General features: G+C 37.5%; 1 protein-coding gene across 1 annotated transcript; it reads left to right on the top strand.

The window, feature by feature from the left end:
* The first annotated feature begins 26231 nt into the window (after window positions 1-26231).
* KCTD8 (potassium channel tetramerization domain containing 8) lies at window positions 26232-125484 on the top strand. Its single transcript, XM_027717731.2, has 2 exons — window positions 26232-27102; window positions 124172-125484. Exons 1-2 carry the CDS (start codon window positions 26259-26261, stop codon window positions 124630-124632), a joined length of 1305 nt encoding a protein of 434 aa, XP_027573532.1. The 5' UTR covers window positions 26232-26258; the 3' UTR covers window positions 124633-125484.
* Window positions 125485-144179: the final 18695 nt, after the last annotated feature.

Below are 144179 nucleotides of genomic sequence, written 5' to 3'. Positions count from 1 at the left end.
GATTTACATTTATTCCTCAGGACCTGCATCATCTTGAGAAACTGGGTGACTGAAACCAGCCAACTTGCCTGAAACCTGCTGACCTATAAAAAAAAATTAATTAAAAAAATACATTATCTTTTAATCTCAGACTTTCAAACTCTGTATTCAGTATTTATTAGAGAAAATGTTAGTTAAAAATTTTATAATTAAAATAGTTATTTAAACCAGCAATTGTTGCTATTATCTATATGACTATAGACCTTAGCTAGACCAGTCTGGACATTAGTTTAGTTGCTGAACAGTGATGTTTAATAGGAAAGGGAAGGGATTCCGCTGAGTGTAGAGGGAGAATGGATGTAACATATGTTATTCAAAGTATCTGAAATTGTTATGCAGTGTATTTAAACATTAATTAACTGTATAAATACAGTTCAGTAAATAATGTATGCATAGAAGTAGAGTTTTACTGATTATTAGTTATGAATGGAAGTATCTGCATTTATGATAGTTTCAATATTATATATTGTATCACATACTAAACCCAGAAAGGAACCGCCTAACCCTGCAACATCAAATTACTTTAATTACAGTAAATAGAACCACAGTTATATATTATGTAATTCTTTCAGGCACTCAAAAGCTCTATCCATCTGTACCTCTACACCATCACTAAAACAGGATATTGAGGTGTATAAGTCATGATGCACTCCTCTGCAATGACCTCTTTTCCATGCTAGTTCTTCCTGCAATGGGAGGGCATGGGATAATGAACTTGATCCTTCTCACTGGGATCCTCTAAATATCACATTAATTTCCATGGGAATGATTTTACTTCTCATAGCTTTCTATCATGGGATATATACTTCTATAGTATAATAAAATCTAGCCCTTGGTTAGAAAGAGAAGTAAGTTCAGAAGAAGGAAGATTCAAGTAGGTATCTCAGGTTATAGCTGCATCATGGACTATGGGAACCTTGCCCAGCCTTTCTGCTGTGAGAGATTACCTCCAGGATTTCTGTCTCTATGCCAGGAGGAGACCTGAGCACATATTCCCTGTCTTTGCACACCTTGATTTCTGCAGGGGCTGGCCAGGAGAGAGTAGTCAAGTTCTATGGGTGGAGGGGATTGTGACAGATTGCTCACGGGTCAATATGGTCGGCAAAATGTCCGTTTATTACAAGGATACTCTTTATATACTGCTTCTACACCGCAACGCGAGACTTCTTCTTGTACAGCATTGGGTACATAAGAGAAACATATTTTGTTGTCCAGTGCTAATTGGATTAAAACAGGTGTCTGTATGAGATGAGGGCACACATTTACCCTCTTGAAGCTCCACCTGAACCTTGGCACTGATCCTCCTTTGTTCTAGTTTCAGAGGCTGAAGCCATGTTAGCTACGCAGTTCTTTCTACTGTCTATACCCAGCTATGCCAAGGCAAGGCCTACAGAAATGCAGGAGAAATTGTTCACACACAATCTTCGTTCTCCCAACAAAGTTCCCTACTTTGTATGCAACCTGAACCATCAGGGATCTCAATGGCACATCAGGATTATCTGACCTGAAGGCTTAATAAACATTTCTCTTCCAGCAAGGAATTTAGGTACATGAATGCCTTCTCTCTATTCTGGAAAGCCTATAGGCATCAAATAGCTGAACTGGTTTTCTGTATAAACATCCCCCAACCCTTTGTCAGCTGGCACAGTGAAAGGGACAGACAGGAGTTAAAGGCAAGGAAGGTATTGCGCCATGCAGGGGGGAGGAACTAAGGAGTGTTATCTGGTTCATAATAGAAAATTTATAAAATGATTTTGATTGGTTTGATTATAAATTGTAAAAAGATGTGATTAAATGCTTGGGTCTCTGTTTTCTTGACTTAAACAATTTGTTTGCTTGTTTTTAGTAGAAAATATGTGTTAAATAACCACCTGTTTCTTTAGACAAAAAATCCACTTGTCAATACTTCATTATTTTAGGGAAAAGTTGAGAAAAAAATCAAGCATGGTATTTAATAAAAATACAATATTTAATAATATCTTTTACAGAAAAACAAACCCAAACAACGCTGATCACCTCTGCTAATACGTGATTCTTGGTGAGAAGATTAAGTTGAGGGTGTTTTTTTTTAAATACACATACTGATAATATTTGAGCACAGCTCATTTCATAAAAGCAAACATAGAGATCAGTCATTACAATTCAGTCTCTCTCACCAAAACCTATGTTTGGAAAATTATAATCCACTGTAGGATAATTTTACAGACAGTATATAATGTAAGGAATGTCATTATTGTTACAATAACTCTTTATAGAAAAAATGTAAAGACAAGTAATTCTGTCAGTGCTTACTATATACCTGCCAGATAAAAAAGTCGGATTCAGAATTATAAAAAAATGGCATATATACATAATTATTCATCTTGAAGTTGCAACAGAAATGGTGCAGAGCAACTAGCTTATACTCTTTTGTAGTAGAAATTGATGAAAAGTATATTTAATGTGTCTAGTTAGATTGATTTGCCATTTTAAATGTCTTGACAGATTTTTTTAATTTTTGCAGTAAGTATATGAACTAAATGACAAGCTGATATAAAAAATAATGCTTAAGGCAGGACCAAATAAACAATTAAAAGCTAGTTCATAGAGAAAATTTGTTTACAAAACATAACTGTTTTTTAATTCAGAATTATTTTGCTGTCTGCTCTTTCCTCCAGCAAAGAGGTATTGGGTATTGAATCTCAGTGTTGAATTCTGCTCTGTTTCGCTACTTTCACAATTATTTCTTAATGCAAAACCTATGAAAGTACACACTTATCTTACAGGGGATTAACAAAAGCATAACAAAAGGGAAAAAGCAGCAATCTGTGTAGCCATTTCATTTTGCTGAGCAGAGCAGAATGGAGTTACTCCAAAATCCTATATAATTTTTGATGTGTATCACAAGAGTAGTATTAGTCACCATAACTAAAAAGAGGTAATGCTTTGGTATTGTGATGTTGTAACTGTCAACTTTTACATAACACCCAGTCTGTTGAGCATGCTGCTCCAAGTCATGGATTACTGGTGCTAAAAAATTAACAAATTAATTTTGGACATTAGCAGAGCAGAACACATAGCAAAATGCTTTTTCCCTTCTCTATTTTCTTTTTTTTTTTTTTTCCCTACTGTGGGAATGCTTGTACAGAACAGCATCTATTTTTAGTAAAGTAGTTTTCACTAGATATAATTTGGGCATTCAGAATAGGTGATTTTCTAACTTTAGGGTATGATCTTGATTTTGGTTGGGTTTTAGAAAGTCACAAACTCTAAGTGACTCCTGTATAAGTAAACAAACAGGATATTCATTTATGTGTCTTATACAACAAGAACATACATAGATAAACCAAGTGACCTGAATGAATACAGAGTCACATAACTTGTTTCATTAGGATAGACTGGCTCTAAATATCTATGCATGGAGGAGGCGTCCCAGCAAAGCATAGATATTTTCATTTGGCATTGTGTTAGCGTTCTATGTATTCCACATTTGTTTCTCCCATCCCCAAATATAGTACAAAAGATAGTACAAAAGAAGTGATTTATGTTTGTCCATTGTTGGTTTAGCCTATTAACTTATCTGTTTATTTGCCTGTATACGTAGATTTTTCATATGAAGCCAGTGAAAGTAGTATCTAAGCAACAGAGTGAACATTTCAGCTTTGTCCTGAGGACTCTATTCAGCATTTAGAATGGAGCATAAATGTAGGCAAGTTGTAATGGCTATGAGGAGTTTAACCACTATGTTATCTTACCTGTGTTTGTGCTAAGGAGCTGTAAGCAGTGTGTTATTTAACTGGTTGCTATATCCTGCTTAAGGCAGCACCCTCACTGTTGTTACCACTAAAGAAATTACCCCAGAGATGCTAACCTAAAGAAATGTTAGAAGAAAGATAATACTAGAAGCAAAAAACACAGGGAAAAAAAATCGAAAAATCAATGCTATACTTTGTTATAGTCTCCACATCTGGTTGCAGGCATATGTGGGATTTAGCAGGATTTACTTTTCACATATTCAAAGCAGGCTAATAAGTTTTGAGAGCTTAGGACGTTATTTGAATTTTTTTATATATTTCAAAGACTGCTGTATTTTTTCACCTGTAGGTCAGTGTGTTTCTTGGAAGGCTTCTCAGAATTTCTGTTCACTCATGCCAATTCCCCACCAAAACCCAAGGCAGTGTTGTCTGCAGTACCATGGCAGATTTGGTTCTCTCACCTAGAAGGTTATGTATGAAAAATAACCACTTCTAGTAAGACATCTATTGTGAGAAAGTTGTTTGGAAGACCAAATTCGAATTTTTACCAATTGTGATAAAAAATACAGGGAAAACTTTTTGTATGATGTCTTGAAAAGAACTACCAGCACTGATGTGTGAGATTGAGTTTTCTCTTGTTGAATTAAGTTGCCACTGTTTGAAGAGAAGAAAAAAACTGCAGCAATCAAGCAAGCAGCAATAAAAATTCCCCATTTGTAGATCTCATCTGTTAGAAAAGTCATGCTGATTGTATTGCAATTCTGATCGTGCTTCCACAATTTTTGCTACAAAATGTGGGGACATCAGATGTGAAATGTTTTCAGTTTAGAGAAGGATTGGAATATCATATTCAAAACCTGTCCTTAGGCTAAAGCAAAACTGAAATTTTACAATATTAAAGGTGAGGGCATGAACTCGGGGGCTTAAAGCAAGAATTTCTTCTGCGAATAGTGGACTCTTCTGTTGGAAATGAAAGAGTAGTAGTAATACTTGCTTTTCCACTAAATAACTCATTGCATGCCACCAGATAAGATGCCAACATATTATTGCTATGAAAACAAAATGGAAGATTTATGTATGAGAGGACTCTGAAAGACTTAATGTGATGTGTCTGTCTGTATTAGCAAGTAACTATAATTGATGTCCCGGGAATTTTCATCTGATAAATCCCAAGTCACTATATGGCTCTGGGTGGTTCTTTGGACTCTGTTTTAGCTTTTAAGAAAAAAATTTTTAATTTCTACATATACTGTGAAGTATTTTGTAGTTGTGTGATCACAAAGTAATACAGATTTACATATAAACTTTACAACATAGTTTTTTCAAAGTTTCCTGAGAGAAAAAGAATTACCAAAATTTTCATGGTCACAATGTCACCCTTGTGCATAGGATTACAAAAAATATATTTCTACAAAGCAGAGAGCTCTTAAGGATAGTTAAGAGAAATAAGACCTGGAAATTTAATCTTGAATATCTTGGCAAAGGTCCATATTTTTGCTGTTCCTAATAATGTCTTTGTATATATTGACAAAGTTGGATTGTAGCTATACTTTCCTGTAATAACTGATACTTTTACAGAAAAGGTTTTATTCAGAACTATTGCCCATCTTTGGCTGTTTTTACATTCCCAGATTAAAAATGAAAACTCTGCTTTGGTTTCAGATATCCAAAAGTAAGCAAGCTACTAGTAATTCTCATTTCGTTTGAAATACAGATTGCTATTGTTTTTGTCCTGTGCACCCTCTGAGTCCCTGTTATTATTTTCCATCTATTTGAACAGGGAAAAAAAAAATCACCTAAAAGAGATGTATTGTAACTGATGATCATAGCAGATAGCCAGAGACTGTGGCCATTATTTTATGAATAAATCACTGCACTGATGCATAATGAAGGTTGATGCACCACAGCAAGAAAGTAGTAGTGAGGGGATGCCCCAATAATCTAGAAAAATACTGTTTAAGATACCTGTCTAAAAACTGAACAATAAGGTATTCATGAGGGAAAAAAAAAAGAAAAGAAAAAATATGACAAAGAATTTAATTGGTACCAGGCAAGAAAAGAGCAAGGAATGGAAAAAAAAAAGGAAAAAAAAAGGATGACTAAATTTTCTTATCTTTTTGTCTTTCTTTCAGGCAATTATGTGTTAACATAACATTATTTTAGGATTTAAAAAGAATTATTTTCCTTTTTTTTCTCCAATAACTTCCAGTTAAAATTATTTTCTTTTTGAATGTTTGCTGTTTTCTCTGCTAATTTTCTACTTGCTTCCTAATGTCTTATTTATTCTCCTGTGCTGTTGACATATTTCTTTCCTTTTATTCTATTTCAATATTTTCTCCATTGTGTCTCTTCTCCATTTCTTTCCCGTATTCCAATCTTTTATTTTTTTTTTTTGGCTGTCCTCCATTGAAACTACTGCAGTATTTTTTTTTATACTATTATTGCCAGAAAAATACTATCCTTGACAAAGAGAAAAAATAGGCTGCTACTCTGGAAGTAGCTAGAAAACTGGCATAATACCAGTGAAAATAATCTTGGCATGGGACAGACTAGACAACCTAGAAACTTTTCCATACATTGAACTTCAAGGTTTTTCTGGAAGTAGTATTGGGAGAGATTCCAAAATACTAAAATCTGTCATGATGTTTTAATTGTGAAGGGCTTAAGGGACTATGGAGATAGTCTATTCTAAACCACGCAGTTCACACTCAGTGTTCATTTTGCCTTTCATCTTGTTTTAAATTGAATAACAATCAGATGCTTACTTTAACTATTTCAACTCAACCCTTCACTTTTTCTAACCAGATGAGAAGAGTTTCTGTGCCAGGGGCAGAGGCAGATACTCTTAAGTAGGTTTTCCTCTGGAAAAGAGCAGTGTGAGTCCTGGATCAGCACTATAGCGCAGTGCACAGGGGTGAGCCTTCTGGCAGTACATGTAAGGTGGAGGAAAGGCAGAGCTGAAGATTAAGGCAGAGCCTAGAGAATTTAATACCTTGAGAACTGTAGTATGTCCATACATTGTCTTTTCTTTCTTGCTTTCCTGTCAAGTTTAGCTGCATTTTCAAAACATTGACTTTGAGACTGTAGACCTGTGTAGAGGGATCTGAGGCTTTTCTTCTTGCCTTTTTTATGGAACCATGATATGTTTAGTCTTCAAGAAAAAGTACTTATGTATGTTTGGGCGCAAACATTTACTTATTTCATTTATTGTTTCCAATATTTTGATATACACACTTCTGAAAGACTGCAGAGATATGCCATATTTAATAGAAAACAAAACATCCTCTCTTATCCAAGGTCATAATGTGTCAATCCCTCAGAAGACATCATTTATTAGTACAGGAGCCAGAAGAATACATGGTAGAAGCCAGCGCTGACACTGGCACATTAAACAGTCTTATAGAAGTTCAACAAACCTTCAGAAACAATAATTTGACATCTTAGGTTTTTTTTTCTCCTTGGTCAGTTATCCATTCGTTATGTAACTGAAATATAAGACAGCCATTTGATTAAGAACTTTTATTAATAAGTATTCAAGACTAGAAACTGTGGAAAACAACACCACAACCAACGAACAAACTAACAGCACTCGAAAAAGTGAAAGATTCATTCCAGATTTGGAGCTAGTTTGCATTGTCATTTCTAACACACAGGACTGAGCCTTTTATTTTCATATCTTGGTGTAAGTCTTTGCCAGCCTGCTTCTATTTCCCAAATAGCTTCTGCTTCACTACATTTCCATCTGTACAGAAAGGGCATGGACATAAACACTGATAAAGAGTGAATGAAATCTTCCCCACCTCCCAGCTAAGGCAGGATACTGGCAGGCTGTATTTTTCTTTTCAGAAAGTATTATGCTAGGGATTTAGTCTTTTATTATGATTTAAGAGGGATTTTCACCAGGAAGCTGGCAGCATCAAGCTTTTTTTGCTAGATGTGGTGGTGCTCTATGATATATAGGTGTGCATGTCTTTTGGCTGCTGTAACAACCCTCCTCAAAGCAAAGTACCATTAACTATAACTTCACCTTTTAATCACTGCAGTAGATTAACATAGATTTCAGTCCTGCTTTTTTTTTTGCCTGAATTTTCCTCTGATTAAAATCAAGACGGAAGATTGTCATACATGTGCCTGCATAAGGAGGGGAATGTAAGAGCTATACTTTCCTCCATGGACCAGGGAGATATCATCCGGCTGCAAATACAAAACAGATTTCATGAGGATGTTATTTCCCACGTTAAATAAGCAAGAAACACTTGTATGGTTAGGTTTTGGTGCAATCCTGACTTCTTCTTCCCTATACCTATATTACCTATTACTGGTAATACCTGGTAAAAATTTATCTGAGCCTGTTGAACAATTAACACAGTTATCCCGCCATCCATCCACAGCAGAAATCAAGATTCCAAATTAGTACAACTTTAGAACAACAGAGGTATAAGGTGTGGTTAGGGATTTACTCTAGGTAATAACAATTTGTTTTAGAAATCAGTAGAAATAGATGTGTCACTGAAAAAAAAACACTTTGCGTCTGTAGTTCCATTTTCTACACAAGAAAATTTTCATATGAGAACCTTTCAATGAGGTAGAAGTGTATCACATAATCAGAATTAAGCTGTTCCAAGTGGTGAAAATACTAAGGAAAAAAAGGATTGGCCATTTTGTATGTTGAAATAACTACCATATTGTATTTAGCAAGCGTTCCTGCAAACCAGATACATCTGTTGTTGAAAAAAGGGCAAATGCATGTTCTAGAAAACTACAGTTCAATTACTTAGAACAGATAAATGTTTTTCTATAACTAAATTAATGTCATCATAACTAAGCTCAAATAATTCTCATTAATACCAATAGGAAGCTGATTCCTAGAAAGCAGATAATAGAACCCTTACACAATTACAAGAAGCAGATTTGCAGTTGATTAATTAATAAAAAAGATTAAATTTGCTTTTATCCTCTGATCCTCTGCAACACACTTGCAAACGCATATACAGTCTGTGCCTTGTGTTCTCATAGGTCGACATTTATTCCTGAGTCCTGAATCCTCTTCTAATGTAATATAGTGGTAGAAACTAGGAAGAAGGGTAAATAATGTTTTCTTCCATTTAATTGTTTCCCTTTCACTTCCAGGCAGTTTATCAGAGCTGCTTGAGTCTGCAGGTGCTTTCCTGCATGTTCTTTGGAGTTATGTTCAGCCTCAAGGAGTCCCATGACAAGCAGTGGAGGCAGCTGTGTGAACACATGTCAGGATGCACTGGGGGTGTCTGAAAGAATAGGAGGCAAAACTGAAGTTAGTACAATGTTTGAGAAAATTATTTTCTTTGTAACTGTAATAAAGGAAAAACATACTGGGGAGCAGACTGCAATGAAGAATTGTATCCTCTAATGCTAGCTGCACAAATTAAAAAAAACAAACAACTGGCCTTCGACTCTGATTTGCAATGGAAATGAAACTGTGATTGGAAAGTGACAGTTATAGTGAAGGTTTTAAATTGTCTGAAAGACAGATGCCTGAACTTCTGCTGTTGTCTGCCATGACCTTATGATATAACATGAAGGAAAAGAATGTAAGCTCTTTAGACATACTATTTTAGTGCTGTCCATTTTTCAAAACATAGTGACTATAAATCCCTATACCAAAAATCAGTGTGGATCAAGCTATGCTTTGGATGTGATTTTAGTTATTAAGGGTATATGAATCTCATTTAAACAGAGCTCTGGCATGCAAACATTACCTTAGTTTGTCTGAACATGATGTTCTTCTGCAGATGCTCAAAAGCAGAGTGCACAAAAAGCACATTACAGCATGTCATGTGAAAGTTTGACAGTGATGAATTCCTACAAGACTTCTGTCTCATACTGGTGAACTGTCTGACCGTTCAAGTCAAAGAACTCAGAACTGATCAAAATGCTTCAGGGGATAAAGAAAGGAGAAAACTCCCCACTCCTTCCAGGAAATTTTGCACGCCTCACTGTTTGGTGAAATCATGGCTAGGCTTTGCGAACAAAGATTTGAGAAGGGCTCTACCCACCTTTGTTGCAAGCGCGTTGGTGGCTAAAAAGGCCAATACGAGACAGGCACGTCCAGTTGCAAAAGGCACAGCAGAAAGACTCCTTAGGTGGTATATTCTGCAAGACACGATTCTTTCTGCATTGTCTTTTCTCCTCAAGGGTGATCCTGCGTGCTTTCTCAAAAGCATCAGCAGCGTTATAGATGGTGTGTCTCCAGACCTCCTGATTGGAGGCCAGAGTAGACCAGTTATGGTGGTCAATGTGGCCAAGGCTGAGATGTTGTTTCAGGGAGTCCTTGTATCTTTTCTTCGGGGCTCCTCTCTTGTGGCAGCTGGTGGCAAGTTCACCATAAAGCAGGAAGCAGTATCTTAGGGAGGTTTGGTGAAATGCTAGGCAAAGAAATCCCCAAGAAAGACTATTAAAAAAGTATCTGTGAAGGTTTTTGGCTTCTCAGACTTCTTGCGCATATGTCATGAAACATCAGTTTGTGCTAGGAAAAGAGAAACTTATTATTTTCTTCTGGGACAACTGTCCTTTCTTGGTTCCTCCTGCTAATGCAGGTGCAAAAGGAGGTGGGGAGACAGAGGAAGGATTTGCCCCTCTTACACTAATTTATCCAATTTTTTAAGCAAGAAAAACAGCATTTTCACCTGTTGCTTCTAAAGACCATCTCCTGACACTTCCATAGAAAAGTGTGAGGTCCCTGAAACTTAAAAGAAGCAGAGAAGATAGTCGGGGGGACAGGGGAGTGAAAGCAAACAAAGGTGCAGAATGAGAGAACAGGTAAGGCAGGAACCAGAGAAAATGCAGAAAGGATCTTGTGCATTATTTCATACATCCTCCTGTTGCTTACCATCTTATACCATTCAGTCATCATTTGATTGATGAACTTGATATTTGAACTTGATTGAAAAATTGAAATTTACTTTACCTGTATGCTGGGAATGCATGCAGGATCTACTTTTTGGGCAAAATATATTCAGTTCATATTATTATCTTTGAGTGCCATGTTTGGATTTTAATCGGTTTGCCCACTCTCTTTTGTGCAGTACAACAATAATCAAACTTTTCATTGTTAAGTATTTATGGAAAACAGTATCCTAAACTGGAAAAAATTGGAAAAAAAAGATAGGAAGAAATGGACAGAAAAATGAAAGATAAAAAGAAGGGATTTAATCAGCAAACTTGGAAGACAAATTTAATCTAAAATAAAAATTTAATTGCCAGATATTAAGCCCCATGGCAAAATCTTATGATGCACACAAAGCAAAAGAAACCTTTTGCAGACTTCTGGAGTAGGGACCCTCCTATTGGAACAACTGGGTCATGAATGTTGGCAACTCACTAGACACTAATTAAATTCAGATTTTACTTTTTTAAAATCTTTTTCCTGTATTGTCTTAAAATATTTCAAATGCAAGAAATTGTGGTGCAATATCAATATCTAAATACAGTGAAGACAGTTTTGCTTCCTACTTCATCATAACATTATTTTTTATAACAAGGAAGATGGACCCATATATAGTATTTTTCTATCTGTTTTCCTAGATCTTCATTTAATGAGATCTGCTAAATAAGTTGGACTTAAAAGGGAAATTTTTCTGTTTATGTGTTAAATTTCCACTTTTTAGAAGAGCCTGGGATTGGCTTGGTATGCTTTTCCTCCTGTTGTGGTTTTGTGTGGTTTTTTTTGGTTTGGTTTGGTTTTGTTGTTGTTGTTGTTTGTTTTGTTTTGTTTTGTTTGGGGTGGTTTTGGGGTTTTTTTGTTTGTTTGTTTTTTCCCAAATGGTATTGTAAAAAGAGATCAGCTAAATGGGGTCAGTTAGGATTTTGAAGGTAAATACCCCTGGAAGCACAGTACTTTATTTTCATTTAATAGCCCTTTGGATCTGTATATAATATCTCCACTGCTTAGTGACACGATGTTCTTCTAAACTGAGAGTATTCCGGACTGTGCCTAAATTAATCCTGACCCTATATTTGTAGTTTTGAAAGCCAGTCTAGTTTGGTTTTGTAGTTAGACTCTCCCAGGTAACAGGAAGCTAGAGCTTCGGCTCCTTAGTTAGCAGCTCTGCACCCAGCTGAGTGTGTTTATTATAAACGAGGACAACTCCTCAAATTTCCATTCTTGGCGGGACTATGCTTGGCTTCAGTCTCTTTTCTGGACATCACTGAAGATAAACATTAAAGGCAGTTTCAATGTTGCCTCATAAAGATTTGGTTGACATAATGTACCATACTGATATATGTTTAATCAGGCTATTTAGTTTTATCAAAGGATCTTTTAAAAAATGAATCATAGTGTGTCATTTGAATAGAAATGTAACCTAACTCAGACAGCTCTCTGTATTATGAACCAATGCAGTATAGCAACTGAATATGAAATGAAATATTTGCCTAAAGCATGCAGGTGATAACAAAATTATAGGATATTTTTGACCCATGGAGAAAGCATTTCTCTGCTCATTTGAAGAAAAAAATTACTTCTATTTTGATCTCATTAAAAAAACTGGAAAATGTATTCTATGGCATTATTCACAAAAATGCACAGCATTTTATTGTCTCACACCTAATTTGGAATTTTTAAGTGAGATTTAAGGAGTACAAAGGTCCAGTACAGCTTCTTAACATGAGAGGATTTCATTATTAATAGGTATAGATCAAACATAAACCTCTATTAAAAATGTCATGAAAAAAGCAGCATTTAAAATTAGTTTAGGTCTCTAGTGTATATTTTTGTAGAGCTGGAGGTTTTTGTTTCAGGTGATATGTTTACGTGTTCAAAAAATGATTCCTTTCCACTCTCCCTTCTATTTAATTCTCTAACAGGCAATCTTTCCCTCTGCACCTCTGAGCACTTTCACTGCTTTTTTGCATGATTCATTGAGCTTTTTGTCTCACATATTTCATCCAAGTGTAACAAATTCCCTCAAGCCAGCATTGGTCTAGAAAAGGCTGAGGATGGGAAAACAAGCTGATATTTCATATCAGGGTTAAAGACTTTAGATTATTGTTCTGCATTATAATAACAATGAATTTGTCTACTTAGATTTTTTTTTTTAAATCAGAGTTCTAGTTGAGATAAACTCTGATTTGTCAGGCAAAATTGTATCAGGGTAAATGAGAGTTCTGTGGTTGATTTCAGGGAAGCTAGGTTTTCACTCAATTTCTTTGCTTTTTAAGTTTCTAAGATACAAATCTCTGTTCTGTTGACCTAATTTGCTGCATTCTCCTTTTCTGTTTCTACATGGTTATTCTTACAGATCAGTGGAACACAAAGGTGCCTTCTACCAAGATTTCCATTATATTGAAAGCAATCACTTTCTTCCCTAGAAATATGCCTCCCAATGATCAGATAGTCTCAATCAGCTCTTTAGGGAGTATTATTACCCATTAATATGAAAATGTATTTGGGGCACTGCTGTATTAGGAATACATTTGGTCTAACACATAATTTATTACCTCTCCTCACCATTAAGCTCCTCTGACCAGTGTCTGTTCTGATGTATGTCCTGAGCCCATTATCATCACTGAACTAATAGAGATAACACTAAAAATAACCATAAGAAAACTAAACTGGGAAGCTTTCAAGAAGACAAAAGGTATTTTTTTTCTACCTCTTTTCAAACAGAAATGTTTAAAGGTGTTGACCCTTTGGACATGATTGTTAAAACGTAGTGATATGATCTCCTAGGTAAAACACTCTCAACCACAGATATTATGAATATAAATTTAACACTATCAACACATTTACTTTTAATGAAGTAAAAATGCTTGGATGGCAGCCAGCCTCTCTACCTCATATAAAACCAGCCTCTATGATTAGCTATGTAGTAGAAATCTAATTATATGTTACAACAGAATGCCTAAAAGATGAATAAACTGGCTGAGAACATACTCCTTCCACACATGCAAAATTTGGCCCCACTCATTGCTTGTTTAACATTACTGATGAAGGTGTGTGTTTTCTTCCAGAGATAAGCATGGTCCCATGGGCCAAATTCTCCTCTGTTTTACATGCAGTGCAGACTCTCTGGGTTAAATAGTTACAATACGCTCCATTGTCATATTGTGCCTTCGCAAAAAATTCTCTTTTTGTATCATACATCTTAAAAACATCACTTTGGAAAGGTGACAGTGCTCTTGTATGTGCCAGCAAAACCTGTCATCAGCTTGGCAGATGGAAATTAAACCAAGAAAAGCATGTAAGTATTCATGTAGGTCACAATCTGAAAAAATAATCCATAAAATTGTACTGAAGCTTTATTCTGCTTCCTTCACCAATTCAGCTACTGCAAACAGCAGTAATTTGTTGCACAACACTAAAACACATGAAAACTAAAGTTAGTTTTAGGTTCATGTAGGCAACTGTACATTTTAAACAGCCTTTGAACTACTCTAAATTATGCTACCCTTGAAGAACTGCGTACCACATTCTTGCAAGTACAGATGGGAGCAGTGAAGAATTGTACAATAGATTCTCCCTCATAGAGTTGCCACAGCTGATGCTACAGTAACTTGAGTTACCCAAATGGTGCAAACCTCCCACAGCAAAACTGGAGGCCTTACTCGATAATTTTTCATTATAAAAATCTCTCATATAAAATTAGGCAACTGTAGTGAGGAAGATAGATGTTATATTCAGCTAAGGTGGTGGTTTCAACATTTTTTGATTAGCATCACCTGTAAGGGGTTATGTCCTACTATGTAATAAACTTCAACCTCATAGAAGTAATTTTGCTTACCTTAGTCACAGAATCACAGAAAACAGAATGGTTGGGGTTGGAAAGGGCTTCTGGAGATCATCTAGTCCAAGCCCCGCACTATAACAGGTTCACTCACAGCAGGTTACACAGGCTCACGTCCAGGTGGGTTTTGAATATCTCCAGAGAAGGAGATTCCACAACCTCTCTTATGCAACCTTTTTCAGTGTTCTGTCAAAACAAAGTTTTTCCTCATATTTAGATGGAACTCACCCTTTTGGTGACCCCAGGAGCTGACAGAACATAGGCTGTCAATGACAGTTTTAAGATGCATTTGCAACATACACAGAGAATAAATAAATAAAATATTTTTTAAAAAGTAATTTGAAGATTTTAATACTTTATGGGTTTCGGAAATATGATCCCTCAATTTCCAATTCCCAGCAGACGGAAGAATGAGCAACACCCGTAATGTTTCATGATTTATAATATAAAGTGCACTTCATAAAACTGGAAGCAATGTTAAAACAACATTTATTAGTCAAAGCCAAAATTAGTTGGCCATATTCTTAATTCTGTGTTAATGCTTTATTAGTGCTGGTATTTATATTACCTTTATTACCTGCTTGAAGCACTTTAGTGTGTTTGGTAATTGAAATCTCTGTATTCCCTTGTACCTCAACACATTGGATTTTAATCATTATTTCCTGAAACATGTTGGTTTGATGTTTAATAGGACACATCTCTGTTTCACTTCAATTTTTTCTTTTAATCTTACCTTTATGCTTGACATCCTCCATGCTTCCTTCTCCATATTTGTGGGATTTGTCATTCTCAGCAGTTTTTGTGCTAAAAGTATTTTGAAACTTATGATGTAGAAAATAGAGGTTATGTTTTATCTCCATATGTATACTACCAGCTTCATTTCTTCCACTTGAGTCTCTCAAATCCATCACTAGGTTAAGAAAAATCTCCCATTACTCCAACAGCTCTCTTGACCTTTCCATATGCCTTTTCATTTACTCAGTCATTTCACACTCGAGCTGTTGTTTCGGGAGAAGGCGAAATACAGTATATTTTTGTAACTAGTTTATTCTCTCAAACCAATTCAAATTCAACCCTGAATGACACTGTAGACTTAGGAATGATCAGGTCACCACTGTTCTTCACTCAAGTAACAAGTAAATCAATGCCTATATGAACACCTGCATGGGAAAACAAGAAGAATGTTCCTCTCTGCATTTTCTCATAGCATGGAGTGGACCAGTTGGAAGGAAAACCCAAACATCTCCTCACAACAGTGAATTCGCTGTCTCATTTATGCTGGTATTACAACACTTTTTATCCTTCTCCAAGTTCTCCAAAGTAAAAACGGATGAAGTAGTCTCATTCTTAGGACTGCTGCTCATAAGGAAAGATTCTTATTTCACATTTCTGCTGGCTTCATCTAACCTATATTTGTTATTTTTAATAGCCCACCTAATGTAATCTTCAAACCAGATTTAAGTTATGTCCATAATACTCTACTTTTCTTCATAAGACTATCTACTTTGTTAGAATTCTTTCCATTTTTATATAGGCATTTTAACAGCCTTTTGTTATTGAGCTTATGTTATGGTATATTAATGTCTACAAATTCCCCATTAATCTGTCATATAGCACATTTCCAGCACAAAAAACCCCAAACCATTGTTAACATATACTCTACCTTTTTGTTTTCATCCTCTCTATATATGTATTAGAGAGGCCACGTTCAGGTAAGACTTCAGTTTGCTTGAATAGGTTCAGCTGACTATAAGATGTTCTTTTAACATTAGAATATCCAAAAAACTGAGTTACTGATGCACTCAGATAATTTCTAGAAGCCTTTCCTTCCCATTCAATATATTAAGGGTCAGCAGGAATTCAAAGTCTCACAGGAGACAGGGCAGTTGAATCATATAGAATCGTTTAGGTTGGAAGAGATCTTAAAGATCGTCTAGTTCCAATCCCCCTTCTGTGGGCAAGGATACCTTCCACTAGACCAGGTTGCTCAAAGCCCCATCCAGTCTGCCCTTGAAAACTTCCAAGGATGGGGCATCCACAACTTCCCTGGGCAACCTGTTCCAGCGCCTCACCATCCTCAGAGAGAAGAATTTCAGTGATAAAAGAAACACTACAGGAAATGTGGCCACCCTCCAGAAAAAAATAAGAGACCTGATTACACAGGATATGGAGAAGGCTGACAGTACGCAACCACTTTTTCCCCCTCAGTCTTTACCAGCAAGTACTCCAGCCACACTGCCTGAGTCACATAAGGCAAGGGCATGGTCTGGGAGAATGATGAATCACCCACTGCAGAACATAAGGTTTGAAAGCATCTAAGGAACCTGAAGGTACACAAATCCATGGGATTAAGGGAACTAGCAGAAGAAGTGGCTAAGTCACTAGCTGTCATATTTGAGAACTGATGGCAGTCTGGTGATGTCCCCAGTGAGTGGAAAAGGGGAAACATAACCCCATTTTTAAAAAAGGAAGACTCAAGTAACTACAGTACAGTCATGCTCACTTCTCATGTGGCCAGAAATGGCTACCAAGAGTACTTAGATCATGCTTTCCCTAGGGGCAGAAGCAAGGAAAACTGCCCTGGAGTTCCGCAGATCATTGTCTTGCCTTTTGAAAGATGTGGTGCAGCACTTGGTGCTCTATAGTCTTTTGTGCCTCCCCCAAGCTCCACAACCTTTCAAAGCTGTCAGAGAGCAGCCTGACATCAGCTCACTCAACACCCTCAGAGAAATCCCCTCAGGTTCAGTGGACTTCTACGACATAAGATTTCTCAGGAGACCCCTGAGCTGAATGTCCTACAATACTGGAATTTCTCTGCTCCTTGATCCCTGCTTCTGGACTAAAATGCCTGGGAACAGTGTCAGTGAAGACCAAGATGAAAGAGGCACCAAGTACCTCTGCTTTGCCTGCATTTGCAGTTACTGCATCACTCAATGTGTTTGGCAAGCAGGTATATACTTTCCTTGCCTGATTTACTACTTATGTAGCAGAAGAAGCCCTTTTTGCTTTTGATATCCCTTGCAATCCCTGATTTAGCTTTGTTTTTTCAATCACATCACTGCACACTTCAGCAATGTTTCTATATCCTCTTTCATAATCTGTCCTAACTCCCACTACCTGTGTACACCAATTTTGTATTGTTCCACCCTATTTAGCCATGCCTGCCTCCTTGGTAGATCTGTTTTTTTTTGTTTGTTTGTTTGTTTGTTTGTTTTTTTTCTTGAGCATCAACATGGATTTTTCTTGTGTTTTAGGAAAATTATCTTTAAAGGCCTGCTAGACCTTTTGAGCTTCTTTTTCCTGTGGGCGTGGCTCCCACAAGAACTGCCTCCCACTTCTCTGAGCAAGTCACAGCCTTCTGTTGTGAGGTCCAGGGCTACTCACCTTCTTAATCCCCTACAGGATCTTGCACTCCTCTGTATCAGGGTCATTACAGTCATGGCTCCCATTCACTGTCCCAGCCCTGACAGTTCTTAGCCCTGACACCCCCTAGAAACCTCCCCGTTTGCCCAGGGAGGTGGAAGTCCCGCAGGAGAACCAGTGCCAGTAACCAGAAATTCGGCCATGACAGTTCTGTGCCCACACATGGTGCTCTAGTTCAAATGTAGACACAAGGAATGTGAGAAAAGGCTAGCAGATAAAATATATTATTTCATTACTTCCTAGAAACATCTTAAAACAAACTAAGGTTGCTTTTTTTGAGGCTGTTTGGTTCAGGTTTTATTTTATTTTTTGTCCTTTTGACTTTAGCAATAAAATATGATGGGTAATAAACCCTTCTTCTGAAACTGACCATCTTCCTGTCTACAGCATAAATGTATTTGTGATCAGTTTAAACCTATTTGACTTTGGGCCAGCATGGCCATTCAGGATTTCATACTGTAGTCATGTATAGTAATTGTACTCCTCTCAGCTTTCATTTTGTGAGATTAAATATGCCAAGCTTCTGTAGTTTTGCCTTCTTTCCTTTTAAGATAGAGATATATCTTATATCTTAAATATATATAATAAGACTGTCTATTTTGATAAAAAACCTTGTAACAGTGAAGAAGTTATGTACAGGTCATTAACAGCATTTTGTGTCCCATACTTAGTCAAAAAGAAAATATATATATTTAAATATATGCCTGTAAATAAGTTTGTTCCTTAGCAAAAAAAAATAAAATAAATCTGTCATTTGCAACATAGAACAGTTACAAACTACCAACATGGCATTAAGAAAAAATAATATGGTACAGCATTTCAACTAAAATACATTTTTAACTGTGTTGTGTTCATGTGTCTGTTTTTTGTCTATTTTCATGGCTTTTTTTATTGTCTTCTAAAGTGTGGGAGGCAGACATCTCTAAATCCTTTTGGGCGGCCACCACTATGAATTTTACTTCATTATTTTTCCTTTATGGTTTTTATTAATATTATTTTGATAGTGATAATAATTTGTTTGGCTGCAAAATCAAATGCACATTGTTATTAGTACTACTGAATTTCTCATTCTCATGTGTTAATTTACTGTGTTATTCTTTGGAGCCTTGCCACTTTCATACCTTTTCTTTTAGCTATCATTAATTTATCATTATAACAGCCTCTGCAACTTTCTTTTGTGAATGCAGCCCCTTGCATGACAAAGAAATTATATCTTTGTATTCTGATTTGGTTCTACAATGGAACATCAGGAAGAAAATAAGAAGTACACAAAAAAAGAAGAAAAAAATATATGGAAATTACAAACATATTCATATTTCACTATGATATTTTGTCTCATGCAGAATGACGTGAGTAGAGAGTAAGCTCTAAGGCGTTATGAATTATTATTTTATACTTTATATGAATGTTGTTTTATAGTAAAGAAACAGCAGTATAACTGACACAGAAGCAAAGACATAGTATAATTTTTGATCCTGCATTGCATGTGAACCCCTTCATATTAATCAGTACTCTCATCATAAGCAATGGGGCTCTTCAAAGATTGCAAAAATATTTTTTCTCCAGTGCCAAAATGGCACCTCCTGTTTAGGCACTTCACTCATACTAACTTTTGTGAATGAGGATAGGTTCTTGAATATTCTATTATAGATCTGATCCTAAGTGTTTTGCAGAATCAGAGCCATGCCTGACATTTCTTCCTTTTTCACTTCGTCAACAGAAACTCTGACATATAATATGGCAAGTTAGAATATTACTAGAATAATGACATTTCTTGGTTTTGTGCATTTAAAAACTTAAGCATAATCTTAAGCTGGAAAAGCATTGTTTATTATATTTTCCTTGAAATTTTCCCCTATAATGAAGAAGGAAAAGATCGTTGTGATCATCTATTCCAATATTAGATAACCTAGAGCAAACAGGGAAAATCTATACTGGTTTTAGAGGAGTCCTAATTTGCACTACTGTAGGGAGCTCCCAAAATAAACACTGCTGCATTAATTTCTGTGTGCTAGCCTGTGCATATCCATGCAGACACTAAGTGCCTACTTATCAGAACTCCTGAACACCACAAACACAAGCTGAAGCCAAAGGGAGCTGACTGTGTAGACTCTATCAAAAATACATGAAAATCAAAATCTTTATTGACAAAACAGTTACAGTCAGACTGTAGCTGCTCCAGCACAAGTGTGTACCGCTACACCTGTGTCCTATCAGTACCTGAGGTTTCTGTAGTTCATTCAACTTAGGTTCATAAAGAAGTGCTAGCAAGAGAATATGAGATTCAGTGTTCTGATGATAGAAAAAGGTGCGTAATTGCATAAAAAGTGTTGCTGTAGCAAATGAACATATTATATGCTTCAATATTCAGGAACCTGGTATTAATGAAATATAGCCTAGCTTTACTATAAGGAAATCACATGATAGCAGATATATATGTTTGTTCCATCAAGCTGTTCGTTTTAGCAGACTCTGCGAAATTGTTGCTTGAGAGTGAGAAAGAAAGGAGCAGCTGAGCAGAACATCAATAAGCAGTACTTCTATGGAAATGACTTCACATTGATCAACATTTAAAAGATGTTTTTTAGAAAAGATAAATGAATGAAGAAGGAAAAAATAGTACATTCAAATGCTAACTACAGCCTACACTGAGAAAAGTGAGAAAAATGTCATTGTCATACTTGGGATACACTTGCATAACTGTTCAGGCTATTAGGCCTAATTAACAGCAAGCTAACAGACTCTTGCTATGGGGGTGTTTATAGGCAGAATATGTTAAATGTAGAGTTTGATACATCAGAGTTAGAATTTAAATTTAGGTTAGTGAAAATTTACATAGAAGACACATTTCTGCCCTGAAAAGGAACTATGAACTAAGTACTTTCAGAATGCTAATTCTGAGTGCTAAACTTAATGATGAAAAAGAAATTGTGCATTCTTCAAGGAACAAATTCAGTGACATAAAAAATCGAATTACTCTTATGTTTGTTTGGATAAAATAATACAATTGAAATATTGTAATGAAGCAACACTGGCTTATAATTCCTGTGGTTGTTCTTTCTTTTGTTTTTGCTTTGGTACTGTAGCATAGCCTAGGGAATACTCCAAACTGCTACAGTATGAAAACACAGGCTTTATTTTAACTTTCATAAGTGACTGACTCTGGACCCAAAGAACTTGTCAGGTAAAGCTAAAGCAGCTGTTGTCATGAATAATTCAAACAAATCATTTAAGCCACAGTATGATGGAGCTGACTTCACAGTGGTAACCTCAGTAAATACTGTCAGAAAAGGGATAAATTAACTATTAGTGACTAAAACTTCCAGTCTTTGGGAAGTAAGAGTTGCTAAATTCTTTCTTGATTAACCTGACTGACAAAACTTCTCACCAAACCCTTTTTTCCTGAAAACACATAATTTTTGAGACCTTAATAACTACTTGCTATGTTTCAAATGCAACTTAAATGAATTACAATGGACTTTACAGAGCTATGAATTACAATGGACTTTAAAGAAGAAAGTTTCTACATTCCCAGAATCAAGTATGCAGTCCAATTTCTTCTGATTTCAGTCCCAGTAGTGCAACTAAATAATCTATAATACTGATGTAAATGTATACAATGCTGTTTAGGTCCTGAACATACAAATTCCCGCAGCATTAACTTTACATGTATGAGTGCTTCTGTTTAACTCTGAGAATTAATTACATAAATACAAATCCTTGTAAGACAGAATTCCAATAATTTTGGAATAATAAAAGGTTACATATAAATACCTCTAAGGTTTAAAATGGATGAATTTTTGGGCCAGAAGGAAAATGTGAGGAATGAGCCAATAAGGAACAAACATAAAATTTATATTGAAGTGTTGACTGTTAGAAAATTGACAAGCTCAGAGTCTTTAGAAAAGACATTTCTTTAGAATGATACTTTCTTGCCAACAAAGAATAAGATATAAAGGAACAAGTAAGATGTAAGAATTTTTAACAGGAAAATATTAATAACTGTGAAAATGACAGAAATGACAACCAAATAGAGAGAAGGAATTGTGAAAGCAGCCAAGACTTCTAGGCTTACTGAGTCAGAGTACAGCAGCCTTAGAAATATGATTCTCCTGGCAGTTTCTCACACTCTCATCGACAGTTTTAATGTCAGTTTTTGGGCTGATGACTTTTTGAAAGACAACATAATCATCTTAAATTCTTACTAGGTGATTTGTGTAATTATTGTAGACCTGCTTATAGTAATCATCTGGAACTTTTTCTGCATGATGAGCTACTCTTCCTCCCTGATCCTGCAACTTCGGACAAAGGACCAAGTTCCCTTGGCTTCACTGGGAGCCTACCAGAATAATTTACTCCTTATTAAAAAAGTTAACTTAATTTATTCACTTGCTGGGATTACAGAATTTTTTATAATTCTCTCTCTAAGAACCTCCAATTAAGTGCCTAATAGCAGTATTTGTTCTTCTCCTACACATTATCCTCCACTTGGTTGTTCATTTTCATAGAGAAATAAGGTTTTTTTACAATTATAATTTGAAAAGTCGTTATGTATCCTTCATTTCATGTTATCCAATTACCTTGGATTGTATTACTGAATGATTTTTTTTTAATGATGCTGAACTGTGTCTTTAAAACAAGTCTCTTGTGAAGAAAACTCTCGCTTCCACCTCTCTTCTTCTCAGAAACGTTAAATGTTCTATTTGCCAGATTTTACCAAATACGGTTTCACAAGAGAATACTGAAACATTTTTTTAAATGTAAAAAAGTTACCTTTAGCTAGGTAAATCAGTTCAAAATCTGACTGAGCAATAAGTCAAGTAAATGTATTAATTCCTGATATCCTAATTTCCATTTCAGAACTGGACAGTCTGAGCAGCAGTAAATGTGTACTTTTACCTACATGAATTTTTTATAAGAATGACCTGGGTGATGTACATGATGTAGTCTGGATGATCTTCTTGACTTTCTGTCATTTCCCCCTCTCTCAGCATGATCCTCTCATTTAAGCCTAGATTTATCACGTAGCCTGGTCAAACCAGCACACTGACTGACTCCAGGGCAGGAAAGACTACAGTGAAAAGAAGTTTTTTATCTGAGGAACTTGTCCTGCCTGTGTCCCTCCAGGCTGCTTCCAAAAGGGGTGTTGCTGTTGTCACCTGCTGCTTGCACTGTGTGCCTGCCTAAGGGAACCTCCAAAAGACATTCTTACTAACATGAATTTGTCAGCCCTATCTCAAAACACTCCTACAGATAAGGAAACAGATCAAGACAGATTTTGACCTGTGGATGTTTTTTTCCCTCCGCTTTAAGCATGAGAAACCCCGACATATCTGAAGCTTAAGGATATTTAGTTATGTACCTAAAGATTTACTTGTTTTCATTGTACTAGCCTTAGACTTCACTCAAATAGCGCTCCAGGATGCTGCTGCACCACACATAATGTAAGCCTGTAAGTAGATGCTTCTTACTACACAGAACACAAAAATGTTCTCTGTGCCCATTCTCAAGAAAAAATACCTTTAGAATTTTTATGGGCTATTTTCATCAACTCAAAGACAGACATTACTGGGCCTAGTATATACTTATTCACAGAGGAAACCATGAGTTGACCAAATAATAGGCAACATAAAGGAGCTTAATACAGAAGGGTCTGCAAGCATTTGGCAAAAGGATTTCTCAAGTGCCTCAGGCAATTGCTGTTGACACTAGGAAGAATGTAGCACTGATTCTCCCTTCTTTACCTGATAATCCTCAGAAAAAACTTCTTTTCCTGAGTAATACATTAATATTTATTTTATGCATGACTTCTATGCAACCTGTCAAACTCTAGCAATTCTATGTGATTAATGATCTCATTCTGTTTTGCCAAACTATGTATCCTTAGATTACATATCCTTACAAACACAAGTCACCAAAGAGAAGGTTTAAGAGACAGTTCTTCCAAGGCCATGGGCTTCTGAAGGGGAGAAAAAAATGCAATTGTGCCCTTGTTAATGGCACCACACAGGGCATGGGAGCAGCTCAGTGCTGCTCATCAGTGTGATGCTGCAGCGTCACAGCCATGCAACACTCTGGCATGAGTTGTCTTACACATGGGAAAACTATTACCCCATATTACACAGAAGAGGGTGGGTATGAAATCTGCTCTCTTAGAAATCAGCAGAAACCTTTCAACTGCGTCCTCAGGAGAAATAATATCTCCTACAGAGATGAACAATATTTCCTACAGAAATGAACAAGACAATGAAAACCGTCTCCTCTTGTGTCTTAAGGATTTGAAGTTAAAGAAAGAAACACATGACAAAATGGTCAATAAACAATGATGCCCAGATTTCTTGTTGCTTAGCAGTTCCAATGGTTTTTCTGACCTTTGAATGTTTTTTCCGACTTTTCTGACCTTTGAGTTTTCTGCATTTCACACAAAATAAAAAAGGAAAGAGAGAATTTTACTTAGTTTCTTACAGTTATTTCCGTTTTCAAAACTATTAATTGGTTTCAGTAAGTGGTCAAGGAAGTGCACTGCAGAAATCCTTCCTGCACATTTGTTCTTTGTGACCAGCCCTTTTACTCCCACATAATTCTTATGTTTGAAGCACATCTAGTTGTCCAGGAGTCTTTTCTCAGTCTGGCCACATTCCTGATCCAATGGGTGGTGGATGTGCCTCCCTTAACACTAACCACGTAAAAACTAGAGGAGTTCTCTCTCAACGCAGATTTAGCGTTAGTGTACAGCAAATGGAGGGAGGAAAGTAGCACCATGGACAGATTTGTCCCACCTTGAAAGACAGGTTGGATGAAGTGCTGTGGAGTGTATGTTACTGCTTTAAAGCAGAGAAGTCTACACTAGTGGTTTAAAAGGCCTGACCAAGCTTTGGATGACCATTTGTCTTGATCACAGCACAATAGCGAGGAAGTGACAGACTGCAGCTGTATCTGCCTGCAAAATGACAATTTTTACCCCCAGGCCTGAAGTGACTCTTGTTTAAATGAAGAACAAGTTGGGCTCCTGCCTCTATGTGGCACAATTAACAGTTGAACCCTTAACATTTAGAGGGTTATAAAAAAAACAAAGCTGAAGTGTTCTCATGCATGAACCACCCAGCATAACTGGGTGCAGCACTGATAGTCAGAGAAGTACAGTCAGATTTAGGCCTCAGATTTTACTGGCAAGAGCAATTGTACATCTCCTACCTAACACATAGGCACAAGTCTGGGCTCCAATATATTCCAGCAGTACAGCCTGAAAGTACATGCATCAGAAATCTGGATGCAGGTGAGCTGTGGCTCTGGGTAGAAACAAATAAGATTAAAAAACTCTACTACTACAAATTTAGTTGCTTCACAGCCAAGAATCCAGACACTAACGTGTTCAAAATCAGTGTCTGTTATCTGGATCCTAATGGCAGCTGACTTTTTTTCTGCTCTGAATCACCCCAATTCCATCGTCAAGCTAGCGAGCACGTCAAGCTTCTCTGAAAATGAAGATCCCAGTGTGCCGTGCTACAGCAAAGCTTCAAGACATCAAATACAGCATTTGTGTCCCACCAGGGCCCATTAGATTTGTGCCACCAGCACAGCTTAACACTGGTTTCTTTTGTGCCCTCAATTAAATGCTTCCTTCGCTCACAATAAAGGCATGCTGACAGACGCAAGATGGGGAAAAATGCTGTCATGTGCATCCTGTTGGATGCTACTTTTGGAAGGACGACCATCATTCTAGCACTCTGCAAGTGTTGACTGGCGCAACAGTGTAGGAGAGGCATAGGCATTTGGGAGAGGCTGGGAGATTTTTAAAGGAGAGGGGGGGTGTTAAATAATTTCAAAGCGAAGCCAGGCAGCCGAGGCGAGGGGAGGAGCTGGGGTAGGGGCTTCGCTCTTCCCTGGGCCGAGCCTGGCAGCGCGGGAGCGCTTTGCGAAGTGGCAGCCGGCTCTGGCGGCCGCTCGGGCCCGAGCCCAGCGCGGCTGCGGCCCCGCGCCCCCGCCGGGCGGAGCGGGCAGGGGCAGGGGGGCGCTCGGGGCGGGTCAGGTCGGGCCAGCCCAGCCCAGCCCGTCCCAGGGGTCGTGCCGCCCGCCCGCCGTGCCGGAGGGCGCCAGAGCAGCGGCTCCGTCCAGGCGCTTCCGGGCGCGCCGGGCGGCGGGGGAAGGAGGAGAAAGAGGAGAAAGACGAGAAGGAGGAGGAGGAGGAGGAGGAGGAAGGGAGGTGTGGGTGGAGGGGAGGAGAGGGGAGGGGAAGGAGGGGTGGAGGGAGGCCGGCTTTTTTAGGAGGGAGACCCTCCTTCGCGGCCGCCCGCTCGCAGCCATGGCTTTGAAGGAGGCGGGCGGCAGCATCCTGCCCATCAGCGACATGGTATCGGGGCCGTCGGGCTCGCCGTTCCCCGAGGTGGTGGAGCTGAACGTGGGAGGCCAGGTGTACGTGACGAGGCACTCCACGCTGCTCAGCGTCCCGGACAGCACGCTGGCCACCATGTTCTCCCCGTGCCGGGGCGGCCCGGCGGCGGCCCGCCAGCTGCCCAGGGACAGCCGGGCACGCTTCTTCATCGACCGCGACGGCTTCCTCTTCAGGTACGTGCTGGATTACCTGCGGGACAAGCAGCTGGCGCTGCCCGAGCACTTCCCCGAGAAGGAGCGGCTCCTGCGGGAGGCCGAATACTTCCAGCTGGGCGATCTGGTGAAGCTGCTGTCGCCCAAGGTCACCAAGCAGAGCTCGCTCAACGACGAGGGCTGCCAGAGCGACCTGGAGGATAGCAATTCGCAGGGCAGCAGCGACCGGCTTCAGCGGGCGGCGCTGGACAAGCGCTCGGGCTTCCTCACCGTGGGCTACCGCGGCTCCTATACCACGGTGCGGGACAACCAGGCGGACGCCAAGTTCCGCCGCGTCGCCCGCATCATGGTGTGCGGTAGGATCGCCCTAGCCAAGGAGGTCTTCGGAGAGACCCTCAATGAGAGCCGCGATCCCGACCGCCCCCCCGAGAAGTACACCTCCCGCTTCTACCTCAAATTCACCTACCTGGAGCAAGCTTTCGACCGGCTCTCCGAGGCGGGCTTCCACATGGTGGCTTGCAACTCCACCGGCACCGCCGCCTTCATCAACCAGTACAGGGACGACAAGATCTGGAGCAGCTACACCGAGTACATCTTCTTCAGTAAGTGCTGCCCGCGCTCCCGTGCCGTCCTGCTCGTCCCCATCCCCGGGGGATGCATGACGGTGTCAAGTTAAAAGTACAGGTGCACCCCCATACTCTAGCCCCTGCTGTCCCAAAGCAACATGAAGCTGGAGAGAAACGTGGGCTGCCCCCTTTCCCCTCTCACTCGTTTCTGTCACCGCCACAGTTCAAGTTCCATTTTGTGCGTTGTGGGGGCGGGACAGGGCTGCCTGATGCCCCGTCCGGAGCGCGGCGTGGAAGCAGCTCCCCCCACTCCGTGAAGCAGCCGGGGCTGCTGCTACCTTTTGGTGCCGAGGGGAGAGCTGACCCCTACGTGTCGGGGTCTCCCGGGGGAAGTCGCGGAGGGTCGGGATCGGGGAGCTGCGGCGCCCGGAGGGTCCCTGCCCCGCTGGTCGGGCGCGGGTGCGCTGCGGGCACGGCTCCGGCTCTGCTCCGGCGCGGAGAGTTGCGGTGCTCCCTGCCAGCCAGGCGGCGCAGAGATCTCAGCGGCGGAGCCCCGAGCAGGGAAGGGTTTTAATATTTTATTGCTGCGTTTTCTTCGAGTGAGCGCACTGCGCCTGGGCACGGTACCCGGGAGGGAAGGAGCAGCGAGGGCGCAGCCAACTTCCCGAGGAGCAAGAAAGAGTCAGGCTCTAAGGTGGTAGAAAAATGGAAAAGAGAAAATAAACCACTGCGTAGCCAGTACACAGCTCCTGAGCAACTTCGCTAGTTGTTTGCGGGTAGCCTTGAAGGTTTCGGGTCACTCGCAAATCGGAAAACTGAGCGATGACGAATGAGTTTCAATCTGTCAAAGTACCTAGTGCTATGTAGGGCACTGGCTGAGCAGCGGGTTCGGGTAATGAAACCGCAGCTGGATGGAGAACACAAACCCCTGGCAGAGATTTGTCTTTGAAAGAGAGAGGCAGCCTTAAACATTACAGATGTGTTTGATAATCGAGTGAGCCGGAGGAAGAGAGAGATGTGCATTCACTTCTTTCTTCTGCCTCTGTGTGGTCTCATGCTCCCTAAGCATAGGAGGGACGAATTGGCAGAGCATCTGCCTGCCTTTGTGGTGAGGTGGGAGATGCAACCTCCAACTAACTTCAGTAATAGGGCAGCTGAACATAAGCAACTTGTTTTGTGTGCAAAACTGGACTTAGGCACAGTACTTAAAAAAGGAGGGAACTGTGAATGGCTTTCTGCTGGGAGGAGAAACTAATTACATTGTTTGGATTGCTATATATTATAGAGGTGGTTACCACCCTTTGCTGAGCAGACTGAACTACTCAGACCAATCTTGAAAATGGTATTAAAACAGTTTTTGAAGAGTCATTGCATAACTTATATCTGGTCATATTTCAATAAGATATGTAAAAACTGAGCTGTAGAGGAGCTTCACATTCTCCTGGGTGGACTTCTATTAAGTATTTTACTATCAAGTATTTTATATTGTTAAATCATTTTTCTGGGAAAAATGGACATAATTATTTTCTAAATAGTAGAAATTCCTTATTGTTATTATCAGGACTATGAAATAGTCTGTTCCATTTGCTTAGAAATAGATTTGTAGGTGCATAATTATTTGTGTGCATTTGTGATGCTCATAACGTTTTAGTTATTTTTGTGTGTGTGTCTGTGTTATGATGAGGTTGCTGTATACAGTCCTCTAATTCACATCACTGTTCCAAATTAATCCCTGGTGTAATACCACTGATTTGTGTGGAATAATGCCAGGGATGAATCGGATGTTGTACATCATGATTTTTGTTTTGGTTTTTAGTACTCCGGCTTCTGATGTTATGAAAAGTAAAACAGTTATTTAATTACTTAAATTGATACAGTTAACTGAAAAATTGTCTTTGCTTAATGTTTTGGGTGGGTTGGCGGTTGGTTGGTTTTTTTTTACTTCTGAGTGCAAAAAATGGCTGAGATAAAAGTAGGCTGAAAAGATGTCGATCGTATTTTAATTTTTGTTGTTTGTTACACATTTAGAAACCTTTTTGTATAACAACTTTGTACATTGTTGTGTGATCAGATAGATTTTTCTGAGATACAGCAAGATGGAAACAACACTTAAGGAAAATCACCAAAGTGGGAAGAGAAATATGGAAAACACAGTCCCTGAAGTAAATGCTTTAGGAATTTTTGTTTCCTTTTTTTTTTTAAATCTGACTAGATGCCCATTTGATGGAGGCTTGATTAAAAAAATACTTTATTATAATAATAATTATAAAATGCCCTGGATGGATTGGGTGCTTGCTTTTGCCTTGCCCGACTGATGCACAAGAGTCCAGCAAAGGGAGAGCAAACCTTGGAAGCCTTGGTGCTCTGCAACAGGGGTGGGAAGATGGGTCGGGATTACTGGCTGTAGGGTCTCCAACAACACTAGCCAGGATCGTGTTCCTTCCTAGCTCACAAACAAGGCTTACTAGACAAGGAGAAGAGCAGCTGCTTTTCAGTTTTTTTATTTGCCAAATGTCCCCATGAACCCCAGAAAGGAGGCAGTTTTGGTTGGGAAGTTGCTGATTTTAAGAACTCTCAGGGAGAATGTACAACCCTGGACTGTGTCTTACAGACAAAAAAATATCAAGACAAAATACTTTAGGGAGCCTATTCCAGTTTTGGCCAGTGCATGAGGCTTAATTCGGTGCTAGTGGAGAAGAAACCTTGTTTTATGTCCCGCTGGAAAAAGCTGTACCTGCATTTGCATTTGTTATTCACAGCATGAGCTTCTGCAACCAGCAGCAACTGTATTAGTTGTTGATTGGTAAGTCTATAGCAGTCATATAAACTTTTCTTTCACCGTTTCTCGTGAGGGCTGTGGACAGTTCTGCTTCCTAGTTATGGTAGACAGCAAAGTGGAAACATACATCAAGATGTATACATTCTGCCTGTTTCCTCAGGTCAAAAGTAGGTGAATAAGTTTCTCACCAAGAGCTACTAAGGAATATTTGAAGGCCAGAGGTTTAATCTGTGGTTTGTGAAACAGTTTTCAGGTCTGTTCCTGTTATCTCTCAAACTTCGGTAGGTTTTTTGAGTTGAAATACCATCTATCACTTTTCCAATAAAATGGAAATTATTTTATATTCTTAAACATTCCAGCAGATCAAATTCACCTGGGATACTGCATATATATTTAACTAATTTATGAAATGCTTAATATCTAGGGATGGATTAGTCAGACTAATTCTGATTGAAAAACTAGAGGTTGTTTGAAATTGCTTACCAGGAAATAATGCTTCAGCCTTTGGCAACATGTCCTGACAAATACAAAAACAGACTTTCCTTCTTAGTATGTATAAATCCTATAAAAAATGTTACATTCTTTGCCTCCAGTGGTGTTCAAGCTGTCATGCCTGCAATGACATCTTCATTTGTCTACACAGTTAAGCACATGGCCAGAATTTACCCTGCATCTTGTATTGGTGGCTTAGTTCTGAAAAGTGCTCACATATCTGTTCCGTGTCCATTACAATTCCCATCTCCTAATGGTCAATAAAAGGAATAAACTTTTACGTGGTAGTGAAAAGGCTCTATCAGAGCGTACCACGAACTTTTTCCTTTTTTTGTTTGTTTGTTTGTTTTTACTCCCCAGTAGCCTGCTTCCATGTTATTAATGCTCTCACCTCATCACACATGGGGATGACTTGGGTCAGGTTAATGTAACATGAAATTCATGTGCAGTTTGGGAAAGAGGCTGAAACTCTTTTGCTGCTTAGTTTCAAACTGCCATGGAGGACAATGGATTAATTATCTGTTGGTGTGCAATAGGTGATGGCCTTCACAGAAGTTGCTTCTAACTGGGTGCAGGAGACCTTGCTTCTTCATGTGACTGCAGGCACTGTAACATACCTTCTGTTAGCTGGCCTCTTTGTGAGAAAAGGGTGCAATGTACATTGTTTGGTTGGGGTTTTTTTGATTTTTTGGGGGTTTTTTGTTTGTTTTTCTGTGGTTCACTACATGTCTTGGTACTGTTGTGTAGTGCAAGATTGCCTGTGCGTGCTATTACTATTTTTTTCTTCTGTGGAATCTAATTGGTCTTAATGGATTTTACATTTAGCATCTGCTATGCAATCTGACTTATGGGTGTTGAGAGCACTGTGCTCAGCTGGAAGCTTTCTGTGCTGAACTGACATCTTTATTGTAGGAAGAATGCAATACTATATCCTGAAAACTTTGATATGCTTTCTATGTTGACACTCCTGTTTCACATGTGAGTTTCTGTTTCCTTGTCTCTTGTTTTTGCTTGTAACAGGTGACATTTGCATGAATTTATGGTGCTTATTTTCCACTTGAAGTCACAGCACTCTGAGATTATATTGGTTGCTGTGGAAATTGTCATAAACAAGTGATAATAACTTTAATCAGTGGGGAATAAGCAGTTGGAAGCAATGAAGTTTTAGGAGACAGTGTGGTATTTTGAAAAAAGCAAAACCCAAAACTCAAACAAAATTATGCTACCAACCCCCCAAAAAACCCACCAAACAACAACAACAAAACCCAACCAAAATTGTTTGTGTCATTGCAATAAAAAGGAGAAGAAAACAGAAGGTGACACTTGAAACACAGGGAACAAATGTATGTAAAATACTTTGAGGACTTTGCTCTGTAAATGCCAAATCCAATTCAAGGTCACACTGGGATAGCAAGGCGATAGTGAGTCAGCAGATAACCCTAAACTGCTCTTTTGAGGGCAGAGTGGTGTGAGAGCCATCCTGTGGGTGATTTCTGTGACCATGCCAAGCTGCTCTCCAGCCATTACTGCTTATTTGATGGAGTTTTTTTTTTTTTTTTTTTTTTTTTTTTTAATATGGAACAAATATATGTAAGATGTGCCAGGCTGGGGAGAAAAGAGACCAAGACAAAGGTAAAAAAAGGGTATTGCTTCTCCATGGTACATTGAGATAAAGTTGAACAATTTACTTTGAGCCTGAACCAGAGCCTCAAAGATTAGAGTACAAATTTGTGGTGGTACAGGATGACAGAAAGGATTAAATCAGTATCACAAGCACAGTGTAGAAAAGCTTCAGTTTTCTAACAGTGTCAGGATCTAGGAATGTTGTTTCTGATAAGACTACTGAGCAAAGCCCTTAAAAAAGAAGTTTTGTAGGCAGCCCTGTGACTTTGGAAAACTGACATAAAACTTCAGGATATTCTGCCTTATGATTCCAGCTCAACTCTAATACATCTTAAAAATAAATAAATTACTATCTTGTCATTCTTCCAAAATATATGTCCTTGAATCGCAAGGGATGAATCAAAGTGTACAGTCATAAATTACTAATATAAGAATATCTTATGCTACCAATTGACATAATGTGATAATCTAGACTACTGGTAAGTGGTATTCTGATTTTAGTCATCATTTCAACCATGAGACACTATTTCAGAATTATTTTAAAAGGTGAGATTAGGAACTCTGAACAAATATGGCTTTTTAGTAAAAAATGAAATCAACCTGCATTCAACAGCTGGTATAAAGACACTGCTGCAGTGAAAAGCTATGCCAGGAACCTCTTGATTTTTCTTACACTTCAGTCAAAATATGCAAAACTGGACACAATGATTTGCGATCACATTTTATTCAGTATGTTCAGTTTGTGGTCCTACTACAATAAAATCATATTTTTAAGTACTGTGGAGCCTTTTTAGTATTTAGAGCTGAATACTGGAACTATTGTGTGGTATTTTAAAAGTAAAATTAGAAATTAACTAAGAAAATCAACTATCCTGGGTAGTATATGCAAGGATCAATGCTAGATAAGAAGTAACCAAGAATTGATGCTTGCAGCTGTTGTTTCTGATGTTGGGAAATGGAAACACACTGGTTTTGATATTATCCCAGACTGGTACTTCTTGTGGATTACTTGAGAAAAAGAGTGACAGTGTTGGAGAAGCTGACTTTGCTGGATCTGTACTATTTTGCAGGAAAAGCACTTCTTGGTGTCAGATCACTTCATAGATTTTCAAGGATTTATGACAGTAGTTGCAGGGAAATGTTTACTTTTCCACAGTAGGATGAGCAAATCATATTTTATTTTTTCTTTAGTGTCAACATGACATTCTAGTTATCTGCTGTTCAAGCACAGAATTTATTCATACAAAAACTTTCCTTTTAATATTGTTCCAGGCAGATGATTTAAAATTAAAACATTTCTGCTAATAAAATACATTTTACAATATGTTTGCTTTCTCAGTATGATATGGCTGGTATTTCACTGCTGGTTTTCTCCTTTGTGGCAAATACCACATTTATTATACCGTGGTGAGAATTTGTGTGGCAAACTAAAATTCTCCAGGCTTTGCACCAAGAGGGATTTCATTGATTGTCACATTATCCCCTTTCCGCCACAGTTCCACATTTAAACACAGGTCTCCAGAAATGAAAAACTGCTCAGGCAGCTCTATCAGAGGTCAAAAGTAATATTCTGTGGGTATGAGGAGAGAAGTGGCCCAAAGACCCTCTTCTTGGTCCAGCTGAATATCAGCATGGCCCGAACAAAGTGACCAGAAGTAACCGCTTGTGTTCCGTTGTGTTACCAGTTTAAGGGTGAGATCTTTGGTGAGCCAGGTGGGCATAGAAGGAATGTGTGTAAGGTGGTTGCATCCGTCTCACCTCTGGGCTGCTCGAGACTGGTGGGTTTGGTGTAGCTTGCAGCCAGCTTAGCATTGCTCTACATTGTCTCAGCAGCCAGGCAGGTCCTGGGCGTCACGCGCTGCAGGAGAGGTGAATAGCACAACCATGCTCTGGATTCTCTCTCAGATTTTTTCCTCTGAGTTTCTGTCTCCAGTTTTGGAGTACTTTACTGCTAGAGTCATGTAAGAAGTCTGTTACAGAGTTAAGCTGACCAAGGTCATGTCTCCAGGGCTTTTTCACACTACAGATTGGTTATTTGGCTTGTGGTTATTTGACTTGGTATAATTGTTGAAAAAAGCTAGAGATGCTATACCAGCTAAAATCCTAACCTAACAAACAGATGTTATTTTTATATCCAAGAACAATTTTATTTCATTTCCATTTACAAGACCTTTGTTTCTTAAAGCATGTGGAGTACTAATGCCACTCAAATCATAGCTCTTTTATAAACAGAGCCACAGGAAGTCCAGTGGAAAATGCTTAAAAAAAATTACTAGCAAATTTCATTTTGGCTTTAGCAAATCAAATGCTTCATGATGGATTTCCTGGGGATGTTGTTTGCTCCAGCTTGATAAAACTGCATGTTCTTTTTGAGAAGAGGTCATTTATACTCTACTTAAAATTCATATATTGACTAAGCATTAAAGGAAAAAAGCACTATGTCTAAAATGAAATTGTCATTCTCAGCAGTGTTTATGTACTTTTATTTAAATGTTTTATTATTTTTTGATTTTTTAAGCCAGTAACAGCCATTGCACATTTAGCTTTTGCCTCATATAAATTCAGGAATATTCAGTGAATTAATTCCTTTTCTTTTTTTTTCTTTGACCTAAATGGGATTAATCATATATGTAAGGACCAGCAGTGTGTGAAACTCAGAATCAAGTTCCATTCAAAACTGCATCTTCACTGGGTCTGAAGCAGCAAATAGTCTTGTGCTAGTCTTTCACACAGAAGTGAAATGCAAACTACGGGAGTGGTTATTTGGTTTCATAACTGTTTCTAGAAGACATAATCCTGGCAGGAGTTAAGCAGTGATGATTTGTATTTTTTTATGGCAACTTTAGAAACTAGTGCCATTCCACTTTGGTTGCATTTTATCAGATTGTGGTAGCTAAACTTGTCATGTTTGTTACATATTGACAGTTTAGCTTCAGAAGGCGTATTTAAACTAAAGACTGCATCTTGCTGCAAGGTGCAACTTCATTTATATCATCACAGCTCTAAATATTTTGGGGACTTCACCAGACATTGGTAAAAATCACAACGGTGTTAATGAGAGTCTCAAGTTTCTAGCGACAAGATAAATACAATGCTTTAAAAACTTTTCTGCAAATATTATTTCTTCTTGAAACTTGATACTGTCATTCTCAAAGTTGCTCAAAAGAGGATTCAAAGGAATGGAACGTTGTGTTTACCTGTTCTTTGCACTATGTGGTCTGCCTGGCCATAAGCAGTGTCAGGACTGCTCTCAATTACAGCTGCTGCAATGGTTCCTTCATCAGTATCTTGCAGTTGAGAGTAGTTGGGTCAAAATTTAGTTGTTTCCTTTCTCTTTTCTCCTAGTATGCCTGAACCCTATGGCAGGGGCTCTGAGCAAAAGGGGTGCAGAGACAGGGGCCACTGCCTCTGTGGACTGTCACTGCCTCCAGGTGGCTGCCACCTCCTCGGGGCTCTGTGCGTATCGGGTTGGCTTTGTACTGCTCACCCTGTACCTGACCTGTTTTCTGTTCCAATGACATGCACTTAGGAAATAAGGAAAACTAGTGTGGCTTATAGAATAAAAAATAATAGTACATCCTTTAGAAGGGATTTTACAACACTTGTTTAAAAAATACTGTGAATAACTCAATCCAGAGACAAAATTCAACCGCAAGTGCAACTGTACATGGCAACTGGTGCACTGAAGTAGGTATGCTGCACATCTCTTCAGGGTGAGAAGGTGTGGGCTGAGAAACTGGGGGGAGAAGTCAACATCATCATTAACTTTTATTAATGAAATTAAATATTCCAAGTCTTCACTTAGCATATGTTCAGTTGTATTATATTTAATATGTACAGAGATGTTCTCTTTGCGTTGGAAGAAGGATATGATTCAGAAACAAAATCAGTCAGTATATTTTATTTTCTATATAAGCAAACAACAATAAACTTCAGATGCATTTTTATCTTTTCTCTTTAATCCTTGCTGGGTTTCACCCTTTAGCAGTATTAATAAATATTCCTGAAGGGAGAAGAGTTGGTGCTTGGGGACTCTTGTCACATTTTGTTGTAAACAATCTTCTGCAACTTAATAGAGATTCTTGTAAGGATTGCAACTAGGTCAGTGTATTCCATGAAAGTTATTACAAGTGTACTATCATTCCAAAGACTTTGTATTGGTGAACATTTTATATATGTCACAGGGATCTGTGAAGCTTTTTATTCAATAATAGGAGGAAAAATGGCCCAGAAATGCATAATTTCATGATTTACTTTCATAATGTCTTACTTTCATAGTGTCTTACTAACAGTTTAATTAAACAAGGTTCCTCCACACCCCCATCTGTTACCATTAAAACCACCATACCTGCAAAACTATGACAGTAATGACAAATGTCCATTTTGTGTATACAGAGGTATTCTCTAACACTCTGGTTCTTAATCTAAGCTTTTTCTTTCTCATTGAAACTCATGAATACAAAATAATATGAAAATCAACTACAGAAGGGCTGGAAGACAGATAAAATAAATCAGTAAAATTGAGTACCAACAATTTAATCAGTGTAATGTGTAGATAATGCAGTGGAGAAAGATTAAAACTAAACACCACTTTTTGCTAGTTTTTCTTAGTAAACACATTTTCTTTCCCTTTCTTCTCACAGTACCCTTTTATAGGCAGTCACTTCTCAGTATTATTCTCTTCAGACAGCTGTTACTACTTCTGTTGTTAATGCCTGTTAATGTTCTGTGGCTTTTGAGCAGATCAGAAACAAAGCGGAGGCATGGCTGTTCTTGCCTTTCCACCTATTTTTGTCTCTTTTCAGTGTTTGGTAATATAAATATCACTCATTCTGTCCTTCTAAAAATACCAGTATACAGCTTTATAAAAGTGTGATCAATATTGCTGAAGTTACATTGGCTTAAGGGGGGGGAGAAAGAACAAAATAACTAAGCTTTTTATGATGCAAGATGGAATGGGACTAGTTCAAGTAAGGTTGTGTGTGTCCTCCTTAAATTTCAAAATTTTGGCATCAAATCCCACACTTGCCTTTCCATGTTTTCCTTTCTGCTTTTTTACCCATTTGAAGAACCCCCTCTTTGCAGCAGGAACTGTCAGCATCTGTATGTGTAGTTAAGTTAAAGCGTAAACCGAAACTCCATAAGGAATATAGCTAAGACCAATGTAATTAGTAATCCTGCTTGGAATTTTTACTTTCCCAGGACTCAGAGATTTTCATTTTCTCTGTCAACAATCCCTCAGAAAGCTGTATTTACCTGTTTTAGTGTTATCATAGCTTGAAAATATAGATTTCTCATCTTCATGCTGTCAGTTTTTTTCTGGGGATGCAATAAATGCATATAAGGTTTCTAAATATTGTAGACAGACAGTGTGTTTTTGCTCCCCCCAAACATATGGAGTAGCAGATAGTGATATCCTTAGACTTCAAAATAATCCTGTAATTTAGGATAGAAGGGACAAACTTTTCAGAAATGTTTCAGTTATTTAGATATATTGAATTTTTTCAAGTTGTACCCCATAACTTGCTAAGTTTATATCTTCATATGACTTTTAGCTGTGCAGTAATCCAACCTCCCATCATAATAACACTCACATTTTTATTCTTCTCCTTTCAGTATTTACTTTTTCCACCTGTAGCTGAAGTAGTTTGGTATCTAAATTGGTGGAATTATGCCTCTAAATTATTGCATCTGTGATCACATTTAATTACAGGAAGCAGAATGGGCTTGTGGCAGAGGAGATTAGGTTAAATGCTGTCTGTCTAATCAGATCCCTGGTGACTGTCTCCTGGCAGTGCTTCCTTCCTAAATCCCGCTGCTGAGGATGCCATGAATAAAAGCTGCATGGCCTGTGTCCATGTCTGCAGAAAACAGTTTTGCTTTTCTGAGTTGAGGGGTCTGATATGGATTTAGGAGCAAGGCTGAACATTGCTCACCCCTGCCAAAAACACATATGGAGCTCTTGGTGCTTTTGGGTGGGCTTGGCTTTGTGGGGCCTGTGGCTGGTCAGAGCAGGGCTGTGGGGAGCTGGAGAGGGTCCCTGCTGCCGTCTTGGGGTCTGCTGGCCCAAGAGAGCACAGCTGAAATGGGTCCTGGGCTGGACCGGGGAAACCCAGTGGGTCTGTCAGGGCCAGAACAGCTTGCTGGTGTCCCCTGGGGGCCTGGCGCTGTGGGGGCCATGTCTGCATTCTGTGAACACCAGCAAATCAGCCAAGAGCTGCATCCTCCAAGGAGCTCTGGCCAGGCACCATAGTCACAGGGCCTCAGAATACCAGAGCAATGAGTCGGGGTGGGGTATTCCACAATTTGAAAAACTTTTAATAAACAACATAAGAAATACCTTCTTAAGTTATTTTTCTGCAGGAAAAGTGAAGAGTTCTTGGTCAAAGGCACTAGTAAGGCAAGAGTTGCATCTGACTAATATTTATGCAGTCATATGAGACACTGTGTTTCTGCGACCATGCTGCTGAAGCAGGCTAAATTCAATAGTAATTACCTTAAATTTAATGTAATTAATATAAATATTCTTTACGTTTGGCTGCAAAGTATGAAGAGAAAAAAAACACCTGTTATAAGCAGTTTGTAACTTGGAAAAAAAAAATTGGAAAAAAAGATTACTTTTTAGTCTATGTAATAATGTTTTATTTATAATTAATATTAATGATGTGATGGTATGAAGCCTTTCTATGTTGTCAGACTTATGATGCATATAAAGTATGAAGGAACCTTGGGGGTTGCTTAGCTGCATTTTCTGAACATACTAGAAATATTTGGAACTTTGAGAAGATGCACTTGGTTTTTGTAAAACATTTTAATATATGATTTTGGAGTCGGGGTTAGCCTCTGTCATCAATAGTGAGGCTACTAGCAAAAACAGTTATCCTTTTTAATGACCCAAGTAATGAATCACATTTGCGAATAATACAGCTCTGATCTCCAAATCAGTGCTTGCAATCTTGAGTGTATTTTTGGAAAATCTGGTCAAGTTCAGTGAAAATTTCTGTCTGCACTTTGAGTACTGGGTAAGCAGCAGGGATAGACAAATTTGAATTCAGACTACTGGTTTGGAAAATTTATTTTTTTGTATCACCTCTGTGACTTGCAATAAACTGCACTTATTTCTTTTCTTTCTTATCATGTGGTTATATTAGTGGTTTAGCAATCCAGAAATTGACTTTTTACCGTCACCTTGATTTCTAGCATTGGTTAGCTCTCAGTCACTAATTTGCTCAATTAAATCAGTGTATAACAGTGAAAGCAATAGTGGTAAAAGCTCTTCATTATCAAGCAGTCATATTACAAGAGTGTTGCAAGGCACTAGATAATTACTGCTGGTTCTGAGCGTGTTGCCATAATTTCTGTTCAAAAAGGTGTATGGTATTAGACTGTGGATCAGGAAATTAAGACTATTAAATGTTACATGTGGTAGCCATATAACACTCAGCGTTCAGGCTTCTTAATAGACTTATAAGTTCCTTGATAAAAGGCAAAACATTTCCTCCATTAGGGCAGTCACGTGTTGGACCAGGCTGTGCAGTGATGCTATGCATGTTGTGCTTATAGGAGGCTTTCAGGACTTGACCTGATGAAGCCCTGATAACCTCATCTGACCTCATAATTGACCATGCTTTTGACCAACAGGTTGGACTATTCCTAAATTATTACATGATTCTCTTTTCTGATGTGATTGCATTGGCATTGGCTATTTGAAAACACTTCTCAGAAGAGTAAAATGCTGCAGGTAAATTAAGTAGATGCTACAAAACTATAAATTCTGATTATTCTGAGAATCAAAAACTTCAAAGCCTTAACTTTATGTTGTCTTTTTACTTACATTTGTGTGTCCTACTTGTAGTCAGAATTGGAACAATTACTTCAGGAGAAAGTTTCTTATAGGACTTTCTGGCCCAAATTCAAAACAATAAAATGTTAAATAGGCCACAGTTGAGAAAGTATCTGAAAAAATTATCAAAATAGATGTTGGATAGCACTGCGGTTGTTGGTCACATATTACTTGAAGAAAGAACTCTCACAAATTTGGCATATCACCACTGTTTAAACTCTAACCATTTTTTTGTCATTTCTTAGAGAGATTCTGTTGCTGTCTGTCACGAAGGTGACAGACAACCTTGGATTTCTTCCGGTTACTCTCCATTTCAATGTTTTTAATCAGTGTTGAGTTCCTTTAATATGACATATTTTTTTCTGGAATTTGTCAGCTTCTGTACTTTTCCTTTAGCATAGCTTGAATCAATTTATGTAGCAACTGCAAAAATGCTGAGAAGGATTATTTTGGTAGCCTGAAAAACTTAAAAAAAAAATAAATCATACAGCAAATATGAGCAATGCAGAAGTATTTTTTATTAGTACATTGCCGAATGGATGCATAGCATAAATACAAGATAGTTAATTATTAGGATATTGAAAAAACTTTAATTTTTTCCTTCTTGAAATATTAATGTAAGAATAGAACGAGGCACTAGTAACAAGGATTATACAAAAAATTGTTGGCTGTTCCTCTTGCTTTTCCCACACTACTGAAAAGATTGCTGAAGTGATGTGTCTGGAGGCTCTTCGAGCTGTTAAAACTTTTCTTAGGACAATAAACTAAAACAGAAGCATTGCTTGCATTGATTGACACCTAATGGATAAATATACATATGTAAAAATAGAGAAGCAGCTTAATAAAAAGATCTTAAGAAAGTTCTTATGTCAGCTGTAGGTTGTCAAAACACTTTCAATGTCAATGGAATTGTGTCAGTTATACCTAGTAATATATTTCCTTCTCTAAAGCTATTCTCTTGGGTGGGGAATGTATTGTTACGGTACAGTACATTTCCACCAACATTTATGGTGATGGAGGGATTGGGAAAATTGGTACTGATATCCTTGTTACGAGCTCACCTACATCTTCTTAGAGAAGGTTTGGGTGTCTTGATGGCGTGAGCTAGTCTGTCCCTCTGTGTCCACATTAAATATGATGCAAAATACCTATGCTTACGGTATTAAAACCCTGTAGCTTGGCTGTATTTTGCTTCTGGGAGAGTGGCAGAGATGGCTTCCCTAGAGAGGGGAAGAAGGGATCCTGAGGAGCAGCAGCTACAGGGTTTCAGCGCATCCCTTCTTCCTCCTCCTAGGTTGGTGCAGTGACCTATAAGCAGTGGATTGCGGAGCTTGGCTGCTCAGTGATTTGCATAAGTGACCTCATTATTTCAAAACTTCTTTCAGGTTCTTCTCCAGACTTCATTTGGTCTCTTAGCTTTACTTCTGTCTGTGTCATGAGCTACGAGATTTTCTTCACAACCTTGAGGGCCAGATAATTGCTTTATATTTTCAAAGTCTGAAATTCATATATGATTATTTGAATCAGGATCCTATTGTCTGCTGTGCTACATTTCACTATCTTTTCAGTGCCCTCTTTCCACCCGTATTTGTAGACTAACATTGGAACTACATTAGTAATGTAGCAACACAGTATTGTTAAATATTTCTTAAATCTAATATATCATGAATTTAAATCTATGCATCATATATAATTGTATTTATCTATCTGCGTTTAACAATCTAAATATTTAAAGGAAAGACATTAGCTAGATTGTGACATCCTGGCTCAATATTATAATTGCGTCATATGGTGGCTTGGGAGGCACATAACCAAATTCTTTATGAAAAGTATTTTGCCTTGTAATGTTATTGACAGACTTTGAATACTTGGCAAAATACTTTATTTCTTTTTCATAGCCTGCATGAAATTGAAGGTTGTACCAATATAGTTCAGAATCACAGTGGCATATCATATATAATTGTGAGTTTGTACATTTTACAAAAGTTAAATGAATACCTCGTTGATCCATGGTGATTATTAGAATGTTTATAATGTTGCATTGGTTTGTTTTGCACTGTGGCATGCAATACAAAAGAATTCCTACATTATTTTATACAAGCTCATGTTATGTGAACTTTGTCATTGATAGCACTTGTAGTCGAAACAGGGTTTTGTTGTGATAAGGATGATACAGAATATCTGCATCAGCCAAGCAGTATGTAACACTGTCTTGCTATAGTTCTAGAAAGAAGATTACAGTGTTACTTGAGTACTTAAAATTCTTGATCATCTCTGGTAATATGAAGATTACAACCAGTTGTAGAAATAATGAATAATATAAAGGTGTTTATAATCAATGATCTTTATGAAAGCCCTGCAAGTTTTGTAAAAATGTCCTGTCTATGCTCCATTGGCTCATTTCATATGCACTTAACTTCATCTGTACAAAGCTGGTCCAGGCGAAACAGGTCAAATCCTTTGCATGTTCATAGAACAACTGTAGGTAATTTCATAGGACACAAAACAATGGAAACTGGGGCTGCATGGACAGGAATGTTCTTGGAAGACAAGAGAAAATCTTCAGCTAGTACAGATGAAGAGGCAAAACTCAAAATTTTCTGATTTTCTGGTCCTACAGGTTGTTACGTTGCAAACTTTCCATATAACATGATGATACGGTTTGAAGCTGGCTCCCTACCAAGTCCCCAGACCTCACCACAGGACTCCCCCCCCCCCACAAACCAAGGGAGAGAGGGGAAAAAAAACCCAAGAGAACTGAAATGACAGAGAGACAGCTAAAGGAATATATATAAATATATTTACACATATTACAGTTATATACAGTTGAAATATATATACAATTTCAAAAGGAAAAGGGAAAAGGGAAGGGAGAAGGGAAAAAGGAACACAAACAAAATAAAATATGCACGATCAATAGCCCAAGATCTAGCAACTAAAAGAATTAGCAAAAGAATATCTTACTGCTCTCCTTGGGACAACGGAAAGTCATGCTGGAACAACTGCCAACAACCTCCGTCTCCCAAGGTCGGCAAGGCCTTACCAGGGCTCACTGCCCAACCCGACAGACTCAACAGCAGGGAACCTGCACCTCCAAAGCCGCCGGAAGGAAAGAGGGGGCAAAGGCCTCTCCTCCTTTCTTCTTATACCCCTGGCTTACGTAAAAATCGTAGGGAATACTGGGTAAATCTGGGCACTTCCTTGGTTACAAACTGGTCTCCAAGGAAGGCCTAGACTAAACTACCACACATGATTTAGACAATCAAGTCTTGAAAATGTAAATTTGCAATAAGATATGTGGTAATTAAGAAAAAGCTCTTTTTTTCCAAAAGATTCCTGATATTAAATACTTTAGAATTTTATTTTTAGTTTTACAGAGTTACACCAAATGAGGATACTGGGACTAAGGGCTCTGCTGAGCCTGTCTGACATGACACAGTACAATCTAATGGAATCCGTTGCAGCCTATCAAGTCAGGGATTTTCCCTAAAAGGAAGGGCTTATGTGCATTTTCATAAAGTAGAATGACAAATGTTATGAATATCATGTGTAGGTGTTCAAAGTTGGTGGAAGCCAATAGAATTTTGTCTATCTTTTAGTGAATAGTCTGTATCTTTTTTATTATTATTATTATTTTTCCTCTTTCTTTGTTATATTGATTTTCCACACTAGATGGCACTGCCTTAGCACTAGTGCATGATAGGGGAATTGATTAAATTTGTCCGGGGGGGTGTGAAATCCTTCTGTTTCATGATTCCTTCTATATACATAGCTCAAAGAATTGCAGATAGGAGACTGGTTTTTGACGAGCCACATATGGATGGGAAGAGGAAGATGCAAATTGTTTCCCCTCTTCCTTTGTACAAATGAAAGTCTATTCAAGCTGATTGAACCAGACTTGCCTTGGCTGTATGTAGGATGAACTGGGACTGTCTCTCAGTCCTGTCCTTAAGGAATTGGGTTCATGCAAACTTCAAGTGAATGCTGTATTGCATTAGAGCTGCGATAGCATCCAGATTCTGAGCAGATTGCCTCACAGTTTTGAGCCATATGTTGTCTATACTGAGAAGTCAGTGAGAGAAAACACAGCTTCCTTCTCTTTCCAAGAAAACCAAGTGCCGGAGATGTGGAGATGGAGAGCTGAGAGATGCTGGGGTGCACCAAGATATTGCAGTTTTAGTGCTGTAATACAGCCAGGGCACATCCACCTATGAGCTGGGATGCAGTCCTATATTGCATGTTAGACAAAAGACTGGAAGTTTGCTAACTTGAAGTATTTTAACTAACTGAAAGGTCTGTGGAACTGATGGTGAGGACTGAGGGGAGACCATGATTAGAAACAAATGGGCTCAGAAAATGTAAATGTAGCAGTAACAGGTGAAGCTAAAAGCTGGAAACTTGAAGTTCAACTTGAAATTAGGATACAATGTTCAATGAGGTCCTTGAAAACACAAGGTTATTACAGAAAGAAAGTGTCTCTAGTGTTCATATTTTCAACCTTCTTTAAAGAAAACCTTCCCCTAATCCTGTGAAAGGAGGAGACAGAGTTTGAAAAACAGCAAATACCAACTCTAGATTCTACTGTTAAGACAGAGGAAATAGACACATATCGTTATCCGGAGAAAATAAATACCTTAAAAGACAAGTAATTGTAGGAAAAAGAAAAAAAGAGACCTGATATAAGAATGATTGACTGTATGAGAAACAGCTGAAAGAAAGAAGGTATGAAAGTGCCTGAGAAAAAAATAGTCAGGAAGTCAAGAATTGTCAAAGACATATTTTCTCCTTGTGAAATTCCTGAACAGTCTTTTCATTGTAGGGTTTGCTCAAAAATAAGATCATTGTTTCAAGTTTCAGTCCAATTTATGCTTCACAAAGGTAAGTTTGACATAATACTTTCATCTTTTTCACTAGAGTTAAACATTGAAAAATCAGGAAAGCTCTTGCCTGCGGCTGGGAAGAATACTGCCATGAATACATTTTCTTAAAGAAAATTTAACTAAACTTTGTGTCTCCTGGGGCCTCACTGCATGCAGCTTCTGCCTTATTTATTCAGTTTTATTTTTTGCTACATCCCTACTGAATGAGCTGGATAAAACCAAATTGAAATACAGGAATACAAATTTTTCTCACACTTTTTTTACTGAATCTGCCATAGTAGCTGAAATTTCATTAATACTGCTGGAAGGAAGGCAGGGCAAATAAATGTTTACCTATCTTCTACTGCAGCATTCACAGAAACTGAATATTTTTGCAAAATATGCTGCTGTTATTTGCTACCATTTTTTGCATGTCACAGAAAGTGATAGTCCTGCCTATAATTTATTACATATCTCTGCCAGAGCGGAAGATGCAGATGGCTTGCTATAAAAATGCAATGCAAATTATGTTTGATAGTACCTCTTAGATGATTCCTTATTAGTTAGGGCAGGCAACAAATGGTGCTAAATTGGAATTTGTCAGGAATTTGATGCTGGAGAGTGAGCCTCATGCTTGGGGCAGTTATGTGGGAGGTGGAAGTTGCCAATTCTTTAAATCATAGAGAACAAATGACTGAATGTAGATTTCCCACCTCCCTGATGAGTTTTCTGATCGCCACGTTAGCTTTTCAGGGGATGTACCTCTTCAGTTTGCAACAAGGATTTTTTTCTTTCTGAATTTGAGTATAAATATCTTGTCTTGGAGGTTTTCATAAAACAGAAACTTGCTTTCCAATTTGGCTTCTTCACATCAGAAGGAAGGATGACACAGAGTTGTTTGAGGAAAAAGGTATGACATGTCTTGAGAAAAAAAAGACTATATGGACAATATTATGCCAAAATTTGAACTTGAGGAGGTTTCTTGTTCAGAGGGGTTGTTTTTATGTTCTGTTGTGGTTTGGTTCTCTTTCATCTTGTGGTAAGATGATAAAACTGAGATTTTCCCTTTGTACAAGGAGTTTGTCATCAGTGTTCCAGAGCACACAGTTTCACAGACTGGATGATAGAGACTATTCAGAGATATAGGGGCCCACTGGATACCTGTAGCCATTCTGTAGCTGTTTTCCTTTTTTTTTTTTTTTTTTTAACAGCTGTGCCCAACACTTTGCAAAACAGCAGGAACTCTCGTGCAAGCCAAGAGCAATTCACTCTAATGGAAATTTTTATCTTGTTCTCATGGCAGTTCTGATTAAATCTGAAGAACAAATGAATGACAGGATGCTTCAAACCACCCAAATGACTTGTCTTTACTCATATCCATTATTTAATTGAGAGTAGGAGGTTTACCTTTAAGAAACAGGCTTTGTAAGCATAAGCATTATCCTTGTTTGTTAACACAATCCTAATTCAAACTTTATTTCCTCAAAAAGGCAGTGTGATCTTCCAGATTGTTTTCTTGGGTTTACTCTGGCTATGCTTTTGAAAATCAAACCCAAAAAAAGTGCCAAGTCTGTGCAATTTTGATAATCTGGCATTCATGAAGAAAACATTCAAGTTTCTCTCTTTAACCAGTGTTACTTATGGATTTATACTGCTGCTTCCCATCCCCAGTGTTTTGTTTGCCCCCTTCTGATTCTAAAATGTCATCTCCACAACAGGAACAACAGAGTTGCCACTTTTGCCAAATTAATGTTAGCACTTCTCTTTGCAGCTTTTATGCCATCCACTTGGTCAAATTTTGTGGATTGCACTTGAATTACTCCAGTCATCACCTGGGAGATATCCTTCTGATTCACTGGACTTGGGAAAAGCATCTTAATCATAAATTCAATTTTGAATGGCTTTTCTTGTCATAAATACTCTTGCAAAATATTCATTAAGCACTCCTGCTGTCTTCCTGATTTTTGCCTTTTCTTTCTTACTTGGATATATACAGCTTTTTTTTCTTCTCCTGCCATCATGGAGTGATTTGGGTTGGAGGGGACCTTAAAGATCATCTAGTTCCAAACCCTCTGCCATGGACAGGGACACCTTTCACTAGACCAGTTTGCCCAAAGCTCCATTCAACCTGGCCTTGAACGATTCCAGGGATGGGGCATCCACAATGTTTCCAGGCAACCTGTTCCAGTGCCTCACCACCCTCTCAATAAAGAATTTCTTCCCAATACCTAGCTTAAACATACCCCTCCTTCAGTTTAAAGCCAGTGCCCCTTGTCCTATCACTGCCCCTTGTCAAAAGTTCCTCTCTGGCTTTCTTGTAGGCCCCCTTTAGGTTCTGAAAGGCAGCTCAGAGGTATCCCTGGAGCCTTCTGTTTTCCTGGCTGAACAGCCCCAACTCTCTCAGCTGGTCCTTGTAGGAGAGGTGATCAAGCCCTTTGATCATCTTGGTGGCCTTCTCTGGACTGGCTCCAAGAGGTCGATTTCCCTCCTGTGCTGGGGACCCCAGAGCTGGATGTAGCACTCCAGGTCTCAGAAGGGCAGAGCAGAGGGGCAGGATCACTTTACTTAACCTGCTGGCCACTCTGCTTTGGATGCAGCCCAGGATGCAGTTGGCTTTCTGGCCTGTGAATGCACATTACGAGGTTGAGTTGGTCATATTCCTCTTCAGAGGCTTATAAATTAATTCATTATCCTTTCCACTGGGATATGATTTTCCTTTTACTTTTCTGTTTTGGGTGGTTTTTTGTTTGTTTGCTTGGGGTTTTTGGTTTCTTTTTTGTGTGTGTGCATTTTGATTATTTTTGTTGGTGTTACTATTACTGTCCACCAGTGGTTTGTCCTTGCTCTTTTTTTTTCCTGTTTATTTAATTACCTTGAAGGGTTTGTTTGTTTGTTTTTAATTTAAAAATCTCTTTCTCTTTATACTTTTTTTCTGACTGGAACACATTGTTCTACCACCAATTGCAGATGTACCCATGTGTTTTTTTTTTTTTTAACATGTAGTCCACTCTATCACATTTCATTTCACTTATAGCGAAGACATCAGCTTTGATTGTTTCTTAATTGTCTTTGTTTTCTCTATCATGCAGGCATATGGAAAACAGCTGGCTCTGTTGTTTGCATTCCTTAACTGTTACTTCCTATGGTCACATGCTGTTCCAAATCAATGCAAGTTCTTTGGGTAGCATAATAGAGATAAGAGATTGGTATTTTCTTTATAAAATGCCATACTTCCTTCTTTTTCTTTCAATTCCTGTTTTTTAAAAGAGGGACTGAATTACATAATTTCACTGTTTATGCATTCTTAATTTACTGCATTCATGAGTAAAATTCTGCAACATACTCAAAATCATTTACTACTTTTGGTTACTGCTGTAGATTCAAATCCTCAGTCCAGCTGAAAAAAACAGTTTTTCACTAGAAAGAAGGTTCAGATGCAAGTGGAGAAGTGAGAAACTTCTGCTATAGTCTTCAGAGCTCTGTGAATATGTTCTGCTGGGGGATCTACAACAACAGGCAGATTAGCATTTTTCACACTATCATTTTAACTGCCCTGGGTTATTCACAGAGTCAGAATGCTTAGTCAGAGGCTCGTGCAGGTCCCTCGCTGTGTGTATGAGGACAGTTTCTCATCGGATGCAGCCTCTTTTATAAAAAAAATGTGCAAAGGAGTGGATGGGCAGCAAGACCTTTTGGGATGTCCAAGCTCCCTCCAATCCAGGTCTTTAGTGAATGTTTTCCTACTGTACAGGCAGATGCCTGCACCAGATCCATCAAGGCAAGTGTTTGGCCCTCTGATTTCTATACTTGCTGTGGCTACTACCGAAATCCACATTTAGGGGTCGGTTTTTTTTATTTAGCAAATGCCTGTTTCTTTCAGATGTAGAGCAGTTATGTCACTTTCTTTATGTGAGAACCTGAGCACTGGCAGGACATACTGCTCAAAAGCTAGAGCATATGGTAAAGTGTGGCTGCCCTTGCTGTGCACAAGTAGTAAAGATTTATGCATTTTTATTTCTTAAGACAGGCACACATACAAAAAGTAGGCATAGAGATTAAATAACAACTAATAAGATGTTGGACTCTACATTTTTGTCCTTTTTTTTGTTTGTGATTTTTAAACTTCCTACCTTGTTTCAGGTAGTAGGGTAGATTTATGTCCTTCTGCTGTTAGAGGCAATAATTTATAAAACTGACATGTAATAATATCTGTGCTAGTATTACTACATCATTACGTAATGAATTTTCGTATCTTTAAGAAAGTTTCTGAGAAATGAAAGGGAAAATGGCCAATTTCACCCAAATTGAAAATTATTTTATTAAAACAAAATTAAAAGGCATCCTCAAAGTTAAATACCCATCAGCCATTTTTATTACCCACACTGTATTCTGTAGACTTGATTTTCCAGTTTTAGGTGTGTAATTTTAGCATTGCCTCACTGTCATTTTAACTTCATAAAATTTAATATTGAAACAAGTGTTTATGGAAAATACTGTTCTATACAAAGATGACAAGAGAATCATGAAACATTAAAATTAAAGATGAATTGTTTGAGGGGGAAGGGAACATCATATTCAATCGTGCTATTTCTTAAGAAGTCAACAACAAAAAACACAGGATATTTGTCCGGAATGATCACAGCACTGTATATAGGCAGAAGGCAAAAACAGAACTGGCATTTTAATTTAAATACCCAAAATTGCTGGTCCTGAGCAACTTGGTTACTTCTATTAAAATTATTTTTTTTCTTAGTTTGGAAGCTCATCACAGTTTGGGAAACTGTGTGTTGTCATCGGCTGTGCAGCTCACCACTCCTCCATTTCTGACATTTGAATACAGTGGGTGGCTTGTGGCAGTGCTGTTTCTCCCATGGCTGCTATGAGCAAAGCAAGCTGGTGTCCAAGGCAGGGATCTGAGGTACTTCATAGAGACAAAAAGTCAGGGCAAACATAGGAGTTTGAAAACAAGGGCAGGGCAAGGTGAGAGAAAGCATTTTCATTTTCTAAGTGGCTAAGGATGATTTAATTGATCAAGTGCTCGTACAAAACCCAGAACACAATGGATTCACAAGTACATCCCTGTTGGACTTAGATGGACATGCCTAGTGTTTTATCATTTTGGATCATAGTGCACTCAGTTTCCTATTTGATAATTAAAGTATCAGTGGCATTAAGAACATCCACCCTAAAACGTTCTCTTCCGTTAGCTTTAGTCCATAAGTTTTTTAGTACTAATTGCTGTTTATTTACTGTATTGGAGAGACCAATTGAAAATCCTTTGAAACTGGTACAGAATTCTTGTGGGCACAATGAAGAGACAAAATCTCAATTTATTCATGTTTTTCCCAAATCACATTACAGTTTTCCCTCCGTTCTTAAACCACATATCATGTATTTTTCCTCCTTTTTGTTTACATTTTTTAAATAATTTCATTTGAGGGTGATGTTAATTTTCATTTGAAGTATTTGCCAAAAATCCCTAGGCAAAGGTTGCTGAATTTATAGTCTGAGTATGTAATTCTCTTTTCCCTGGCTGGAGGGTGGAACTTGTTTCTGAGTATGATGCTTTTGGGGAAAATAAGTAATGAATGTTATCTTACTCCTCCTTCCAGCTTACAAAAGAGTTTGAATCTTCCTGAAGGACTTGGTTTAGTGGTGGACTTGGCAGTATCAGGTTAGCATGATCGTCTTAAAGGTCTTTTCCAACCTCAGTGATTCCGTGATTTTATGACATTAAATTTGATTTTCTAGCAAATGAAGATGTGTGAAAAAAAGAAAAGGACAAAAAACAACCTGCTTATTAAGTTTCCATAGTAACATGTATAGAATACCTTCAAAACTTTGATTTTTATTACAAGCTTCTGTTGTCTGGTATGAATAGATCAGTCTGGCATACTGAATTTTTGCTTCATGTGTTACTAGTTTTGACTTGTCACGGCAATATAGGCAGCAATCAGTGTGATGCCCAGATGAAGACACTGCTGTCTGGTGTCCATATAGACAATTTAACTTCTCATTGTGACAGAATTTGTATTCATCTACTGTATTTATTTAATGGAAGAGCCTTGTGAAGAAAGCTTCATTTGGCTTCATTTTGTTACAGACTTCTTATGAAAAACGTAGCATAATATGTAAGGTTCGAAATCCTGTTTCTTCTCCTTAACTATTGGTGGTTTATATCTTTGTGTTTCAAAATTGCCAATATATGTTGCCCATTTGGTGACATAAAGATGCTCTTTATTGATGTTCTGTTCTCTGGAAGTGAAATCTCTGAAAAGTAGTACCTGTAGGGCTGTTATAATTCCTGGAAGTACAGCAGTGGGCCCCAAACCTGCACATTCATGATTGCTTAAGTAGTTCTGCTGAGGAGCGAGTATGAAGGACTGAATTCAGCAAAGGTCTGACGGGGAATCAGTCACAGTCAGATGCATTTTTACTTTAAAGCTTATGTAAATGAATGGGATACAGTAATAATTTTATTTCTGTGAGCTAAAATACAATTGATCATACTCATTATGATGTGGTCTGGAAAGATCAGAGATTCTCAGTTCTTCTAGTGTGGCTGTGTGGGAGTAGTGTGACAGTACTTTTATTGCTCTTATCACAGGATAGGTCTTCCTTCCTGCAGGTTACTAGCGAACCTTAATGTCGTGTATAATCGTGCATCTCCTTTTGTAGGAAGGAAAGGTAAGGTAACCTAAATATTATTCACACATTTAATTAAAGAACAAAATATAATTAACAAACAAACAAACAAAGAATTGGATGAGGTGGATTATTTCCTCTCTCAATCTTCATTTAGAAATACATTTTGTATCTTAAGACCAAGGGTAAAAATAAAATAACAGATTTCCTCTAGTAACCCATTGAGACATCTTTAGCTTTCTGTTTAATTTTTTTCTTTGTGCAACTTCCAGCTGTACTGCTTGACTTGTAGGAAAGTAGGATGCAAGCATGGGAGTGACGTTCCGCATGCTAATGAGCTAGTCTTTTGCATTAAAAAGTAAATGTAAAGCATTCTGTATCAATTTAAATGTACATCTGCATCAATTTAAAAACTATCAGTTTCTTCACTATTGCTACTTTTGTTGATTAGAAAACACTTTACAGTGTCCAGCCTTAGCTTTAGTGACAGTCAGTTTATTCTTTTTATGTGCTGATACTGCTTCAGTTTAAATAGGTCTTCTTCCATTATAAAGAAAAATCAGATCTTTTGTGTGTTTTGGTTTGGTAGGATGCACAATATATGATTTCATCATGTGCGACTAAATGATAGTGTTGCCATTCCTCTGATCTCTAGTAGCTTTATTTTCTGCATCCAATTCTGTGTAACTGTATATTTTCTGAAGAAAGAGAGAATTGTATAGATTACATTCAATGACATTTTATCATTGTGGTGGCTTTTACACATTTTAGGATAATATTAATTATTTTCAAAAAGCCAAATCATGCAGACATTAGTTTACCTGATTAAGGTAGATATATCTTTCCTTTCCTTTGTTTTCTCCATCTGAGAAATTTCTTGTTAGCAGCTTAGCAATCAGTTCACTTGGTAGTAGTATTACATTTCAGCCCATTACTTTTCACACTACTTTGATTCTTCTTTCATGATATTCTGATCTTATTGACTTATCTGTCTTATTTTTGAGAAGGTTTTCCTTTATCTCTTCTGTTTCTGAGTGTTTTTCCTTTTTTCTCTATAAGCCGTTGTGTCTTTTTACCACCATGTTGCAACCGTGCTGCAGAGCTCACAACCTAGAGATGGAGGATAGTATGACCACAGTGAATGCAAAGCTGCTCTTTTTTTTTTTTCTAATATAAATTTCACAGAATCACTGAATCATTTAAGTTGGAAAAGACCTCCAAGATCATCGAATCCAACCTTTGACTGATGACCACTTTGTCAACTAAACCATAGCACTAAGTGCCACATCCAGTCATTTCTTGAATACCTCCAGGGATGCTGACTCCACCACCACCCTGGGCAGCCCATTCCAATGCCTAACCTTTTCAGTGAAGAAATTCCTCCTGAACTTCCCCTGGTGCAGCTTGAGGCTATGTCCTTTCATCCTGTGTCTAGTTGCCTGCGAGAAGAGACCGACTTCCACATTGCTACAACCTTCTTTCAGGTAATTACAGAGAGCGATAAAAAAAGCCTCTTTTTCTCCAGACTAAACAACTCCAGCTCCCTCAGCTGCTCCTTGCAGACCGTTCACCAGCTTTGTTGCCCTTCTCTGGACACACTCCAGCACCTCAGTGTCTTTCTTACAGTGAGAGGCCCAGAACTGGATGCAGTGCTTGAGGCGTGACCTCACCAGTGCTGAGTACAGGGAGATGATCACTTCCCTGGTCCTCCTGGCCGCACTATTGCTGATGCAGTCCGGGATGGCATTGCCCTTCTTGGCCACCTGGGCACACTGCTGGCTCGTGTTCAGCCTGCTGTTGACCATCACCCCCAGGTCCTTTTCTACTGGGCAGCTTTCCAGCCACTCTTCCCCAAGCCTGTAGTTGCATGGGATTTTTGTGACCCAAGTGCAGGACCCAGCACTTCCCTTTTTATAAACTGTTTCTTTGATATGTAGCTATAGTGGCTACTTGAGTGGAGTAGTCCAGATACTTCTTCATAATGCTTTAGATCCAGTGTTGTTTGTCATACTGTGCAGATGCTTTGACAGACAGTCTTCATTGGTTTTTTTTGCATTATTTTTTATAAGAATATAAACCTATATTTGTTAAAAAATACAGGGAATGTATTGGGGAATAGAGGCTTTAACAATAACTTTTGGTCATCATATACTTATATATATATGCCTGTATATATATATGCATATATATATGATCTCAGCATCTGCTAAAATTAGAAAACAAAATTTTGAGAGGAAGGATTCTGTGAAAGGCAACACATAATCTCTGACTGGGGATTTTTGGTTGTGCAGCAAAACATCAATATGTTATTACACTTCTCTGTGTTTTGTTTATTCCATCACAAGATAACACTGACAGGTGGGACAGCTGACATTCTCATTAATCTCACTTTATTTTATGTAGAATTAAAAGCAAATGTAGATAAGAGCTGCTGACTGTGGGATTTCAGAAGTTTCTTTTTGACTGTTCTGGTGCATAAACTGCTGAGCACTCTGTAGCTATAAAATCTCCTTGCTCTTTGAAATTGCCAAAGTTAATGTAGAAGCAATTTAAAAGACACTTTTTTAAAAAAAACCCCAAAACTAAATACTGTAAAAGAAAATTCCTTGCAATGTGGTCATTGTAAACATCAGACACAAAATCAGCATTTTTCAAATTTTGAGTGCAGTTTTGTTTTTCCTTGGGAAACACAGTTTTCTATTTTTGATTTTTTTTTCCATTAGGCTAAACCCCCAATCTTGTATCTCAAGTGTTAACAGAAGGGAAGAGGAGCCATGATAAGTGCCAAAATGAGCTGTGGGTAAATTTAGGCTGAGAATAAAGAACTGCAGAGCACTTACTGTCATTTATCACAACTTACTATTTGACAGTTGTGTTAGGCATGGACTTAGGATAGGTACAGTCTATTAGTTTTTTTCAAGAGAATTCCTTAGTTATAGAATTTGGAATAATCTCATAATTGAGCAGATGGCCTGCTATGCATCTGTATTACATTTCAATTTTAGTCAGTTACCAAATAATGTGCTTTTTGTCCAAAAGAAAGCCTCTCATCTTGATGCATACTAAAAGGTGTAGATCAGTGGTGTTCAAAGTGGAAGAAATGCCTGTGTCAGGCTTTTGCCCTTTTCTAGTCAAAACAGTGTTTCTTTTGTTTAAAGAATCTAGAAAGTCCATAAGATTGTCACTGATTTTTTTTTTAAAAAAGGATGAGTTATAGAATAATAAAATAGTTTGGGTTGGAAGGGACCTTTTTTAAAGGTCATCTACTCCAACACCTCTTCAATAAACAGGGACATCTTCAACTAGATCATGTCGCTCAGAGCCTCATCCAACCTGACCATGAATGTTTCCAACGGATGGAGCATCCACCACCTCTCTGGGCAACCTGTTCCAGTGTTTCCCCACCCTCATTGTAATAAACCTCTTTCTTATATCTAATCTAATTTGACCCTTCTTTAGTTTAAAACAATCACCTCTTGCCCTATCACTACGGACCCTGCTAAAAGTTTATCTGAGACCATAATATATCATGCAGTTCAACTTGGAATCTCAACATAACTTGAATACATACACAAGCATTTCCCCAAGTCTTTGTGGGGGTTTTCTGGTGTTTTTTGTTGTTTGTTTGTTTGTTTTTCCCAATTTTTATTCGGTTATTTTTCTATCACTGGTAGCTAAGAATCTTGCATCATGGAATTACACATGGCTTGAATAATTTGTTACATTTATGCTTTTCATGATTTAATATTTGCTGCTTAGTGGATTATTTTTTTTGTTAGCTTAATATGAAGTTACTTTAATTATATCTTAAACTCTACTTGTTCCTCTTACTTGATGCTAAAGATACCCATTAGATAAGAATCCTACAATTCTTACAAAAATTAAGCAACAAATTTGATGCCTGCTGTGAGTGTTCAGAGAGAGAACTGCTCCCAGCTGTGATATTAATATTGCATTGTTTATCAGGAAGGTAACTTGCAGAGTTATTTCAAGTTAAAGGCCAAAGTTATCTCCCACTGAGATAATAGCAGCATATTTCTTTGTACAGAAGTATTGGTCTAATTACATTTTTAACTGTGCTATTAACTATGGTAGTCATACAACTGCATACATTAGAGTTAAAATTACTTTACATTGTACGTTTGGCCCTAAATTATCCTGGGTTTAAAATATATTTTTAAATTTTTACACAGTAGCTTGTTGCCTTGTTTTTGAATTTTTTGTTGCTAAAACTTAATGTAGTGATTCAAGAAAATTAGCTGCATAGAATTCTTGAACATTTGAATGTTTTAAAATCAAAGTATGCTTTTTTGGTTTGTTAAAGAATGATATTAATTATATTATTTATTAAACATTAGTAATTTGAAGGGGAAGTTATAAATTTAGCATGTGTTAGAGTGAAAAGAGCATTCTAGATTGTAGCTGTCAGAATTCTACATTTCACAGGAGTAAATAAAAAGCAACATTAAAAGAATATTTAGTCATATTGGCAGAAACTTCATCAGCAATCTTCAGTCATATTGTACTTTTCATAGCTGTTCCCAAAGTTTTTAGTTAAAATGTTTCTAAGTGCTTTGACTGAAGCTAGACAGATATGTTGTCAGCAGTTTGTTCTCCACCAGAGACAATGGCAGTATACTATGAGAAGGTAAAAAATGGCTATTAATCTTATTTCTCTAGGTATTTGTAGTAATTTTTAAACTTTTGTAATCCCTCACAATTGAAGATTTTTAAATATATGATTTAGTGCTCATATCACGTATGGGATCACCATTTCCTTTAAATACAGTGTAACACAATCAGAGAATAAAATACAAATCTGCAAGACATTTTTAAGGGCTACAGTAAGCATGTGTGAGTAACTAGAAATTGTACTGCTTTGCGGAATCAAAATGCAGGTGAGGAATTACATGGATAAATTTAAGTGTTTGAAATAGGAAGGAAAGGAAAGTAGAAGGAGAATACTTCTAGTCTTTACAGTGCAAACTAGTTCTCCATGCTGAGCTTTTGTAAAAAATTGAAAACTAACAGTAGGAAAATTGCAGGCTAAACAACATCTGTAATACTGACTAAGAAGACATTATGAGATATGTTAGTCTTTTAACTGAATAAGCAGCTAATGCACTGGAGATCTGGGTATTTGAACCCCATATGGCAAGGAAAAACTTTCCTTTGCTTGTAACCACAGTTACAGGTGTCATGTTTAATAAATGGGCTCGGCTCATCCAGATATGGTCGTCTCTTGATTAGCCAAGGATGAATTATTCAAACTCAGGCTTAAGTGTGCCGATGATGCGGAGACACCGGAGCTGGCTCTGCGTGAGCTGGTTTCATTTCAGGAGGAATGCAGGCATGCCCAGGCTGAGAGCACAGTGTGTTCTTCGCTGCTTGCCGGGTGCCAGCTGGGGGATTTCCCTGTTCCACAGTCATCAGCAATGCTGCCTTTTTCCCATTCCCATTCCCATTCCCATAAGAACCCTTGCAGTGTGTTCTTATGGCTGAATTTTACATGTATCTTTTATTACATGTGGGTTTGAGTTATCCAGGTTATCCAACCGCTTCAGAGTCTGAGCAGGTATACTGAAGAGCCAGTTGTTGCCTGGTGTTTCCTCTTTACATTTTTTATGTACCAGTTTGCTAGGAAACTATATTAAAAGTAGGAGTGAAATAAAAAATGCTAATTTTAGAATTATAATTTATATGTGACTTCAAAATTAGGCTTACTACTGTGTTTTAGTAATAGGATTCATTATCTCTTCTAGTGTCAAAAAGACATTCTTATTACTAACTTAGACATTTTGTTTGCCTTAGGCTTTTGGTACACGGTGAATTTAAATCATTCCTGCAATGTAATTCTGCACAAAAATGATAAGACTGTCCACTTCAGAACTTTGGAGTAGATGCACTCTGCAATACATAGGAAGTAGCGTGAGATTTAAATTTCACATGGTTTTATTTCAGATCTTTTTGACAACAAATATTAAGTCTCACTTTATGATATTTCCACATCTACTACAGAATTTTAAAATTCTCATTGGTTGTTTTGAATGCTTCGCCATAACATGCTATGTGTTTTGGAATGTTGTTTGTACATATATATTGAGATGTAATTTTTTGACTGTGAAATATATTTTATGCTAACAGAAGGCATCATTGGCACTGTCAGACCCATTGATTCTCAGCCACAGAGTCCAATCTGTGTCTTGTGAGTTGGCTTTTTATTTATAGACTATAATAGACACAGTCATTTGGGAATACTATAATGGAAATCTACTTTTGAGAAGTACTCATGTTGCTATTAAATTAAATTGTATATTTTACTACTAATGTGTAGGTTTCAAACTGTTTCAGGACAATATTTCAAATGCTTAGCATAGCCATTCATATTTGAGTTATACTCCAGGATGTAAGATCTAATCAACTTTATGTAAAAAGCTTTATGTTTTTTAAATAGTTCCACGATGGAAATAAAATGCATTAAAACACTCTGCCCAGGATGACTTTAGCTAGCAGGTTAAAGCTTTGAAATATTTCATATTCTTTCTTTGAAATGTGTATAATTGAATTCTTGGTCAATCAATGGCACGATGTCTGTAATCATAAGATGCCATTTGTTTCATCAATATCATCAACTACCTCACAGAGGAATATGACAGTGTAATATTACAATCAGTGGAATCATGTGAAGTACATTTCTGAAAGGTTAAAATCTACATTTTTACCATTTCTGCCAGGGAGTAGCTGAGCAAGAAAAAAAAAGGAGAGTGAGCATTTTGAATAGTAATCTTTTCCTCTGGCCTTTAGTTCCACACAATATGCTAAAATGATAGCTGCTTTTGAAATACCACGTGCATTTTTCTTTGAAAAATTTCCAACTTTTTCATCTAATATGTAATGTCAAGCTCCCGTTTAAATGGAAATAAGCTGGTATCAGTATTTTTGCTTATTAGTCCACCTGTAATTCAACCCACCTGCATATGTCCCTCTGGACTTGGCTATAATGTGCAAGCTGGTCTTTTTGTTACAAGGCAGGGCATTTTCTTATTAATATATGTAACTGTGTTTGTGATATATTCCCAAGGGCTTTGAAAAGCCTTCCTCTGTGTCTCTGAGCCAAATGGAAAATGTAAGACTTCCAGAAAATTTTCAAAAGCTTTGATGTTGCTAATAACACCATAGGTGGGATTTGTTTTTGAAACATATGGCAATAAAGATAAGAGGGTATTTCATGTTTAAATCTTCAGTTTCAAGATTCCTCATTACCAGCACACAACCATCAGTAAAGTCAGTAAAGTTTCTGCCTTTAAAATGAACTATTTGTCTTCAATTTCCTAGACACTTCCATGGTAATCTTAAGCAAATTATTATATATAAAAAGAATAATCAAGGGAAGATACAGACTTCTGTTGTGAGAGCAGTTCCTTGGTAATTGACACTCATACAGCTGCTCAGATTTTAGACTTCTGACTCTTTGCTTCACAGCAGAACACTCTCTGCTCATTTTTCCTATGCTACTTGGGGCAGCTGCAGTTGTGGTCTATTTTCACACTTTAGTATAAACAATAAGAACACTTCAGCTGTGTGTTCGCAAAGATTGTCTCTTGCTGAGTAGGTCTCAGTTGTTGAATCATCACCCTTCCCAGCCATAACTAGCTGCCTTTCATCTATGTCCATTTGTTTAATCTGCCTTTTTCCTTCCATCCCTACTTACAGCCTGTCAGCATTAGTGACTACTCTTCCAGCCTCAGCTTTCCCATTCCCTTGCACTGTTGTTAAAAATTGTGTTACTACATTTTGCACTTCCCTCCCACTGAGATCAATCTGCTATCCCTGTCCTCAACAATACCCATCGAGCATATGTATTTGCAACTTCTTGTTGTCTGTATAAGTCTGTTGTAAGATGGGAAATTAGATGTCTAAGATGCAATTACACACCTCACACAAAGTAAATGCCTACCTTTCATTATTATGAAGCTGCTTCAGACCAGACCAGATGGATTAGTTTCACTGTAGACAAGATGTACTTGAGAGACCTAGGCATCCATCTTGAGAAATACCACATCGTTTGAGATCACAAAATCCAGAAGGAGCTTCAAGCCTGTAAAGTGTGCACAAAACACACAGAAGGCAAGGATGCAGCTCTCTGTATGAGCAGTTACGTGGTGAGGGTCAGACTGTGTTCTAACTGATCAGCTTCACCTTATGGACAATGCCCCAGCGGATTGGTGAGCTCCACATCATGAAGGTGTCACCAGAAGTGTACAAAACACAGCCAGCTGATACGAGTAGGAGAAACAGGACAGACAAAGAGCAGGGACAAGGCAGGGTTGGAATAAGAGCTCTAAGGGACCATGGACCATTTTCCCAGTCTTTAGAAGCAGTCTGGATAAAATTAACGGAGATATAAATTTTATCAAAATCTACCATCGATACCAAGCCTTCCAGACAATGACTTTTGTTCCCCATTTCCTACACTGACTCTCAGTACTCGTATCTTCACCTTTAGCTGCAGCTCCTCAAGCCTAATAGAGGGTTCTGCACAGGTATCTTGATTTGCTATTAAGTCTATTGTTTCTGTCTACTTATGCCTGCAATGATCCCTTGCCTGCCAATAGCTGGTAAAAAGACATGAATTCAACTCTGCTCATCCCTCCTGGCTCTGAAACTATATGGGTCCGAAAACTGTGTATCTCTCACCAGTGCACATTTGGCAGAGGCCACTTACTGAAAGAAAAAGTGTGTGGAAATTGGAAGAGATGACATTCTCTCCTCTCTTGCGCTAAGTGTTCCCATGCTCAACACAAGTACAGAAGAATACAAATCATCTGGACTGCCTTCAATTCCTGTAAACAAAACCATGTGGAGAAACAACATGTTTTCTAAAATTCTTGTCCTGTGTTCTCAGATTCTTTGAATCTTGTAGTGCACATGCTGACAGGTTTTCTGCAGTACTGTGAGTGAAACCTCCCCATCTCTAGACTGTCCTGTCTTAGCCAGGACCCTGCCATTGATGACAGGAGTGTCTCTTCAGCAGATCCACAGAGCTGCTTTACTAGATCAACTTGATAATTAAGCCACATGCAGCGAGGCTCAAACATCTACACAGAGTAATTCTGTGTGTAGCACCACTACTAAGATGGTCAGCAATTGCACAGTTGCTCACAGCATGCAAAATTATGCATACCAAGTATGTATAAGTTCCCATTTTCCTGCTTCTACTCCCTGGTCTATCAAGGGGGTGTCTGGGACAATCTTTAAATCCAGTTTTTACTCTTTCATCTGTATTTGTATTATCTCCTGTAGTGGGTTGACCTTGGCTGGTTGCCAGGTGCCCACCCAGCTGCTCTATCACTCCCCTTCCCAGTGGGACAGGGGAGAGAGCAAGGTGGAAAAAAACCCCAACTTGTGGGTTGGGATAAGGCAATTTATTTAAAGCAAAAAGTAAAGCGAAGCTTGCGCATGCAGAAGCAAAAGATAACACAGTTTATTCTCTGCTTCCCATGAGCAGCGATGGTCGGCCACTCCTGAACAGCAGGGCTTAGGTACACATAGCGGTTTCTCAGCAGGCAGGCATTGGAGACAGTGAATCCCTGCCTTCCTGCTCCTTGCCTCAGCTTTTATATCTGAGCTGGTATGGAATATTTATATCTGGCATGGTATGGAATATCCTTTTGGTTAGTTTGGGTCAGCTGGCCGACTTGGGTCCCCTCCCAGGATCTTGCCCTCAACTAAGGAGGGAATGTTACAGTACTGATGCTGTGCTTGGCAGGAGCCAAAACACCAGTGTGTTATCAATACCCTTCTAGCTACCAATGCAAAGCACAGCACTGTGAGGGCTACTGTGGGGAAATGAACTCCAGCTCAGCCAGACCCAATACATCTCCCTACATGCTGTGTAAGCTTTCATCCTATCCACCAAAATTGTAGTCTCCCTTGTATATATATATTCCTTTTCCCTATATGACATACCTCTGCAACATGCACATCTAGCACATATTTGCAATACACCTACCTCCCTCAACTGGGCAAGTTTCTTGGGAGACTGCAAATAGCCATGTCCCACAAGCCCAGCAGCAGTGTGTCTCTCTTGAGTAACAAGAGTAAGGAGAGTGGGACTGAATTGGGGCTGCTTAGTGGTACACTAAAATCCCACACATTCAGCAGAGACATAGATGAAATCTGTGTTTTAGCACTGTTGCTCAGAGATTGTCCTTGCCTAGCTGTGGATGTAACCTGCTACAAGTGAGGGATCTGACAAGCTTTGTTGGCTGGTCTCCTTCAGGAGTTCTTTGTAAGGCACTCTTAAATGTCTACATCATTTATTCAGCATAATTGTTTGATGGTGATAGCTTAAATGAATGAGATTTTTTGCAAAGTCCTCAAATTCATCAGAAATGCAGGTCTGTTGCTGGATATGACAGGACCTGGTAGCTCATTAGTCACACCAGACAAAGAGCAGAAACTACTGCAGTAGATACTTGTGATCTTGACTCATTTCAAGTAAGAGTCTGCCACAGTCTGGGTGTTCTTTTTTGAAAAACATCAATGCAGATGCGAGACAACAGTTTCTTGGATAGCATCTCACATGTCACACAGAGTAATCTGTGTAGTGATACACTCATTTATCACTTTCTTCTGGATGTGCTTTCAAACTCAGAACTTTTTAGGTATGCTGTAACATGACTAAGATCGCTCAACAACGGTCTTCAAGAATAGTGATATGATTTTTTTCTTCTGAACAATTTTTCACACAGTTTTTCCTCTTAATGTTCAAGGAGAGAATGTTCTGGTTGTGATTATGTGGTGTCACTTCTAGAACTTGGTTGACCGAGGAGGGAAATGAATATCCAAACTTGATACAGGTAGAATGGCACAATCTGGCAGCATGTTTTGGTGGTGCATCACGAGGATGGTGATTGAAATACTGCACAGATGAAGTGCAGACCCCACATGCGGTTGAAGGAATGTCCAGTGTTGTAGCATTCAGAGATTCATCAGACCTCAGTGGTGGTGGCAGCAGTACCCATATCAGTTTGCTGAATTTGTGAAACTGAAATATCCAGTCAATGACAGCTGATGTAGGCAGAAATGTAACTGTCTATGATTTCATGTTATGCCTTGTTCTTCCACACATCAGGTGTCATAAGTGTCTATAATGGCAAACATGGGCGGTTGAAAGAATAGCATGTTTTGTTTCGGGAATAATCTCTCATTTCAAAATATTCTCGAATTTAGAGAATTCTGAAATCAAATCCCATGACGCAGAAGCACTTACATTGAGTTACTCAACCCATCCCATTTGTGCTGATCCAATTTGGAGGCAAGGATGCTATTTCAGTGACTGCGGCAGCCCTTTATGCTGTGAGTGCTTGCTGCTTGTTCTCAAGACCACTGCTTACGTCTCTGAGGAGCAGTGCCGCAGTCCTGCTGGTTCTGCTCATTCTTCTGGAGGATTACACCCTTCCTGACAGAGCTCTAGAGTTGTAGTTGTGGAGTGGGACATGTCTTGCTGAAGAAGCAGTAGCAAAGAAGTGTGACTTGTGGTTAGCAGTATGAACAAAATCACCTTCACAGGGAGTAACTGTGTGTAACAGAATTTCTTTGTAGGCCAGAAACAATATTCTGCATATCCAGTGGCATCTCATCTGGATATTCATACCTCAGATAATTTAAGTGGCCTTTTATGCATACATAACATTTTTTGCCTTCTGCTGTCATTTCCATATCTATGTAGGAGTCTGGTGTCTTTTTCAGAGAAAAAATCAACAAGTCCAACACAACCATGATTGCTATTCCCTCTTTCTTTGCATTTGTCAATATCAAGATTTTTTTTAGCCTTTCCTTCTTTAATCCTTGCATATCTTTAGAAACCCAATCGACTGCCTGACATGGCAAATACTGACTTAGGTTGTTATAACTTTGTCCTCTTTATTGTTCAGTTATCCGGTTGCTGGCTAGCAGCCTGTCTGGTTTTGACCATATGTCATTTCTTTGCACATTTCTGGCTCTGAAAAAGCAGATTTTTTGCAATAGATATATTTGCAGATTACTAATCGCCTTTTGTAATTCTTGAAACTTGACTGTATTTATGAAAAATTTTAGTGCTGTTAATATTAATGACGCTGCTTTATTTAAATGCTTAACTATCAACACCAGTAAATCATTACTATAGCTGGGCATGTGCCCTGTATGAAAAGTAACACTATAGAATTAAACAATATACAAAATACAGCTAAGTTAGTACGCTACATCACCGTAAGTATATCACCAACAGTGATCCATACAATAAAATATGTAGATGTCAAGTCTTGCCACTGGTGTTTCAAAACTGTACCCTGCTCCTAAATAACAATATTTCTGGAAGATATTCCACATGCTTTGTTGAATTGTTGCTACAGAAAGCTGATTATTCCACCTGAGTATCACATAGTTATGACTATTTGAAAATGCTCTGCAATAAACTCAGTTGCCTTTTTCTTTTAGAAAAGTAAAACTTAAGGTACTTGGCTGATTTTACTTGTTTATATACAAAATGACAGTCCTAGTTGGGAATAGGTAGTGGTTTCTATTTCCAAGAGGTCTGTAATGAATAAAAAGTATGAGATACTCAGAGAAATTTGAAAAACATCAGGGCTTACCAATTTAAGTCCACTCAAGAATTAGTTTAACTTATGGTTTATAAAACTGGAATGCCAAGGACATTCAATTCTATAGTAGCTTCAGATATGAAATAAAAGTTCTATTGACATGTCACTAAAGAACAATTTACTAAATTGTTTGAGCAACTGTTTCTGTTGCCTTCATGATCTATGTTTATAAAGATCTACTTTTCATTTTGTTTACTCCAATACTGTATTGTTTTCAGTGCTGATACAGCTCTCTTTTTCACATGTGACCTTTTTTGCTATATTTTTCAATATGTAAGTGTGAAGCAGAGAATAGGGAGAGAAATGGAAAGTACAAAAGAAATTGAAAGTTCAAAGCTTTCACAGAATGCCTTTAGGTTCTTGAAGTCTTTCAAGTAGAAAAGTATGATGAAAATTAATTACTTGCTGGTGACAAAACATAATTAAGAAATAATAATGCGTAGCGCAATATACAAAATCTAAACAAAAGTCATAATATATTATTAATATCTAAAATATTTATCTAGAAGCAATTTTTCAACCCAACATCCCAATAATTTGTTTTTTAGGTACACAGATATAATTTTAATGAACTGAAATAAAGGTTTCCAAATGAAAATTGATATATTTGGAGCTATGATATTGTTGCATCTAGATTACATTTCAAATAAGGCCTTCTTCACTAGTAGATTCACACCATTGGAAGCTGGCTACTCTACTTTAATTTGTCTTTAAAAACTTTTTTTTCTTGTATCTGAGCTTGTCTATTCCTCAATTTTTGCTAAATACCAGCAATTGTAACTGTAATAATGTTCGAAGATGTGCTTATGTCCTGAATATGCTTGTGGTGAACCTTCACGCTTCAAACTTTAGGCTACCTGTAAGTATCTGGTCTAGGTAAGGTTTAAAGCATCTGTGTTTAGTTTTGTATAGTAAACGAAGAGAGATACCTCCAGAGGAACCTGGAGGATTGAAGTCGCACGCCTTTGTCATGATTTAACCCCACCCAGCAACCAAGCCCCACGCAATCGCTCACTCACTCCCCCACCAGTGCAACTGGGGAGAGAACTGGAAGGGTAGAAGCTAGAAAACTCACAGGTTGAGATAAAGACAGTTTTTGCTTAGGGAAAGCAAAAGCTGCATGTACAAGCAAACCAAGGAATTGATTCAGTTCTTCCCATGGGCAGGCAAGTGTTCAGCCATCTCCAGGGGAGCAGGGCTCCATCACACATAATGGTGATTTGGGAAGCCAAACACCATCACTCCAAACATCCCCCCTTTCCTCCTTCTTCCCCCCAGCTTTATATCTGAGCATGATGTCATATGGTATGGAATATCCCTTTAGTCAGTTTGGGTCACCTGTCCCAGCTGTGTCTCCTCCCAGTTTCCCATGCACCCCCAACTTCCTCACCAGCATGACAGTACAAAAAGCAGAGAAGACCTTGGCTCTGTGTAAGCACTGCTCAGCAATAACAGAAATGTCTCTATATTATCAACCCTGTGTTCATCACAAATCCAAAACACAGCCCCACACCAGCCATTGGGAAAAAAATTAACTTTACCCCACCTAAACCCAGCACAGCCTATTTTAAGATAATGAGATGACCGCCTTTAGTGTTAACTTGATTTCAGCTGAGGGTAGTTCATGCTCTCAAACTTCATCTGAATAAAACTGTAATATTTTAATAGGTCTTCAATATTTTTAAGAGGTGATACAAAGCTAATCATAATGTTGTAATACAAAATGAGCTCTTTAACTATTTAGAAGAAACAGAGTTTGGAAGTAAATGAATAACGTGTTAATGAGGAAGATATGCTGGTGAAAAGTGTCGTAGTAAAATGAAGTACACATTACCTTCAAGCTTATGCTACAAAAGATAGAGTCATGAAAAACAGGTAAGAGCAATGTCAAATAGTAAATGCCCAGAAAGGTGTATGAATACTGAGGATCCTGTAGAGGTACTTTCTCTACTTGTGTATAAAAATAAAAAATATTTTGCTGTTGATATTTAAAATGTAGATGCTGGTGTCCCAAAGCATGAGGCCTGAAAATAGATCTCTGGATACACTTTGGGAAATAATTTTGCAAACTATGTTTTCCCTAAAATTTAATAGATTTTGCCCATAAGAAACTGACCAAGAAAAGGTAGACAATTTTGTTGGCAAATAATAAACTACTCATTCTAAAGTCAACATTAAACTTTACCTACCTAAAATACTTTTGAAGTAACTATTATTCACAGATCCTTTGTAGTATCTTTATGACTTGATCATTAAATTTTAAAATATGATAATATGTTTAAAGCAAAAGAAACTTGGAGACACCAAAGCACATCACTTGGTGTCCTGAAAAAGAGATGAGAAAATAATTCATAATTTATTTGCAGGATTTTTTTTTCTTCTCTCCTACATGAATACTTCACATAGAACACTTACCCAGTATCAAAATCTAGATGTTGAGAACTAGGTTAGTTTTAAGTTAAGTTCATCATTTTGAACCAGTATGCTTTTTTTGGTTAACCATTACTGAATTTAGAAATGCTTGATGTGTTTGAACTGATAAGATATTTTTGTCCCTTAGCTGCAACTCTGTACACCCCTCTTCTAGAAGAAATAAAAATAAATAACTTTTTTTTTTTTTCGGTAGATGATAGCATCTAAGTCTTCAGATATCTCTGTGATTTCCTGTTTGGCGTTCTGAGTCCATGACCTGTGATACTGAAATTATTTTATTGAAGAATATTCATTAAAAATAGAATATATTATCTTTTCCCCTAAAAACGAGTAAACACTATGTGACAGTGAAAATGACTGTTAAGTGTAGATGTTTATAAACTTAGAAAAAGTTTATTGATTGATCAATGATAACAGAAAAGTAGAAGAAGAGAAAAAATTATACTCGAAGGAAGTGCTTTTATAGAATGCAGAAGAGATGTTTTCTTCCTCATATTTTCTTCATTTTTATGAAAGAGAATCCATGGTCTAAGGTATTTATTCTTAAAGAGCAGTGGTGATGATTGAAGTCTCGTGGTTGTAGGTAAGCATTTGACCTTGAGAATGATAAACACTCTGCTAGTTCTAAATAATATTGCTATGTACTTGCAAGTTTTAAATGGCAGTAGTATGGTGAAGGATATTAACATCATCTGCATAAGAAAAAAAGTTTATAATCCTTTCTGCATTTGATTGTAAAAATATATGTAAACTCTCTAGCCTTATATATGTTGTTATTTAAATTTTATGTATCTTTTTTTCAGGCACCTACTTTTAATTAGAAAAATAGACAGAGAGTGTTTGCTCCTGTTCAGTGTTTCCACTAGCCCTGAGTATTTCTTTCTTCACTTCACTGCCAATCAAAGATTGATTTTTATTTGTTTTGTTCTAAATGCTCAGGGGCAAAGTGGGAAATAATTGTATCTTGCTTCAGCTAGTTGAAAATCTCTGCCTTCAGGGGCAGCCCATCTGTGCTGGAAGGCTTGCCCAGACCAGTAATTTGCACTTTATGCGTTAATGATTATTACAGCAGCAGCTCTTGCAAGGGCTGTTCTAACATAAACTAACCTAGTGTTCTTTGACATGTATGATCTTACAACATGAAATATGCTTTATTACTGATGATCTGAAATAATAGTAACATTCAGGGTATTTGCTCCTTTGTTGAAATGCCCTTCATTAAAAACTAAACCTGTTTTGAAAAATTCAGCTCTCAAATAGAAGATGCATAATGGACAAAATGACTTGTGAAGAATGAATCAAATTAAGTATTGTTTCCAACATCATCATCTTCAGCATCACATGCCTTCTTTAAAGCTTCTCTAAGGTCTCTGGGCCTCCTAGGTTGCTTTGACTGCAGTAATATCTTATGTCCTTCCAGGTACATGTCCCAAACAAGATGTACTTGCTAAAATCTTTTTCCTTGAAAAGAGCATTAAAGGAAACTTGAAGAATTTGGAGAATTTGGTACAAAGCATGAGAAAGGGAGTTTAGTAACTGCTAACTGCTATTTTAAAGTGTTAGAAACTATACAGATGTATTACAAAGTCTATATGCTACAAATCTTAAGAATCCTAAGGCATCACTCTTATCAACTTCGTGGCCCCCCCTGGACTTGCTCTAACAGTTCCATGCCCCAACATAAATCCCAAGTAACATATACTTACTATTGCAGTATTTGAGAGAACCTCTTTCTGAAAGCTGTATAAATTCTTCACCAGATTAAAAATTGAGTACCATTAGAAAGGATAAATATCTGGGATTTAACACTGATTGGTATGTTTTAATTTTTTTAGCTAAACTCCCTGTTAAAAGAATGCTTCTGAGATAAAATGAAACATGAAAAAAAGAATTGGGCAATCTCAACTATGAAAGTAAAATTATTTTCTTTGAAGATACAGGTAAAAAAGTTAACAAGTTACTTTAGAATAGGTAGCTGAAAAACCTGGAGCAGCTTTTCCAGCTGTTAATTCTTGTCATGGTCATGCTTATGAGAATGTGATAAAGATGGTACCAGTGTTTTGCCCCAGCTCTCTGGTTACAGGGAGTTCCTTTGGGATCTTGGAGTTCTCTATTGTGCTGCAGCTAGCTTGGAACTGGTACCATGCAGACTTGAGTGTGAGGGGCTGTAATTGCCTGTCAAAAACATCTCTGTCCTCTCATTCTGTACTGAGCATGGTTAGTTTCACAGCTGGTTTAAATGAATAAAAGAAATAAAACCTCATGAATAAAGGTCACAGGTATGAAATATGCCTGCTATTACTATAACAGAGTAGTGACCAAGGTTCTGTGCCTGCATATTTGCCCAATTATTGAAAACCTGATGTCTCTTGAGTACTTACCTCATGTGATCATATGCAAAAGCCCTATTTAATGACTTGGATTCTTTTATTCTTTGCACCACTGCAACTTCGGTTGGTTGATTTGTTTGTTTCCATATGCTGCTTAATATTGGCAGAAGAATGCATTTTTTTACCCAAAACTTTGATGTAGGTGACAGATTATTCCATCACTAAGGAAACATTCAGGATGTAAAGAAACCCAATGCTTTATGCACCTTGCTTCTGTTTTCAGTTGTTTGTTTTTGTTATGGCTTTGCCTACTGTAGCTAAAAACACACTGTTGTCAGCCTAATGATTCCATATACCTCTTTCCATTTTCTCTAATTTTTAAATAAAAGCACATGAAAACTGTGTTTTTCTAGGATTTCATGACACCTCATTTCACGTTCTTAGAGCCAAATTCACCACTGTGAATAAGTTTATCTGCCAATAGTGAATTGTCTGCCTGTCTTTCTATCTTGACTGTGTTTCCTAGCTTTATGCCATGAGTCAGCAGTAGGAAATTCAAAACATGCTCCATAACAAACGGAAGCTCTTTGTGAATACAGCCTTTTTACAGTGCAGAACCTTTACAAGTATAAGCTGATTTTTATGCTTTATTTTATAGGGCCATGCTTCCATTTTCAGAATTTAATTGCTTGTCATATGTGATAGGTCAAGACTAGGCAAGAGTTTTAACCTGTAAATAATTAGCCAAATGATATTTCAAAATTACTGAGATTTGTAGACATGAGCTGTAATTCTGAAAATTCTGATTATTTTCATGTCCAGCTTTTTCATGTGAAGTATTCTTGTGCTGTTTTGGAAATGTTGCCTTGTCAGCCCATATGGTCAGAGTTAGCTTCCCAGATAAAGTTCCTATTCCAAAAATAATGAGAGTGATACATTACTTTATATGGTGACACACTGTTTTATAACACAAGCATTAAATGGATGACTCAGAGGTGATCCTGAAGATTTACGTGCACAATAAACTTTAAGCATTGGAGTAAATTTAAGTTTGCATGTAAGTCTTCCCAGGATTAAATTATAAAATTTAGGTGCTGATTGCCAAATATTTACACTAAATACTGACAGAAGTGTTCTACTTGGTAAACTATGTTTAATGATACACCACCCCTTGATTTTTTCCCATGCTTAAGGCAAAGACAGTGGAATTACCTTGAAATCATCTGTTCTGCTTTTCCCTTCTTTTTTATACTTCGCCCTTACTTAATTTTTTGGGTGTCAAATACAGAGAGTCAAAGTAATTAGAATTTTTTGGTGTGTTTTCAGTCTAATTTAAAGCCTGAAAGCTTTACATATTCAGAAAGACAGCATAAACAGGTGTTTATATTTAGATTAGATCTGAAGCTTCCAGGAAATGGTTCTTATCAGGTGGTTATACTAAGCATAGAAACGAGATTTTATAAAAAAATGAATGAGAAAATTGCAAGATACTGTGCGTAATAAGAAGCTGCATTTTGTTTAACTCGGGCAGTTTATTGTCTCTGAGTAAAATCCGTAAGTATAGAGGTGCCTCTTTTGAGATACTGTTGGGTAAGAAATACTTCTGTCGGATTTTTGAGATATAAGGTCAATATGAGGGCTTTGCTGGCTGCTTCCTTTGTCAGGTGGTTTCAGTCCTTTGTGTCCCAGTTTTTCCATCTGTAAAGTAGTTGTACTGATTCTGATTACTTTCATAAAGTGCTTTGATATCTATTTATGAGATGGTGTCTTTAAGAGCCACATACAGTTAGTACAATGTAATATGCATGAATATATCTCTTCATTAAAAAGTCAAATTATGTGACATTTTACCTACCCAAATTCTATGATAGTTCTCTTGATTTACCAAGAATCCTCATACCCCACCCCATTTTGGTCTTCTTTCTCCAAAAATTGCAACCAAGCTCCTGCATTCATCTGATAATTCAGAATTTAGGCTTCATTTATTATTATTATTATTAATAATTATATCTTAAAATGGTTACTGGCTTTTGTAAGTTAGAAAGAAATGATTGACAAGTGCACCTCAGTAGAATGAAATGAACACAAATCCTATTCCCTTCTTCCTCTCAAGACTTTAAAGCCAGTGATATGATTGTAGACTTATCTTTTGAATTTGGATGCTTGGCATTAGTATTATTTTTTTAAAAATTCTTTGTCTACCCAGACTAGCCATTAAGTACAGTTCACCTTTGTGGACTTATGTCCCTTTATGTTTCATAAATGAGACAGAACCTAGAAGTTCAGCTGTTGACTAAGTCCATCTGTTAAAATATACTAGAATAGCTAAATCATATAGGGACACTGTATGGAGAATTAAAATATTCAATAATATTTTCATAGTCCAAAATGGTTGAAGTGCTGTGGAAGAAATTTAGAACTGTTTTTTGTTGTTTCTGAAAAAGTGTCAGGTAATTAACCTTTCTTAGTGCTACAGTTCTGTGGCTTTCAGCCTCTCCCCATCTCCCCCCAGCTCTCTTGGCAATGTGGTGAGCTGTGAGTGATATCAGCTACCTGTCACCCACTGAAAACCTTGGTGAAATTATGCTGAGTTGCTTGAATGCAACAAGAGGCAAAATTTAGCTGCAGCATCTTATTCTCCTTTATTTCTCTTCCTTCTCTTTTTGCTTCTGGCTATCCCGACTGTGGAGGTGGGGAACCTAGTTGTGGTTTAATATTTGTTCAGGAGACCAGTGTTGGAAAGTTCAAGTGGCCTTCCCCAAGCTGAAACAGTAAACGCTGCTGTGAAAATTTGTAATTCTTACTGAACGCAGAGTTACCATATTCATATGACTTAGGAAAGTCAGGGTTTCAAGAAGGCCTACATGCACATGGAAATGGAACTGGATACTTAGAGAGAGGAGAATGGTATATAGAAGAGTTCTTGAAAAGGAAATCCAAAACTGAAAAAATGGCATTCCAGAAACCATACTCAAAATCAAGACCATTACACACAATCCTATGAAAGAGCACAAAGGAATGCAAGTTGTCACAACCTCCTGTGATGAGTGAAATTTTCAGTAAAAATAGCAGGTTCTGATGTCAAAGTAGAACTTTTCCGCATTTAATAAAATGTATTTGGATGTTCTATTCATGTCACAGCATCGGCTCATTTCATTCTAGAGATGGATGTGAAAATAAACCGGAATCTGAACTGGCACAATACTGATCCTCACAGTTTTACCAAGATGGATGGAACCCAGTCTCCTTTTCTTGTCAGCTGTTTAATGCCAGATTCAGAGCTTTGTAATGAGGTTTCATAATATGTGTCTTATTACTCTGGCTGAAGTTCAGATCAAAGCATTTACACTTTCACATTTTGTCTTCGCATGTGTCAAAGTGCGTCCATTTGCCTCTACTGGTGTTGTAGTTTGAGCCGCCCCTGGCAGGGGGGCTGGAAGTGGTTGGTCCCAGGTGAGCTTCTGATCAGGGGCCAGTCAGAGCTGCATTTCGCCCCTGTGAAATTAGGATATTACAACAGCCAGAAGGAAGTTGTTGTTGGCAGAGAGAGAATTGGAGCCACAAGGGGTGGCCAGAGGCCCCCGTGTTCAGGGGGTCCTTGGGCCTCCATGGCCTTGGTTCGTCCAGGGCCGGGGTGGTTTCTTCGCCGTTTCCCCCCACTGCTCCGAAGAGGCGGTGGCACGGGGCTTCAGAGGCCAGCTGGGGGTTGGAGCCAGCCTCCCCCTGGCAGGCAGGCACAGCATCAGAGCCAAGCCAGAGACGGACCGAGGGGTGGCCCAGAGCTGCAGAAGCAGCGGAGATCGTGCAGAGCTGGCCAGGCAGAGGATGAGAGAAAGACTTCAAGCAGTCTCACTGCCACTTTTCCCCCCTCCACAATGGCAGAGGAGGAGGCAACCCTGAGTTGAGACTGAGCAACAGAGAGATGGGCCAAGGGGCTCAGAGGAGGCCCCACGCGAGGTTTGGGCGGGTGCAGCCGAAAACTGAAGGAGGAATGCGGGGGGAGGAATGCCTCCAGTGACATGTGGAAGTCGAGCTAAAGCTGCAGCAGCTGAAACAGAGAGAAGCCAAAACAAGCAGGCTTTTTCTGGGTAAGGACTTTTGGTGAAAACAATTTGGGATATAAAGACTGAGCAAAACCCAGAAACTCTGTACCTTAGAGAGCAAGAGACAGTGGACACCTTACTCTCTGGGAGGAACCTTCGCAAACAGGGGGGAAAGGACTCAAAAGCTGACCCCCTGTAAATCGTGATGAAGACCTGGTAAGACAAGTGTTCCCTTGTAGTCCAGGAGGAGACCTCAGCAAAGGCCAAGCAGCTGGTGGGGGTAAAGAAGACCCCTTCCTTGAAACCACAGTGAGAGAGAGACTTTAGCTGTCATCCTAGAGGGTTCTTCTTCTGGATTGATGTGGAAGGACCCCAGGGGTGGTAGAGACTGTATTAATACTGTGTATTTATTTGCTTTTTAGTTTCTATAGTATTTATTGTGTTAGTAATAGATCTTGATATGATTTTCCTCGTGCTAGTAGATGTGTTATGTCTGAAAACCCCTCTCACATTGAGGCAAAGTGTGGGGAGCTTAGAAACTGGATTTTTGGAGGGCTCAAACCACGACAACTGGTCTTAATTGGTTCCCTTGACCTTCAGTTGCCTTCAAGTACCACAAATTCAGCTTTCTATGGTGAACATATGGAAGATTGAGGCATTAAAAGAAAAGGCTAATTTCATCTGCTGGCAATTAATATAATGTTATTCATGCATGTAATGGATTGCTCTTTTTTACTTCTAACTAATTAAAAAGGTCCATTTCAGCGTTAAAGTTCTGAGCGTCTTCATTGTGACTGACTTCCCATTCTCACAAGCAGTGTTCAGAAGTGCTGAAGGAATGGTCCCAAGGCTTCTGTTAAACTTCTCGGAAGAGAATCTTCCCTAAAAAGAGAACATACATTCAGTTCCATTTCTGTATAGGTATGTTTCTACCTTGAGAACTGGTCAGTGTACATCAGAATTGAGCGATGAATACAGGAACAAGACATATATTACTTTGGGAAGTTTTCCATCCACTGAAAAGAATAAAGTTCCATCTGCTGTCCACTGATAGCAGGCCTTTGGGAGTTATTTCAGAATAAAATACTAGCATAATGGACAACAAAAATACAGTGCATGTATCTATTGTATCATAAAGAAGCATAATTTGCTTCTTTAGAAAGATTGCAACAGGAGGAAATGGCTTTATTATCATAAAACAATATTAAAAATAACAGTAAGTGTAGTAAGAATAAATGGTTTATGAGATTTGTCATTCTTTAGCATCACTAGAATGTTTGGCTTCTGTTGAGGAACTCTGCAGTAAGATTGCTGTCATTGGGACAGGATTTGGTAGGCATTACTGACTTGTACTCTTACTTTTTTTTTTTTTTCAATTTCTTTTTAATGTGTAAGTTTTCAACCTGGTAGTTGTTCCTAAACTTTGCTCTGCATCTTACAAACGGAACAAAACTCTGTTTCAATTGAATGATTCATGTGTGGGAAAATGTATGTTCTTTTTTACAGTCTTTCTCTATTTCATGCTTGTTATTTCATCATCTGTGGAAATACTGCAAAGAACTTGTAGCAACCCTAACTGAAAAATGGTGAAGTTTGTGGCCATTTCAGCTATTCAAGGTATTCTACATGGCAAGCTAAGGATTCTCCTTAACAGAGATTTCCAATCTGACAGGAAGTTGTGGTACAGATAAAAATTAAATCTGAATTATTGTAAAAAGGAATTATCTGTAAAATCATGTGTACTTTATTCCTTGGTATTTTTTTAGATGTATTGCAAATATTTTTTTACAAGAAACTGCAAACAATCCTTTGTGTGTGTACTTTTATGCATACATATTTCATCAGATATTTCTGCATGCATGTGGAGACAATGAGGATGAACCAAGAAAAAGGATTGATTTTGCAGTTTCCTATCAATATGGCCCACAATCATTTTATCTTTCTTCGTACAGGAAATTCATTTGTCTTTTTCTGATTCCAGTGGCTGTGTAGTATCTTGTAGTCAGAATGCTTTTTCTTTACTGTACAAATTCACAGTTTCAGGGGAAAAGAACTATTGTAGAAAATCACCATGCTTGTGGAGGGAAGAAGGGGAAAGGTGGGAAATGCTCGAATGCTTGGAAACAGCAGATGACTGAGATGCTGTTCAGTGAAGATAGCACACAGGGAGCTGGTAATTATCATAGTATCCTCATAGTGTTGTGTTACAGTACAAAGTTTGTGCATTAATTGGGATCACTAAGTCTGCAGCCCACAGCTATGGTTGGTCACAGTCTGCAGTAGATCATGTGATACATAAGGCATTTGTTGCCTGAGCAGTCATGTCTAGAAACAAGCACTTTTTTTTTCTGTCATGGGTGTCTAGATGTCTTGTTAGCATCCTGGAATCCAGAAGACAGAACTAATTGATTTAAAAGTGGATAGGTCAGTCAAAATATATGAATGATTGTATTCTTTAAACCAGTTTTTGTAGGAAAATAAATAGTTGTATTTGAAATTAATGGGAACAATGATATTTGCTTTTTATATAACACACTATAAAATATGTATTACATACCTGCTCTTGAACTTGTAGAAAAAAGCTACTGATTAATGAATTAGAGGGAAGTTATAGGAGATTGGGAGCAGTATAATTGAGGTCAGAAAGTGGTCATAAGATAATATCTTTGTTTATTAGTGTATTAGATTGTTGTCTTTGTAGCAGGAACTATATCCACTTCTCTCTTTATAAGATACCCAGGACAGTATGGCCTAAACTGTGGGGTTCAGAGCCATTACTTTTCAGTGCTGTAGTGACATATTACCAGTTTAAGGCTGTTTTAGTGGTCATACAAGCATCACTTCTTCATGGCTGACAGAATACCAGTCTAACACCACATCTGTCCTTCTAACCTCAGGAGTGCTGAGGGCTTTCCTATACCTCATTAGCTGTGAATAATTTATAGTTGCTGACAGCTATCATAATTTAGAGGGATGAACCCAGTTCACACCAAAGCAAACACTGAGAGAGTTCATGCAAACCTTTGCAGATGCTCTGTAAAATCTTAACTGGGTTTAATGTATAAGATGAGTGACAAAATTTTATATTTAGTATTAGCTGCATGTCCTTCTGTTGTAACTATGCAAATGCTCTTTTGTATCAAAACATCGTTAAACTTTTAATCATATATATATAAGGTGTTCAACAAAACAAATCATGCTAGGACTAGAAGATGTTTCATCTGTATGGAAAAAATTATCTATCGAGAAAGCTTGATTGGGCAGGAGAACATTGTACTAATAGTTACAAGTTGCTTGCATGAGTAATTTTAAAATCAGATTGCTTTGTATTTTGTTCTGCATCTCCCGTGAATTCTGTATGAGAGCTCGTGGGAGGCTTTTTGCTTACAGCTTTTTCCTATGGCAGATGCAGCTAAGAAGCATTTTGTACTGAGCAGTGTTGGCCTGTTGGGCAAACACAGTGATGATGTATCTGGGCATGGCCTCTCCTGAGAAATGGAGGTTTGCTAGTATATTCTTCCTAGCATCTGTGGGCTCAGGGTGGATGATGAGTTTATAATGATTTTGTGAGATAGGAAAGAGGAAATAAAGAGAAGATGTAATAGGAAGAAATATAAATACGTGTGAGAACCTGCTTATTTTTCATTTCCTTGCCTTCATAGCTTCCAGTCACGGTATTTGATAACCTACTGTGACTTATAGCATAGACTGGAGAAATGTTGAGCTGCTACAAGAAAGGAGACATATGCCAAGGGACATGTAAACACCTAGGCAGAGAGGGAATTATTCGACTGGAAACTGTTGACTACAATGATTGCTTTTATTTAAAATATAAAACAAGTATTGCTTTATCTCAGAAAATAAAAAATAAACCTGACTTGTAGGGACAAACCCGCACAAAATATTTAATTTAAATGTCATTAGATAAAGTATATTAGTAGCACATTAGCAGCACATTTTTAATTCCTCAGGTACAATTAAGGGAAGTTCATATACTTTGTAAGTATTTGAGGCCAAGACAATAAGAACAACTGTAGTTTTAATAATTGATTTGATATTGTTAAGGAAACACTTTTCCCCATCTTCTGATCTCCAATGTATGATGGTATTAGAGGATAAAGATAATAGAAATAAGAAAATTAAATGGCTGTTCTTAACAGGCAGAAAGGAAAAGATGACCTAGTTGGGCAGTCCCAGTTCACCACTGTATCACGACAGGCTTAGTCCATGGAAGTAGGAATTTTCCTGGTTATAGCAGCAGCCACACAGCAGTTACTGAGATTTAGAGATCCTTTACTACAACTCTTTTTTAAGGATACATTGGAGCTTTTCAGTTCATTATCTTCTACAGTTAGCAATGGTGCTATATATTTTTGGTGGTATAACATCAACCCGCGATATAACTGACAGTGGAAATCTGTCTGGCACTGCACTGTGAATACAAACATTCCAAAGCAATATGGCCAGGGACTCAGCTGAAGGAAATCACTATCTGGCTATTCTGGAAGAAGAAGTGCACAGAATATGAAAGGGCAGCATTAACCTTTTCTGTAGTTTGTAGTAAATGATAAGTGATTTAAAAATGCTGCATAGGGAGCTCTGCGATGCACAGGGCATAGTTATGTGGTTGGAGATACAAGTAAAATTTAAAACACCTCCATGAATTAAATCAAGTTGTGATTTATGTGTAAAAATATTCATTATCTGTGATTACACAGAAACTATCCAGTTGCATGTGAAAATTCCTTGGACTTAAGAATATTTTTTAGAACATTAGTTGCTTAAAATTCATATCAGTCACATCGCTTGTATCTGTTATTCACTATGCAAGGTCTGTACAGTGGAATACGCACTTAAATCTCAATTTCAGGATGCATTTTGGTATATACTTTATTCCTTTATTTCATAATTCCAGGAATTATGCCAAATATAAGGAGCAAAACCGGTCCAGACAGGCTGTTGATGATTTTTTCCAGCAAAAGTGTATTCAGCTACATTGTCTGAATCATGAAAAAAATTAACACGTTTAGAAAACATACATATAGCTCTGTGGTTTCAACCACCCAAAGTGTCAATCTGCACTGCCTGTGAGAATAAAAGCAAAAGGTAGCATTTTTCCCTTGTCTCAGCCAGATGTGGCTGTGTTAATTCCCAACACGGGGTGTATGAACAGATTTAGTTTGCTCCTCATGTGATTCAATCTACTATTCTTCTGAGGGTCTACAGGAGATAATTTTATACTCAACTCATTATGCATTATTTTTTTTTCTTCAGTACAATCTCTCATTCATTTCTTCCTTAATGTTTTGCCATAGCTGACAGACGCTCTGTGATTGTGAAATTAATTAATAAAAACATAGCCCTAAAATAGCATTCCAAAGTGCCTTACTCTCACTTTCCTTGCTGTATTACATGCTTTGCTGTATTTTCTCATTGTCTTTAAAGTCTTTCTATTCATTGTAAAAGTTCATATCACAAAATTATTTTTGACAGATGCAAGAGTCCATTCAGAAATAAATGAATGTACATTGTTGCTTTTATTAGAAAGGTTTGAACATTTGTGGGTTTTCATTGGAGTCCTGTATGAGGAAAAAAGCTGCCCTATTACCAGCTTCAGTAAATTTTTGATGAATCTTGGGTAGGCAGTCCCAGAACCTCTGTCCTAAAAATGCCAAACCTGTATTTACTGGTTGCTGTGGGAGGTTTTTGTTGTCAATCTGAGCTGTCTCATTTGCTTTGAGGGTAAATACTATGCTAATATTTGTAACTTATTTAGAAGTGATGAGCTCTCCTTTCTTTCACTTAGTCATGAAACAAAAATATTGCCTCTTTCCTCATCTTCCCAATTTCCTTTCTCTATTTTAGTGTAGCTGGAGATTTACTTTTCTTTCTGATTCCTTACAGAGGAACATGCTAAAGGGCAAGGTCAGGCTTATTTGCACTTGACTGTTACAAGAAACAGTATTTTAAGAAACCCAGCATGTCAGTTTGCTTCTCTGTCTTTTGAATCCTTTGGAAAAACCCATGTCCTTTCAGTGACCTCAAAAAGGCACAGCATGCAGATAATATACACCTCAAGGAACATCTGTTGAATGAGACCAGAAAATTTACTTCCTTCTGCCTTCCCAAGTGTTGTCCAAGCAGTCCAGAAACTTCTCTCAGGGCAAAAATGAGGAAGAACAGCTGTGTTATTCAGTATTGAAGCTGCTGTTCTTCCCAGATGGGTGCACAAGAGAAACTATGGAGGATTTATTCTCTTCTGCAGCTCTGTGCAGCTTCACAGAAGTCATACACCATCTGAACCATAACTGCTTTTTGAAAAACATACAGGTAACGCAAATTCCTAAGAAGCTGCCACATTTTTATTTGAAATGTTCATGTATGTCTCCTGACATACATCTAAAAGCAACAGGCAATACAAGTCTGCATTAAAAGAAAAGAAAAATCTAGAAGCATTAAGATTGTTTCATTATCTATTTATAATGATCGTTACACACAAATTTTCTGATTACTTGTAATGACTAGCGAGTCAGTCAGGCTGCCTTGGCCTCACATCGTTTATAATTCTTTAAAAAAGGAGGAATCTTTCTTACCTATCTACGAAATTATTCACATGATAAATAATTTCTTCACAAGACTTTCCATTTTATCTCACCATAGGTAAGAGTCACATTTTCTGCTTCAGAAGTAGGGAGAAGGTTGTAAAACTGAGCAGAAGACCTTACCAGATTAAAAATGTAGGATACACCTAGTGAGTGGCTAAGGTTTTAAAAATTAATGGAATTTCAGATATTTATTATTTAAATAAGTACTATTAACAGCATGACAGAGCTGTTTCTTAAGTAGACATCAGTGTGGTAGCATCACTATAGCTGCAAAGAATTTTATTCTGTCATCTTCTTGACTTTTCATGTGCCCCCAAACATCTCCAAATGCCTATTTTTCTTATCCATTCAAGAAGGGGAAAACTTTGTTACTTTACAGCATTTTAGAAGGACTGACAAAACATAAATTCATAAAAATTATAAAGATTGCTCTGAGGTGAGCTCTCCTAAGTGTTTGTGACAAGTCTTGACAGAGACAAAACATGACTGTGGATAAATGTATAATGCACAGGTTCAAAAAATAACTTTATTAGAAGAATTAGTGTAGTTTAAAATAATTTTTTAATGTTATGCTTTGTAGACTGCTCATAGGAATAGAGAACAGTATTTTGCATAAACAGAGTAATCATAGCCTGTTTTTTCTAATACATCATTGATCTGCTAAAAACCTGTGACCATCCAAATAAGTCACAGACATTATGACCTCGAAATCTAACTTTCCAAACTTTAGGATGTTATATAATTACACATTAATTTCTAGCAGGTATGTGATATTTGTTGGCAGTTTTATTAATGGAAAGAGAATAATTTCAGAGATGCTTTTGAAAATACTTGTAAAGAGTTTTCTAAGCAGATAAGAGAAAAGGAAATTAATAGATTGAAATCAGCTGAATTGCAAGCAAAGTCATCATTTGCAGAGGTCCACCACCCTTCATGATCATGTTTCTGCAGATTTTCTTTTTGAGTAAAGTTGATCTATCCATTTGTGACTGTTCTCTTGAATGAAGATTTCTGCAAGAGGTACAGAAGAGGTAATCCTTTGTTATTTAAATTCAAGTAGTTTTTCCTTGAATGGATTCTGAATCTTCTACATGTTCAAGTCTCCAAAGTGGCATAAAATAATAATTTTTGTAGCTCTGCTGTTCAGTTGCTTCCTGACCCATAAGACTATGTTATGACTTGAATGCTTTTTCTATTTTTTTTTTTTTAATCAATAGGAGAGTCAGAACAGTGGTTTATAATTGATGCTTATGTCCTGGAGACTTTGCTGTCTTCAAACTCAGGTCTGGTATTTTAATATTTATAAAAACCCCAACAAACTGATTGATCAAAGTCTTAGAACTAAAGTTTAGATACAAGTACGCCAAAAATACCCAAATACAAAAATACCAATAAGGTATACACATACATTTAAATGCCTGTCATAGTAATTTCAAAACAGAGTTCAAACTTCAAATTTAATTGAAGTTATATTTCTTGGGTATATATTCATTTTTTACTTAACTTTATCTGACTTTTCCTATTATTACAATGTTATTTTCTAAGCATTGTTTTAATGAAAAAATGTTTAAACCTATACATTGCTTTTTAAAACTTGTAATACTTGCCCCATAATATTAGATATGAAATGAAAGAATATTCTTTTTAATTCTCATTTATGTTGCTAGATCCATAATATAGTTCAATCATGACATTTTACATATCTCATAGGACATAAGATTTACTTTTCATGAAAGTGTTTTTCATAAGAAAATTGACTAAATCCTTTATTGACCTTCTTTTTAAATTTTTTTTTTTAAGATTTCAGAAGCTTTAAAGAGTTGCAGTTCATCCTAATCTTCCAAGGTCAGATACATCTGACCTTTACTCTGTTTCAGATTACTTTTAGTTCTTTGATTCAAAGAATCCTTTGTTGTAAAATAGTGTTTTAAGTTTTACATTCTATAAGTCAAAAGTAGTATCTGCAACCTATATTGATAAGAAAGCAGAGGTCATTCCACAAAATAATTTGTTCACGTTCATACTACTATTATGTTAAGATGCTCCAGTGCAATAGTTCTATATTCTGGTTATGCAGAGTGAAGTGGGGTTTGAAATACTCTGTGTTCTGAAATAACCTGCGATGCAAGAGTTGCTTAATCTTACCTTATATTGGTAAGACAGTCTGACATTAGATTACTGATGATAATTTTCCAAATTACTACCTACGGTTAAATTCCTTGATTGTTTTACTAAGGATAATGAATTCTGTCAGACAGTATTTTGATGAATCTTCTTTTGAAAACTGTGGTCTACTGTATAACAGTGAAGCCCATTCCAAGGTATACCATTCCTTCTGTAGCTTCTGACATGAGAATCAAGTCATACAATTTTGTGTATTTACTCATTCAACTTTCCTTGTTAGCAGTAAAAAAGTGGTTAATACAGAGTGAGTAAAAGGAATTGGGACCAACAAATCAGGCATTCATTTCACAGCAGTTACCACTTCTGCTGTTGTGTGTTGCAATAACCTTGAGTGAATCTGTACATAGTAGCTTACATAGCCTTTATTTTGAGCCAGTAACTCCTTGTAGTTGTTAGCATGAGTTGAGTTGTCATTCTGCATTATAATTTTATTCCACATGCAAAACAAAACTTTGGTTCCAGGTTAGAAAAAAAGTATCTGTTCATACTTCTGTCCTCTGGCTGGGTGTCTGTGGCCACTCTTTCAAAGAGTTCTTGTAGGACAATCAGTTCATTATTGTTATTGGTCTTTTGATGAAATACAGAACCAGTACTCAATCCTCCATGGCTTCTTGCTCTTCCTCAGGCATCCTTAAACTGTCACAGCCATGTGTTAGTGAGTATGGGAAGGGGAAAGCCAGTCTGTTGCTGGGTGTTGAGCCTGAAATCCAGCTGATGAGTCTTTTAGGGTGCAAAAATAAAAAGCAAAATGTCCAATTCAGTATTTATTATAGCAGGTATTGAGTTCAGCCTGGTGCAGTTTTGTGCATGAGAACAAGCAGTGGGTCTGAACTCAGAACAGTGAGTTTAGGAATATTCAGTTGCCAGAGACAATTTCTGGGATGAAGTTTTGTGTGGAAATACCTCCACTGTGCTCAGTCCCATTCTGCATGTCAATTTTCATGGGATAGGAAAATTCCAGAAGCCAGACCAGCTCTATCATTATGCATGTATAAGCATACATTAAAACATTCTATTTGCAAGTCAGAAACAAGTCTGAACAATTGACAGCCCACTAGAATCAGGGAAATGGCAAACAGCAGAACAGGCTTATTAGGGATTTCTGAGAATAATTACTGTGATTGTCCTCCAAGCCCTCCACATCCAGACTCTCAGATGCTCTCCAGACTATAGAGCTGCAGTGTCTTCAGGTTTGTTCCCAAACATCCTGAAGGTGTACCTTGATATTGGTATTTTTTAGGTGGGGTTGGATCCCTCCTAACTTTTTTTCAGAAGCTAACTTGTTGTGGTAAATAAAGTTTATCTTGATAGTGGCCATTTGTGGTGGTAACCCAAATGAATCTAATTGGGGGCTGCCTTCTCAACATGCCCTTACTATATGTGTCTGCTTCTAGAGGATGTTGACTCTAGTATCCATTTAGCTGCATGTTAAGTCAGGAGTGGGAAAGGATTAACTGTAGAAAGCCATTTCAGTTCATGTGTAACCTTAGTGCAACAGCAGCACTTTTAGAATGTAATGCTTGCAGACACAGGTTTAAGAATTACTCAAGGGAAAGTCTTGGAACTGTTTATAAAACAAATATCTACAGATCAACTGTTTTGTTTTAAGAGCAGAGTTGCTGATTTTTTTAATTCTTTGAAATTCAGCCTGATGGTTCCTGGAATTACTTGCAAATGAATTCCACTGTGTTTTAGTATCATCAGTGGGAAGAAGAGTGTGAAGCTGAGCAAATCTCTTGCCATCTGGAATGTAACCCAAGCACCTGATAGTTCCTTTTCCGAGTCCCCTCAGGAAGCCTACAATTATATAAAATGTTTAATCAAAGCTGTTATGCCAAGTATAACTGCAAAGCTGGCATCAATATAGGAAAAGAAAAATTAAATGGCTCCATATGAGCTGTTCTTTTCACTAGAATTTTTGAAAGACAGGAAGAAAAGATAATGCCAACTTTACTTCCTTTATCTGTGAGTTACCAAAATCACCCTTTTAGTAAATAGTGTCCTTCGACTACTCTACGTTGTTATTGTCGCTTATGTTAATTACAGAATTAATGCTCATAGATATATGGCTTTGTTTCATGAAGACTGAATGTTTATTCAATTACTTACAGACATGTTAATTTCTCTTTTGTAACAGTTAGTCAGATGAAGTTGACTTAAACCCAACTGGCTTAATGTGCTTTTTTTAAATTTTTTTATTTCAGTTCTTAACAGAAACATCTGACACATTAGAAGAGTGATTAAAAAATGAACACATCTGATGAGCAATCTTCATGTGATCTGTATTTTAATAGAAAAGTGATACTTGTGTATTAGAAATATTTTATCAGATTTGGAGGGTAAGAAAAAAATCACACTTGTTAAAAATCTTCTATGTAAAACCTACTTTAAAAGTATTTCTTGAAATATTTTTTTTTAATTTATGTCTATGTAAGGTGAATTTGCATTTATAAAACTGTTGGAATACAGGCCTGTCATATTTGGGAACAACATTTTTTTCATAACAGCCTGGAAAAGCAAGTGATATTTTGAACAGATTTAGTTGGAAAATCGCTTCCATAAACAGTCTTTCACTAAAGCTCAGTTTAAAATTTGTTTACTCAAAAGAATCAACTTAAAAATATTTTTGAACATCACTTTTTTTGAAAAAAAAAAAAAAAAAAAAAAAAAGTAACTTTAGATTTCCAAAGCAAAACATAAATTAGTGAAGAAGAATATTAGCATAAGAGAAGTGATCTTACTGATTATTGTTCTTTTTGGAATGGAATTCTATGAAGCTTTTAAGTTCACAGTATATTAGTGACTTCAGGATATTTAAAAATTACTATCACATAACTGAAAATACTTCAAGAAAAATCTGAATCTTTTAAATACTTGCTAAAAAAATTCTAAAATATAATATATTTTTTATGCATTTTCCTTATTTTTGTGTTTGCAGTATATGCCACAGAATCTTGTGCTAAAGATTTGGTCCTCCAGAGGAAGAGACTGAAAATGCTGAAAAGTTCTATGTTCAGTAATACAGATACATTTCAGCTAGGCTACTCAAAGAATTTATTATTTATATAACTGTTTAAATAATTGTCTTTATGCAAATTTAAAATAATGATAAATTTTCTGTAAAATGGTGATGTTATCAGCTGAGGGTTTAGCTGCTATGTTATATCTAGTAATTTTTAAAATATGAGTATGTGAAATTCCAATTCAGGAAAATAAAGCTTTTCTGGTACCTTTTTGTAACACATTCTGGCATGGACAATGATTTTAAAAACATGAGAAAAGAATATAGAGCTCATGTTCTTGAAGTCACTAAGGAAACTACAGATTCCTTAAAGCTAAAGCTTTATTATGCTAACAAAGTTAATAGACCATTTTGACTGTTTGAACATTATCAGGACATACTTAAAGGACCTCGTTAGAAATAGATCCAGAATCCCAAAGGTCCAACAGGAAAGGAGCAGATTCAAATGCCTCTGTACCGTCTGACAGTTCTACAAATATGGGTCCACTTGTTGTCTTAAGGCATCCAACTTGGCCTCTCTAAGTGTACAATGCTCACTCAATAAGTATGAGTTGGAAGGAACCTCCCAAAGTCGGCGAGCTCAATGTGCTCCCTGAAGCAGGACAGTCGCCGACCTTGTAGAAAGTCAGCCTAGCTTTGTTTAGCCGAGCCTTGAAAACTGCAAAGGAAAGGGTTTCACAGCTTCTCTGAGCCGTGTGTGCCAGTAAAAGTTTCTCCCAATGACCAGCCTGAACCTTCCAAACTGCAACGTGTTGCTACAAGAGTATATCGTGTTACTACGTTATCTACAGGAAAGAGTTTTGCTCCATCACGTGCATACCTAACCATCAACTAGCTGTGGAGTTAGCCAATCTCTTCTCCTTTACAGGTGTTGGAGGAGTTAGCAGGTATTGCTAAAATCCTTTCTCTCCACAACTAGCAGTGAAGGCCTAGCACTGTGACTTTTATATTTCCTTGTAGGAAGGCATGGAAGGAATCCATACCGAATTAGGAGAAGATGCAGTAGTGGCTCTGGTTTTGCGGAATGTCCTTTTTTTTTTCCATCAGGAAAGCTTCTGTTGTCCCAGGCAGCAAGGAAATCTTCACTGTCATCCAGAGGCAATTTGGTTCAGGGGGAAAGGAACATGGTTAGACCCCACCGTGTGATGGAGGAAGTGTACCATCTCAACATATTTTGAACAGGAGATTGACCTGAAATTTTCTAAGCCCTTACAGCTCTCTGGGAAATTACATTGGCCTAAATAGAGCTGTACCAGAAATTCACTTACCACCGTGTCTTTCTACGTACTCCCATTTCTTTTTTAATAAAGAGGCTGAAATTTTTGTTAAGTTAGTCTAATAACAGGCTTATTGTGCTGCTTTAAGGATTACTTGCATTTTAGTCAGTGTGAATTTGAAGGCAAACTGACAACTTTGAGATCAGCTGGAGAAAGGTACATTACGTACATTGGTATTAAAAAGGAAGAGATCTGCGTTAATAGGCTTTCAAAGAAACATACATACTGAAGCTATGTTAGCACTTACCTGTTATTAAGCTGTATTTGACAGGTACCAATATTGATAGAAGCTTTTAGCCAGCAAGAATTTGAAAAATTAAACTAGTTAATTAGAAGAAACAGAAAAAAGCAAAAACCCTCAGTAGTGGCTTGTGAAAACTTGGGTAAGAGAAGTGAAAAAATCTCAAAGAACTTGAGTGGTTCTCTTTTATTTTTTAAAATGTAAAGCACCTGATCCCCATACCAGTAAATATCTATCAAATGATGCACAAGGTAAATGCTGTCATTTCTCTCTTTCATGTCTCTGTGCCCTTTCAGAAACTCTCCAAAGACTTGGGAAGTGGCCCATTCATCTTCATGAGATACTGCCAGGCAAATGAGAACATCTCAGGGACGTGGGTACAGATAGAAACCATCCCTGGAATGTCTCATGGCTTCATTTCAGTGGGTCTTCTCATTTTTTCTACTCTATTTTCCTCTCTTTTGAGCTTGCTGGTAATTAGAGCATAAAGCTTTATATTTAGATAAACAACTGTGCAACATTGTGATATTTTTCTGCTGTTGCAGTGTTCTATAAGACTGCTGTATGTGCTGTATGTGTATGTGCATGCATTGGAGACAGGAAAAGGATTCATATACCATTAAGAATTGAAATAAAACATCTGAGACAATGGTCCTCACAAAAATCCTCAAGAAATTGCTGGAAAAATCATTTAAGCTACTCCATTTTTATTCTTGCATGATATTTTTATACAGCATCTTTTTGCTGAGACTTACACAAGACCAGTGAGCTATATAAGACTCTCTTAATGTTTTCATTAGTAAGAGAACTTCAACCACTAAATGAACCCCAGCTTACAAATAAAGTATTTTTGCAGGCTGCCTCATCTTCTTTTCTGAGTCTTTTGGTTCTTCAATTATATAACTTTTCATTTTCTTTTTTATTATGCTGTTAATAACTATTTTCTCCTAATTGGCAAATAGTTTTTTACTTGTAAAATACTAGAAATGTGCTAGGCGATCACTAAAGTGATTTTACATCTATCTCTAACCCCTTTCATTTCCATTGCCCTTTCTTTTAACTATGATTTTAGTCCTCCTCATTTAGCTCTACCACCTGCAATTGATTCCTTCAGTTCTCTTCAATTTACTTCATAGCCTTGTCATACTCCTTGACAGTCCTTTGTATAAAACATGCTGTCATTTAAATTATGAATGCTTCTATTGCTTCTTTGTAGCACTTTTCTGAGTTTTACAGGGTACACCTTCAGGTAAAATAAGTTTGACCTTGTTTCGTGTGATCAAAGAGCAAGCGAGACTTCTAACTGGAATTAAGATCAGCTTCGTCTCTAATGCTGCCAACAGCAAGGTTACACCATCTGGATTGTTCCCTACAAAATAAGGTCAAAGAAGTCAACTTCTGAGCCCAATAATGAGATGAGGTGTTCATAGCAATTAGAAGGAATTATTTATTTCAGATATATAAATAAATTTTATATATATATATATATCTGTTTAGGAAATAATATCAAAGAAACTAAACATCTCAGCCAGGCATTCATTTTCATCTAATCCTACCAATCAATGGTGATAGTAGTTGAATCAGCTTTTCTAGACATGCTGGATTCAGTCCTGCCAAGACATACAACTGAGGTCATAGGATTAGCTCAGTTTTTTAGGCACTTAAACACTGTCATCATCTGAACTGGTCATCTACTTATTTGAATTGTAATTAGCCATTTGTTTTAAGAGATTGCTGAGACAGTATAGAGCAGTTCCTGGCTGAGGAAGCAGTTGTTAACTGCTTCTCTCTTCATTTGGTTAGTATAACAGAACTTGAAAATTGGAGTTTATTTATGAGGATTTTGCTGTCATAAACTTCAGACCCTGATAAGAATTTGAATTCATCTAAAATTCCTTGGAAGTTTTTGGAAATCCAGAGCCAAATGGTACAGATTGAGAAGCTTGAAAATATTTTGGCCATGATTTTCAAGTCATATATAGCTTTAAAAAAAATTATTGCACAGTTGTATTTCATTATATTAAGGATCAATTATCCCTCCCAAAATTATAGCAGCAAACAGTGGCCCTGTTTTATCTTTTGCCTCCATCCAGTGTGTATATTTCCCAGGGAAAGTCCCGACTTTTCAAGAATGCATCTTGCTTTGTCTTCATGAAATATTTTGCGACTTTAATATGGCATCATTAAATGGAAGAGGTTAAAAAGAAATTATGTAGGAAATCTCATCAAAAAGGAAATGCAGTTCTAACAAAGGCTGTCAGAGGTGGGGCTTTTTTAATACAGTGAAGTATTATTAAACCTCATATTGCAGAAAAACTGTTATAAGTAAAATATTCTCCCACTTTAGCATGCAAATAGTTGAAAATGTATTACAGCCTACACTGAACACTGTATAAAGAACAACATCAGAAGTAGTTAACACATTAAAAATATAACGCTTCAGGCCAAATACTTTTAGAAACTCTATTTTTTTTCCATTTTAAGCATTAAGAGATTTTACACTGCATGAAAGAATTCTTATTTCAGGCCATCTGCCCCTAATGTTTTTTGGTTTTGGTGTCTGGACTAGTATGTCTGCTCTTGTAATGAGGATTTTAAAATTGATTTGTCTTCTGGTTCCAGTAGATAAAGATAGAATTTATCTGAAAATTATACTGTTTTTTCAGAGGTGCTCCTATATCTTTTTATAAAATTAAAAGAAACATATTAAGACTTTAGTGAAATAAAACATGAAGACTTCAGGGTTAGCCTCTTGGGCTCCTTTGGCAGCTTTTGCTGCTGTTCATTTGGACTTTTTCTTAGTCTTCTATGACATACTTACATAACTACTCTGACAGAAGAATCTTTACCAGTGTATAATTTGGTATTGAAAATTGCACAGGTAGAGCTGCTGATTTTCAGAAGCTAAAGGCAGGTGGTGGTGACTCTGGGGTACTTTTAGATGAGTAAAACCTTGAGGCCCCCATGAGATGCATTAAAGAGCCTCTAGTCTGCACATCCTGTTGTAGGTCTCTGTACCGGGGTATTTTCCCCTCTGAAGCCAGAGGCTGCAGGTTTCAGGCTGATGCAGATGAAACCCGCCCAAGTTCTGAGCAAGCTCCGATCCAAACATTGCTCAGTGTTTGGCATTTTAACATGTGCTAAACCTGGTTTAACAGAAACGTACGCTCTCTCAGCAAAGCTCATTATCTTGAATATGTGTTCCTCTCATGCCACAGTTTCCTGCCTGTTTTGGCTCAAAACGCAGATGACAAGTGCTGTGTGTGTGTGTGCACACCTGCGTATCAGTAGAAAATTTGCCAGTTAGGTGTTCTTGATCTCCCTATAGGGAGGCTTCATATGAGAAAATTGGCAAATCCACATAGTGCATTGGAAATCAGTATGTGATACTGTATTTCTATAGCTAGCAAATGTATAGTGCTTTGACTTTGCTGGAGGCCTACTTACTATATGTTGGTCAAGTTTAGCCTACACTGTAATAAGGTACCAATAGATTTTTTTGCCTTCTTTGCAGGCAATAAACTCCAGAATCATCTATTTAATAGTTATGACTATAACACTGTGTAAAGTTCCACTTAGATGCCTGTTTTATTTTAATGGTTTGAGGTGTTTTGTTTGAGTTTTTGTTCTTTCTCTTCAGAAAATTCTTTCGTTGTGTGTATGTATATATCATTCCTGTAAAATGTTTTTGCATCTCATGCTACAACAGGGGGTGGGAAATATTCCTCATTCCACTTACAGTAAAAATTATTTTCAGACAGACTTCACAGACCCACCACTTCTAACAAAATCGTACACTATGTTAATCTTTCTCCTTAGAACAAAGTTGCTGGAAAAGCAACACAATATTATTTGGTGATACAAAAGAATTATTATTAAGCTTTATGATAATGGTATGTGTAAAGATCAGGATTTTTAACTGTATAAATAAAAAAAAGGAAAGTCTGTCTGAAGTTTACTACCTAATTTCTGGTTTTATGTTTTCTCTAAAGAAACATAATAATAATAAAATGGGTTACAGAAGGAAATAAGATACATTTCTTGTGCAGGTAAACATAACTGCTTGATTATGTCAATATTGACTTGGAATGAAGATTTTTTTAATATATATAATTTGAGTATGTATTGACTATATTCTTAAAGTGGAAGTGACAGCAGTAGGCATTTGTGAAGACTGGTTTAGGAGAGAAATGTGTTGGTGACCTATTGCTGAAAGACTGTCCTTTGGGACAGTGTTTGGGATTGAGGTACAGTGGGAATCAGGAAAATGAAGTCGAGAGAGACTCTGGAAACACTGTTTCAGAGCTGTCTACCAAGTACTTGATTGTTTTGGGCTATAAATTATACTTTGTAGTTTCTTTATTTAGAATATTATGTAGAAAAAAATGAATTTATCTTTTGCTCTTCAAGACCTGCCAGTACAAACTAGAACTAATGAAATACATTTTTTCATAAGATGGTTGATGCTACTGCCTGATCAGAGAGGATGCTTCCTTACTGCTTGAATAACAAGAGCCAGTTAGTACTGGAGTGGACAAATAACTATTCTTCCTGAATGAACTCTCAAGGGAAAGACAGTCTGAAACACTAATGAAAGTGAATTATTCCTTTTTTATGGTTTTTATTTACTTATGATAATTTGAACTTTCTTGTCTATCAATTTTCATCCTAAAGTAAATCTGTTTCGAATTAGTATGTTTTGATAAGAGCATGAAACTTAACTTACCATCCCTCCAAACACTGCTCCTTGACAGTTAAATCTCTCTGACAGCTCTTTTGCTTCTGACTATAAGCATCCTTTGTGTATTACATTTTCACTTTTCAAAGGTTAGGATTTTTAGGCAGGACTAACCTGTACAATTTTAATGATATAGCAAAACTTGTAGCTGTTTGACTTTGAATAGTGAAAATAGGTTTATCCACAGCAGGAAAATTCCAGCTCACATTGTTTCCACAAAACTGAGTTAATAATGAGTCAGCATGTCTATGGGTAATTAGTAAGGCAGAAATAAACACTCATTGCACCAAAACAATGCTCATTTTGTGATGTTTATTCTTCAGTAGTTGTTGATAAAACTTGGATTGAAGTCCTAAAAGTCAAGAGTGTTGATACCCTAGTCCTGTGACTCCTCCACTCTGTAGGCATTCAGTAAATAGCCTTCTTCCTTCAAGAAGCAACTTTCTGAATATTTAGGAATCTAAATATTTTGCATGTCCAGAGAAGGGCAAAGATGCTGGTGAAGGGTCTGGACCACAAGTCTTATGAGGAGCTGGGGTTTTTTAGTCTGGAGAAAAGAAGGGTCGGGGGGGGGGCCTTATTTCTCTCTCCAAGTACCTGGATGGAAGTTGTAGCCAGATACAAGTATCTTCTCCCGGGAAGAAGTGATGAGACAAGAGAAAATGGTCTCAAGATGTACCAGGGGAGGTTTACATTTATTATTGGGAAAAATTTCTTCACCGAAAAGGTTGTCAAGCACTGAAATGGGCTGCCCAGAGAAGTGGCTGAGTCGCAATCCCTGGAGATATTTAAAAGATGTTTAGATGTGGCACTTAGGGATATGGTTTAGTGGTGGTCTTTGCAGTGCTGGGTTAATGGTTGGACTCAATGATCTTAAAGGTCTTTTGCAACCTAAATTATTCTATAAAAATATTTTCTCATTAACATTGTTGCCCTATTTTCTTGCAACTTTCTCTATAGAATTCAGTCTACTGCATCTAGGAAAATATACCTTGAGTTTGTGCTCTTGATTACATGTTTATTCTTTATGTTTTCTTATTTATTTAAAAGACATGAGAAATGAAGACATTTTGTGAACAGATTAAATGAAAATGTCCCCAAACTACAGGGGACAACAAAGAATATACCTATCAACCTTTTTTGCTCATATATGTTTGTGTAACTCAAAATAGTTAAAATATTGAAAGCAGAAAAAGCAAATCTCAAAGATTTCAAAATATTACTCTATACCTTGTACATAGAACTTTGATGTCATAGTCAACAGCCCGCTTCATGTCACCCAGCCTAAAAAGCCTATTTTAGGCTTCCTGTACCCTACAATTTTTTATTAAAAATTTCTTTAAGCTTTAAAATCTTCTGAAGCTGAGAAACTACTAACCTTCAGAATTCTTCAGCTTCTTATAGAAGAATCACTACTGGGAAATTGATGCCTCATGTCTATAATATTCTGTCACAAATGAAGAACTTTATACCTTGCATGGATAGTATCAATTTCTCATCATGAAATTTGTCTGGGTGCTGACACTAGTTAGGTAGAAAAAATGAATATGTGCCCCAAAGGAAAAGCATTTTCCTTCTGAACATTTATAGATGTTAAATATAACTTTATTAGAACATACTCATTCATACTATCTGGATGAACAGTCAATGAATAAAAGAAATGAACTGTTGTGTGTAACATTCAAAATACTTCCAGTAGGCACTGAATTCAGAGTCACTTATTTTCCATTTTCTAAATAGGTGTTTATTGCCTATGGTCCTCTGTTAATTAATAAAGCACTTCTCTTCACTGTATAGTAGTAATGCCATATAGGCAGTGATGCAGTGACACATAGGTACGATAGATAGCAAAAAAAGATAGCAAAACCAGGGATACTTAGAACTCTTTTCTGAAACACATATTTCTGATGGACACAGAAATGTAGAATTAGGGAAATACATAATCTTTTGAAAGAAATAATGAATAATGCTTGGTATCAAGGCCGTCTGCATGCACACACTCTTCCTCATCTTTGTATTTATCAGGTATGGTTATTAAAAATGGTTTAATATTTTGACAGAAATGACAATTTGACAGAAGCTTTCCTTCATTATAACTATTAGTTATTAGAAGTATCAATGCATCTTTATCTGAAGGAAGGTTTAAGGAAAGAACAGGTGATGGGGAGTATACTAATATAAGTACATACAACTTTGAAGCAAACACAATAACTGTGGCAATATATATTAATTTCTAAAGTTCTTAGGGTAAAAAATGTAATAACCCATTAGGACACTTCTGTATCTTCTTCCCTTTCCCATGTTCTGTACTAGAAATGAAGACTAAAATAATCTGCTCCTTCTTGCTCTCCCCAAAAGTAACATATATGGTTTGTAAATTTTGATGAATTTCCAGCAGCCTGACAAATGGTAAGAAGCAGCTGCTTTGGTGGCCACTGCTGTTATGAATCTCCATGAGAAAGTAGTCAGTAAAGCTCTTGCTTCTTTACCCCATCCAAGCTCTTACATTAGTGCCAGATTTGGGTGTATCTTCTGCGCTGGAAACACAAAGGATCTGGATCTCTGTGCATGCCCTCTGCTAAGGGTGGCCCCAATGCTGACTGGAAGTCAGTATGTGTCACTGGTTTTCATTACAAGCCTGTAGCAAGGCTACAAGCCAAGGCAATAATATCCATGTGATTCGAAAGATCAGGCTGGATGAAGGGGGGAGTGTGCACCCTCCTCTCATAACAAAGCTCTTTTGTAAAAAGAAGTTACATTCTAATCCAGGAGGTGATGGGAAAGCATTAACTGGGATTGTGTGGTTCAGGTGTTACCTGGGTGGCTATGACAGCTCTTCCTTGAGTCCCTTCTGGTTCTCCACATGGTTCTCTCTATAAGGATCTTATGCAAAACTCTCAATAGAGAAATTGTACTTATAAGTTGTTATCAATTATGAAAAGTTGCTTGTATGATACTTTTAGATTATTCCCATTCTATGTAAGGAAAGTAGTGCACCACTCATACCTTTACTGCTTAGTTCAGTGTGATACAGAATTTTGGTAACATGGGTAAAAACAGCATAATATGCTTTTCAGTCATTTAGTTTGAAATTAGTTAAATCAAACCACATAAAACCAATAAAAGAGCAGGAAATATATTAAAATCTATTAATGATTGCATCTTCATACTTCCTTTTTAAGCATTGTTTCACCATCTCCAATGAACCACCTATTATCACCTCTAATATCACGAGATTAAAAAATGTTCTCAAGTAGCAAGCTTCTTTTATTCATGAATGCCCAGGATACATACCGAGCACATTATGTATTTCACAAAATGTGACCGTATTAGTAGGTTTTAATAAAACATTTATGAAAACACATCAACCAACCTAGGCTACTGTACCTAATTTTAAGTTGAGCAAATATCAAGCACTCTATCACAGCAAGGTCAAATCAGAAAATTATTCTCTACTGAACTGGAATTAGATAATCAAACAAATTAAATCCTCAAATTAATACTAAAAATATCCTCTCTATATATGTATTCTATGTGAGTCTAAGGATGTGGCTGCATGTGTGGGTTGCAGATCCTAACTAAGTAATTTTGAGACTTGTTTCACTAAATAATTTGAATAGTAAGTGTTTTAATGCTGCCAAAAGGGTATGCTCTAACATCTAAATTACCTCTGAAAGGTAGTAATAAAAAGATTCAACAAATAAACTTACATGGAGTTTTAAACCGTTACCATATATTTATCCAAGAGATAAAACCCACCAATTTTACAGGTATTGGACTGAAAAATAGAAGTTTATCAGACCTTATTTATCAGAAAGTGCCAAGTTACAAGCTCTAGTCTTCTAAAAACTGCACAATACTGAAGAAATCATTGAGCAAATTTCCCCACTCTGTGTGGACTCACTGGATGCTGTCATAGTAGTCATCAATGTATGTATGGCCAGTCTTCGTGAACGAAGATTTGGGAAAGGTCTTTTACCTTTCAAGCCTGTGCAGTGGATTTTTTAGGTGAGACACAGTGTGTGCTGAACTGAGCTCACCCTTTAATCCTGAGGTTCAACTGCCAGGACCAAGTGAGCTTGGACAATGGCAGCGAGGTCCTCAGGACGTAGGTTTGTTTAGAGTGACCTTCTCTTAGATGGATGGCCTTACAGGGCTGATGAGCTCCATCTGCCCGAGGGAGTATCCCTGACCGGGAATCGAACCCGGGCCGTGGCAGTAAGTGCGGCATCCTAACCACTACACCACCAGGGGTCTCTCGTAGTAGTGCATTTAAACATACTAACCATGCACAGGTTGCATAGATACACTACCATTTCTAAAAATTGAAAATATAAAGGACATCTCCAAATTAATAAAAACAAAATTCAGAAGAATGAGCTGCTGAAGGCAGAGTGGAGCTTGGACACTCTTTCCGTCACATAGGACAGGTCTACACAGGGCAGTGGAGCACATCTCCAGCTAGTGCTGCTGAAGCTTGTCTGATGCCAGAAGTGATACACTTGATGCATGTTAGTACTGCCCTGGTGCTCAGGTGTAGCACTGAAAATACGCTGTAGATGACTCTTGGTGTAATGTATTAGCTGTCAGTAACTTGATAGTCTCAAACTGAAGCATAGCACAGAGCCACTGGTTTTTAAAATGGTGAAAGTGTTTCGTACCTAAGTTAAAATAAATCCCTACTCCTGGCTGCCTAGCTCCCTACCACTGAACTAATTTCATGGAATATTAATGTACAGTTAAAAGTGACAAACACAAGGTAATAGTTAAATCTAAAAACACTTGTAGAAATTTTCCTATCACTTTTTTCTCCACTCTGTAGTTTCACAGAGGGCAGATTAGGACCAGAAATTTAAAGGAATATCAAATTCTTCCTGAAAGCCAAAAATCTCAGGAACTTTTCTTCAGCCATCTCACCAGTCCCATTCTATTTGTACATGCAGACTAAATGCCTGTCTCAGGGCTTAATGCAAACTGTCATAGCATCGCTTTTGAATAAATGAAGACTATTTATTGCTGTTTACACATGACTAGAGAAGGTCTACTCTGTGGGAAATGGCACTCATGTCCGTTCTATTCCACTTTCATCATATCCATTTTAAATAGAGTAGAAATAGCAACTACTGTAATTAGTTTGCAAAAGTAAAACATTAAAAATTTAGTTGTTACTTTCTGATCAGGTCTGAAAATGTTTTCTTGTTTTCTCTTATTCCTATCATGCCATGGAAACAGTAACCCAAAACCTCCTCTTCTTTTCCTTCATGTCCTCTATGTTTCATGTGTTTTTAAGTTTTTTTTAGAATGTCACATGCTCCTTTTCAGACATCTTTTTAATGAAGAATTGAGAAGAACCATGGAAATACAAAATCCCATAATTAATCTCAACCTAAAAGCATAGTTTTTATTCGGGCAACTTTGTTAAAGTCTACTGTATTTTTACTCTTCCATAGAAGTACTGCTTTTATGTTCTGTCATATCCCTTTTGTCTTTTTGGTTTTGTGTGTTCAGCCTGTATGTTTTGCACTTGCTGCTCTTCCACCCTGATTCCACAGATGCAGCTGCCAATTCATTTGCATTTCATTTTCGATTCATGGCCTGTGAACTACAGGCTTTAATTCAGTTGATAGTGTGTACAGGGGCAGCTTCATAAAGCCCTGCTGAACACAGGGTGAAGCTTCAGCGTCCATGTGCACACTAATTGTTATCAGTTTTCAGAATAGGGCTGTGCATAAGCAGCCCAGTTTTCCATTCTAGTGCTTCCCTTCATTTGAATCTTTCTTAGTACTTTTTTATATCAATAAATGAGATCATAATTAAAACCTGAGTAGATCAACAGTGCCTTTGTGTAATCTCTTAATCCTGTACTAATATTAGACATTGGGGATTTTTTTTCAAACCCTCTGCTTAATATGTCTGTGCTAGTTCCTAATTTACTCAAAGATTAGCCTTGGTAAACCAACCCATGAGTGTTTCCCAGCAGTCAGCTGATTTCTTTTTCAATTCTTCTTTTACATGATTTATTACTTACTGAGGGAGCCTAATTAAATCTAATGGACTGCTGGTATACATCTATTGGAATATTGACATTTTATCACCAATTAGGCTGTATTCCTTATCTTAATGTCCTGTTAGCTGGCTTTATATCACTTTGCCCTACAGGATTAGGAAATGCTTCTTGCTCTGTTTTTCAACATATTTGTTTTCAATTAAAATATTGAGGTGCTTTATTTGGAAAATAGAAGCTTTACATGTCAGAAGATAAGTGTACAGGGTGTAAAGATGTATGTAACTGGAAGGCATAATCATCTTAAATATGCTTCTCCTTTTCTTCATTTGTATTCTCTCTCTTTCCAAAATACATCCCACAGTTTGATAAATTAAGCTCCCACATGCAAATCTACTTTCAAGCTAGAATTGCTTTCTGTGTTCCAAACCATTTTGCAACAAGAAACTCCTAATTATTTAACTGTAATATCTTGCTAAACTGCAGTGCATACGTGTTTCATTTGGAGATACCTCTGCAGAAAAGACACTTTTTGTCCTGAGTATCTCATACCAGTAGGTGTCTTTAGACTTCAGAAGAGGGACTATATGGCACACTGCAGCATTGAAGGCATGGGGAGCTGTTGTATGAAGTTTAACCCAAAGCAATGGTTTTGAGTGTCAGAGCTGCTGTAGAGTTGCTTAATGCCTGTTAACTCTCTATCTTTGCAGCTGGTCATTAGAGAAAAACAGCAGCAAGGCAGATACAGGCAAATGCGCTTGTACAACACCATTTAGATTGCATGGTTTTGATCCCTCATTAACTATTTCTTATGCTCCTCAGCAAAGGAATGGAAGACAGAACTATTTCTGAGATGAAAAGTCCCTATTTATACACCAAATATCTCTTCACCCAAAACCACCGTAGCCATGTGCAACCAACCTTGTGGGAACAGACCCTGACCCATGCTCTTTCCAAAACTGTGTCCAAATATTTTCTGAAAAAGGGCTTGTTGTCATTGGATATAACTGTTTAAAGAAGACTGACAGTAGTTACACAGTGTGGCCAATCCTTCATCAGTAGATGAGTTTTCTTATATTTACTAGTATGTATTTGTTTGTAGAGGTTTTCTTTCCATGGCTCAGCCTTATGCTACAATCCAAAGATTTCACTGTATTCACTGTATTAATTCAGGTTGTAGGGTGAAGAAAATCAACACTGAAATGTCTGTGCAGAGTAGTGAAGGTGAGACTGGGCTACATAAAATTTTGAAAAAGGAAAGTAAGGCCAAATAGGTATCGGCAACAAACAGTTACAGCAGCACTGATATCATTGAAATCAGTAAAAACTATTTCACCCAGGCATACCCACTATTTAGTGTTCTGATACAAGCCAAATTAGATAATCTTAACAATAGCTTTCCTTTATATATGTTATGTTGCATTTATTTGGGTTTTTTGCACATGCTGTGATGCTAGTTAGGTGCTATACATTTTCTTTTCATTTTCAGTAAGTATTAATGATGAAATTAATAAAGAATATTAAGTCTTCATATTAAATATGTTCTGTTATGGGTAAAGTATTTGCTACATATCAGGAGACCTTCTCAACAAGAATATTATCTATGGACTACAGGATTTTTGAGCAAAACAGCCTGTAAAAAATTAGAGGATATAAATGAAAAGACTGCACTGTTGTTTACATTAGAAATACATGATATCTCAGTGATACAAGGAACATCTCTGATGTATGATGTAGGAAACAAACAAGAATGATATATATTAGTGCAACACTGAAATTGTGATTTGAGGCACCTGAGGTACCAGCACATTAATTTCTTTCCTATTTCAGGGCACAATAACCTCTTCTAGAGGTACACAGAGAATAAGAGAGAGTTTAAGCTTTAGATCTATTGTCCCCCTTTAGCAAGACCTAATGGAGGTGTCTGCCCTTGCTACTTTTAATATTTTCCTTGAATTCTGCCCCTGTTGATGACCTCTTTTGTTGGTGTATGCCAGGTATCTGCCTTTACAAATATACTATGAAGAAGAGAGAAATTGCTTGGGCTTCCAGAGGGATTGTAAGTCTAAGTTTCCCCCCTGAAATCACGGCACAGGTGTATAAATATAAATGTAGGCTTTTCAGGATGAATATAGAAGAAACCTTAAAGGTTCCTCTCCCATGAACAGATGTTTAGGGTCCAGTGGCAGCAAATATTGTATTCAGTTGCTGCTGAGACCTTCAGAGGAGCAAAGTGTGTTACATTTTGCCCCAGAAGTGGACACAGTATACTATTTTTTTAACAGAGTAACTGATGCTTCATGCAGATAAACTAGGGAAATACTAACATGACCCCAAAGGAGTAACCTTACTGAATTACAGGAAAGATTTTCATATGTGTTTATAAATTTACTTCATAACCTGTAGCAGTAATGACTCTGGATTACAATTATTTGCTTTTGTTCTAGACTTATAGGCAGCTCTATGCAGATTGTGGTGATGATGGAAATTAAATGTACATTAAAAATACCATTAGTGAATAGTTCTAGTATAATAAATAGCCTGCTTCATAACTCATTATTATTCTCATGATGATTTAGCAACTTGTATCACAGATGCGTTAGATGAAGTAGCAACAGCAGTGGAGATAGCAGCATAAACATCATGCTCCACTGCCTGCCCTGTGCTAAAGAAATTACAGTGTGGGAGGAAGGAACGTAACATTGCGAGTGCTGAGACTGACAGCCATGGAAGTGATGAAGTCTTGTGAAATCAACAGCATGTAGGGTACATAATCACCAATTGTGATGACAGGGTTTCACTAAAAGGTGGACCTACTATCATTATACGTAAACAGAGCTGTTAAGACAGTTTCCAAAAGATCAAGAGCAGCATACATAGTTTTAAATAGATAATAAAAGTTAGTTGAATCCAGCAGATCTTCTAACACAGTCTCATCATGTTTCCTACCAGTATAAAGTTTGTGAAATATTTTTTTAGTTTGGATTATTATTCTCATCTGGCTTCAAAATATTTTGTAGTCCTTTCTTGTCAGGGATGTCAGTGTCTTGGACACAGTGTCTTGGTCTCACATGCTCTACTGAGAGCTTGGCTAATACCACCATGTTTGTAGCATCATGTGTGCAATACATGTGCTACTGCCAGCTGCAGAGCAAATTGCCCAGGAAGACCTGTTGGGTAGGGTTTGTTTGTTTGTTTGTTTGTTTGTTTGTTTTTCTGGGCAGAATGCAGGATTAATAAAAATTATTTCGTTTATAACTGACCAGGTTCATTGTGAGGCATGACAAAAAGCACATTGCATTTATTTTCTTGTAAGCTGTACACTGCGCTTTTACGTAGTCTGGGCACAGGGAGGAAAGATTGCTTCTGCCTGGTGCCCTCACTGGGTGCACTGAGGGTGGAAGTGGTCTGCAAAGCTGCTAGGTGTGCAATTCCCAGAATAAAACTAGTTAGCCCACAGCACAAGCAATTCAAGGAAAACCTGGTTCTGATTTTTTTTTTCTCTTATTTATCAAAAGTTTTTGAGAAGTACTTATAAGGAAGTCATCTAGGCAGATCAATCCCTAACTTGTTGCTGATTTGGGGTCTCATAGATGTGGCTGGAAGATAATTCTCAATTTACTGAATTTGTACTGTCTTAAGTAACTACACATAATCCTGTGTGGATTATCAAACTGCAGATTTATCAAACTGCAAAACCTTGTTGTCCTGCTTGTTAAAAAGTTTCTGAACTCATAATTGGTTAAAGTCAACTTATTTTTGTTCAAACACTGTCGTTTCTGTTTGCATTGCTTTTTCTTCTTTTGGGCTTTCAAATAAAAAAAAATAAAAAAGGCAAAACAGCTAGAAGCACTTTCTTTAATTTGCAATTGTCTTTTGTAAGCATGGGAGGCCATAATGAAACACTCCATTCTGGGTCAGGTCTTACCTGTACCTTGTAGAACAGTACAGTATTTCCTTCTGGGTATGCCTCACTTGTCATGTTCTGGAATTCCATACAACTTTTTCTTTAGTAGCTATATTACTTTATTTGGAGGGACTGTGATCAATTAGCACAACCAATTCTTTGCTCTCCTTTTCTTACCACTCAGATGCTTAAAGAAGAAATTCTTGTTAATAATTACTTAGATGCATTTTGTACCATTGCATTTCATCCTGTTTTTATCATTTAAGTCTTCAGCATCACCTCATTTCATCAGTGTGATCTTCCTTCTTAACTGATAACTTTCACCTTTGAGTCACCACATTTTAGCAGCATGCTTCTGTCAGAAGTCATTACTATGAATATTAAATGACACTCAAGTATGATTCTGAACAAAAAAGCCACTTGTTACTTCTCTCTAGTTCAATAATTTAATTTTCAATGCATTTTCGCCTCCGATTTACTCAGGTGTGTAGCCACCTTTGTATTCCCATATCAGTCATCTTCTTGCCTGGCTTTTTGCAGATCAGTACTGCACAGTTTCATAATACTGATATCTTAGCAAAATATTTATTGCTCAAAATTCATCTTTTTGTACCACTGCAGATTCTATTCCTATGAAAGTATTTATAGCACATTCATCACCAAAGTCCAAGAAACTGATGGCAAGCAGGAAAAATATACATATTTACATATAAAATAGATAGACCGTGTATAAATATGTACGCGGTCTATCTAGTATTATTAATCTCCATGACAAAACTCGTTAGTACCATTTTACAGCACAGAGAATAACTCTGCCACTGCTTTCTATACAGTCCCAACTGAGAAACAGCTTTTTTTCCCCTTTACTTGGTGACACTTTCATTTTGGTTATTAAAATAGAGAAGGACAGCTGCATACTTAGATGTGCATTAACTTCATAAATTGTTAATCCTGAAAAGACATGCTGTTCACAGAGGGGGTTAGTTTAATGCTGTGGGCTGCCATTCAGTGACTATCACTGTTTCTTACATTTGCAGTCAGGCATATCAGACAATATTTGCTTCTCTATAAATTTAGCCCATTCTCAGGGTATCCCTTGATACAAGCAAGAGTTTAATTTGTTTATGAAAAAATGCTCAAGTAAAAACAAGAGGCTTAATTGACATGGTTGTCTAGCTAGTGTTCCTGAGCTGAAAGGAGTGGGAAGCAGTTTTGCAGCATGTCTTGAAGGTCAGCACTGATGCTTCTCCTTAGAGAGCATTAGCTCCCAGCTCTTCCCTGGGGGCTCTCTTGGGTGACCCTGTCCCGATGTTCAGGCTGGGTAAGCATTAGGGCATCCAGCCACGAGTCAAACACAAGCAGGATGTCTGGCCCCATCGGCCACATGGTCAGCACTGCAATGTACCTCTTTGCAAGAGGCAGGTGCCTATTTTCCTGTATGGATGCTTCAAAGAAATGTTGGACAGGCATCACCAAGTGATGCTAGAAACATGCAGTGGCAGGCAGGGTGGAAAAGGAGCATGGCACATTCTTGTGGGTACTTATGTCCCAGTTAAAAATGATTTATGGTGGCTTTCACCCAATGTTACTTTTGTTAGCTTTATCTCTGACCAGCTACTGCATATACCATTTCCAGAGCTCTTTCACTCATTCACTTCCCAACCATAAGCTTTTGCTCAGAGTTTATCATTAAACTTAAATGCTCAATGTGCCTAGAAAAGTCTTTATCAAAGAAACATGAGGGGGATAAACCTTGAAATTTTTCATTGCTTACATGAGACGAGAGTGGCAAATATCTCTAAGCTGTGTTTCAGTTAGGAGAAAGCTGAAAGCCACATCAAAAAGAGAAGATTTAGGCATATGTGGTCAAACTTCTACAGCTAAGTGCAGCATGTTATACTAAGAAACTCAACTCAGCTATCACTTCATTCTGGAAACACTTACAATTTCTAGCAGAGTTTCCCACTTTCCAGGCTTTTAGCTGTCCATATGAGTGTGCCTGGACTGCCTACTGAGGTTGTTCCAGAAGGCAGAAAATAATTCGTCATCTAAAAGCATCCTTTTCTAGCAGCTATGTTTTAAAAAAACAGGAACTATAAAAAATTAACTACAAGGGCAACAAAATAGTTCCAATACAGTATATAATCCTAACACCTAATGACCGTGAAAGCATTTCCGAGTTTTTGGAAACCAAGATGTTTTAGCAGGTGATAAAAGGAAGAGGAGCTGAGAACCTCCAGGTCCAACTGTAACATTGCTGAATATAGGAGTGTGTCTCTCTTGCACATTTCAGGCTAATATATAAGAATAAAAGAGATGAGCTCGCTGAACCTAACTTGTGTTCTGTTGTGAGCATGATGAAAGACCAGAGCACCTTCATCAGCACTGCTAGTGTGAAGCTGGATTCACAGGAGTGTAACCGTGTTCAGAATCCAAGCCATGCTATAAGAAATGTAACCATATGAAAGTGCCAGAATTGAAATTCTCATTATTGAGTGCAACAATAGCAGTAGGAAGCAAGGGAGGTGATTGTGAAATAATTGCTTGCCTCCAGCTGCTGAGGAAATAAGTGACATTTTTTGTTATACGGATATATTATATAACATCTTGCTATTAGTAGAAATGTATTTCTATATCTGTATTTTTAGTACTGCATGTGCATTAACCATAGATGCTGCATAATACAGAGATACCCTTTATCTAATTATCTTACCATACACCTTAAAATTGTTGCAATTTTTTATCTCTTTCTCCCTTTTATTCTTCATATAAAGACATTAAAATAGCTTCTGACAAATATCATAAAAGGGATCAGTGAAACTATTGGTTCAGTTGTGTCACAGACATAGGATGGTGTAAGATGTGGCAAATATAGCACTAGTTGTGTTCACAAAAAACTGCTGAAATATTTTTTCGGTGAAAAATATGGGTTTCATCAAAAACTAAAATATTTTAAGCACATGGATTTAAATTACTTTTTCCTAAAAAAAAAGTAGCTTTAAGAAGAAATGTTGAAAGTTATTAAATAACTTTGATCCTTTTTTTTTAACTTATGTGGATTTCCCTGCTTTCTTTACGTTATTTTGTAGAAATACAGCAAGCATCTCACTTGCTGAAATGAAAAAAGGTATATCTTAAAACAAATGACAGAAGTCAAAATACACCTTGAGCAAGAGAAGAAACAATTGTGTTCCAGACCCTGATATATTTTAAAAAATCCAATATCTCAACTATGATTAGATATTACAAAAAAAGTGTTTTCTTTTTTCTTATTATGAACGTCTGCTGAAGAGTGTAAATTATAAAGAGTATCATTGACAGTATGTTGAAAAGTACAATCGAAGAAGCTAGTAAGTTTTCTGTGAAGATTGTTCTTTGATTTCATTTTGGTTTTAATATAAGGAACAGTTGGTGGTATTTGTGTCAGAAAGTATTTCATGACTGGTTTAAAGAATCCAGTTTAAAGTGTTTCTCTAAAGAAACAGAACATGTAGCTAAGATTGTGCCTCTTACTTGATGTTAGTATAATTAGGAAGAACACAACCAGCTAGAGTAATGAAATAGCACCATATTGCAGTCACTGTTCCCAGTTTGTGGAGCTTGGTTGTGGGGAAATAAAAGGATATACCAGAAAAGCGACTTCTCTGTACACATTTCTTTTGTTTTTGTTTTAAATGCAGACAGTCTGTTTCAAAGGAAATCTCGAAGTTTCTGTTCTGTTGCTAAAAGTCCCTGCCAGTGTGCATGTCCTGTCAGTGACCTTGTCTGGGGTAAAGGCAGCTCTAAAGCTGTGCCATTTGTGCATACTAAGGATAACACAAAAGCTAGATCTGAAGTGTGCAAGTTACAGTATCTCGTGAGAAGAATATAGGATCCTATATCTGCACATTTTTCTTCCTCTTTTCCACGTCCACTGACATTAAGTCCCATAAAAAAACAAATAGGAAGGGATAATTTAATAAACTTTTGACTGTAGAGTGAAAATCAGTCAACCAGAAGCAGCAGAAGAACCAATATTGTAATCACTGGATTTTCATTCATCTTTTCCACTGAGGACTTTGACTTCTTTTGCTTTCCTAAATCTGTCAATCTGGAGTAATACTGTGACATACCACACATTAGCAGACCAGAAATAGTAGTAAGAATATACAAGAGGGACCTTTTCTATGGTCACATAAGATAAACCTGTTACCTAGTTTATGAATTTGATTTTAATTTCTTTTGGCCCACCTGTTCTTTAACTGGTAACCCTGAAATAAATTTGGTATTTAATTTGTAAGAAATCAGTGGGATTTAATCTAGCATATTATTAGTATCCAGTTGTCATATAACATTTTCAGCAGCAGGTCTTGAAGCATTTAACGGAAGGGACAACTTAACATTTTACAGAAGGAGAAACTCAGGCACTGAGACAGAAAACCCTGACTTTAATATTGACTTTGAAATGCAAAAGAAAATTTCATTTTCAGATATAAAAACAATTTGTTCAGGGTAACTGCCTTGTTATATTTGAAAGCTCAATGTACAGCTGAATAGGAAAGATACACTATCATTGATAAAGTTTGGTTAAATGAAGTTATTTTACACAGGAATCAAAATAGTAGGGAAAACAAGTATGTAGGAAGCATAAGACCAATAAATATAATAACAGAGAGGTATTTTGATACTGGATTCCTTTCTGGGCAATACTAAAAGTGAGAAGGGTACAGAGAGCCCCTTCACTGATTAATAACTGGACAGTTTGAAGATCTGAGTCAGTGAAGTTACACCATTGGCCTCTACCAGCCCTAATGTATATACACTGGTCTTTTTTGTCACCCGTGGATGGTGACAGAAAAGAAGCACCACCTCAGCTGTAGTCAGAAGCAGATTTCAATTTGAGCTGCTCAAACTGAAACTTCCAAATACGGAACTGCAACTGTTATTGCAGACTCATGTCAGCATCTGTAAGGGAACAGATGAGCCTTGTATTCTGAAAGATTAAATATTCCCAAGCCTTATGGGTGTTAGAAGAAAGATGTGTTTTCATATCAACTGCCTTTTTTTTTTATTATTTTCACTTTTTCTGTGGTTTAGTTTTTTGTAAACTAAAATATTATATGTCTTATGTGAATGCAATTAAAATGCCAATTAATAAAAAATAAGATTGTATTCATTATAAATTGATTAATTATAAAATGCATCAAATTGCTCAGGTTTGTTTAGCAAATGAAATTTGATGTGAAAATTTTCAATAGTACTGTCTGTTCACTCTCCTAGGTTGGTTTCTAAATGTATTTTTCTTTCCTGCTCTCATTCTTTTTTTTGCTATGCCAAGCTACGAAAGTCACTCAGCTCCTAATTAAAACATTCTTCAGATAATTTACTGGAATGTAAGATTGTGGCGGATTGTATATTTCTCCTCTGAAATTCTCATACTTTTTTCTTGTAGGCCTTTTTTTGTTTTCTTTGTCCATTAGGGCTAAATTAGATATTGACTAATAGTAGATTTATTTCAGTATTGCTAAGGTATGTTTTGTGAATCTCTCGAGATTCAATATATTTAGTTAAAAAAATTTTCTAAGAATAATGTAAGAAATTAAATTTTCCCTAAAGAACACTGTCACTCACTCTCTTTGGATAGCCTTCAATACTTATTTGGTATTCAATTTGCCAAATATTGGGAAAGCAGTCCATGCTTTTTTATTTATAATTTTCTTATTTAAAAACTTTGAAAATATAGTTAATATTTAAATAAAGAATCAGTTTAAAAAAACACATTTCAGTCTGCGATGGTCATAATTTATTAATTGCAAAATCTAGTAAGTGACTAAATACCTCAGTTATGTGTATTGTGTTTCCTGATAAATATGTGAAACATTTGAAATAAGAGGAGGATGAAGTCTTCCTGTTCTTTCCAGTGCTGGTTATACCTGGACTAGTAAATCAGATTCTTTGTTACTTGTTCAGGGATGGAATGTAAATGCAACTATTGAATGCAACCAGTGGTCACCTTAGAGAAAATATTTGAAGTATTTAAGGAATAAATAAATATTGCAGGCAACAAATCACACATCATGTTAAATTAGTAAGCAAATTTGAATCAGAAGGGTATATAGTTTCTGTAGGACCAATTTTACAAGCTTAAAGTTGCTCAGAAGAGATCTGATGCTGTTTCCCTGCAAGAAGATGGGAGTAGTTTATTGGGAACAGCTATGTTGAGGCAAGAGAATGTGGTAGAAAGTATTGAGGAAAGCATGGAAAGGTCAGCCAGGAACTAATTGCTCTATAGACCGATGTAGCTGCTTAACCAAGGACAGAGGAAAGTTTTTTGGCAACTGACACTTTTAATTATATGCACATTAAATTCAGATAATACTGAAGAAGCAGGGTCTTATATTTGGATGGAAATTGCTTATGGGTGCTTTTGTTAATATTAAAAGCAGCTTAGATTTTAAGCCTTAAATAGACTTACTTAGAAATCTGAATTAAATTATATTTGTAAAAAAGCATCTTTGTTTTCCATCTCTTCCACCCAGATGCCAGTATCTAGCAGTGGAAAACATTACTTTATCTGTTTCCAGAACATCTGCTTTGTGTTGTTAAAAAAATAATTTTTGTAGTTCATTGTGTTGACCCTTGTTTCTCAGTTCTTACGTTGAATGTCCCATTTTTATGTCAGATGTGGGTTGCTTGTCCTCACGCTTTAGGCCTTTATCTGCCTGTCCTCACCTTGTTTGTCCTGTCATTTAGTGTTGCAATAGAAACTTATCTCCAACCAGACCATGGTGACTTTCTCTATTGCTTGTAATTATGTCACCTTGGAGGCTATTGTGTTATTACTCTTCAAAATCCTCCTTAAAGCTCTCTGGTTTTATGCTGCTCATATATATTTTGGCAAAAGATTAGACAGCTCTTGGTCTGAAACAACCAGTCTATCGTGATGAGCAGTTTGCCATTTTTTTGTACCTTCACATCTCTCTATCTCTTCCTATCTGTTATTTCTTGTCATGTTTTAACCTGATTTTAACATGTTCAGGGCAAAGGTTATCTATTAATTAATGATGATGCAGCCCAGCTACATTGTGCACAATGTAGTCTACTGCTAGAACATAGTCTGCAAGTATTATCTGAGTATTAGTCTTCAAGTATTATCTAAGAAGTGTCTGAAGAAATTTTACAATTGCTCTTGGAATACTTGTATGTTTTCAGTTTTTAAGTGTGACCAGTGTGACTGTGCCTTAAATGCTTTTGGTTTTGTCCTGTCAAAAATGTAATTTGTTCTGCAAGTACTCAGGATTTCTGTTAAGAACTTAATTGTCTTTACTATACTGTAGTTTTAATCTCTGTGGTTTCACTGTTTCCCAAGGAGAATTCATCTCATGAATTCAACCTTCAGGTATTTTATCTGTTTCTGAGTTTATGTCATATAGTCATAATACTTTGTAAGCATATATAACACTTTAATATGCAAATTATTTACAAATGATTTTGCTTTTTGCAGAGGACAATATGTTGTGTGCAGAGTGAGTTCATTATCCTTTATATACTCAATAATTTTGTTTTTTACTTAAATGTATACCATATAAATATGATTTTGTTTTCAGCATGTGTTTTCAGATTTTCTGTAGCTACCTACTTTGAGTTAATGCTTTGAATTGTTCCATAAGGGTGATCTAAGAATTTGGATCTAAAGATAGTGGGTAATTGGTATGTGTTTACATAGTTTAGAAATGCTATGCCCCATAAATTTCATATTGTTTTACTGTATTTTTCATATACCCGATCCTAATGATAAAATAGGTGAATGGCACTGCTACACCATTGAAATGTAAGTCTGAAATGTACTTCATACTGCATACACAGAAATGAGAAAGACTTTGCTGATGACCATCACTGTTACTTATGGAAAGCTTTCAGCAAACATTTCTGGTCTTTTCACAGAATTCTTGCAGATTGAGACATTTCTGTTATCCCAGGGACCAGCAAGGAAAGGCATGAACTCTACAGATATGATCTTGAGTATATCCAGAATTGCTCCCCTTTTAATGTTTGAATCCTTAGGGTAATTCACTGTGGACCCTTATCCAGTTCATATAATTCACTGCTAGTTCTCAGTAATCAAAAGTAAAATGCAGACTTGATTAAAGTGTGCCTTTCCCAATGTTTTGCACTTGCTTATTGCCTAAAGTGCTATCATAAGTATCATGTAAGCCTGCCAAGATGGCTGATGTCCAACATGTTTATTTAATATGAGACTTTTTCTAAGACCAAAGCCAGTGCATAGTATTTTGACAACTTTCTACTAGCATGTTTTATACACATTCTGTAAAGCCACAGTAGCATTAATTTATTTGGCATGTCCTTAGGAAAGTAACCTGTAAAATTGAGAGAACTGGAAGGAAGAAGTGAAGATTTCATATTTTATCTAAAGCGACTGACAATGTAATTGACAAAGTCATACGAGATGATACTAGAAAAATAGAAATAAAAAGTATTGAGGAAAAATTGTAATTTAGTATCTGAAATTGAATGGGGAAGCAAGCCACAAAGGTGATATTTGATCCTGTCCCTTTTTTATTGTTTGGGTTTTTTTTCCTGTTGCTCATGCTGTTAGAACAAAGTAACTGAATCCACTGACAATCCCCAAACAGGAGAGTTCTTACCAATGAGTTACGAATAATCTTCCTTCCAAGACACTGTCAAAGCAAAAATTCCTGAAATTGCTGTGTTAATCACTCTTCCTTTGCTTTAGTCCATGTTGGAGCTTCTAAGAGAGAAGCAGTGATTTTTGAAGTGACTGAATCCCTGAAGTTCCACTAAAATATGTTTCTGACTAGTAGACTGTATTTGAGATGGCATTTTTTGCATTCCACATATCCTTTTATTGAAAGTAAACTGTATTTGATGAGGACATTATTAAGTCAATATATTTAATGGTTGTGTGTGTCAGAAGGTGGCAAGTAATTGCTTCACGTATGTTTCAAATTGCTGTAAACCATCACTGAGAAGTGCAGTCCTTTCCCTTGAATATGCTCTCTCATCCCTCTGTTGCCTGTTGTTCTGGCAGAAACATTTATATGGCCACATAGGGAGCCACATCTGACAGCTGAGAATTTTAAATGAATTTAGAAAAAAAGAAATGTGAGTGATTCAAAGAAGTGTGTTGCTTATCTGAGTGAAAAGACATTCAGCTTCACATTGCCTGAAAGTCTGATTAGAGCGTAGCCAAACACAAACCTGGTGGCTAAAAGACTATTTCACACTTGAGCAGATGCCCAACCAATATTAATATTTACAAAGCAGAAGGCAGCAGCCAGTAATGTGGTTGACAACAGACTGAAATTCCTGATTGACTTACAAATAAATATGTCCTTAGAAGAAAAGGGAAGATGAGAAAAGGGAATGATAATAACCAGCAACCTCAGAGGGATCCCCAGGGAACGGGGCGCTGTATCAGGGATAAACAGGGATATAGAAGTCCATATCCTTCCCCAGGCCAACAGCTGTTTTCTTGAAATGTTGTCTGAGGATACCAAAATAGGATAGGAAATAGAACTGAGCCTCTAAAGCCACAGGTTAAGGGAGATGCCTTAGGATGTGTTTCTGTATCATGAAGATGGAGTGATTGTCTTTCTTTTCTGTCACTTGTGCCCTTGCTTTGGGTCTGGCTGAGCTGGAGTTCATTTCCCCACAGTAGCCCTCACAGTCCTGTGCTTTGCATTGGTAGCTAGAGGGGTGTTGGTAACATACCAGTGTTTTGGCTACTGCTGAGCACAGCATCAGCACTGTAACATTCCTTCCTCAGTTGAGGGCAAGATCAAGAGGGGGGGGCACAATTAGGCCAGCTGACCCAAACTGACCAAAGGGATATTCCATGCCATATGATGTCAGCTCAGATATGAAAGCTAAGGGGGGGCATTCATTTACAATGGTTGCCTGCTAAGAAACCTCTCCACGTGCTGAAGCCCTGCTTCCTGGGATGTGACAGGCCATCACTCACTGATGGGAAGTAGAGAATAAACCTTGTTATTTTCCACTTCACTTTTGCACACGTGCAAGCTTTCACTTTTGCTTTAGTAAACTGCCTTATCTCGACCTACAAGTCATTTACATTATATTCTCTCCACTGTCTGGCTGGGGAGTGCTAGAGCTTCTTGTTGGGTACCTGGCATCCAGCCAAGGTCAACCTTTAATAGAGCTTTTGCAAGTATGCTGTTAGCTGCTTTTTTTTCTTTCTTTTTGTAACTTAATCCTGCATTTAAGGTGATTACAAGAAAACTTTTAAGAAAGAACAGCTTTAAGACATTTAACATCCTTGACCCTGAGATTCTCTACTAGTACCCAGTACCCTGGGTGTTGAAAGAATAGAAGGTACCTTTGCTACAAGGGCTTGAGTAGAAGATGGATGGATCTGTGTCAAGGAACTCTCTTCCACTCATCTTCTCCCAGGCAGCTATCAGTAAGACAAGAGGGCATGGTCTTAAGCTCTGCCAGGGAAGGTTTAGGTTAGATATTAGGAAGAAATTCTTTACAGAGAGGGGTAATCAGGCATTGGAATTGGTGGATTCTCTGTCCCTGGAGGTTTTTAAGATGAGAATGGATGTGGCACTTAGTGCCATGGTCTAGTAACTAAGGCAGTAGTGGATCAAGGGTTGGACTTGATGATCTCAGAGATCCCTTCCAACCCAGCTGATTCTATGATCAGTGTTAATGAAGTAAACTTTCTGCCAGCACCAGTTTGGGGAAAGAAGCACTGAAATCTTAAGAGCAGCATGACCAAATGTTCCACCTCTGATCATTCCTGTAACTCCTTTTTGTGGTATATTGAGAGTATCACTCTTACTTGGCCAAGTTTATAATTTGGTAGAGTTTAATATCAATTAACTATTTCTTTTAGGGAAATACTGCATCTAATAGGTATCTAAGAAGTATTTTTCATGGGCGGAATGAAATATTTTAGCTCTTAACTGATAATTGCTCAAAAATAACCAGAAAAAAAGGCAATATCAGAGCTGAGCATGAACCTACTTTATGGTTTGTAAATGAATGGCAGGAACATCTGCCAGATGTTGCCGAGATGTTACCGAAATACAAGCAATTGGGGCTATTCAGTGTAGCAAGTGAAGTTATGGAAGAAGCATGCTTTTTATGATAGCTCTATTCATTTGTCATGTATACCAGTGCATTAATTTCTGAGACTTCCTTCAAGCATTAAAATTATTTTAAGTACCTACATTTTCAGATTTTTGGCAAGGGAAAAATATTTCTGCAGGTGGGGGAAGAACAGATGAACCATTCCACATGTAAAATATGTTTGTGTCAAATTATTTTCATTCTAAAATAACCAAATCCCTCCAATCTGAAGATCAAGTTCAGTTGTACTGCTACTTGTATAATATTTTTATTTTATTGCTATTACTCTGCTGTTAGCAGAGAGTGATATAGCATATGATCACCACTGAAGAATGTGATGACATCTGGATCTTGCTTCAGGAAGAAAATTCTATACTGCTTCAGTGAGTCTTGTTTTACCAAGTAACTTAATATACAAAATGTGAAGCATCTGGTTGACTCTGAAAGTTTGTGTTGCCTGCTAGGAACTTGTCAGATAACTTTACAGTATTCCTTTAGCTGGAGTAGACTTTTTAATTTTCCTTCTGTGATTTTGCAGAAGATTGTGCAACCTGTTTGCTAAACAGTGCTCTCTTTAAGAGTAATCAGACAGATTGACATCTTTGGCTGCAAAGTACTAACATAGTGATATAATCCCCAAATGGATAAAACCTGTCATGCATAATACACGGGGGTAGATATTGGCAATATTGGTGGTTTCCTGGCTTTGAATCTTTTGATATTGATTCAGTTTGTATCTTATCTATTCCAAACTTTTCGTTTTCTTCTCATATGTCCAACAGGGCATTAATGCAGTAGCCATCTCTAACTTCAGAAAATAGAAATGTCATCTTCAATGTGTGACTCTGTAGTTGGATATAAAAACTACTGGCCTTTCCTGTCATCTTTATCTTACCTACCTAGAAAAGACATTTCTCAGAATTACTTCAAATTTTTAAGATTAATATATTTAATAAAAACCTGCAGACTCTTCATTGGTTTTACTGGAACGCAACAAATTGCCTGGCAGAATTTTACTCTGTCTCTCCTATTTAAGTACTCTTTGGCCTAGCATGGAACCCAGCTGGTAAAGTAACAAATGAAAGGCACGTGGGTTGGTCATTTGTTCAAAACAAGATTCAGGTGAAATATCTAATGAATTCAAGCTGGGCACAGATGGTTTATTGTGTATCTTCTGTCATTCCAAATAACAACAATAGTTGCCTTTATATATACTAATTAGTCTTTTGATGTCATGAATAATGTTAATATTTAAAATACAACTTGACTGGAAAGAAGCAAAGAAATTTTCCTCCTTGATTTATTTCATTCATTCTACTGTGTCCTTTCTAGAAGTTAGTTTAACATCAGGTGGTAGTAAATGTGACAGAAAAACATTTTTATGTTGTGTTCTTTTTTTTTTTTTACTTTTGAGACAAAGCACTTATCACTTACAGGCATGTGGTCCTAATCTGAAAGATGAATTTGTTCATTCACTTCAAGTACCACATAACCATTCACACACCATCGAGCTGAACACCATTAAAGGGTAATTTCCCCTGTGGGAGCTATGCCCAATACAGCTGCTGTCGCTACACAGTGTCTTTTTATCTTACCATGGCAGGTAAGGAGGTTTAAATAAAAGGCTTCATCAAGAGTGCAATCACAGACATATTCTTCCTATTGAAATGTCCATGAAATAGCAAATAAACACTCCTAAAATTCTTTCTTAATATTATGAAACATTACCAAGAAGACTTCAGCGTACAGTTCACACTTTGAAATTTTATGATGGAATCAAAGCATGTGAGATGGGTTTGGCAGTAGAGGAGAGGAAGTATTATGGGGAAATTTACACGTTCTATTAAATTCTAAATGTAGTATAACAATTCCAAATAAACAAAGAGTATACTTTGCCTTTATCTCTGACGATCTCCATGATTTTTTAAAAAAAAATCTCATCATTTCTTTAGTTTGTCTACAATGACTCATTGAACACATTATTATAGGTTCTATATTCTAACAAACTTGATAATTAAGTATATGGTGAAGTTTTCTTTAGAACATAGAACTAATATGTTCTCTTTTAAATATTCGGGGGCTAAAGTATTATTTGCAGTGATTTTGCTTGGCTTCATCTAAAAATGAATTGTCTAGGGATGCCAGTAAAAATATCCTTTTTGAGTAAAGTATGTAAAGTTATAGAAGTCAGTCTAACTTCCTTTTTTTTTTTCTTTAAGAAAAGACAGTATTTTTTCACCCTTTATGTTTTCAGCATTAAATTACTTTCCTTCTAAGATCATTTTTTGCATTCACGCTAGAATGAACAGGCTTTATTTTTTAATTAATTCTGTGGAACTTAAGGTCACAGAGTGTTGTCTTTGACTTAAATGTGGTCAACATTTAAGTCTTAATTTTTTTTTTTTTTTAATAAATGCAGTTTTGGACCCAGACTCAGCTCAGAATCAGCTTATTAATGAAGCCAAACCAGTTTACATGCCCTGTAGATATGAATTTGAAGTTTTGCCAGAGCATAGGGCATGGTTTACAAAACTGTTTTGATAAAATGTGTGTAACCTAAGTGTTATTCTTCATGTCAAGAAACCCCTTCTGAGATTCACAAGCCCCTCTGCAGCAGTCTCATTTGCAAGCCAACTTGCTTGGCTTTCTTAAATCATGTAAAATTCAGGTTCTGTTCAAAGCACCGAAGCTGATACGTCAACAGTGCTGGCCTTTTACCCAAGAGTTCAGGACTTAGCAGAGTAATAAATCAAAGCCTCACAGATACTAATTCTCTCCTGTGCCTGAGGGAAGTTAACTTGCTTCTTCCAAATGAATATTTTACCCTGAAGTAATCGAAAGTGAAAGAGACATTCTTCTCATTTTTTTGAAGCTATTCTGCTTTGCAGTGACTAAAGCCAAGCCTCAGTTGGAGCAAAGAACATGAAAGTGTGAGCATTTGGCTATCCATAGCAATTCATCACTCATCTCAAAGGAGGAAGAAGATAGGAAAGGCTGAATTTCAATCCTCCTTTCTGAAAAATACTTCACTATTATACACTAAGCATTCTTTGGATCAGGCCTTTAATTCAAAAAGTGGTTTGAAATTTTATACCATATGAGACCCAAATTGGAAACTGAATATATTTTTTTTTTTTACTTGAAGCAATTTGAAGCCACACGGCATAAGGACTCCCACACAAAATTTTATACCACAGAAATTTCTATGCTGAACTCTTCAATTTTTCCCATAAGTGCACCACTTGTCAAGAGCACTTAGGTATTTCTCGTATTATACACTTAATTATTAGTATTGATTGTTTGGAATGTTCATAATGGATAAAATTCATCCATGGGCAGAGGGATGGCTGAGGACTGCATGCCACTTAATTCACGTATAGGCCTCCATATTAACCTCATAATAAACATTTCTTGGGACATGGCCTTCCAGCTCCCCTCCTCCTTCCAACCCCCAGAACTAAGTTAGATGTAAATTGCAATACCTAAAATTAGTAGCAAAGTTTCTGTGACAAGCTGTATGGAATTAAACTCACATAAACTCTCACTGCTGGATCCAAGCAATGGATTTAGCTTAATTTTGTAGTGCATTAAATAGGACAGAGTGCAGTGGTCAGGAAGTGCTTTGTAGATTTGCCAGCCCTAAAGCTACAGTTTTAACCTACAACTCTAGTGGTAAGAGGCAAGCTGAATCCTGTGCCCATCTCAGGGCTTGAATTCATGTGTTGAGCCAAGCTCTAAGAACAGGATTTTCTTCTAAAATACCATTATTATGCCACTGAAAATGTCAGGGGTTTAGAGCTATCCTTTTATAGCTTTTAAAAATAATCTTTTTAATAAATAAAGTGAAATTAGACATAAAAGGTAATCATTTACTACTGAAGTGTGATATTAAGTACTCAGACTTCTGGTAATGAAAGTGTTCCCACAGTAGCCATAACTTGTCATCAGATTTCACAGGTGACTTCTCTCTAAGCATTCAGTTTCATGTAATACTTCCAGTCATGGTGGAAGGTAATAAAACGCCTAGATATATTAGATGGATAAGTCCATCATAATGTGAGATTTGATTAGTATTTTTTCTATGGTTGTAAATTTTATGTATATATAGTTAATATATATAGTTTATATAGTAATATATAGTTTATATATAGTATAGTTAATTTTACTTAGATTCTTAGGATTAAATCATACAACACAAAAGGTTTCATTTTATATTCACTCTGTATATAATGTCATTTTGAATTAGCAGGTAGAGGAGAACCTCATTCAGGTGTTTAACTTATTTGTGTCCCAGACTAAAGGTCCTCTGTAGCCTATAAAAATAAAGACTTTTCACTATGCAAAACAATGTGGGGAAAATTTCATTTCATGCAAAATCATGTGAAAATCACATAATGTCAATATTTTCAAGCATGCAAAAATTCTGACTCAAACTGCAAATAATATTGTTGTATCATTTCTTCTGCAGCTACAAATAAAAATAACCCTTGTTCTCGTTGCTATTATGTTTCTAAGCCATCCAGCAAAATCAGCCAGTTTAAAACTCTGTTGCCCTCCTGTTTTCATTTTTTAAGAAATCAATTAGAAACATGGGATTTTTTTGCTGTTTCCGGATTTTATACCATAATTTTATTAACAATTTTGCTGCAATTTTTAAAGATGTTCTTGAAAGAAGAAACATCTTTTTGAAGATGTTTGTTGAAGTTCTCATAAATATATTTACTAAATATTTTTTGCTTATGCAATAATTAGTTTTGTGTATAGCTATATCAGTTCAAAGGAACTGATATAATTAATTGGATTATTTCATTAATTCAGTAGACTGTATCTAGTAAGGCTGGGGTTTGGGTTTTTCAGTACATTTTAAGAAACAGGAAATTATGAAGATAAAAGACCTGCAAGAACATTGTTTTCACTAAAATGACATTATAAAAAGACTCAAGATTTCAGGTTTTTATTTAAATCAACTAACAGGCTTTATTTTATAGTGCTGGCAAGGGGATTGGTAAAACTCAAATCAGTCCACTTTTTTCATGCATATATTCTGAAACAACAGTGAAAGATAGCATCTCTAACAGATTCTATTCTTCTTGATTGAGGTATTGCATATTAAACACATTTAAAGTTTTTGTTATGAGTTTTTTTCCAAATGACTGTTTTTATATCAGCTTCAACTCTTATATACATGTCTTGCATCCAGCTATAACTGTGGCACTCCAGAGCTAAGATTTTCTATTTTTCATGTCAACACAGTAGTTACTAAAATAGCTAATCGCAGCAATCTATGCAAGTGTTCACAACTTCTTTTACATTCTGCAGTAAAAATAAACTGAATTATAAACAAATTATTTTTGAGACACTGTAGGGCTGAGTAGCTGAGTGAGGAAGTTAGTTCATGCAGCTGACACTGTGCAAACAAGAAAACGGGCATTTGACCTCAGGAGAGGAGAGAATCAGTTTGGGTCGAAAGGGACCTTTGAAGGCCACCTAGTCCAACTCCACCCTGCAATGAGCAAGGATATCTTCAAACAGATCAGGTTGCTTAGGGCCCCGTCCAGCCTGACCTTGAACGTTTCTGGGGATGGTGTTTCCACCACCTCTCTGGGCAAACTGTTCCAGTGCTTCACCACCCTCATTGCAAAATCTTTCTTCCTTATATCTAGTCTAAATTTACCCTCTTTTAATTTAAAATCATTATTCCTTGTTCCATCATAACAGGTGCTACTAAAAAGCTTCTCCCCATCTTTCTTGTAGGCCCTTTTTAGGTACTGAAAGGCTGCAATGAGGTGTCCCTGGAACCTTCTGTTCTCCAAGCTGTACAACCCCAACTTTCACCACCTGTCTTCATAGGAGAGCTCTCTAGTCATCCTTGTGGCTTCCTCTGGGCTCACTGCAACAGGTCCCTGTGTTAGGGGCGCCAGAGCTGGACCTAGTTCTCTGGGTGGGGTCTCATGAAAGCAGAGCAGAGGGGGAGAATCACCTGCCTTGAGCTGCTGGCCACACTGCTTTTGATGTTGGCTTTCTGAGCTATGAACATGTTAAGATCTGATTACTGAGAGATGCCTCTGCCTGAATTAATGTGCAGACAAGTCTATAGGCTTGGACTTGTCAATAATGCGGATTTTATTTAACAGTGAATGTGAGGAAGAGAGATAGAAAAAAATAGAAAACAGAGGGGTGAAGAAGGAGGTGAGAGAGATCAAGCAGAAGATGGTCACCATCCATGGATCCAGCTACGTCCCATTGGTCCTTCTTCACCCTAGGTTTCTTGGTGGAGGGGGTCCTGAGGTCATTCAAAACTTTCCATCATTTATACATTTTAGCAAACAAAGGAATTAATGCTCATTGGCTACACAGTTCTCTTATTCTGTTGGTTAATTGATTCCCTCACTTCTATTGCTAATTAGTCCACATGCTAAGTCTTTCTCTTCTTTTGAGTCAGTGGGTTTCTTGGGTCTGTGGACCTTGAGTTGATGGTCATGATCTCCCCCTGCCAGAATTACATTTTACCCAGTCAGAGCAGATTTCAGTATAGCAGCTTTCCTCATGGTCTGTAAATTCTGCTTTCTTTGTGTCCATAATCAGTGATACATTCTTCGCCCCGAGCTTTGTTAAACTTTCCCTATGTCTGAGATAACACCCAGACAATAATACCACCTTTATCTTATCTCAAGTTCCCACTGTAGGGGGCTTATCTTACAGTCCAAGTTCCAGGTATCTGAAAAGGCATATTAAGGAGGGGCTTTGGTGGTTGTTGATGGTCACAGATGCCATCTGTCCCATAACTTGGGGTGACCTTTGTTTCACCAGTGATATGCATACGAGCAGTTGCTCCTTTACACAGTATTCCACAGTGGGAATTTTTGTCTGGGTGATTACCCAGAATGTGCTAACCAGATCTCACCTTTACCAGGCCTGGAGTTAGCGCCATCCTGTGCTTATGTCGTGGCAAAGTCCTTCTGTGGCCTTAACAGTGTTTGAGACAGGCAACTGGGCTCTCAGTCCTTACACCACCCTGTAGCTGAAACAGTGTCTTCCACGGACTTTTCCTCAGTTCATGGGTTGTCCACGAGGGTGATGAGAGTAGGAGAAAAGACAGAAGCAGCAGAAGCAATAAAATGAGTAATCATACAGTGTCCAATAGCTATCCCAATCATTAAAAATGTAAATCCAATTGCAATTAGAGCACACATTGCCAGGTCATATCCTGTGTCTCATCCACCAGCACTGCCAATGCCTCTTGATCTGTTCATCCCCCAGCCTGCATTGATGTCAGCAGTTGCCCTGACCCATGTACAGCTTGCACTTGGCCTTGTTAAACCTCATGGGACTCCCATGGGCCCCCTTCTCAAGCTTGTCCAAGTCCCTCAGGATGGCATCTCATCCCTCAGGCATGTCAATCACACCACTCAGCTTGGTGTCATCTGCAGAGTTGCTAAGGGAACACTCGATTCATCTGTGAATCTTATATTTCATCTTCGTCTTCATCTATGTCATGAAGACATTAAAGAGTATCGGTCCAATTACAGACCCTTGAGGGACAGATCTTGTCACTGATGCCCATATGGATATTGAGCAATTGACCATTGCCCCCTGGATGCGACTGTCAATCAATTCCTTATCCACCAAACAGTCCACCCATCAAATCCATTTATCTCCAGTTTAGAGATAAGGATGTTGTGGGAGACTATGTTAAAGGCCTTAGAAAAGTCCAGGTAGATGACATCCATGGCTCTTCCTGTGTCCACTGATATAGTCACTCTATCATAGACGGCCCCAAGGTTGGTCAGGCAGGATTTGCTCTTCGTGAAGCCATGTTATGGAGCATTCAGGTTTATTGGATTTGAATATGGTTTCCTTTATTTTAAGGTTGTTGTATTAATATTTAAGAAAATAAGTGCGTACAAAAATTGAAATATAGATAAGCAGAAGATCATTATTTTATTCTTTTACTGTGTCCAGTGTGGTATTTGTTTCCTGATGCAGGAGACAGAGCTAAAATATGTCCAATTAGTTATTTAGACTGCACTTCATGAATATCTACAACAATTTATGTAATGTTTATTTGACTTCCAGAAGTACATGGTTACAATTTTCAACAAACAATTTTTGGCCAGTGGATGGTTTGCTGTGGTATTTGCCATGTTCCGTTGCTGAATGGAACTCTGTTGCTCAGTTAGTGTTTGTTGAGGAATTCAGAGAGGACTTCTAGTTTCTGTTTTGGCTGTCATAACTGGTAGAAGCAGATTTTCACTTCAGAGAATTAAGTTTATAAGTTTCTAGATAATTTTCCATGCATATTTTGTAGCAATTGAAAGTGATTCTTTTATCAGTCAGTTCTATCAGGAAATATTGGCTAAAATCTGTGCAGAGAGCAACACAGATTAGGAATAAATACAGCCAAAGTAAATGTAATTATGCCTTCCTGATCAGAAAAATATCTTCAAGATGTTCTTTTGAGTCTACCAGACTTGGAAGTCTAGTAGCCACCTGTGCTGGTTTTGACTGGGGTAGAGTTAATTTTCTTCCCAGTGGCTGGTGTGGAGCTGTGTTTTGGATTTGTGCTGAACTCAGAGTTGATAATATAGAAATGTTTTTGTTATTGCTGAGCTTAATAGAGCTTACACAGAGCCAAGGCCTTCTCTGCTTTTCGTACCGCAATGCTGGTGAGGAGATTTGGGGTGCATGGGAAGCTGGGAGGAGACACAGCCAGGAGAGGTGACCGAATCTGACCACAGGAATATTCCATACCACATGATATCGTTCTGAGAATAGAAAGTGAGGGGAAGAAGGAGGAAGTGGAGATGTTTGGAGTTATGGTGTTTGTTTTCCTAAGTAACCACTATGCATGATGGGATCCTGCTTTCCTGGGGATGGCTGAACACCTGCCTGCTCATGGGAAGCAGTGAATGAATTCTTTGGTTTCCTTCTTGCATGTGTGCTTTTGCTTTCCCTATTAAACTGTCTTTACCTCAACCCACAAATTTTCTGCCTTTTACTTTTCCAATTCTCACCCTGATCGCACTGGTGGGGGAGTGAGTGAGCAGCTGTGTGGGGCTTGGTGGCTGCGTGGGGTTAAACCATGACACCATCATAGCAGAGGTGGTGAGTAAGCCCAGGAAAAGGGCTAGTTCACTTTCTGACTTTCTAAGAGACATGTAGCCATTTAAGAACATTAAAGGAAAAAGAAGAACTGAGAAGATTAATGTCTACTGGAGCTGCCTGGAGGAGAAGTGCTACCTGGGTTTTGAAGAACTGGGCAGTAGAGAGGGCAACTGGATGTATCTTTGTAGAGGAGAATGAACTGGAGAGGAACAAGATACAGTGACTCAATTCCAACTTCTCTAAGTTGAGGAACCAGCAGCAGGTGGGAGATCCCAGAAGGGGCAGGAGCGGAAGAGACAGGTTTTAAATCAGTGATTTTTTTAGTGTCATATGTGGACTTGGCAGTGTAAGGTTAATAGTTAGACTTGATCTATAAGGTCTTCTCCAACCTATGTGCACAATGAGGCGAATATGCTTTCTCTGTGTTTTTAAGAACTATTCTGCACTCCTAGAAAATGAGTAGTTTCAGGTAGACTGAACTGTTTGAATATCTCTAGTGTTCTTCTGAAATGGCTGAGGAGGTACAGAGGAGAATGTGGCAGCATAGAGGGCAATAAGGAGATGTTTTCTGAATTAGAAATGTAGCTAAATTTATCTGATAATCCCTGATGTTGAAAATTAAACAAACCTTTTGAGGATTCTTTCCTATATTTAAAAAATTCTTTTGCGTTTCAGTAGGCAGAAAATATTGTGAGAAAAACCTCCCCTCTAGCAGAACTGTTGCTTCTGTTAATAACACACTACTGAGAAAGCAGTGCAGAGGCATATAAAGAATTCTTTGTGAGGGAGGATTTGTTAATTTTTAAAAGGAGAGGTGTGGGAGAAACTTGTGTTTGGATTAAAGTAATTCTGGATTTAGGCAATTCAGTGAAGCATACAGAGCTCAGTGATGTAAGGTACTGAATCTCAGGGCTGTGATCCAAAAAAGCATTTAAATACCTGCCTACTGTCACACTGCTGAATAATCTTATAGCAGAAAATGGATTTTTTTTGTATTCTTGAAGGTGTGCAGTGCTTTTTTGAAATTGATCCTTAGTTGATCCATTGCAAATTTTAGCCCATGAAAAGCAAGGAATACCTATAAAGAACTAAGTATAATGAGACCAACAAGAAATAACATCTTGATGTATGAAGTTACAGCAAAAAAAAAAAATGGGCAGGAAAGAGAGTTGAAGACTACAGAATATTGCTAACAGAAAACTTTAGTTTCTTAGTCTTAGAGTGGGCTGTTATATTTGAAGAAGCCAAGATTGTAAACTAGATTAGATATTGATGTTAATCATGTTATGGAAAATCAGAGTGACGATACTGAAATCACTGTCTGATTAACTACTCACTTCTATAATTGCATGCTGCAAAGCCAGAGTAGTTCCGTAATGCCAGCTGACTGTCAATTTAGCATATTCATATAATAGTTTGAGGTATGAAATGCCAGATACAACAATAGAAGGAAGTCATGTAAATCTATTTAAGAAGGTGAACATATTTCTGGAAGAGAAGGAGGAGGGAAATGGCTGAAACCATGTGTTAAATATTTGGGTTGAATATAATGAAGTAGAAAACTGCTTGTGTTTTTCATTCTGCATAATGTATACAAGCCCTGATGGATTGTTACCTCTCATTGGCTCTTGGTTATTCATGGGTTTCTCTAGACAGACTACAGAAACATGACATGGCATCCTGGGATGCTGGCTAAAACAAAAGTAAAGCAGGTTGTTCAGTGCTGCTGTTGTTAGGTTATTCTTTATTTTCCTTTGTGTTTTGCTTTGTTTTGTTTTCCCCTGTGTCTCATAAAATATTTCAATCTTCTTAGATTCCTTTGAATCATAGAACTACACTGTCAAAAAGACACTGGAGTGTTCACATTGCTTCTGCATTCTTTGTAATTGTATTTCTAATTTGTAATTCTGAACAAAATACTAAGTCAATCAAAAATCTCCTGCCAACTCTGTCCCAGTGACTCAAGGTAGAGCTGTCATACCCTGACTTTTGGTCTAGCCAAAGGCAGCTAACTGATGCTGGTAGTGTCTGGGTAAACTGTAAGATATTTAGATACCTAACCTATTTGGACACTTTTAGGATTTGTAGCAAGCATACAACTGCCATTGAAGCCCCACTGTACATTTTCATTTAGATATTTAAACATCTTTGAAATGTTTCCTTTTGGTCTGATCCAACACCTCTTGAAATCTGTAGATATTTGTCAGCTCAAGGTAGTGTCCTAATTAAGATTGTGACGTTTATGTGATGTCAGCAAAGCATAATTTCACTTCACATCTGGAGTGTTGAAATAAGGCTTCAAAAATGAAAATGCTCGCACAGATTTAGCGGCTACCACCCAATTTTCACATTCATTTTGCTTAAGACTTCAAAGCAAAAATGATATATGGAGAGAATAACAGCCTAGATTTAATTTTCAGGCGTGTGAAGTGCTGAGCAGTGCCTGCCAAGAGGCTGGCAGGCCGTTCTACCAGCCATGGCAGAGTGCCTCTGTACTCATAACTTCATAACCGCCTTTCCCCTGCCAGCTTGTGCGGTACGAGGTGTATGGCTGAATTCTGAGCTTGCACCAAGGCAAGTCTGGGCTAACAAGTGACAGTAAGAAGTGTGGTGAAGTCACTGTAGGATACAAAAAAAAAGCCTAAAGACTGTCAACAGTGAGTGATCACTCTGTTATTCAAGGTTTGATACTCCTTTTTCGGTCCAGGGCTTCTGCAGAGTTGACATCTGCAGAGAATAGTATCAGTAGACTGTTCAGGAGCTTCCAAAAAAAAAAAAAAGATGAATCTAAGCCCTTGGAATATTTTTATTCAAGTGAAGACCATGCAAATTGTACAGTAGTATTTCCCTAATATGCCAAAATCTAATTTATCATAATAAACTTCATGCAGTATAATAGCAAACTAGCTCATTTAAACTTACCAGCAAGGATTTTCACTGCAGCTAATTCATGAGCATTATGCACACTTCATTACCTGGATTCTCAGACAGGCAGTGAAGTTATTCTTTCTGTAAACATTTTTAGGAGTGAGAATTTTGAGGACCAGACCTTCAACTTGTGTATTAGTTGGGTATAGTTCTTTTACCTACAACGAAATGCTACCAATTTATGCCAGCCAAGACCCTGAATCACATTTTTCTAAATGGTATCTGATCAGTTTTCTGTGTAAACCAGTGCTTGCTTAATACTTTTTCTCTCCTGCCTTGTATTAGGGCCCCCCCAGCGAACCGTTTCCCCAAAACAAGACCATGAAGAAAGAAAACATGACAAAGTCTTGGACAAGGGCAGTGAAAGTGGGACTTCCTGTAATGAGTTGTCCACCTCAAGCTGTGACAGCCACTCGGAAGCCAGCACCCCTCAAGAAAACGCCACCAGCACTCAACCATCCACAGCCCACCAGCCAAATACTCTGACTTTGGATCGTCCATCTAAGAAGGCCCCAGTACAATGGATGCCACCTCCAGACAAACGCAGGAACAGTGAACTCTTTCAAACTCTCATTAGCAAGTCCAGAGAAACAAATCTTTCCAAAAAGAAGGTGTGTGAGAAGCTGAGTGTTGAGGAAGAAATGAGAAAATGTATCCAAGATTTTAAAAAAATCCACATTCCAGATTACTTTCCAGAGCGCAAACGTCCCTGGCAATCCGAACTCTTACAGAAGTATGGGTTATAGTGATCAACTCTTTCATGACGTATCTCTGGGGCATTTGATGTTTATTACATTGCCACTAACTTACTGATGTCCTCCTTCTGGCCAACTCTGCCACCAGAGCTATTCCTGCTGCTTATATCTTTCTGTGAACAGTGGATGTTGGATAGTACATGTTTTTCTTTAAAAATATATATAAAAAGATAGAAACTTTAAAAATGCAAGAGACATCTCATCTAAACCACTTCATAATAGCAAAGAAAAAAGTGCATGGTTAAGAAAGATGGTTTTCTAACTGTAGTCAGTTGGGCTTCATTATTGTTTTGGAACTTACCAAATAAAAATCTCAATCATCAGTTAACATCTCATTTTATGTCACCAATAAAGATGACTCAGACTTACTAAGGATGAAGAGAAACAGGGTTTAAAATTCAATTGAACAGATTTTGGAACTAATTCTCAACATTCTCTCAATGTTAATGCAATAAAGCAAATACCTATTTTGCATGAGCACAATGTTACAAATAAATCACACAAGAACAAGAGGTTGTCTGTTGCTTGGAGAACTATTTGTTTGATACCAAGCCTATAAACGTAAAACGTCTAAGGGGTTGAATTAACTTTGTTCTGGACCTGTGATTTTTTTGTGTGTACAGTGTTCTGTATGTAAGGATGGTGTAAATATGCCTTATATTGTTTTATTATTGCACCAATAACGTTCATCTTTTAGTGCTTGTCAGGATTATTTCTGTGAAATGCAAATTTACGGCAGATTGTGAAAACTGGTTTGATGGTCTGAAAGTTTTTGTTAATCGCTAAAAATGGAGAAAAATAAAAGAGACTTTAATGTATTTATTAAAAGAACCATCTGGTAGATTTTTTGACTATTGTTATCTCTTCTCTCTTTTAAAAGTAGAATCAAGCAAATTGTTACTTTCTGTTTAATGTTTCATAACTACTGTGCTGAAAAAAAAACCAAAACAAAAAACATTTCAAATGAGGGAAAAAAATTTAGGGTAGTGCCATTTAATTGGAACCATCATAGATATTCTCCAAAAGGAAGAGAGTTAAACTAAGAAGCAGCAGGGACTGAATTGAAAAACTGAGTGGTTTTACTGACAGAGAGGAAAGCAGTTCCAATTTGACAAGTTCACAAGAAGTCAGCTTAGAAATAGGAGATTTAAAATAGCAGAGTTTGGTACACTGACAAATGAAAAGTTTCTGTGAATAGTCAACTCTGTGACAAACCTGTTATCTCAGCCATGATATAGGAAAATAAATAGCTTTCTCATTACAAGAACACCAAGAAGACATCTGTGGTTTGGACAGCCATAGCTGAAACGGGTAAGGACCACTGAAGTTTGCAAGAGAGCTGCTGAGTTCTTACAGACTTGAAATTATTACTGTGAGCACACAGAAGTACATGAACACATTTAGAAGGGTTCATCACCATACATGTTCTGTAGCAGGAACTGCACAGTTGTGTCAGAAGAGGTGTTTTACATGTTATGGTAATTTTAACTCATTTAGCTAAAGTAAAAAGGACATGTTGTATTATAACTTCCAGGGTTATTCCTGATACCTGTATTACTTTTCAGTCCTCTAAGAGGCCACTTTAAGAAAACTTCCAATAGTAGCTTAGCAACTTCATTCATTCTTTCTTTTCTTAACCTATCTAGTTCTAATTGTTCCCCTATTCAGTTAATCAGTTGCCTTCAATATCTTCTGACAACATTTTAATAACCTGAAAGACTGTATCTGGGGTAAGTCCAGTCTGAACTGATGCAGTCCAGTGTGAAATCAGAGCTTCTCAGCTTTGCCCTCGTGTTCCTTGCTTGCTTCTCTCTGGTCCAAAAGACCCGTTCTTTCTTTTGAAAGTTTATTGTTTCTTAGACAAATTTAACGTTTACTTTCTCTTTTCTAATATTTGGCTTCCTAATCTTTACTTGATGAAATTTCCAATTATTTAACCATGGCTTACCTCCAGTGGGTACAATTGTGGTTTTACTTAGTCTAGAGTTAGACTATTACAGAGAGCTTTCTTTCCATCTGGGATTATACCTTTTGGATGCAGATAGCATCTTGAACCTTCCCATTAAACTTTGCTGTTGAGTCTGGAGATTTGTCTTGCCTTCCTAGTTATTCTCAGTACTCCAGGCAGTAACAACCTGATTGTTTGACCTGCATATTGATTTTAACTTGTCAATATATAAATGTTTTTATAAGCTTTTTTTTCTTTTTATCATACTGCCTAAAATTTCTCAGAACATTTTTAATTCATTCTTGAGAAGTATTATCTTAATACATATCTTAATATATGGCTACCGTAAGATTTTTCATAACCACTTTCCATGTGTTCATGAGGCGTGTGTGTGAGTGATGTGGCAGATAAATGACATTGCTGTTACTTAGCAACCACACCAGCATCTTAAGACAAAGTGTTTTGGTTTTGGAATTGGGCAGATACACTTTCTTTCAGAGTGACAAATTGGGTTGTGTTGTAGTTGGAGAGAAAAGGGAGAAAACAACAGCTTACGTGAATCCTTCAGTCATATTCTCTAATTCCCATCACACTTTCCATCCAGTTCGCCCAGTTACAGCTCCAACTCTATCTATGTAGTTATTAATCTACAGTTTTCAGATAATTAGGGAGAACATAAGCTGAGATATTTGGTGGAACAGGGGAGCTTGTGAGCATTTAGGTGGCTATGGTTGGTAGGAAGTTCCCAGGTGTTATAAGCAAATTGTGTACTAGAAGCACATGGGGGGTTGATTACTTCCCTTTGTCTTACACTCTTCTTATTTTTCTCTCATAGCTGCTTTTTGTTTTTTAGTTTCAGGTTTCTTTTTCTCTTCTTTCCAGTTATTCACTTTGTTATGCACAGGTATGATCTACCATGGAAACCTGTGCCTTTTATAGGACTTCAGTAGAGGTGATCAGTACACTAAAATTCCACTCCATTTGAAGCTTATGATAAAAAACCATAATGTTTTTCTAAAAAAATACCAAAATACATTTACCAATCTTCAATTAGAATCATAAAATGATTTGGGTTGGAAGGGACCTTTTAAAGGTCATCTCGTCCAATCCTCCTGCAATGATCTCAGACATCTTCAACTAGATCAAGTTGCTCAGAGACCTGTTCCAGTGTCTCACCACCCTCATAATAAAAAATCTCTTCCTCATATATATCTAAATCTACTTTCTTACTTTAAAGCCATTATCCCTTTTCATATCACAACAGGCCCTACTAAAAAGTTTGTCTGCATCATTCTATAAAATCGTACAGTTTTATATTTTCTTATTTTCAAATCTGTATCTGTCCAGTTTAGAGAGAAGGATGTTGTGAGGACTGTGTCAAAGGCCTTACAGAAGTACAGATAGATCTGTAGCTCTTCCCTTTTTCACTGATGTAGTTGGTCCATCATAGGAGGCCACTAGGTTGGTCAGGCAGGACTTGCCCTTGGTGAAGCCATGCTGGCTGTATCCAGTCACCTTCCTGTCCTCCATGTGCCTTAGCATAATTTCTAGGAGGATCTGTTCCATGATATTCTCAAGCACAGAGATGAGGCTGACAGGTCTGTAGTTCCCAGGGTCCTCCTTTTTACCCTTTTCAAAGATAAGTGCAAATTTGATTTTGTGACATTAAAGACCAGGTACTTTTTAGTCATTATGATTATAATAAGTGATAATTGCTTTGATAAAATTTATTTTAAAATTAAATAAAAAAATTCTAAGAAGTAATAAAACATATAAATGAAACCTATTCCTGAAAGAAATTATTATAAAGTAATTCTTATAAAAAATTAAATTCTTTTGCAGAATTTTTTTCTAAATCAATGCAATCCCTTAAATTATGGTCTTATTGGGAGTTTAACATGGAATACATTTCCCTTTTTGTTTTTCATCTGAGTTTAATTCTTAATATATTCAGAAATATAGAATGCTATATTCTAGATTATGTTTAAAGATTTGGGACTGATGAAAATAAAACAAATTTTCCTTCACAAGTAATCTCCCAGTTAAGCTCATATGCACACCAATTTTAATATACTTATTGTTTTAACTGGACAGATGGGGAATAGAGATACAGATTTGCCATACAATGATCTTTACACCTTTAAAATGTGAACAAAGATCAGAATCACATGCTGAACTGGTCTATTGATGAAATATTATTTGTGAGCCCTTCTTCCACTAATAAAAATTTGTCTTAGAATAATTGAAATTAATTCTGAAATTGAATTTTAGAATTCACTTTGATTCCTTTAAATGAATAAAAAGAGCCAAATTGCATAAAAAGCATAATTTTGTGGCCTCCTTTAAAAAAATACTTATGCAGAATCATTTGACTTGCTAATGCTGTCTTTGTTCAAGTAATGATATTCAAAATTATACTTCCTACTGGAGATGGAAAACACAATTTAGTATACTTGGTAACAAGGGGGCAATGTTGGGCTTCATCTACAGGTGACTTGTGTCCTGAACCAATATCTTCGGAATGCTCAGAAATTATTAAACCTTCAGGTTTTTGCAGGATTGCACCACTGATATGGCTCACCATAAAAACAGCCTTCACACATTACTTCAGCTCAGATATTACAGGCCAGGAAGTAGTTCCTTCTTTTGCAGGATCTGTTATGTAGAAGTGATTTTCAGCCTGCTTCATATTTTCCACTCTACCCCTCTCTTTTCCATTGTTACCATGGACATTCATACAATCACTTTTGTTTAAGAGCTTATCCATTCCTTGCTTGAAGACACATATTCAAATTCAGAAGAGACTTGACAGCACTGGAAAATGATGGGGGAATCTGGACACACTGGCAATACTGATGGTTTGAATAACTTCAGCACTACTGACAAGAAGATGCCATAAAGCAGAAGTTGGAAGGCAAAGTCACATTGCATTACAGCTCACGCTCTCTGTGGGACTGTCAGGTGTCAGATCTCTCTAGCACTGACCAGTCACCCAGTGAAGTAAGCCACAAAGACATTATTCACTGAGTGATGAACCGCTGATGCTGTCAGCATCCAGTTGGCTACCTACACCTGCTGTGTGTTGGTACTGCAGCTAAATCAGAAATCCCAGTTCAAAGATGGTGATGCTGGGCTGCGTAAGGCTGGTGCAGGTAAGGGCTGTAAAAGCTACTCCTCACACAGTATTCATGGGGATATACGACTTGTTGCATGCTTCCGTAAGTGGGTACTTGCCTTCAGAACACTCTGCATTATTATCTGAACTGGGATTGTTGTTTTATTCTGCTGGATCATCACCATTTGCACAGAAAACAGCTGTAGAGTGAGACCAAATCCCAACATTCTTATGTGTAGATTCCCAGCAGAAGGTGGCAATCTCTCCTGCTTTACTGTTTCTTCTTTGAAATTGGGCTTGTGGTAGCATGAAATGGGATACTGAGAAAACAGAGTACAAATGGTGCCCAGAAGAGAAACTCAGCACTGACTGTGTTCCCATCTGTTTGGAGCCTGGCACCCTGGCAATCCTAAGCTTCAGACATTAGATTGTGTAAGACACATCTGGGAAAAGCACAAATTGACACAATGCAGTTAGCAATGAATATAAGAGAAAAAGGATTTGAGAATTTTTTCCTACTCAAAGGACTCCTCCTCTTCTTAGTGGGCCATCTCTTTTCCTCAGATAAGGAAAAGGAATTGTGAAAAACAATAGTAGACCAGATGGAGATAGTGGAAATATCCATTTCTCTATGTTACATTGCCTTTTAAAATTTCTCTGTTTCTTCACAAGGTTGCTTTATGTTTCTTTATATACAGTAAGAGGAAATGTAGAAATAGCTTGGTGGGATTAGTTCTGAAACTCCAGATCCTTCATGTACATATTAGATGAAGTTCTAGCATTGAGCATGTTAAGTGTTTCATTTACAATACAGTGTAATTTTTAGCAGGGAGTCTCCCCTGGACATATGAGTACCAGTAACAAGAAGTAAATTAAGTTAACATAAAAGGAAGGGAGATCATAAATAGGCAATAAATAATCTTTCCGTATTCCAAAGCAACATTTAATTCTGAAATACTATCACTTTACATACTATCTGCTTAACATGCATGCAATTCATTAATTTAGTACTGATAATTGATAATATGCTCCAAACTTAGATTCCTCTTGATACAATGCTGAAAGATTGTTTTCCTCATAAATGTATTCCCTACATAGTAAATGTAAAGTTTTGACAGCAGGCAACACCTGACAGAATATTCTTTATCCCTACTGGATTGCTAGTTTGGCCTAGGAGGAATTGTGAAAACCATCAATCAATGACCCTAAAAAGCTTTTTTCCCTGTTTCTCTTCCTATTTAGATGAATTGTGTGTTTCATGTGGTGTCATTTTTGTGTCGAAGGTAGCATTAGATTCAATGCAACACAAAATAGTTGCTGACACTTTGGCCCTGAATTGTTCTGATTTATACCTACCCTTGATATAAATTACATTAGTAAGCTTCTGACATCAGCGGTTGAGATGACTGCTGAGTGATTGAACACCTGCCATACAGTCGAGAAATGAGTTTAAAGAAGATAGGTTTAAATCCATGCCAATGTGGATTTGGAGGCATTGCAAAGGACTGAAAGCCCCAGCCCTTCCAGGACATGACATATAATGCTTCCATCTCTGGACAAGGAGGGACGGGAAGCCCTTGTGTATTCTTTGCCAGGGGAAAGCTTGGTTTCACTGTCTTGCAGAACTAAGACCGCTCCTTGGAGAGAAACAGTTGCTCTTTCACAGGTTTTATCATGCTATTCCTGAATGTCCTCATGGAAAAATTAAACAGCACCCTCTTGGCCCGTGATGAGAAAGTAAGCTTGGCTTCTATTTGTCACTACAGTCACTAAATTTATGTGAATAGTTACATGGAACTTCCCTGGCAAGTTAAGGACTGTTTTTTCAAATATGTCTCGTGACTCTCCTTGAACTTCTTCCAACTGTTCAATACCGTTTGGGGAAAAATAATGCACATATTATAGTTTTGGTCACTAATGGAAGGACAGAAGTAGGAAAAAAGTTATTCCCTTCCTGCACTGCGATGTTTCCATATATATAATTCATTATTGATTTTTTTAAATTGCAAACTTAGGTCACTTTTCTTGACTTTTTTCTTTTTTATTATCATGACTTTTTCCTGGTTATTTCAGCCCTCTGGAAATATACACCCCAGATTTTCAATTATTTCTAACCAGACCACTTTCTTCAAATGTTCAGTTATATTTTACCTTTCTCTATGTTTCTAATTAGTCTTCTAATTACTCATGAGTCTTTCCTTTTTTTTTTAGCTGAATTTCATGAACATGCCACTTACTTTACGTTTTGTTTGCCAACTTCTCTAATTATCTAAGTTAAAGAGATTTTCAAGGGCACACAGAGAGATCCCCAATTCCCTGTGGCATTAACTGAGACTTGGGCACGTAACTCTTTTTTCTTTGCTATCTCTGAAAAACTCTTGTTATCCCTGCAGTGATCCCTATGCCCTTCCCCTCATCTGAATAAGACCTGTCTATCACCTTTAACCACAGCTCCCCACTTCCACTCTAAGTCAATTTGAATTAATTTTACAAGTAAGGTTGCTTGACATTGAAATCAGGAATTATTATGCTGTCCCTTTCTTTTCATCCGCTAATTCTGTAGTGCGTATGAAAGGAATAATCAATCAAGTTTGTCTGACAAGAGCTATGTTTTAATACTCCTATTGAGTCTGTCTTGTTCCCACACGGTCGTAAACAGCAATTGCCTGAGCCAATCTGTGATAGGCATCTCAGCAGGAGGCAAGTAATGATGCTGCACTATCAGGTACAGAAATGAGAAGAACTCTTACACATACAAGCTTGCAATAAATTAGCTATACATCAGTGTTTCTGAAAACCTACAGAAGTTTTCCAAAGTCTTCTGTGTCCCTCTGTAAGTCTTCACACACAGTGAAGCTGTCTTGGGGGTAATAGAGGGAAACCAGACCAAGAACAGCACAAAAAAACCTCCATGGCTTTGAAAGAGATTTGAGCGGTTTTCTCCCATCTTCAAGTACCTGGGGAGCAGTGAGATCTTTGGGTATTTTAATTTCGTCATCCTCATGTGATTACCTTGATGATCTGCTGATGGATATCCTGTGGACTGAGGCATTGAATAGTTCCTAGCTGGTGCTCAGGAGCTGAGATCCTGCTTGACTTCACAGCAGCCATCAAGGGCCTCATCTCCAGAACCACATCGGTACCCCACCTTAGAAAGCATAGCTGTAAATTCATAGATCATGCCTTAACAATGGTGCAAGTGCAATATATTACTCCCATGAATTACGTTATTGTATGTGTGCCACATCCCGTTATGATCTTGATTGCAGAAAATCTCAGTAAAACTGCCATATTATGCAGGACTCATGTCCAGAATTATCATATCATGTATTTACTGTAACCATTAATGGATTAAAGGATTCTTTTCTGCTGGTAAGTTACCAAGGTTTTAAGCTGTCACATGTTTATGCGATTATCTGGTTGATGCTTCCTCACAGGTCTGAAGATGTGTTATTTTCTGCTGGTTCCTCAGTCATCCACGGATATTCAGTCAGAATGATTATTGATGCAGCAGGTGTGTTCTGATTTACTTAATATCCCAGAATGCCTGTCATTATTCACTTTTATATTTATTTTGCATGAGATGCATGTTTAGTGCTGTACTCTTAAGCAAAAAGACTTGTCTCCTGCCCCAAGACAATTGAAAATGGCAAAACAGGAACTGGGACAATTGAAATGAATGTAACATAAATGCAAACCGATTGTAATTCCTATAAGTATTCCTTAGAATGGTTCTGTTTAAATTTTATTACAATGTGGGGTATGATCACAATCTCTTCATTTGTTTTTAAATCAATGAAACCCCTTGTGAGTTAAATCAACTCATGTCTAGACTATGCTTTTCTGCACCAAATCTTCCTAATTACCCATCTTCCCCTTGACAACTTCATATTTGTAAGACTTATCAAATTACTTTGCTCTATTGTTTGCTCATCAACTGTGTGATCAACTAACTTAGAAATTATATAATGGGAATGCAAAATAGAAATAAAAGAAAAAAGTGCACACGTACAACCTATTCCCATACTGAACATTCTGGTTGGTGTGTGAGAGCTGAGAAGTTTTATCATCTGCCACTAAGCAGGAAAGCTCCTGAGTGGATGAAGACATTTTTTCATAGGACTCTAATGTTTAAGACCTCATGGTTTGTCAAAGATCTGTTGGCATGAATGGGGTACTTGTCCCTTGGTATCCAGTTGAAGGATTAATGCCTTAAAACTGAGGTCTTAAGTTTACTATCTGTTCAAGTGCTAGCACTGCAAAGCAACATTCTGATGCAGCTGATAGCCAGGGGATCTTACCTCAGGGAAGAGGGATAGATGGAAGAGTATCATGTTCCTCAGAAAGACTGGTTAAACAATTTTAAAAAAGCACATGCAAGTTCATCTACCTGTAAGAATGGAGACCAGACCTTTCCAGAGACTCAAGGCAGGGTCTCCATCTTAATGCCACATGGCTGCATTCTCCATGTAAGCCCATCCACCAGGCAGAAGTACTGGGATAAGTTGCTAGAGGGCACTTCTTGACTGAAACAGGCATTCCACCCAAAGTTCCTCAAAGGCAAACCTGAAAAGGGGCTGCCCAGATTCTGTGGAAGGCACTTGTCTGAAACAATTTGCTGGCCCATCCCTGCCGTTCATTGTTGTGACATTTAACATTTGCAAGCCTCCGTATATTACCCAAGTGCAATGCTGCATCATAGAAAAGGTGTATTCTCCTCCTTGCAGAACCACCCTATCTGTACCTTCTGTGCTGTGCTGTTGTGTATGCAATCCAGGTGGGAAAACAAGCTGATTTTTTTTTTTAAATTTTTTTTGAAAGAGAGAATTATTTATTTCTGGTTGTGGGAATATTTTCTGGCAGTGGCAGTGTATTCTCTCTAAGTCATCAGCAAATTCCTTTTTTATTTCATCTTTCTCAGGCTCTAACTCCTGCACTGCACAGCATTGCTAAAAGCATTGCTCCCACCTGGAGCAGTTTATTGGACACCACTGGAGGGGAGAGAGCAACTACTGCTGCTTTTCCCATCACAGGAGAAAGTAGTTACAGCCTTAACCTCCTCTCAGCCTCCAATGTCTTGTAAGGCTGAACGATGCCAACTGCATTCAGCATGGAATTTGGGTTATTTGTTTACTGGTTTGTGGTTTTTCCCTCTGTAAGCTTTCTTCTAGAGACACCAGCTGCAAATCTGGGCCGGCAGCCAACTTTGTCTCTCCTTGAACAAAAATAAGACAAAGCTATTGGGAAGTGTGGAGAGGGCAGCGGAAGATCACACAGCAACTTATGTCAACCACACAATGCACCCCCAAGATGGAGCCAGCTGCAAGGTGCTGGCCCAGAGGGAGAGCCTTAAACAACATTCATACTGACACTTGCCTGCAGATGTGTGGCCCCTCACCAAACAGAGCCCAAGTGAAGATGGCAATAAGCTGATCTTGGCTTTTCCTGAACTTGCAGGGCACAGAGCTGCAGGAGGAGAGGGCTTACAGACTCCTGCACCAGCTGGATCTGGGCTCACCCTACCCACCACAAATGAGACAGTGGCTGTAGAGGGTCCCAGAGGGAGCGAAGCAGGTGCAGTATACTCAGAGAGAATGATATTCCTAGGCTGAGGTGGGAATCATCAGCTGATTCACTGTAGGAAAACCAGAAGCATCTCTGTGCCATTTGGGAGAGGTAGTGAAAGGGGACTTCAGACTGGAGTTAAGGGCATGAAAGTAAGCAGTGACTGTGCAGTAAGGGGATGATGAGGGCAGAATGGGAAACTGTGATTTCTTCCCTTGTAAGCTGCATAGGGTAAAAACATGCCTTCAGAAGGAAATGAAGTTGAGTAGTAGGGCAACATCTATGCTGGGAGGCAGTAGAGAAATGAAGGGAGGCATTTCCGAATTCTGCCAACCTTGTCTGGCCCAGAAAACTTTCTCTCTTATTAATACACCCTTTCACTCCCAGCACAGATGTTGCCTTTCCCCCCCTCTCCCATCCAGTCATGGTGCTTTCTTCACCAGCTGCCTTTCAACCGATTGCATTGTAGCAGTGCTGCATATCAGACAGACATGAATCTGTGGTTGGGGAACGACTGCTCATCTCTAACATCACTAACAGCCATCCCCGACAGTGTCCCTCATCTCATTAAAAAAATAAAATAAAATTAGGCTTTCAGGAAAATCCAGAGCAGCAAAGGGGTTTCAAGATGTGACTGATGTGACTGACCAGATGTTCTTCTGGAAGAGCTGGGGACTGTTCCTGTCTGCAAAGCCTGCAGTGTAACTATTTGGTGTGTACTCATGTTGCGACATTTGGGTAGGTAGACGATGATGGATGGACGGATACCTGAAGGTTTAGGCAGCAGGTAAGTTACAGTTTAACCAAAGTTTGGGATGCCTGGATTGTAAGCAAAGCTGCCAGTCTGCCTCTTTATGAATCCCTCTCCATGGGCTGATGCCCTGGCTTCTGTCCATCTCCAGGGGGGTGCACACTGCCCAGGGCTGGGGCTGGCCCTGGGTCCCAGCTGCCCAGCTCCCTGGCTGGGACAGTGGGAACAGCCCTGGCTGCCCATTCCTGCCCTGCTGCTCTCCAGGGAGCCACCATGGTCCCTAACAATGTATATGCATACAAAAGCTGTTCAGCTAGATATATTCTTAGGAATTAAAATAAGATTGGAATACTAAAATAGTAAAAACAATGGAATAATCACAAAAATGCAGGAACAGCAACAATGTCTCTGTCGTTACAGTTGTGGTTGATTAAAAGTAATCACTTTCCTGTAATTTTTCTCTATTTTTCAGGTGAAGGAATAGAAGCTGTGCAATTATCTGCCTTGGACAGTTCTGCTCACTGCTCAATTCTCCTTCCTTGCATTTGAAACAACTCATAATAATTTCATGCAGGACAAAAAGGTTATGTGCTTCAACTAATACAGGACAGGAATGAAGCTGTAACTCTGTGTATTGGAAACAATCACCCACAAAATATAGCCCTTCTTCGAGAATACAAGATGATGAAATGTCAGCATGCTTCTGGAAATATCTGCTTGTCAGAGAAACAAAAAAAATAACCGCATTCTCTGCCCCCCTCTCCCTTCAATTTATGTAACTGCTAAGACTGACTTTTAAAAACAATGGAGCTGGTGGAAGGAAAAATATGAACCTTAAAAAGTCTTATCAACAGGAAGACAGTTAAGCATGTCCCTAGGGTTATGGAGAAAAAAAATTTCTTCCTATTGTAATAAATGAACAGTTTATAAAAAAAAAAATAGTGTATATACATTTAATGCATTCTAAATCCTAGACCTGGCATTTGTCATTCACTGTCTATTCACCTCTCTACTAGCAAAATCTTAAATCTTTGCTTATTTAGACACTGCCAGAACAGCTGTCCATTCTATCAGTAGAGAGGGGTCCTTAAAACTGGAGACAAAGAATCTTACAGTCCTATTAGGCCTCTTTTACTGTCACTCCTTATGAAGAGCATTAGTGCAAATGAAAATCGGGCACCTTCCTCTTCATAAACACTGACATTTATTAGCAGGTTAAGGTAGGAGAAGAGGAGTCCTTTTGATGAGTAGCGTAGAAGATAATTAATTAGATTGCAATTCAGCAGAAAAGTGTTAAATTTAAACTTCAGAAGAATTATAAAACTTATTGAATTGACCTGGAATGTGCTGAAATTTCTAGCATCTTACTTATTGCCCTAAATTAAATATCCTAAAATCATGATTGGACATTAAAAAATTGAACTGGTTGACCTGACCTGTGAGCAGACAATAAATAACAAACTGGGGGGGGATTGATAATAAATGTGTATTCTGAGAGGAAGAAAATTCCTCTCTATAGAAAATACAAATAGTTAGTTTAATAATTCCTGACCAATGAAGACTACCGTTTTAAATCTGTTTCTGTTCATTTCCAGGAAGACCCAAAGGCTTCAGCAGAGGGGCTTCAAATAATATTTTGAATGAAAGAGTTCACAATAGAAGCATATAAAGCAGGAGATGCCAAATGGACAGTTTTCTTTCCGATGCTCTGTTTTCTTGCCTCACTTAACTCCTGTCTCCTTTGTGCTGTGCATGCTGGCCCAACAAGCAGTCTGTCAGCTGTCACAAATGTTTGAAGACATGGACTGATGAATGTGCTCTATATAGAGTGTTTCTGATCTTCAGATTTTAATGTGTTTCGTAGATATTTAGCAGAGTTCCCTAATACTTACTTCACATCTATAAAATTAGTGTAGCAGGGACATTTAATGTAATGGACTATGAGGCTGGTACAGCTGAACCTGAGGGCACATGCAGAAGTCTTATGCATGGTTCTTAAGACCAAAAAGAATTTAATAAATAAAAAAAGTTTATTAAAACAGAACCATGAACGAAAATAAAAAAAAGAGGTTCTACAGTTCAGTTTGGAGGAGCCCAATTTCACTCTGTGTTTATATGACAGTGGGAAGATGGCTGGGGTAAACATTAGAGGAAACTGAGAAGTTGTGTTCACATCCTAACACAAGTTATAACAGTATGGAAATTGTAGGGTAAAATACAGCTGCTACTCCCTGGATGGAATGCGGTTGGCATGCTCAAAACCTATTCCTTGATGATTTTACATATGCACAATCTGCAACCATAAGCACCTGCCAAGAGGGTTGGAAAAGAGATCATCAAGTCCCACTGATCCAACACTGCCGTGGTTACTAGACCATGGCACTAAGTGCCACATCCAGTCTCATCTTAAAAACCTCCAGGGACAGTGAATCCAGCACATCCCTGGGCAGCCCATTACTATGTCTGATTACTCTCTCTGTAAAAAACTTCTTCCTAATATCCAACCTAAATCTCCCCTGGCACAGCTTAAGACCATGCCTTCTTGTCCTACTGCTGGTTACCTGGGAGAAGAGACCAACCCCTACCTGGCTACAACCTCCTTTCAGGGAGTTGTAGAGAGCGATGAGGTCTCCCTGTGCCTCCTCTTCTCCAGGCTGAACAACCCCAGCTCCCTCAGCCTCTCCTCATAGGACTTGTGCTCGAGACCCTTCACCAGCCTCGTTGCTCTTCTCTGGACCTGCTCCAGCACCTCAATATCCTCCCTGAACTGAGAGGCCCAGAACTGGACACAGCACTCCAGGTGTGGCCTCACCAGCACTGAGTACAGAGGAAGAATCACTTCCCTGGTCCTGCTGGCCACACTGTTCCTGATACAGGCCAGGATACCATTGGCCTTCTTGGCCACCTGGGCACACTGCTGGCTCATGTTCAGCTTCCTGTCAATCCAAACTCCCAGGTCCCTTTCTGCCTGGCTACTCTCCAGCCACTCTGTCCCCAGCCTGTAGCGCTGCAGGGGGTTGTTGTGGCCAAAGTGCAGGACCCGGCACTTGGTCTTGTTGAACCTCATCCCGCTGGAATCAGACCATCTCTCCAGCTTGTCCAGGTCCCTCTGAAGAGCCCTCCTGCCTTCCAGCTGATCGACACTCCCCCCCGACTTGGTGTCATCTGCAAATTTGATGCAATACCATTACTCTGTCCCAGCTCAAATTACCACTGTAATGGATGTTAGCTTCCAATAACCTACCCCAATGTGAGATTCCACAAGGGAGACACAGTTTATGTGAGGTATCACTAAAGTGTCCCATAATATGCATAAAAGACCAAACTGCGCATAAAAGATCAACGTCATCTGACTGCAGAGCCTCTGCTCTCTCTGCAACAGATGTTTTCTTTCATGCTGCCCAGAAAGGATATATCTTGGAGATTGTTTTAATGCAAATATATGTTATTGTCTCTATAAACATTTGTCAGTTTCATTTTTGGCCTCTGCTTTCTCATTGAATTCTCCCTAGTTTAGACCGGAATGTAAATACATGGAAAAATGTAGGACTCACCCTTTAGAGTGAAAAGACATGCAGGATTGTCCTCCACAGAGCTGCTGCTTCTTTTCTTGTCACACACTGTTGATCTGTGTGATTTCAGTTACCTGCACTGCAATTAAATTTAGTTCCTGTTGCCTGAAGAATCTTCTGTCTCGCTGCCATATATTGGAGTTCCATCCTGTCCAGTGCTCACATCAGACCTTGCAACAGATGTGCTCTGCTAAATAAACACCACACGCACTCAGTTTCCCATTTAGTCTCTCCGAGGTTATCATTATTTATTTCGAACTTTGCATTTTTTCAAAAGATTTTTATTATAATTCTATGTTCCTATTTTTCTCTATTTACAGTTGCCATCATGCATTAAGTAAACTTTGATTGAATAATCTTTCAAATATATCCCGAGAAATAAACCATATTTTAAAACAAAAGATAACATATCACTCTAACAGGGATATGTGATTCAGACTACCACTTCTTTTCATACACAGTCTATTTACGCATATATAAAATGTAGACAACTAGCCAATCTATCAGGGAAAGTTCTCAGTTTAATTTTTCTTTCATCTCTTTCCCTCTGTGATCTGCATCTCACAGTCAATAATTTTTACTCCCACATCATATGTCCTGTCAGCTTTCTTCTCTATGATTTTAAATGAAAAAGGCAGACTTCTATTTTGAATCCATGCATGATTTTTCATATTTGTTGATACAAAAGCATTTTATATTTTACTTTTCAGAAAACTACTGTTCTCTCATTAAACGTCCGTGCCTTTGCCATCCATCATATTAAAAAACTTGCATACTTCATAGCATTAAGTAATAGCTTTTCCATTAACAGCAGTAACCTGCAGTCAGACATTCTCTGCTTTTTGTCTCTTATTCCTATGTGAGGAAAGATTGAAAAGTTTGCTGTCAAAAAGCTTTTGGGACCATTCCCACTAATTCCCTGATAATGAAGTTCTAATCTTTGACCTAAAGTTAAACTACGGACATATGAATGAAGAAATGTAAAGAGCCTACCAATGCAAATTATATACTCCGTTTCTTAAAGGAGGTTTAAGAGTTTCCTCTGAGCCCATCCTGACACACTGAAGTTAGCAAGTGCTTTGACAATCAGTCTTCTTGAGTTTTCATTACCTTGGGGACTCTGATAGATAGACAGATATCTAAGATATTTGTGTGAAAGTTATTGTTTTTCCTTTCTTCAGCAATAATATCTGAATTTTGGGATGCTCTTATTTACCAGTTTTACCATTATCAAAATTACATGCCCTTATTTCTTTGACAGATTTCTAATAATGTGATATGAAACATTGCTATTAAGTAAAGATTTTTTGTGATTGCATTCAGGAAGCTACCTGTTTCCACCAAGTAATTAAAATGTCTTAATTTTTTTTATGTATAGGGCAAGTGGACTCTCTGACTGGAATAACAATTTGCGTTTCAGTGAACAATCAGCTAGTTTGTGCCATACGAAAATCAGAAGAAAATAAACAGAATATGAATGTAGCAGAAACACAAACCATTTATCGTACCCAACGCATGTTATTGTTTTATAGAAACTTTGATGTCAAATTGTATTAAATTAGAATTAAATTATATTTCTGATGAGATGGAACATATTTATATTAGAAAGCATTTAACTTTCAAAAGGCCATAAAGATGTCTCTGGAAGGAAACAAAATGGTTGAGGGGGTACATTTCTTTCTTCTTACTTTGTAATTAACAGTCATTAATGACATAGAATCAATCTGATTAATGAAGCATGGTCCTTGCAAATTTGTTTTCTGTCCTGTAAGGAAAAGACTGAGGAAGAAGTGTGAGAAAGGTTATTAAGACAGCACAAGCTTCAATAATGAGACTAAGCAAATTGTGTGTCACCTCTGATAGAACAAATGAACAATGAACAAAACAAGAGACAAAAAAACTATTTGTAAAGACAATTTACCAAAAAAAAAAGCAGTATACTACAATTTCAAACTAAGACCTTTGGGAATGAAATCAGACCTTAAGCGATCATATAGGACTCAAAGATCCCAAGATTAATGTTCTGTCCCTTTCAATTACAAATTTAGCCAAATACCAAGTTAATTTTGTTTTGCAGCCAATTGAAATTAGTGGAGACAAGCACAGTAACTTTAGTAAGTTTTAGATCTTTGCCTTCTAATGAGACTTTGCTGATTTAGATAACAAGTACAACAACAACAGCTTTAGATGGGTAACTCCCACCTTCTATTTTGAAAATAACTTGAAACACAAAGCTATCTGACTTTCTCCCTTTACTGATTCTCTTTGTATTAAGGCTGATAGAAACTGGCATCCTGATTTGATATGACTGTATGTGAGCTCATATTTTCTCTGCAGGACTCAGATCTGCAAGTATACTCTGAAATCAAAATAATGCAATCATTAGTACAGTGGATCTACTTTGGTACTGGTAGCTCCAATTAGCTAGAAAATTAGCTAGGTCTTCACAGTTAAGACTGCAGCCAGAGCCCCGTTAGCTCTATTGATTTCCATTTACTCACAATTTGAAAAATCAGTTACTGAAACCAGGTATCTTCAAGAATTGAGGCCTCTTCATTTTCAGCTTTCTGAAATTCTTTGTCTTCTGTCCAAGCCTTCCCTTCCTCCTGTCCTAGGACAGATGTTATTTCATTTTACTGTCATCTGTTATTTCTGTGGGATGCACAAGAAAATATTTCTTTCACCTCAGCTGGCTCTACTGAATATTATCTAAAATTATTCACCTGCCATGATACAAAAACCCTTAATTTCAAGTGTCCTACTGCACATGATGAGAACCTGCTCTGTTATTAGCTATTTCCTACATCAGATATTTAAATATATTCAGAACTGAGAAATTGTAATTTTCTCAATCGTAAATATTTGCAAAAGCTATGAAGTGTTGTCTTCTTTGTAGATTGAAAAAGTTTTAATATGAAAATAAAAAATTGTGATATAATGATTTAAAAACACAATACAATAAATTATGTTGACTAAACAATGCGGCACAAACAAGCAGGAATTCTGTAGGCAGAAACAATTACAGACCTGGGTGTTACGTGTTTTACCATAAGAGTTTCTTCCCCCACCTTCCATAAATCATTTGCTTAGAATGTCAGAAAGTTGCTTAGATTGCATGCCTGAACATTTAAAATTAAAGCATTTTGCAAGCCTTGAAAATCCCATGTGTTCTATTTTCCTTTTTCCTTACTTATCCAGCGCCTACAGTGCATTATCCAGTGCATTATGAACAGTCATTTAAAGAAACTACTGCAGGTAAAAGTTTCCCTTTCCTTAACTTTAGTGAGAGTTATGATCAGTATTACAATTAAAAAAAATGGGAAAAAAGAAATAAAACACAATAGATATGTAATCCCTAATGCTTTGAACCTGCATGCTTTTGAGCCAAAACTACAAAACTACATACTGTCTATGTTCTTCTTTTACGAAACCTATAATGGTTTCATCATGAGATGATCATGAGCCAACAGCAAAAAAGTTTCTGTTTCAAGATCTGTCAGTGGAAGAAAAAGAATCCATCTATTCAAGTTTAAAGCCACAGAAAATAATTCAAAGTAACATGTTTTAAGTAATTCTTTAAAAAAGGTAAAGAAAACTAGCATGAAGACACTAAAATTAAAGCATATAAAACAAGATGCAATTTCTTGGCTTAAATGTACAAGGCTGATATAATTCTAGATTATTTTGTCTATAATAATCTATTATATTATTTTATTATTATTATTATTCTTTATTATTACTGTTGGGAGCTCTCCAGTTTCAACAGCTAGTGAACAATTCTTAAATATAAATTTCATTCAAAAATAATTTTTCTAATATGGATAATGTATTTTAGCATAACAGGATTCCGTTGTGAAATAGCTTTTGTGAATCTTTTCATTGCATAATACTGTTTTATATTTTCTAATATTATTATTAGAAAAAGCAAGTATAAGATAAAAATAACAAAATAAAATAAAAACAAAATAGTATAAAAATATAAGTTTAAAATTCTGTTCCAGAAGGTTTTTAAGGACATACCACAGAACTCACCTATTATGTTATCTATGAAAGTGGGCTTTTTGGAAGATATTTGTTAAAAGTTTAAAAGTCAGTGCAAAGTTAGGAATCTTCGGTTACATTGCACATTTAAAAAATATACAAACATCTTTAATAGTCTCACCTGAATGCACAGTGTTTTTTCTTAAGATTGCTGTCACATTTAGGTCATTAAATAAATATTTTAAAATACTTATTTTTTTTAGCAAATATTCATTATACCTGAATTTTGGAAATTTCGTAAAGAAAATCTTTCTTTAGATGGAAACTTTCTTACTCCTGAGCTGAAAGTGTGGCTCCCAGAACTCTCTGTCTTTTCCCCATCTTCCCCACTCCCTCCATCATGCATGCATACATGGATTTGTTCTTCCGTAAGACAGCAGCAGAGGAACCTCTGACACTAGATTTTTTTTTTATATACCTTCTGAAAAAATATTTGAAATGTAGTATATATAAACCTCTGAATGCTTTTCATTGTCTCTTGAATTCACCCTAGTTGCTATGTTTTTATTTATTATTTTTAATGTCTTCAGAAGTAATAACAGAAGC

Source organism: Pipra filicauda, unplaced genomic scaffold (assembly GCF_003945595.2).
Source record: "Pipra filicauda isolate LSUMZ 115617 unplaced genomic scaffold, ASM394559v2 scaffold116_size3395265_pilon, whole genome shotgun sequence".
In the NCBI taxonomy this organism is placed as follows: domain Eukaryota; kingdom Metazoa; phylum Chordata; class Aves; order Passeriformes; family Pipridae; genus Pipra; species Pipra filicauda.
The sequence above is the reverse complement of the archived record's forward strand: the minus strand, read 5'-3'. Positions and strand labels throughout refer to the sequence as shown.

Bases quoted from the DNA above. Each gene is read 5' to 3' on its own strand.
- KCTD8 (XM_027717731.2), top strand. From the start codon at position 26,259: ATGGCTTTGAAGGAGGCGGGCGGCAGCATCCTGCCCATCAGCGACATG. The intron at 27,103-124,171 runs GTAAGTGCTGCC...GCCTTGTATTAG, and splicing joins CACCGAGTACATCTTCTTCA to GGCCCCCCCAGCGAACCGTT.